Source organism: Amblyomma mixtum, chromosome 9 (assembly GCF_055824585.1).
Source record: "Amblyomma mixtum isolate Tamu chromosome 9, ASM5582458v1, whole genome shotgun sequence".
NCBI classification, from domain to species: Eukaryota; Metazoa; Arthropoda; class Arachnida; order Ixodida; family Ixodidae; genus Amblyomma; species Amblyomma mixtum.
The window spans coordinates 46,812,427-46,944,363 of NC_143020.1; the positions used below are offsets into that span (position 1 = coordinate 46,812,427).

The 131,937-nt window shown below is 46.2% G+C and overlaps 2 protein-coding genes and 1 pseudogene across 2 annotated transcripts; all 3 read left to right on the forward strand.

Moving 5' to 3' along the window:
- The first annotated feature begins 4,132 nt into the window (after positions 1 to 4,132).
- Positions 4,133 to 6,381, forward strand: LOC149328897 (uncharacterized; annotated as a pseudogene).
- A 28,519-nt stretch (positions 6,382 to 34,900) lies between these two features.
- On the forward strand, positions 34,901 to 61,243 carry LOC149328898 (uncharacterized). Its single transcript, XM_089559132.1, has 7 exons — positions 34,901 to 35,005; positions 39,648 to 39,771; positions 45,904 to 45,966; positions 49,355 to 49,408; positions 53,145 to 53,195; positions 58,131 to 58,187; positions 61,206 to 61,243. The coding sequence occupies exons 1-7, from the start codon at positions 34,901 to 34,903 to the stop codon at positions 61,241 to 61,243; spliced, it is 492 nt and encodes a 163-aa protein (XP_089415258.1).
- Positions 61,244 to 61,648: 405 nt separating this feature from the next.
- On the forward strand, positions 61,649 to 109,027 carry LOC149328899 (venom metalloproteinase antarease-like TserMP_B). The gene is made up of 9 exons (XM_089559648.1): positions 61,649 to 61,735; positions 65,961 to 66,032; positions 66,571 to 66,692; positions 70,576 to 70,625; positions 81,052 to 81,160; positions 97,740 to 97,907; positions 103,705 to 103,840; positions 105,687 to 105,818; positions 108,926 to 109,027. Exons 1-9 carry the CDS (start codon positions 61,649 to 61,651, stop codon positions 109,025 to 109,027), a joined length of 978 nt encoding a protein of 325 aa, XP_089415774.1.
- Positions 109,028 to 131,937: the final 22,910 nt, after the last annotated feature.

Below are 131,937 nucleotides of genomic sequence, written 5' to 3' on the forward strand. Positions count from 1 at the left end.
GGAGCGAACTCTGCGGCGCCTGCAGGCAGGAACTCTTCTCTGTCCTGCCATAGCAAAACACTTCGACCCGAACACAGATGAGCGCTGCCCGCACTGTGGAGAGATCTGCGATATCTTTCACATGGTGTGCGCATGTACTCAGAATCCTCGCCTTCCCCCTTCCCCCACCCCCACCCGAGAGGCATGGGAGACTGCCCTCCTCAACTGCTCCACATTGGAGTCCCAAAGGGCTCTAGTAAAGCGGGCGCGAGACGGGGCCTCGTCGTGCACTGTCCCGGACTAAGGATACCGACCATGTAGCGGGGTCTTGTGATACCCAAACTCTCTCTGGGTATTAAAAATGTTTTTCACCACCACCTCGGCATTCGCGAGGGAGCGCAGTAAGGAGGCGCACGCTGCGATGGCATCCCGAAAGAGGTACGCCGAACTAAAACCACACACAGCAAGTGTTCCACAAAAGTTATGTGTTCGAGAAGAATACTTAGGATTTTTGAATAGCAAGCCGAGTGATACAGACGCATGCTTAGGTGCTAGAGAGATTACGGGCGGTGACCGGGACGCTACGGGCTGACGACAGCGAGAGTGATGTTACTGCGGCAAAAAGATGAGTAATTTCTGTTAATATTTTTAAAGTAGAGTTTGCTTAGATTTAGGCTAGTTATGGGAAGTGCAGGCAAAAGGGTAAAATTTAGGTCAGGGACCTATGACGGCCGGGTCAATTCTGGCCGCCAGCCTTAGATTTGAGCGCTCATTTGTGAGTTGACTTCTTCATAAATGCAGTTATACCTTTTCTAGGTGATCGGCATCTGCGGTTAGCAGAATTTTATGTGAGCACTTGTTTGTGAGTGTTTTTTTGAGCCTGTATTTATTCTAGAACTTCGCGGTTGCAATAATCCAGTCCTGCTGAGATGGTGAAGCAAGTAAAGGTTATATGCAAGGAGTGCGTGGCGTCAGTAAATTTGAAGAAAACGTGGTTCGATTGGGTACAGGAGGCCGAAGGCTCGAATTTTTATGCGAAAATGTTGCGTATTAGGTACATGCCTGGGCAGGGCTAACAAGCGAGCACAAAACTGTGTGCCTGCTCTAGAGAGACAGCTACAGGTAGAAAGGCTATTAGAAGGATTATTAGATGTATGACTCTGCGCACGTGTGCCCATTTTTGTAGGTAGAGAGAGCAGAGAAGGGCGAACTTCAAGAACAGCTTGGTCAGTTGGAAGCGAAAATGGCTGACACCGCCAAAGGAAGCCACGTTGGCGGACATTCTAGCGCCAGCCGCGTCGATATGGCTTGCACTTGCATGGACAGCTATAAAAAATTAAGTCGGGTAGGTTCAGACAGGAACAGCTACGCACAGGTGGCATCTAGGAAGTCTGGAGGCGATGGAAAGAAGGGGCCCAAGCTAAACCCGAAGAATAAAGTTGCCGTCAATGATAAGAGGCAGACAGATAAGGAAGTTAGGAGGGAGGGAGAGAGTAGCCTAGTGCTTATCGCTTGTGACTCAAACATGAGGAGCTGCAAAATTGTTATAATGGAGCGTGCAAAGAGGGATAGGCGGGTAGCCCTCCGAGTATTCTGGGCCGCCTAGGTGTCTCAGTGGTTATGGTGCTCGGCTGCTGACCCGAAAGACGCGGGATCGATACCGGCCGCGGCGGTGTAATTCCGATGGAGGGGAAATTCTGGAGGCCCGTGTACTGTAATATTTCAGCGCACGTTAAACAACCCCAGGTGGTAGAAATTTCTGCAGCCCATCAGTACGCCGTCTTTCATAACTGAGTCGCTTTGGGACGTTAAATCCCATGAACCAACCAACCAGTCGGGGCATTCTCTGGGCAGAGAATGGATGCGGTACTCAGATATACGAAAAGTTAACTTTCTGAGAACAATGCAGGGTCTAATTTAGTAGCAGCAGCGGTGGAGCTAAATGATGTCCTGAATGGTGACGCCACGCAAGTAGTGAAAACTTTAGCTAAGAGAGTTGACGATACAAGTGCGATAGCACACCAAGGGCAGATCGTGCTGTGCACTGTGCTGGAGCTGCAAAGGAGGAACGGAGGGGTCGCTAAAGACGTTGTGACTCTCCATGAAGATATAAGGAAGTTAAACCTGGAGAAAGGCTTTGGAGTGGCAGTCAAAAACAGGGAAGGGCACAAAGCAGGCTTTCGCAGAGGCTTTACACCAGATGGCACCCATTTTAGTGGACGGGTAGGAGCAGAGATCGGCTGGCGCCTTACAGGCTGGGTGGTAGCTCTTTTAGGGTGTCCACAACGGCTCAGGGCGTAGGAGTAGGTAGAAGAGAAGTAGAAAGTGTAACAATGGCAGCTGATCCCAACAAAATGGCACGAGGAGGCCCAGGAAGAAAACTAGTAAAAAGAAATTTAATGCCAGGATCAGTTACATAAATATGCAAGGGGGTAGAAAGCGAGTGGAATGGCTAGAAATAGAACAGCGGTTAAAGGACGAAAAAGTGGGTGCGTACGCTCTATGCAAAAAAAAATATGAGGGATCTAGAAGATTCACCGTTCAATGATGGCGACTTCTGGGAAGGAGCAACAGAATAACAACGGTGAATAAGGAAAGAACGTAGGTATGCTGATACATCAAGGAACAAATTGCCAAAGAATAAAATCTTCATTCAAAAAGCAGATCTGGGTATCAGGTACAATTGCTGGTAAAAGGGGCAAGTGTAGGTGTAGTTTGTTTAGGGACAGGGGAGAAAGGCAGGAAAGAAACCAAAGATCTTATTAAGTGTCTCAATCACGATATAAAGCAGTTTGGAGACGGTGCCGATATTCTTCTGGTGGGTGACATGAATGGCCACATGGAGGATAATTATGGATACACAGATTGTAACGGGAAGTTACTGCTAGACTTCTGTGAGCAACACAAACTAGTTATTCTAAATAGAAAAACTAAATGTGGGTTACAAATCACGTGGAAAATCCGAAGCAGGCCTAATGTTGCTAATGTTGTTGAGACGAAGACGACAAAGAAGTTCTGGCTGGGTTCTCGGTGCCGCTCACAGCTGCTCTCTTCGTCTGTGTAACAACTCCTGCCTAATGTTGCAGGGCATCTGTAGCAAGCTCACAATAATGAAAACAGACGAAGAGGTGAAGTACAGCCTGGGAACTGAAGTGATAAAAAACACATTAGTCTGCAGTTGGGAGCCCTGATCAAAAGAGAATTGCAGAAAAGTAAAAAAAGAACACAAAATTAAACAATGAACAATAGCGCTTTTAGGAGCCGACATAGATGAAACAATGGAGAAACGCCCCATTTAAACATTATATTATAATCAGTTACAACTACTCATCAGTACAAAAATGAAACAAGTAAAAGGAGTAAACCACGGGAGAGGAAAGAGGAAGTCACGAAGCTGGTGGAATATTAAAACTAATGAGTACATCAAACAACGACGTGTGGCTTCTGGATAGCGCCTGGATAGCCCGCCAGAGAACTCATGCCTCACATGTATGCTCCATAACTCTCGACGATGACTACCACCACCAAGTTACCTACCTTCCTAGCCAGCTGGTCTGGCTTCGGCGTCCAGTAAGGAAGCGTGGCTGAAGCCAAAATTCTTGCTAACTGTATTGGTCCCTATGTAATAGTAAAGAGGATCAGTGGCGTGACGAACCAGAATTGGTGACGTCCGCAATCCATGCGGATGACACCCTGTCCCAATCGCGCAGATGCCTCACTCGCCCAGAGGAATACGCCCGCGGTGCGGGAAGGTTTTCGGAGCCCTAAGCAGGACAGCGGACAGGTAGCACAGAAGAGGAAGCTGACGGGTCTTCGCACAATTCGATCATATTGAAGTGGGTAGACGACGACAACGACAATGAGCGATGGAACGAGCGGGAGGAGACGAAGACGACAACGAAGTTCTGGCTGGGTTCTCGGTGCCACTCACAGCTGCTCTCTTCGTCAGTGTAAATATCAGTAAATATATTTTCCCCGCAATATATTTGGTGGAGGTGCGGATTGCCTTACGCCTACCGACGACGGAGCTCCGCAGCGGTCGTCAGCTGCCTTCGCTAACCATGAACCAAGACGCCTCCCAGCAAACATCAGCACCGGCCATACCATCTCTTGTTCTTTCTCTCCCTCGTGACCCTCTCTCCCTCGGATACACATGTACAAACACCTGAGTACCTACAACCGCTGGGATCCGACCGTTATGCTCGCAAATGTCATCTTCCTCCTAAAAGAGACCGCCCGAGTCTGGTATGATATCCACGAAGATGATTTGACCAGCTGGGACGTGTGCAACCAGAATCTACGTGAACTGCTCGGACGGCCGCTCGGCCTAACGGTTGCCGCCAAGAGGGACCTTGCCTCCCGAGCTCAAACTTCTACGGAGTCGTATGTTCCGTACATTCAGGACGCGTTGGCCCTCTGTCACAAGGTTGGCAGTAACATGCCCGAATCTGACAAAGTGAGCCAAGAGTTAAACGGGGTCGCCGACGATGCCTTCAACTTGCTCGCTTACAAGAACTGCACTACAGGAATGTCGACGCTTAGAGGAAGCCAAAAGCAGGCGCATTAGGCATCCGTGTACACGCCTCCCCAACATGACTGCGGCAAGGGAGTGAGACTCTCATAGAGCCAATGGGGACGTTTTTTTTAGAAGGCGATGGTGGCGGCACCTGGGAGAGGCGGTAAACGCATCAAAAATCCAATATGGCGGCACGCGTTTAGGCGGCTGGTTGTGGCCGGTTGCTCGCGCTACAGTGCACTGTACCCGCGCGTTCCTGGTGCTGGCGGCCGCTAGCTCGATCCAAGCTTTGTAAATAGTGGTGATTAACTGATCCCGCGCTGCATTCACGCTTGATTTTCTAAGTACTTACGGAATCTGCTCGCTCGCTTTTGTATTTCGATGTGTCTGTTGATGTAGCATGGTGTATGGTGGCGAGCGGCGCGACTGCTTAGCAGCTGCGCTCGATCGAGAACGAAAAGCGTAAATGGTTTTTGTACAAAGAACAATTTATTAAAAGAACATCAGCAGTGACAATCGATGTCCGAAAAGTGATTTTAAGTATGAGTGACATTGCAGTATCAGTAACAGGCATCCTAAAAATCAAAATAAAAAAAAAACGCCATTATGTAAACCTAGCAGACATGAGCGCACAGAGAATATATAGGGGATAAAAAAAGGTATCAAGGTATACATAAAAAGGTATACATAATAAAATGCTACATGACTGAATATACGTTTGTACGCAACTTTGTAAGAGATTTAGGTAAATAGCAGAGAAGTAAAACATCTGACCTGTATTGAAACGAATCAGTCTGTGGCTATGAATAAACACACGCAGACAAAGGCAGAGAAAATTTTCAACCTTTGACTCGTGTAGAAGAAATCACAGTGCGTTGGGCTAGGGACAACATAATATGCTGCAGTGCTAGTTCTTAGTATAAAGACTCCAAGAAAAGCTCACTGTGTGACTCGACATGACGCCAATGACGCTGCTGCAGTGCGAATGTCGCCGACGTCGCCGTTTTCGCTTGCGCGGCTGACCGTGCGACCGTGCGTCGTCTGCTTGTCGTCTGCTGCCGCGTTACCCGCGTCGTCTTCTTCGCAACTAATTTCTTTGATGTCTTATTTTTAATACCTATCTGGTTATAATTTAGTTCATAAGCATGTTTTTATTATTGATAGTGGTCGAAAAATTTCACTTTTATTAGGCTTAACTGCAGCCCCGTTTACCGCCGATACCAGGATCGCTGCAATCGTTTCGACCGGGGCGCCACCCTCGGCGCGGACGCGCAACTTGCAACATGCCACAGCCCTGACTGCGGCTTCCTCATGTGCAGACCTGTGGCACCGGAAAACTCCAGCGCCTCCAAAAAATGCGACCTGCATCATTCGACGCGAACTCGAAGCTATGTCCCCTACCTCCTGCGCCTACGTGATGGCGACAACCACTTGCCCACCATCTCTCTGGTACAAGCTGTGGTCCGTCAAGAGCTTGCAAACCTTGGTCTCCAGCCCGTCAGCCCCGTACGTCCTTCACCACCACCCGAAATCACTGCGATTGCTTCTGGACAACCTTCGTGCTTCACTCCAAGTCGACGAAACGCTCACCACAGGCGGAAAAATGACGATAGGTCCATTTATTTCCTCTGCCACCGCACTGGACACATCTCCCGTCACTGTCGCAATTATTGGTCCCGTCGAAGCACATACACACCTCTAAGCTCTCACTGCGACGACGAAGAGCCCAGCCACTACATGCCCCCTTCAGCCAGCACACTGCTACCGTCGACGGCCAGATTCCCCGCTCCAGCCGCTCCCCCTCCCCCCTACGCCAGCAGTCTCGCTCGCCCCAACGCCGTCGCTCCTCTCCTGGTCCCTACGGATGCTCGCCAGCGGAAAACTAGACGCTGCAGTGTCTGGAGGTCATGGTTCAGTACAGCCCCAGTACCGAAATCCTCGCTTAGCTCTTTTCCCACACCAGAATTTGCTCGTCATACATGTCGATGGAGTCTATAAGAGAGCCCTGGTCGATACGGGCGCGCATGTATCCGTCATGAGTTCAACCCTGCGACGCCACCTCAGAAAAGCACTGACCCCTGCACCAACAGCCGCTCTCCGCGCTGCTGACGGCAGAACGCCTCCTCTGGTTGGACTATGCACAGCCCGTGTGACAATATCGGGCTGCCATACATCCGATCTATTCTCTGTTCTGGACCAGTGCCCTCTTGAAGTCTTTCTTGGCCTCGACTTCCTGTCTGAGCATTCAGCCCTCATCAACTGCCCCGCCAGTGTTGTTCAGCTTGACCTTCCTCTTCCTGCTTAGTCTCCGTCCCCAGTTATACTTCGTCTTTGTGCTGTCGACTTTGTCCGTCTACCGCCTCAAGCCGCAACTTACACTTCTTTCTCATCTGTTCTCCCTGTCCCTGATTGGCGCTACGGAAGGTCGTCCTCACGCGAAACGTTGCGCTTGCGCACACTGTCTTTACTATGCTGGCGAACCGAGCGTTCGTTCCGGTCCAGAAGTTTGGCCTGTCCATCCAACCACTCCCGAAAGGCATCTCACTCGCCACGCTGTGCCCTGATGCCGAATGTGTCATATCAGTGGTGGACAGCTGCCTACCTTCCACTCATCAATGCCGGTTTGCTGCAGCCACATCAACAGAGAAACCAACGGACTGGTAAGCCGACATGATGGCTTCTGACCTACTGCCAATACCAGCTCACGATCTTTGTTGCCTCTTATCATCTTTTCGCGACATCTTCGAATTGGATCCCCGTGTTTTGGCTCGTACCTCTGTGGTGACGCACGGCATAAACACCGGGGATGCTGCTCCTCTCCACAGACGTGCGTACCGAGTGTCCAGCAACGAACACACCATCATAAACCAAGAGGTGGACAAGATCCTCGCAAAAGACATCATCGAGCCCTCGTAAAGCCCTTGGGCTTCAGTCGTTCCGATATAAGAGAAGGTCGGCAGCTGGCGCTTCTGCGTTGATTATCGGCACCTCAACCGCATCACAAAAAAAAATACGTATATGCTCTCCCGAGGATCTATGATGCTTTAGATTGCCTCCGCGCCGCCAAATATTTTTCTTCAATTGATCTTCGATCATGGTACTGAAAAATTGCTGTTGATGAAAAGGACCGTGAAAAAACCGTTTTTGTGACAACTGATGGCTTATACCACTTAAAGTTATTCCGTTCGAACCCTGCAACGCACCGGCTACCTTTGAACGAATGATAGACTGTCTTCTTCGCGGCTTTAAGTGGTCTACCTGCCTCTCTTACGTAGACGATGTTGTGGTGTTCTCGCATACTTTTTCAATGCACCTCGAACGCCTCTCCAGTGTTCTTTCAGTGTTCCGTAACGCCAGACTCCAGCTGAACTCATCGAAATGCAAATTCGGTCGCCGCCAACTAACTATTCTCGGACATATTGTTGACGCTTCTGGTGTACGCCCAGATCCCATAAAAATTCAAGCCGTGAGGTACCTTCCTTCAAAGGTTGTCGAAAGCTGTGCGCAGCTTTGTCCGCTTGTGCTGGTATTTTCGCCGTTTTATCAAGGATTTCGCCGGCATTGCTCGTCTCCTAACCGACCTTCGTATGAACGACAACCCCTTTATCTGGGGCCCCGCTCAAGAGAACTCCTTTTCGTCCCTCGTTCATTTGCTGGCCACTCCGCCAATCTTAGGCCATTTTCTCCCGTCGTCTCCCACAGGCGTTAGCAATGACGCCTCCCAATATGGAATCAGCACCGTGCTTGCCCAACTTCAACAGGGTCAAGATGGAGACATCGGTTGTGCCAGCCGCCTACGTTCCGCCGCACAGCAAAATTACTTCATTACTAAGCGCGAATGTCTCGCCCTTGTGGGGGCAGTAGCTAAATTCAGACCCTACGTGTTCGGCCATTCATTCGCTGTTGTCACTGACCACCACGCTCCAGTGTTGCCACGACACATAAAAAATATTAGTAAATTTTTTCGCTGAAAATCAGTAGAAATCAGCAGATTTTTAATTACAATTTTTGTACTCAGTTTATGAGCCCACGAATTCAGCGCTTATATTAGTACTCTGCTGTTGTATTGTAGCTTCTAAGAAATAGTACAAAAATTGGCCACGAGATTCTTGGCGATACTTTCGAAAAATCCGGGGATCCAGAGAGCCATTGTCAAGCACGAAGTGAAAAACAGTGAAGCCCTCTGATGGCATATTCAAATGCGTCAGATGGTAGTTAGTACCTGAAATCTTTAGATTATAGTATCTTCTAGGCAGGGGTGATTGGGAGATCGCTGGGAGAGGACTCCGTGCTGCAGTGGACATAAATATAGGTTGATCACGATGATGACGATCCAGAAATAAGAAAACATGAGTCCCGTATAGCTTACGTAAATAAACTTTATTGCGCGTGAACAGGCAACTTCAAAATGGCCATGTATATGACTAGATATGCTGTGAAATTCCACAAGTGGCTGTGCCAGCAAAGCCACATTAAATACACTCATGCTTATCCTTGTGCCAGTCGTCCATTCTCCTTATCAGTGGCCTGCCAATGTTGAAGCTGTGACATGCTGAAGACGTCATCAGGCGTTTCGTGTGCAGAAAGCCACAGATAGTCTCCGTGCTAAGCTTGTTCCGCAGCTTCGTCTTCAGGTTGTTTACAGCAGAAAATGCCCGCTCAACTGCTGCACTTGAATGCGGTAAGCACAGTATAGACCAGATTCTTTTACCCTCACACGCAGGCTGCTGGCGCGCCCCTCCTCTCGACACCAGTCGCCATCTATCGCCGCGCGCGTCCCGATGGACTGCGGGTCGCGCCGGCGCCGCGCGTAGAATGCATGTTTACGTGTTCGCTTCAGTCGTTGTAGTGCTTCATCATAACGTGTGAGGGTGTGTGCTGTGCGTCAGTACTCACATTTTCCGTCTACCAGATAGTACTCACGTTATCTTGCGCGCAGTTAGTCGTTAACGTGACATCTCCGAGTTTTTTTTTCCGTTCAATTGGATGTAAGTGCGGCGAGGCAGTGCGCGTCTGTCTCGTTGTTTCTGCCCACCATGATGATATTGATATTGATGATTAGCGCTCGTGTCCTGTCTTCACCTTTTCTGTGTCTAGTTTTTCGCGCTACGTTTTTCAATGACGATATTCTGCTGGCTCAGTATTCTAAACGCTGGCACCGCAGCGGCGACGCTGCTCCACCGAGCCGCTGGTGCGGCGGCGCTGCTCAGGGAAATTCTGGAATAGTATATTGCAAACAGCAAGGATTTTTCCCGCGGAGTAGTCGGCCAGGTAGTGTACGGACTGGAAACTGGCACTTCTAAGCAGATTTCTGCGCTGGCGTGTCGTTTGTTGCCGTCTTTTACCTGCGCTATCATCTATGATAATTTTAGGCACAGGAATGTATATTTATTGATTTGACTCAATGGTCTAGTAACTGGATAGGCGAGCTGCAGACTGAAGGTTGTCCCGACGAAGCGCGTGTTTTCGATCACCTCCTTGCGCTGAGCTTCCTATAGTTACCATTAAACACATTTCATGCACAGGACTGTAAGCACGATCGCTACCGATTTCAGTTGCTCTTTCCGCACGCATGTCATAAGAATCAAAGGGGGGGGGGGGGGGGGGGTATAGGGTTTATCGTAGTGTCTTTCTGCTTTTGCTATCTACCTTAATCATAGGAAAATATGCGCGATTTTAATACATTCATTCGCACTTAGCCAAACACCTACGTAACGCTGTCACACGCGGCGAGAGCTACCGAATAAAATGAACGCGACTTCATACCTCAGAATTCGTGAAAGCTGGATTCGCTGTTAATATCTATTCAAACTTTGATCATTTGAGCAAAAGTACGCTTTTATGCACCAAGTTGCATAAAACATGACAAATTTGTTTTTTTTTTTTGTTGGCGCTGCGACTCAGTTAAGCTCACAGCGGTAATTTGTTGATAAACTGGCGCATCACGCATGCGAGAAGAAAGCCCTGTTTGTGGGTGGTACTTTATGGCCGAAGGATTAAGAGTGCATGAGAATTGGAACTGCATGCTAGCCGCACACCTAATACTTGATATTGAACAAAAAGTATTTTTTTTTTGCAGTGGAGCACCAAGACGGTAGCGATATAAGCACGAGCGCGTTCTCAGCGTCAGCACAATTCACGTGAATGTCAAACTAAATGTCATTAAAACGCATAATGTGCTCCCTTTAATAACGTTAATACTTCCTGCAACACAGCCACGCTGCGGAAGTATGCTCGGCAATGTTTTTTTAGCACCCGCAGCGCGGCTATATGAAGGCGCGGCCGCGGAGCTGCCGCAGCCCCGCAGTCCCCGAAGAAACGCCCGCACCGCGGCGCACCAGTCGGCGGAAAATGGCCGCGCCCAGGAGCGGCTCTGGATTCTGGTCTATAGCCGTCACAAACTCGGTCAATGCAGGAAAAGCGGCGCTTCCATCACAATGTTTTTGAGAAAACACGACTGCCCAAAGCTCGTGCAACGAGGTATCTTCGCTTGTAGGGATATCAGCGTTTCTTAAATATCGCCATTCGGTATCCAAAGATTGCAAGGCTTTGCCGGAGACTAAAAAAAGTAGCAGCTTTTGTTTTTGTTTCAGTATAAAAGCAAGAAAATCAGTAGATTCAAGTCCTTTATCACTGAATCAGCAGAAAATTTTAAAAATCAGTAGATCTACTGATAAATCAGCAGCCGTGGCTGCCACGCTCTCCGCTGGCTGCATTCACTAAAAGATCCCACCGGTCGCCTTGGTTGCTGGGCTCTGTGCCTCAAAGAAAATTCATACCCCTTCGTGTACAAGTCAGGAAGTCATCACCAGGACACTTACTGTTGATACCAATACCCTGTGGAGCCACCTGACCTAGAAGACGCTGAGACCCTGCCCTGCTTCTTAGCTATCCCTGATTTCACCGATATTGCCAACGAAGAGCGCTACAACTCATCTTTACGACCTATCATTGATGGTATCCTCTCTGCAAACCGATCTCCATCTCTGAACATTTATGTGGTCCAGAATGGCATTTTGTATCGCCGCAATCTAAGCTCCGATGATCGTTCGCTGCTACTCGTCATACCCCACGTCTACGCTCTTCTTTCCTTGAAGAATTCCATGATCTCCGACAGCCGGCCACTTTTGAGTGGCCCGTGCGTACGCTCGGGTGCGGCACCGCTTCTTTTGGCCTGGTATGTATCGTTCCGTCAAGCGTTACATTGCCGCTTGCGACTTGCGTCAACGTCGAAAACGGCCCTCCACTTTTCTTGCCGGTATTCTACAACCCATAGACGTAACTCCAGAACCTTTTCACCGTGTTAGCCTCGACCTTCTTGGCCCTTTTCCCACGTAACTTTCCGGCAACTAGTGGATCACTGTCGCAACTGATTATACGGCTCGGTACGCCATCACGTGTGCTTTGCCTACCAGCTGCGCGTCCGATGTCGCCGATTTTCTTCTACAAGATGACATTCTTCACCATGGCGTCTCTCGCGAACTGCTCCCCTACCGTGGTCGGTATTTTCAGTTTAGAATAGTTCATGACATTTTTCGTTCGTGTTGCACGCAGCACCAGCTCGCGACAGCTTGCCATCCACAAACCAATGGGCTTACGAAAAGTTCAACCGCACGCTCCCCGACATGTTATCCATGTACGCCTCGCCAGACCACCGAGACTGGGACGCAGCCTTGCCTTATGTGACGTTTGAGTATAACTCTTGCCTTCATGACATAACAGGCTATTGCCCTTCCTACCTTTTGTTTGGTAGGCATCTCACCTTGCCTTTGAACACACTCATGCTGCCTTCTTCAGTCTGCACCACTGCTTACGCTCTGGACGCCATTGCCCAGGCCACACTGGCGCGCCAACTAGTCCGTAGTCTGCTCCATTGCTCTCAAGCTTCCCAGAAGTCCGCTTACGACCACTGTAACCGGGCAGTCTAATATAACTCAGGATCGCGCGTCCTTATCTGGACGCCGTCTTGCAGCGTCGGTCTCTCCGGGAAGCTTCTTTTCCACTACCGTGGCCCTCACCGTGTGGTGCGCCGTGTCACCGACGTGAACTATGAAATTGGTCCCCTTGCGTCCTCGCCATCGTCTTCTGGCCCCACCATCGACATCTTCCACGTATGCCGTCTTAAGCCTTATCACGAAGCTCATATGTAGCAACCTCAACGCCGAGGCGGTGTTTCAGCAGCCAGGGGTCCTGAAGCGGGTAGACGACGACGACAATGAGCGATGGAACGAGTGGGAGGAGATGAAGACGACAACGAACTTCTGACTGTGTTCTCGGTGCCGCTCACAGTTGTTTGGTTTGGTTTGGTTTCTGGGGTTTAACGCCCCAAAGCGACTGGGGCTATCAGAGACGCCGTAGTGGAGGGCTCCGGAAATTTCGACCACCTGGGGTTCTTTAACGTGCACTGACATCGCACAGTACACGGGCCTCGAATTTCTCCTCCAAAGAAATTCAGCCGCCGCGACCGGGATCGAACCCGCGTCTTTCGGGCCAGCAGCCGAGCACCATAGCCACTGAGCCACCGTTCCCTTCGCTTGTATAAATATGTGTGAATAATTTTTTCCCGCAACAATGCCATGCGGCATACGTTCCTTCCTGCTGGCTGTGTACCGCTGGTCTGCCGATGTCACAAAATTTGGCGCAATTATGAAAACAAAGAAAGAAAAAACAGCGCCGCGCCGGCGCGAGCCGAACGGGGGAGAAGGAATCCCCCGCGGAGTGAATAGCGTGTGTGCGTGGCGCCCCTCCACCACCGCTCACCGAGGCGGCGTGCGCGGAGGAATGAGTCAACCATGCCGAAGATTTCTCTCGAACGTCCGAGTAGCTTCCACTGCTAACCGGGGAAAAGGATGTAGCCTTGCGTGCGTTACATGTCCCCCTCCTGTGCGCTCGGACGTCGGTGAAGGCGCCATGCCAGAACAAGCCCGAACCTTCGAGATGCGGGCCCCGACCTCTGACCAATGGGGACGCGCGGCCGGTGAGAGAAAGGGAGGGTGTCTGCACAGGTGACACGGCGTGTATATGCGTGCCTACTCTGGCGCGCAGAACAAACAGACGTGGAAGCGAGCCTATAAAGGAAGGACGTTGACCGCTGTCAGATTAGTCCGGACCGCCGTTTAAGCTTCGGAGAAGCGCGCCCGTTCGACTCCCGGGGAAAACACCACTCGGCCAGCCACGGACGAACGAGGCAACGTGCGCCAGTCTGCGGGACGGCATCGTCGTGGACCACTGGTCGTCGGACTGTCGCAGTGCCCGGCGAACAAATTGTGTTTGGTTTGTTTACCTCTCTCTCTTGTGTTAGTGCACTTTAGGTGCAATATTGCCTTTGTATTGTATTCTCTTTCGAGTTTAACTTTGCACGAGTTGCATTGTTTTGTTAATCTCTTTGTATGTGTTTGTACTAGTGATTGTGAAATCCTCTGTATCGTCTCATTGCTGTATAAACTTTGTTTTGCTTGTGATCCTTTGGCTCCGACCCATTCTCTGGCTTGCGACCGGCTAAAGCTGGGCACCAAACGACCAAAAACTTCTTGTCGCTTAGTAGCTGGTCTCCGCTGAGCTTGCCACGCTGAGTCGAGGGCATCTCCTTTGAGTCCGAGACCGCTGCCCCCACACGCTCTAAGGGTGTCTGTGAGCTTCACGCTTAACAGTGCGCGAAGTGTGGGTGACAGGCGAATTGGCAAGAACGGCGCATCACTACGTTCGAGACTAATCTATATATGCCCGCATTTTTTGAAATATTGCCTCAGTGTGTCATAAAAATAAGCTCCTTGTACCACTGACAAGAAAAGTTGCATTACCAGTTATGTAACGGACCTCGGAGTTTTTTTATTTCCAACCATATCATGCAGTATGTTCACTCGCCCGAACAATCACCCTGCAACCGTATCGAAGCCAAAATGCAAGAGTTCACCGCACATAACATTCAACCCCGTTTGAACTGGGTTAAAGTTTATTTTTTGACTCCCTTTTTTTACACATGTACCAGGAGTCGTCTCTATTGAACAGATGCTTTGATTTGAAGAGTGCTTATGATGTATCGCATGCCAGTGCAATGCTTGCCGTATTCTTTATGCATCTTTTATTTGCGGCAATAAAAGAAAAGTAGAAAGCTACATTATATAAAGCCCACTAAAGAGACTCGCTTGACTGGGTAGTGTGCAGATTAAGGCCCTGGGGAGAGGCAGAATGAAAATAGCTTTTCTTTTAGTGGCCATGTTTGATATTCTAGCAGTGGAGTTTAGTACCGGTGAGTTGCTTTATTAGTGCAAATTTTTCTCGTGCTAACTTAGATAAAACGTAAAACGCTCACAAAACAGGCTAGGTCTTCATCTTAGGCAACTTCGGCAGCGTTCATAAGCGATTTAGACATCACTTGCATCTCAGTAAATGGTAGTTGGCTCAGTTATGTTTAAGGGAAAGTCCAGGTTTCTAAATCTGAAACCATATTCTGAGGGCGGGGGGGGGGGGGGGGGGCGGATCTTTTCCAGCCTTGCAAATTTCTGAAAACGCCACCATCATACGCTAAATCACCGCAAGAACTATGCCCAGACCAGGATTGCTGCCTCTCGCATGTTCCGCCAATCAAGCATTTTAGCCCCGCAAACTCCTTAGCTCCTCCGCGCCCCTTATTTCCGCCCCCTTCTACGCTGGCCTTCTCCTGGAAATCAAGCCCTTATCCTTGGCCATCGGTTGTCTACATTTTCTAGCTAGATTTTCTTTCGCTCGCCTCCGCTTCTTTACCCATACTTTCCCTACCTCTTAACGTTACACCTTTCATTTTGTTTACACAGCTCGCTGCACTGACCTCAATTTCATTCAAGCCCTTTCATAGCATCTATGTTCAATGCCCCATACGTGAGCACTGGTAAGGAACAGCTGTCATGCACTTTCTTGTTAAGATATATTCGTAAACTGGTTTGGTTTATGGGGTTTAACGTCCCAAAGCAACTCCAGCTATGACAGACGCCGTAGTGAAGGGCTCCGGAAAGTTCGACCACCTGGGTCTTTAACGTGCACTGACATCACACAGTACTCAGGCCTCTAAACTTTCGCCTCAATCGGAATTCAACCTCCATCGAAATACCTTGTAGAAAAAAGACACTAAGCTGACCGATCTACAGTTTTTCACTCCCGGCACGTCCCCTTATTTATGGATTAGGACTACGTTAGTGTACCATTCGATTTCGATACATTTGACGCGATATCAGGCGGTACCTAATTGTCGGAACGAGCTTTGCGCATACCTTCCGCATTCGCAAATCTTTAGTGGCAATTTCATTAACTTGCCTTTAGGGAATCTCCAACTCATCTGCAATAAGTGTTCATTAAAGCACGCACACATTCAACATTAGCGTCTTCGTTAACATGATGATCATTAGTATCTTATACCATCTTCACATTCATCAGCAAAACCATGATATAATAGTTCATACCCTTCCTTTAGCACCCTGTATGCTTCATCTTCCCAATTAACCTCACTTATCTCTATCAGATCTGATTTATTTCGCGTTAGGTCATCGAACGTCACTGCTAGACCAGCCTCACTTGACATGGTTCCAGCGTGAAGCGCTGCCTGGTTCATTTTCTAATAGCTGCCTGTCTAGAACCAGAAATTCTTAGATCCCACCACTACGTCACAAGCCTCATCGCCGCTTTGCTTGCTGCACAGCCGGTATGAAAAATGAAAATGGCGGGGGGAGGCATTTGCTATTTTCGTACAAGAAGTGGTGGCCAATTGCTTAAAAGGGTGGCCAAATCATGTTCTGTTAAGTGAGAGTGCTGGCGGCTGAGGTCAGTGAGTCAACAAGTGGATTTTTGTTCTTTTTTTGTTCATGGCGAATTGTGCATGGTCTTCAAGCACGCAAGTTCAGTGTTCTGCCTCTAGGCTATCAATTAACATTAATCTCTAGTTCTTCCCAATCAAGTTTTCCGAATGCCTAATGTCAATACGGTGTGAACGTACCACACCAACCACGTCTCCTTACCTCAAAACACATTTTATCAAAATTTAATCACTCCCGTTGTGAAGGACAACGGCCGCTGGGCAACTATTGGTTGCACCCTGGTCACAGTGTTGCCACGACACATAAAAAAATAGTAGTAATTTTTTTCGCGAGAAATCAGTAGAAATCAGTAGATTTTTAATTTCAATTTTTGTACTCAGTTTATGAGCCCACGAATTCAGCGTTTATATTTACTCTGCTGTTGTATTGTAGCTTCTAAGAAATAGCACAAAAATTGGCCACGAGATTTTTGGCGACACTTTTGAAAAACCGGGGATCCAGAGAGCCATTGTCAAGCACGAAGTGAAAAACAGTGAAGCCCTCTGATGGCATATTCAAAGGCGTCAGATGGTAGTTAGTACCTGAAATCTTTAGATTATAGTATCTTCCAGACAGGGGTGATTGGGAGATCGCTGGGAGAGGCCTCCGTGCTGCAGTGGACACAAATATAGGTTGATCACGATGATGACGATCCAGAAATAAGAAAACATCAGTCCCTTATAGCTTACGCAAATAAACTTTATTGCGCGTGAACAGGCAACTTCAAAATGGCCATGTATATGACTAGATGTGCTGTGAAATTCCACAAGTGGCTGTGCCAGCAAAGCCGCATTAATACACTCATGCTTATCTTTGTGCCAGTCGTCCGTTCTCCTTATCAGTGGCCTGTCAATGTTGAAGCTGTGACATGCTGAAGACGTCATCAGGCGTTTCGTGTGCAGAAAGCCACAGATAGTCTCCGTGCTAAGCTCGTTTCGCAGCTTTGTCTTCAGGTTGTTTACAGCAGAAAATGCCCGCTCAACTGCTGCACCGGAATGCGGTAAGCACAGTATAGCCGTCACAAACTCGGTCAATGCAGGAAAAGCGGCGCTTCCATCACGATGTTTTTGAGAAAACACGACTGCCCAGAACTCGTGCAACGAGGTATCTTCGCTTGTAGGGATATCAGCGTTTCTTATATATCGCCATTCGGTATCCAAAGATTGCAAGGCTTTGCCGGAGACTAAAAAAAGTAGCAGCTTTTGCTTTTGTTTCAGTACAAAAGCAAGAAAATCAGTAGATTCAAGTGCTTTATCACTGAATCAGGAGAAAATTTTAAAAATCAGTAGATCTACTGATAAATCAGCAGCCGTGGCATCACTGCCTGGTCACTGAAGGAAACTACAGATCTTTCGAATTAGTGAAATGCTTCCTTATATTCAACGGTACTGACCCAGCTGTTTCTCCTAAGAGTTCTGCAATTTATAAAAAATGGCTTGTTGAGTTTGATGAGTGCTCCTTTCGGCATGACGTTCTCAGTAGTGTAACTTGTCAGAAAGAATTTTGATAGATGCTACTTAGTTGGCTGGTTAAGTGCTATTGAATAGTTAACTTATTTTATTACTTTTGCTTTCATATTTATTGAAAGGCCTGCAGCTATAACAATATCGGTTTTTATAAATTCAAAAATGAACTTATCCTTGGTTCTGTGTCACAATAAATTTTGGCTATTTCGATGAGTTAGAAGAGCTCAAAGGGATGCTTCCCTTCCAAGCTTTTCATCTGCGCATGTATTTTTGCCCAATGTGCTCAAAACTTGTGGTTCTAGAACATGGAGGGTAAATACTTTTCGAAATTCTAATAACTGATAGGGGCATTACTTACGGTGGTGCACAAGCCTTACAACAAATAAATTTACAGTTAAAAAGTAAGGTATTCAATATTGCATAACCAACCGACTAGTTAGCAGCTATTAGCAGTATTCTGATGTGCTACACGCTAGCAGTAGTGGTTTAGATGGTTTAATGTCCCAAAGCAGCTCATTTATGAGGGACGCTGTAGTTAAGGACACCAGAAATTTCAGCCACCTGGAGTTTTTAACGTCAGTTGACATGAGACAGTACAAGGACCTCTCGAATTTCACCTCCATCGAAATTCTACTGCCGCGGCCGGGATCGAACCCGCTTACATCGGGTCAGCCGAAATTCTATGCCAAAGAAAGAGCTCTTCTAGCTCAATATGCCTATATCCTCTTTCCTGGTGCGTCATACGCCTTTCTTTGTTATATCCTTGGGTGTCTTAATGAAGTTAGGTGCCTGGTTGGTCTGTGGCTCGATTCTATTTACGGAATCAGATGCGGGACCAAAACCGCAGCACTTTTCCCTTACGAGGAGATTGTCGAAATAAAGCATAAAGCTGAACATTTGGAGCCGAATTACTTCTATTAATTTTGAGCGAGTGAGTGGAGTGGACTATAAAAAGTCTTCTCTTAAATCAAAGTGCATGTTTTGGAATTTATGGCCAAATGCAAGCACGCTTTCATTTACCTTGGAAGGGTCGATTTTGACTATTCTGACTGCTCTTTTAGAACGGCCCAATGAGGTAACCATTCGGTCGCGGTTGGTTGAAGCTATATGTCTAATTAATCTAAACAGAGCGCGATAAATTTTTTGCGATTAGTTTTGTTTTTTTCACAGTCATTTAAGGCAAGAAAAGTAGGTTTTCTGGTGCTTTGTGTTGTTCGCGTCAATACTGGAAGCCTTTTGCTCAAAAATATCCTGTTTAACTGGTGTCTATCGGACTTGTGTGTCAGGCCGTTCTTACATCGTGTGATTCGAGAGCATCTACTCGGTTCGAATAGGTGGTCTGTAGTGTTTAATATCAAGCTTGGGTTGTTTTCGGTTGGTCAAACTCGCAACGCATTACTGCGTAACAGTCTACTAGTCACTCAAGAGCATCGAGAAAGGAAAAAAGTTAGTATCGTTCGAGCCCAGGCTTAGGCTGAACGTCTTTCTAAATCAATTGTATTACCTCAGAAGGTAGATGCGCGGCTAGCTCGTAACATGAAACCTGAAGCAGAGCACGTCATTTCATGTCGGAGGGGCACGACACCGCGAAAAGATAACGGCCACTTCTAGCCTCCTTAACAATGCAGGTAAATAACCTAAAAAGTCAGCACATTCTTGTAATCGGTGTTGTGCCCCGACGAGATGACGTCAGTGCGCGGGATAAATACTGCTTGTCCTGTTCATGTGATCGGAGATGTGGTTGAAGGCAGCCGTTTCTGGGCGACTGTATTGTCTGTGCGAAATTTCGCTGGTCTTCTTGATTTGGGGCTACAGATGACTTTTCGGGTGTCCACGAAGTTGAGCCCGGGTAAAGCAGTCTGGACGACGGAGAGAGACCTTGGAAGGGGCACGTACTAGGAAGGGGTAGCTGAACGTATGCTGATTTCGAAGTTAGTTTTTTTGTCCTGTGTCTCTTTCATGTTCTTTCTCGTGCGACGCCCCGCTACAGATTATAACATACTAACTAGCCCAAACTTCCAATTTCCTCAGGGCAATGAGATGTGGAACTGTCTTTGGCAGGCGTTTGGCCACCTACCCAAAATACGTGTTCCAGGCTCCTTTACATAGTTGCGCCCACTTTTCTTGAGGGGGTCGCGTGTACTGTGCGTCGCGTTTTCATCGGCAATTTCGCATCCTTTTCACCGCCCACACTATCGTCGCTGCCTTTACGCGATGGCAACAGAAAAACTGCAAAAGCCGCCTCTTTCGGCGAAACTCGGAATTAGCAAGCGAGTTGAATGATGTTATAAGAAATGCGAAGTCGCCGCAGAGCGTATGATTGGCAAACGCCCCGAGTGCTACTCTCAATAGCAAGTCTGACGTTCCGTCTGAACGGGATAACAATCCCGTCACTCGCAGCGCCAGACGTGTAGGCACTATTGCGTTTGAATATGTTGTATTTCTTTCGTGGGCGTTCGATCATAAAACATTCCCCTCTCCCGCCCCAAGACTGAGCAGCAAGCAAAGGAATTTGCTTTTGTTCTCAACAGACCCGAATTCCACAGCGGCTCCGGTTGGCTGCCACGCTTTACAGAACGTCATGAAATTGTCGGTGAGGCAATCACCTGCGGTAGCCCGGCAGCGGGCGTCAGCACCGTGAACAAGTGGATTGAAGAAACTTGGGGCGACATAAGAGCAAAGTAGCAACCGTATAATATTTTGATGCAAAAAAAACAACTTTAATCAAAGCACCCAGATTATACTGCTCTATTTTGACAAATGCTCTCAAAAAACTCGCAAGCATTTGGTGATTTCTAGTTCCTGACGCCGAAAATGAGCAGAACAAGAATATAAGTGTTGTTCACCATCTGCATGGACGGATAGATGAGGCTTCAACCATTCGGTATCAAAAGAAACAGGCCTATGCGATTGTTGCTGCGCCTAAGTATTCAGTGACATGCAGGTGCAGTTGAAAACCGTGGACCACATGCGAACTTTACCCCAAGTGGCTTAAACCCTGGAGCAAATATCGTGTAGGCCAAGATCGAAACCCCTGCCACCTCTAGACAACTGTTTTGCGCACTGCAGCCACACAGGTTTCTGGAGCGATTACTTTTGCTTCTTGCCGCCGAACGATACGTCGGTGGTTCAACCACTGGACTCGGGTGATAATCCGCGCGATAAAGGTTAGTTATAGAAAACGCTTGATTGAGGGTCTTTTACGTATCCTGAACAAAGATTGGGCACTAAAAATCCTACCTTTAGAGATTCCATCTGTGATGAGTGGATTGTTGAATGACGTCCAATATGAAACTATGAAGAATTATTTCCGACAATCTATCTTTTCCCAAAGAGACAATGCAAATTTGTTTTTGCGATTGCCTCGATGACGCCTTCGCTGATACTGATATTTTACAGAAACAGTTGTTAGAATCTCCAGCTGATATTGTGATAGTTAAACAGATGGTGAATTTTGTTTCTGTGAACAACTTAGAGACCACGAAGGTGCTTGCGAACGTCGCATCGTTGCCGCTGTTGCGGCCGACCAATACGATACTCAAGCGAAGTGTAACGAGTATTATACAGATCTTGTACTAACGGGCTTCGACGTGCATTGTGTGGTGATATGCTTCGAATCTACAACTCGGCGATAGAAGACAGCGGCCCCAGTTGATCGGAATCAATGAGAAACATAGAAAAATGTGTTCTCTCGGGTCAATGAAGATCAAGAGACATAAAAAAAAAGCCACGGCTGTTTTCCTGGGTAACCTGGACGCTGTGACTATCACAGAAATGCACTTTATGCATCTCAGTTTGCTTATATGCTGATAAACTGGTTGATTCATATAGAATTACACGTTACATGAAACCCGTAAGCTTATTTATTGCGCGTTCTATACAGTATATGTGAGTTCAATTGTGTGACGCCTGGCCGGAGCTTCCAGAGCCCTAATCGCACAAATTCCTTGCCCAACAGCCATACAGAGATAATGTGCGAAAGCCTCGGCACCGCGAATAGCCTATAAACAACCTAACCTGCCGCAACCTTCGCAGATATTATGGCACCTGGTACATAATCACTAATTCACCATGAACCACTTGCTCACCGAGGTGCGAAGTCAACTCTCACGGTACTATAATCAATACAGCAGCTCCATTGGCTATCTCGTGATCACCAGTTTCCTTCACAGATTATATGCGATTGTCTGCATTGCGAAATAACTTTATGTACATCTGTGGTGAGGCTTCTGGTGAATCAGTTATCTAATTTTATGCCAATTGTTTTGCAACGCTTGGTGGCGTAATCAAGCATATGCGTTTCCGGGTGTGTCTCATGGTCTGCATTGAAATTCGATGTACCTCTGAACCGACCAGACTTCTCCACGAATGTTCGAGGCCACAAAAGCCAGTGTTCGTGTAGACAAGCATGAGGTGTGGGCCACCTTGCTTTAGGAGCAGGGTTGCCGTTGGGAATTTTTCAAAAAGAGCCAGAACTGAAGCTAAAAGTAGCCAAAAGTAGCCACGCTACCTGATCTTGGCGCCAAATTTGTAGCCAAGTAGAAAAGAACCATTATTATAAGCCACTTTTATTAATGAACAATAAGTAATATCATTTTGAATCAACACAAAAACACAGAGTAAATAAAGAACACGGAATTTTGGGCCTCTTGCTCGGCCTTTTTCCATTCTTCTCGAAACGTGCGCTTTGCTCTTGCGTCTTATCCCATGGTAGACGCCGTTGTCGGCAAGCCGAAGGCACAAAAACAGAAGCTTTGTCGCCTTGCGGTACACAAGTGTTATTTCACCGGTACCGTGCTGCTCGTTCCTCTCCTGGTGTCATGCCGTTCACACGGCTGCACCTAAGCGCATGGTTTCGAATGCATGATCCTAACGGAGAAAGTACTCTAGATGAGCGTTATTTTCACCAGATGCCGCGCAACGTCCTTGGAAATAATTTTTCTTTGTTCTTGCTTACTATTGTATATGCAATTGCAAAAAAATGGCTAGTAAATGCGCCAAAATAGAAGTTCAAAGTAGCCGGAAAGTAGCCAAGGAGCCAACGTGAAATTTTCACCGCCAGACGGGGTCGAAAAGTAGCCAATTTGACGCAAAGTAGCCACCAACGGCAACCCTGTTTAGGAGGCCGATTCCTTGCAAAATATACAGGCTTCATTGATTGCGCGCCTCCATCTATGAACAGTCATGATGTGAACGATGTTATCCGCTCGCGAAGGGCGGCGGTGTATGTTGACGTGCGTTAAGAGAATGCTTCCCTCTCCCCAAATAATTGGTGTGCTGTATTTACTCGCATATAGGTCGACCACGATTATAGGTCGACCCCTATACATTGGGCACTCCGAGAAATAAAAAAATATGCGAATATAAGTCGACCCATATAAGTCGACCCACTGAACTAGCCCTTTTGCAAGATTTTAACTGACGCAAATTTTTCATTTTTAATATATGTGTTATGCGCGACTACGGTTTCGACATGCATGCCGGAGCTTTTGTTTTGATCACGACCCCTATATAATCTATAATACACTGCCTTTGGTACCTATTTAAGCGCCAAGATATGCTGCTTCCCAAGCTCTCTACCACGATAAGACCACAGAAATGAGCGAAAGAGCAATGCGGGTGCGCACAGCAAGTTGCTGTGCACATTTGCGAACACTAATGTTTCCACCGCCGCGATGGCTCAGTGGTTATGGTGCTCGGCTGCTGACCCGAAAGAAGCGGGTTCGATCCCGGCCGCAGTGGTTGAATTTCTTTGGAGGAGAAATTCTAGAGGCCCGTGTACTGTGCGATGTCAGGGCACGTTAAAGAACCCCAGATTGTCGAAATTTCCGTAGCCCTTCACTACGGTGTCCCTCAAAGCCTGAGTCGCTTTGGGACGTTAAACCCCCTAAAACCAAAAACCAAACTGATCTTTCCTTTATTTTTTATGTGTATATACTGCGACCGTACAAAGTAAGTACCAGTGTAGCCGGCACTGCTTGAAACGGTGGGTGTGACAATAGAACTCTATTATGATGAGGAAGTTAGAGCTCAAAAAAACAAAGACAAAGTGGAGACGTAGACGGGACAAGCGCTAACTTTCAACAACTGCTTTATTGAAGCGCGGGAAGGTAACCTAGCGGGGCCGCCGGGCATGCGCTAAAACCTCTTGTCTCCCAAACTTGCTGTTGTTAAACCCTGAGGCGAGTGTGCAGAAGGTGGTGAAGGCATACATGTTTTTTTTGCGCTCTAACGTCCTCATCATGAACTACCAACAGGCCCCAATTTCTACTGTGCAGAACTCTATTAGATTGCTACTTTTGCTCTCTTTGGTCACGAATATAGGTCGAGGTTCTTTGGTCACGAATATATGTCGATAACTAATTATGGGCAACATTTCTGAAAAACAAAGGTCGACCTATATGCTAGTAAATATGGTACCTCATATTAGGAGGCGGTAACAGTATCTATCAACTGTAGCTCTCACGTATTACTACGTTAGATCAGCCGCTGGCCATTCGTGTCAGGACAACCTAGGCTGGATATTGTAACTGTCTTGGTGCTCAGGATTGGCTGCACGTGAGATCAGCAAAGTTGCCCTCATTCTACGTTGCGACGTCCCACTTCTAGCCCTTGGGATAGTAGTGCTTCTCACGCCTTGAAGGATGCGTTCCTCCTCCCGTTCAACTATTCCGGTTCAGTAGCGGATGCTATTGCACACAGTGTGGCATATGAGCTGGAGATTGTGCGGGGATTGGCTCTCATCATTGATTTGTGGCACTGGACCTCGATTCCTGAGCTCCTTAACACCGCTATTGCCCTAGGTCCTCACGCATCAGGGACCCACCGGTTTTGTGCAAGCGCTGTGCAGCGAGATCTCAGTGCTTGCTGACTGCACACAAAACGAGCTCCAAAGGGCGAAAAACACCGACTAGGCAGACGTCGATTGAACATGCCCTAACACCGGCTTTGAAATCCTGTGGGACGCTCGGCGACAAGCACGATTTGCAGCTCTAAGGGAATCTGGTTCCCCATAGAAACTCACAGATAAAACATCTCACTGCTTGGCCCGACGATCAGACGATACTCTCGCGGCGTAAAAGTCATGCTTTCTGCTAGAAATCCTCAAAAATAAATTTGAAGATGTGACAGCGCGGCTGTTAGGCGGCCGTTTCTGGGGTTGAGATTCGCGGTTTAGATAATAACATCTTCTCCGCAATATTTATTCGTTATATGTGATGAAAAGCCTTCCCTAATTACGTTGACATCAAAGAAAAATGCCCCGGGCAAAAAACTCAGCAAAAATTGATGCTTGTTCTTATACAGGGGATAAAGAGTTCCTTGCTACTATCTTCTAAACATGATCTTACTTCATAAGCATCCACAAAAGCAAGATTTTGATAACACTGGGGTGAGATAGAGATTAAGGTGCGAAGAGTGCGGATCTCCTCATGTCTGATACCGAGGAAGTGCTGATAAAAATGTAACACGAGGAAGCCCTTTCTCTGGCGGTCGGACCCGCGTATTCCCCTTGGAAAGGCAGCACAGACCGCGGTGCTGCAGCCAGGAAGAAATCTCGAGTCAAGCTTCCTGTAATGAACTGTTACCATTCATTGCGCTTTCCGGACACACAAACAGTTTGTTGTTAAGGCGATCCTCCCCACCTAAACAAGATAAAAAGCGGAAGGTATTGGATGCAGAAGAATTTTCACTCCTTGACTTGTTGAGTAGAGCAGGAATGCAACTTCAATTTCACTTACTGCTGCGATCCCTTGAATGGATTAGTAACCGCTGCCGACAGTGGGCTTTTACTGCTAGCTTTTTTTTTGCACCATGCACATTATTGTACGGTTTCTTAACTTAATGGTTGCGGGAATGACAACAACGCCGTATCATGTCAGATAATCTGCTTGTAGTGGTGCCACATTGTTCCGAAAGGCAACATTTTCGGCTCCTGTAGGCCACGAGAGCATCTACTATAGATACTGGGCGTAGAAAATATTGTGTAAGATCGATGTTTATAATGTACCTGTGCATACCAGATATCTAAGCAATCCATGTGAAATGCACTGACTACTCAAAACCGAATAGTGGTTGTCACCTCCTTAAATACAGACGCAGGCGTGAAGTTTCTCTTGGCGCTGCCATCACGACGACAGACCCGTCCTCGCCCTGCATATAAATGCCATGCCGGGTCTGCACGTTGCCGAGGCCTTGGCAAACGCGATACGCACAGGGAAGGAGCAGTCAAGCGGACATATGAGGTTAAAAATGGACGCATGGACGCAACGTAACACACAGTCGACGTGGCAGAAAAGGGCTTTAAAAAAAAATTCATACTAAAGACGATTTGAGTTTCGATGGCTCGTCACCGCCAAATTACTTTGCTTGTGGCGCCCCGTATGAGCCAATCCTGAAAGCCAGCACCGGCTCCTTCTTGTGCTGTCCATACAGAGGTGATGCAGCGGTTACTGCGCAGTGCTTGTGAACGCTTTCCGTCAGCTTGGTATTTTGCGGCGTTCCTGAACTGAGAATACGGTTGGTTTTGTCTAAGTAAGGCAACAAGCCAGGTAATCCGAGTAAGAGATCGTAAGTGCTGCATAGCGGTAGCGGTTTTAAGCTGCGGTAGCGTCCACAGCGACGCCGCGCTGCCTCCCCCGAGATGCCTCTAATGTATCTTTCAGCGAGCCCATATTTCAAGTTATGAATTGTAACTCGAACCGCAACTGTGCATGCGAGCAACTGCATGCGCAGCTACTGATCGCGCGATGCAGGTGTACTACCTCACTGCAGTACACCTCCATCGAGCACTGATCATCTCGCAGTGCGACCTGTTTCATGTAAATATCTAATGATGGTACCTGTCACCACTAAAAGTGGGCTACCTTCATATCGCATGAAAGAATTTGAAGTTAATCAGGTCAAGTACCATCCGCATCGTTTACTGCTTGTTTGGATTGCCATCATGTCCTGGTCCAACTAAAACCATACGTCGTGCCCTTTACTTCCTGGGCTATGCTGTGGCACTGGAGTGCTGATTTTCTTCATCCATCTAGAAGTACTGAGTGTGCGCTGACGGGTGTTCGTGCATCTCTTCCTGATCAAAGTCGGTAGTAGCGCTTAACGTCAGCAGCAGGAAGTCTCCCATTTAACGGACGTTGATCGGAAACAATCTGAGCATCGAGAGTTTGTACTGAAGTCACGCTACAAACATTTCAGTGTTCTACGGGAATGACCACTAGTGCCGAGATGATGCATGAGTTGTCTTCTATAGAAAGTTATTTCTATATTCACTCTATCATCACATTCTTTCATCACTTTTTACAGACGGCCCATCATACAATCATCTTCTGAAAGTTGTCGAATTGGTGGATAACATCAAGGGGTGACTAGAAATTTGCAGTGGGCATATTGCAATTGCAACGCACAAACGAGGTCGCGTTTACGGACGTGCACACAATGCATTAAAGTCTGGCACAGCGCCGCAATAACACCTCTGATAACCAGGTCAAACGGAACCAAAAACAGCGGTAAATTTACCATCGCTCTTACGACATGGTCTCAGTTTTTTTTTATGGCATCAAAGATAATTCATTAAACAATGCAGGACGCGATAAAAGTAGAAAATTCACTTGCCCTGCGCTTGTATACCAGGTACAACACCGGTAGCGGACTTTCTTCCGTGCGCCTACCATCCACGAAGTGCGTTGAACATCTCCGAGAGTTCGTAATTAGTGCGAAGGCTCTACCGTTTACGCAAGGCGTCTACTGAGAGTTTGATTCACGGTCGGTGGGAAAGCGGCGTGGAATAAACATATCGCAACCGCATTCGGACTGCCTTTGCATCATTCTCGCAAGAGCGCTCGGTGATCGCCTTCCGGTTTCTTGGATTATCTGTGCAGTCCCCGACCCTCTTGTAACCGAGAACGGCATTCATGACTGCAATGAAAATCTTTAAAACTGAAAAAAATCTAACAAAAAAGGCTCCCCTCCAATGCATAAAGCGCGCGTCAGTACAGCCCAGTTGAAACTGGCAGCAATGAGCAGACGGAAACGGAAAGGGCTGTGCATGCCCAATGCCTGGGGTTAGAGATTGCTTTACTCCTCTCCAGCTCGCGTTCAGTAAAATGATGCACACGTGAGTGTCACGCTGCCGCTGTCACTGGCACATACATTGAGTGATCATCTCGAAAATTTTCTAAGCTAAGCAACTCTGATGTCACATTTACAATGTCAGCCAACTCAGTGCGGTGTCGGTTAGCGTAATAACAGTTAGTAGCCAAAAGTCAAATAGACGAATTCCAAAGGCTGGCTGCACATCAATTTACTTGTAGGGAAATTTAATTTTCTTTTCTTAACAAAACCTCAAAATACAATACACGCATTTACAATTTCTTACCAAGCCCAGGCTTTAGTGGAGAGAAGGGCACTGTTTAGATGAAGAGATCAGTTTATGGCCGTTTGTGCTTCCAGTGGCTAAGAATCTTCTCTAAGAGCTCATTTATCAATCTTCCAAGCTCAAAATACACCCCGAAGAGCAAACCCTAGCACTTGCTAGCCTAACCGCTAATGCTTCGAGCATGCGGCATTTGGTTTTCATCAGGCCAAACAATAAAAGCCGGTTGCAAGCTTCTTAGAATAGCAACAACGTACTACTGTCGAGACTTAGCGACGCAGTATTTTATTCATCTCTGGAGTGTCGTTTTGTTTGCCGAAGCTGAAGCGCAAAAACCGCCTGCCTTCAATATTTTGTTCCCGTTTAGTGCAATGAAGAATACAATATTGTCACGTTGTAGTGACGGCTCTCCAGCGGTCAGGAAGACACCAGAAAGACTTGCAAACGAAGCTCTTTATTCGGGCAGACTTACGCCCGCAAAAGAACTGAATCACTCGGTGGCGGCGTAAGCAACAAGCGTGCACGTCAATCTTCGAACTACGAATGTCCGCCGCTCGCGGCATCGCTCAATTTAAAGCCGGCAAGGAAACTTCCAGATAGCAGGACAAGATCATCTACAGTAATCGGGAGAAGCCTAGATGCAGCCTTTCATGGCTGTGACCAGTCGAGATTAGACTGGTCGCTTCTCGCGTCACGAACAAATCTGATAACAGCCCTTTTCCTGCAGCCTTCAGCGTGAACGAACAAACACTACAATGATACGTGGCATTACCCCCCTTCCAAAGAAGCATCATCTCGATGCTTTAAAATGAAAATAAACACGGAGAATGAAAACTTCGAGTCCTTTAGCGTTCATAATATGGCTTCAGGCGTACGACATGTACGACTTCCGGGCGTGGGCGGCGTCGCTGAGATGCTGTCGTGCCGTCGGGGATGACTTCATAGTCGAGGTCACCGATGCGACGGTGAACCCTGTACGGGCCAAAGTAGCGTCGCAGCAACTTTTCGCTCAACCCACGGCGGCGAACTGGCGTCCTTGTCCAATCCCGATCACCTGGCTTGTAATGCGTTTCTCGTCGGCGCAGATTCTAGCGTCGGGCGTCGGTGTGCTGCTGGTCTTGAATGCGAAGCCGCGCAAGTCTTCGGGCTTCCTCGGCGCGATGAAGGTGGGCGGCGACGTCGAGGCGGCGACGTGCGGGAGTATTGCGTCGAGTATTGTCGTGGGCTTCCTGCCGTATACCAGCTGGAATGGAGTAAACCTGGTTGTCTCCTGGGCGGCAGTATTATAGGCGAAGATCACGTAGGGCAGAATAGAGTCCCACGTCTTGTGTTCGGCGTCGATGTACATGGAGAGCATGTCTGCGATGGTCTTGTTCATACGCTCTGTGAGTCCGTTGGTTTGCGGATGATAGGCAGTTGACCTCCGATGGCTTGTCTGGCTGTACTTTAAAATGGCTTACGTCAGCTCCGCTGTAAATGCCGTCCCTCTGTCTGTGATGAGCACTTCGGGGGCACCGTGTCGCAGGAGAATTTGTTCGACAAAAAATGTTGCGACTTCTGTTGCGTTACCATTAGGCAACGCTTTTGCTTCGGCGTATCGCGTCATGTAGTCGGTGGCCACGATGATCATTTGTTACCTGAAGATGAAGTCGGAAATGGGCCGAGGAGGTCCATTCCTATTTGCTGAAAGGGCTTAGTTGGAGGTGCTATGAAGTTCAGGAGTCCGGCTGGTCTAATCGGAGGCGTTTTGCGTCGCTGACACTCACGGCACGTTTTCACATAATGGGAAACATCGTCAGCTAGCCGCGGCCAATAGTACATCTCCTGGATGCGGTGCAATGTGCGAAAAATCCCGAGATGCCCCGCAGTCGGCTCATCATGACATGCCTGCATAACTTCTTGCCTAAAATTCTTGGCCACGACAAGAAGATGTACTGTTTTGTTGGATGTGAAGTTCTTCTTCAGGAGGACATTATTGTGAACGACGAAGGACGAGAGTTGGCTCTTGAACCCTCGGGGAGGTGATGCGGTCTTGCCTTTCAAATAATCAACTATGCTTTGCAACTCAGGATCGGAGCGCTGCTGCTGCGAGAAACTGCTGGCGCTTACCGGTCCTAAGAAAGCATCCTCGTCTTCTTCTTCGCTTGCTGCGTCGACGGGGGCTCGCGACAAGCAGTCTGTGTCGGAATGCTTCCGGCCAGATTTGTAGACTACAGTTATGTAGAATTCTTCAAGACGCAGGCTCCAACGACAAGGCGGCCGGAGGGATCTTTCAAATTGGCTAGCCAGCACAGAGCATGGTGATCGCTCACAACCTTGAATGGTCGTCCGTACAGGTAGGGGCGAAATTTCGACGTGGCCCAAATAATGGCGAGACATTCTTTCTCGGTCGTCGAAGCTTCGGCTTTCGACAGTGAACGGCTAGCGTACGCGATAACTTTTTCCTCTCCACCATTTTTCTCAACGAGCACCGCTCCTAAGCCCACACTACTTGCATTGGTATGGATTTCGGTTTCGGCGTTTTCATCAAAGTGCCCGAGCACAGGAGGGGACTGTAAGCGGCGCTTTAGCTCTTTTAAAGCTTCCTTTTGCGGCATTTCCCATTTAAAAGGCACGTCCGCCTTGGTAAGTTGGGTGAAAGGCTCAGCGATTCTGAAAAGTTCTTGACGAATCGCCGGTAATAAGCGCACAATCCAAGAAATCTGCGTATAGCTTTCTTGTCATTAGGCTGTGGAAACTCTGCGAGCGCAGCCGTCTTCTGAGCGTCTGGGCGAACTGTTCCTTGCTTACGACGTGACCAAGGAACAGCAGCTCCTCGTAGGCGAAGTGGGACTTCTCTGGTTTCAGTGTTAGGCCTGAAGACTTGATTGTTTGCAGCACGGTCCGAATCCTTCTGAGGTGGTCTTCAAAGCGTGTGAAGAAGACAACAACGTCATCTAAGTAGACTAGACAAATTTGCCACTTCAAGCCTGCGACCACCGTATCCATTACTCGCTGGAACGTCGCTGGGGCAGAGCAGAGGCCGAATGGCATCACCTTGAACTCGAACAGTCCGTCTAGTGTGATGAAAGCAGTCTTTTCGCGATCTCTTTCGTCGACTTAAATTTGCCTGTAGCCGCTCTTCACGTCCATCGATGAGAAGTACTTAGCGTTGCACAGCCGGTCTAGTGTATCGTCAATGTGGGGGAGGGGTAGACATCCCTCTTCGTAATGCTGCTCAGGCGGCGGTAATCGACGCAAAAGCGAAGGGTGCCGTCTTTCTTTTTCACTAGGACGACTGGTGCTGCCCAGGGGCCCCTCGATGGCTGGATGACGTCGTCACGAAGCATTTCCTCAACTTGCTTGCGGATAGCTTGGCGTTCTAGCGGCGATACGCGGTGGGGGCTCTCTCGCAGTGGTCGGGCGTGTTCGTCTGTGACAATGCGGTGTTTGGCAAGCCGGGTTCGTCGCACATTCGATGGTGATTAGAAGCAATCGCTGTACTTTTGAAGAAGAGCGCGTATTTGGTCTTATCTGCTCCGTGGTAATGCTGGGTTGATATCAAACGTTGGTTGATGGCGTTGGACAGATGGTTCTACGGGTTGGTCGGGTAGGGCAAATATGTCTCTGATGTCTGCCAGCTCGTCGAGGAAAGCGATAGTCGTACCTTTGTTTAGATGCTGGTATTCTTCGGTGAAGTTGGTTAGCAACACCTGGGCTTGGCCATGTCGGATTTCGGCGACTCCCCTTGCGACGCCCAATCCTCGATCCAGGAGTAACTGGGTTTTCCCCTCGATGACGCCTTCGGCATTTTCGATGTCTCCAGTACCTATGCAGGCGAGGACACTTGATCGGGGCGGCACGCTCAATGCTTCGTCGAGGACGTTTAAGGCAACGTGATGAGTCGCGCTCGTCGCAACAGGTATGGCTTTGTCCGTGGAAAGCTTGATCGACTTAGATCGAAGGTCGATGATCGCTCGATGTTCATGCAGGAAGTCCATTCTCAAAATCACGTCGCGCGACCACTGCTGTAGGATCAGGAAGGTTGTCGCATAGGATCTCCCGTTTACAGTAACTCTCGCGGTGCAGCGTCCTGACAGCGTAATCAGGTTGCCACCTGCGGTGCGGATCAGCGGGCCATCCCAAGTTGTTGTTACCTTCCCGAGTCGGACAGCGAGCGGCCCACTCATGACGGAGTAGTCAGCTCGGGTGTCCACCAAGGCAGTAACCGCGTGATCGTCGACCATAACTTCAAGGTCACTTGTTCGCGTTTTCGTATTGCACGTTGTCTTCGGTGTACGGTCTCGGCTTTGTCGGGCAGTGAGACTGCGGTGGGCGTATTCCGACGTTACTTCTCTGGGCGGTGGTATAAGGTTGAAGTCCGGCCGCGTCGTCGTCGTCGGCGTCGTTCGGTGTAGTCGTCGTAGTTGAGGCATGGTCTTGCGTTTTCGTCGATGGAGGATCTTTGTTCTTGCGCTCAGAAGCAACCTCACCTCCAGAGGCTGCTTTATTTAGTTTAACCTTCGGGTGCTGGGGGAGCGTCCACGCACTGCGTAGGCTCGGCTAGCAGATATATAGCGCGGTGACGATCGCGATGGAGAACGCGATAGGAGGCTCGGCGATGAGTATCCTTCCCGACGCAAAAACTCCTCGATTTCGGCTGGTCGCTGGCCGGGTCGGGGTCGTGGAGCGTCGTAAGAGAACCCTCGGATGCCCAGTCTTCTGTATGGGCAGTGGCGGAGGACGTGGCCGGCTTCGCCACAGTGGAAGCATAGTGGGCGGCGCTGGTCGGGAGTTCTCCACTCGTCGCATTTCCTCGGCTGTGTGCGACGCTCGTAGGACGGGCGGGTTGGGGCGAGAGGGCGGCGGTTCAGCGCAGCTGGCTGAGGGCGATAGGGGCTTGGGTCCCGTCGTCGAGGTGCAGGACGGCGCACTGCTGCGGCGTAAGTCATGGCTGGGGGCTCCGCAGGCTGCGTGGTGGTCGGCGTCACACCCAAGGCCTGTTGAACCTCGTCCCGAATGACATCAGTGAGCGATGTAAGCTGCGGCTGCGTTGCTGTTGGCAGCAATCGTCGGAGCTCTTCTCGCACAACTTCACGTATAACCTCCCGCATGTTATCGCTGTTAGCGGTAGCGGTATCCAGGCTGCTTGCTGACAAAAAGCACTGCTGGCGGTCAGACTGGCGGCCTCTGGCATCAAGTGTTTTTTTCATGGTAAATGCCTCTTCGACGAATTCCGCGATGGTTTTCGTTGGGTTCCGTACGAGGCCCTCAAAGAGTTGGTCTTTAACTCCTCGCATAAGCAGCTTGACCTTTTCTTCTTCCTTCATGCTTGAGTCGGCACGCCGGAAGAGACGCTTCATCTCCTCAGTGTACACTGCAACGGTCTCGTTTGGGTGTTGTATGCGAGACTGTAGCAGCTGCTGGGCTCTCTCCTTTCTCACGACGTTCGTGAAAGTCTTGAGAAGCTGCTCCTTGAAGGTTTCCCAATCCGTAAGGCTACCTTCCTCATTCTCAAACCAGACTCTTGCTGGTCCCTCCAAGGCAATGAAAACGTATCTAATTTTCATGGCATCGTCCCAGTTGTTAAAGACAGCCGCACGGTCGAACTGAACCAGCCATTCGTCGGGGTCGGCGCCAGGCGAAGCGTCGAATGTTGGTGGCACCCGCTGCTGCTGCAGAATGATTGGAGTCGTCGTCTGGGGCAAGCTCATGGTGGACGTTGCTGCTGGCTTTCGCTTCCGGGTAGGGTCCGGCAGAGTCCCGAACTCAGGTGCGTCGCCTAGCAGACGTCGGCTTTCGCGGTGGACTGGAGTCAGGTCCTCCGGTGAATGACTCAGAGGACTGGCGTCACGACTTTCTGGGGGTGTTCGGTACATAGAAGGCTACCCCGCACCTCCAACAAATGTCACGTTGTAGTGACGGCAGTCCAGCGGTCAGGAAGACACCAGAAAGATTTGCAAACGAAGCTCTTTATTTGGGCTGACTTGCGCCCGCAAAAGAACTGAATCACTCCAACAAGCGTGCTCGTCAATCTTCGAACTACGAATGTCCGCCGCTCGCGGCATCGCTCAATTTAAAGCCGGCAAGGGAACTTCCAGATAGCAGGACAAGATCATCTACAGTAATCTGGAAAAACCTAGATGCAGCCTTTCATGGCTGTGATCAATCGAGATTAGACTGGTCGCTTCTCGCGTCACGAACAAAAATGATAACAGTCCTTTCCTGCAGCCTTGAGCGTGAACGAACAAACACTAAAATGATACGTGGCAATATCTGAGTCGTCAGGTTTACAACCATGAAAAAATTCGTCGAGTACTGTACCGGAAATGATATGCGTGAACAAATTAGCCTAATGCTACAGCCGGCTGCCACTCAGTCCTCAAGCCGCAAATTCCCGTCAGAAGCGGCTCTAAAGTAGTTGGTGTCGATCTACTGCCACGACATAGAGTGGTCCAGCAGGCGCAGGACTGTTATAGTAAAACAGTGTCATTGGCCGGACGGTTTTTCTGGCTGGTATTAGCCTCTTTGTTCTCGAGTGGTGGTCGCCTGTATGTAACATCGATAAATGTCGTCGCTGATGAAAAAAAAACAATGCAACGCGTTTTTGCTTCCTGCGTGATTTTTTTTTTCCTCAGAGAAAATCTCGGGCACGTGAGATTGCTGGAACTTCATGAAACTTTCATTTTTTTTTACGTCCCCAGGTGTCCTAGTATATCCGAAGATCCTGGAACCTAGCAGGGACGACAATACTCTACAGATGCATATTCACGACGGCCTGACCCTTAACCTGCAAAAAAGTTCCATCCTTGCGGAAGACTTCTACATCACTTCTTCAACTGGCACCGACTTTGACTCAATAGTCGTGAGTGCGGTTTAACACAGCTACAGCATTCACGTATGAGTTTGAAATAAAAGCCTGGGAGTAATCAGTACTTTTGGCAGAGCAACAGAACGAGCACATAAAAATATTATATAACACAAATATAGACTCACCATTTTTTTTCGCAAATTTTGTTTTCGAATTGGTTGTTTCGCACGTTACAGTGGAAATCATTTATTATAACAATTTTTTAGAGACGAGCCGTTTAGGGTTTACGCGGTCGCAGATTTCAATCAAACCGTTAAGTACGTCTGCGCATGTAAGTGAAATTGAAGAAATTTCTTATGCTGCAGTGCTTTTAACGCATTTAAAAATCATACCTTCAATGCGCACGAGCCATGCACTTACACAGGTTTAGAACGTGGAAAATTTAGCACCCTGCATAAAGCGTCTTAGCTCATTTGTTGCAGCAAAAATGAATGCAGTACGATCGTTTAGGTATATTTTTTAACCGTTTTTCAAACGTCAACGCTCCCTCGACAGCAGTACAAGTGAAAAAAATTTCTTTCTCGCTATCTGTTCTGACGTGAAAGCAAAAGCAGCCATTGATGATGATGAGGAGATCATCATCAGCCTTACTAATCCCACTGCAGAGCAAATACCTTTCCGATGTGTATTGAAGTAACTCTGTTCTTTGCCAGCTGTGGTCCCTGCAAACTTCTTAATCTCATCTGCCAACCTAACTTGCTGCGGCTCCCTAATACGCTTGCTTTCTCTTTGAATCCTCTCGGTTACCCTCAAAAATCAGCGGTTATCTTCCTTTCGCAATGTATGCCACGCCCAAGCCCTTTTCTTCCTCTTGATTTTGACTAAAACATCATTAACCTGTGTTTTTTCTCTCATCCACTCCCCCGTTTCCGCTCTGTTAACGTTACTCCTTCCATTTTTCTTTCCATAGCTCGCTGCGCTGTCGTTAACTTAAGCTGAGCCCTTTCATTGGCTTCCACGTGTCTGCCCAATAGGCTAGTACCGAAGAAATAGAGATGTTGCACATTTTTCTCTTGAGTGATATTGGTAAACTGTCATTCATGATCTGAGAAAACTTACCATAACTGCCACCCTCTGGTTAACACTTTAGAATTCCTCTTCATTAATAACTGTATTCTGATTGATGCCGAATTGCACACCTAGTTCGCGTGTGTGCACTAATTGACGATAGCCGGCCAATGATAGACTTAAGAATGATTCGACAAACAAGGACTTACAAAATATGGCTCCTGGCATGAATTCCCGAGCTCCATACAATCAATCAGTATTTTGTTTTTACACGCTCGCTTCTTTATTCATTTCATGAATTTTGCACTATTTTATAATCATTTGAAATTGCCGAATATTTTATGGATTGTTTTGTAGGTGCCAGTCATATTTTCAAAACAAATTTTGCACAATCCATGTCATTACTCTGGTGTTTTTCATGTACACTGGGAAAGACTGTAAATATTGAAACCTCATGTGGCACGTCAGTCTACATGTTTACGCTCAGGTATTACCATTATGATTGTTATTTTCTTTCTGTGCTTTTCTCTGGTGTGCATTTTCGAAACAAATTTTCTGCAAGACCTAACCAGCAGATAATTCATCTACAAATATTTATGGTTTCGTGTAGCGGTGTCAAGTGATTAAAAAATAATGGGAAGTATTTAAGAAATTGACGGATCGGTTGTTCTTTTTATTGCAATTTCAAGTTGTAACTTGCAATTTGCAATTTGAAGATGAAAAAGGATTTCAGACGCAAATATACCAAGAGGCGCTTGCAAGCGTTTAACACTAGGCGTATACATGCAACTTGCTGATGTGTGCATCAGAGAAAGCACTCCTTTACTGAGCCACAGTTCGCGTTTCTGTTACTTTTTTATGTCAGTATTACTTTCTGGAATTCTTTCTGCAAATATATTTTATTTAGAAGCCGCATGGTGGCTCAGTGGATACAGCACTCGCCTGTCGACCCGAAAGACGCAGGTTCGATCTCGGCCGTGGCGGTCGCATTTCAGTAGAGGCGAAATGCCAGAGGCCCGTGTAATGTGCGAGCTTCAGTCGCTTTGTGCAGTTAAACCCCTCTAAGCCATAAACCACTGATTCATTTAGACACTACGTTCTCAGAAATTAATGAGATCAGCGAATGATTGTTAACAAGAACTTCAAATACACACGTCTGACAAGCAATCATCTGCCTAAAAGCAATGAAATTTTAAAACAAAGCCGTCACTTCAAATTTAATCTTGGTAGCCATAATGAATTGTTGTTTAAGGCAAAATTAGCAAAGCTGGCATACTGTCGTTGCCTTAAATTATGAAAATAATCGCGGTAAACTGCATCTTCGTCGTAACAATGCTCTCATGAGGCCAACAAGTGCTCCTGAATTCCTAACTTGGACTAGAAAACGGTGCGAAATGTTGATTGGAACATCAGACGTGAATAGAATGTTCTAATAATGTTAAAAACAGCGGGAAATAGAGGACAAAGAAGAGAAACAACCCGCACAGCTGCGTTCTCTGTGCCGAGTTTCACTCTGATTTCGATATTCATCATGAACCAACTGGCCCAACAATTCTCCCTTTTGCGGTAGAATGTTCAGTTTTAACTACATTTCCAGCGCACATTTTTTTTAATTCGTGCAAGTCTTCGAATGACGAAAATAAAGTAACCATCTATGAAACGTAATATTGCACGACTTAGAATGACTAATGTTCGCAAATAATGGTGTACTGTACTCAACTGCCACATGAAGTAAGAAAACATTAAGGCCGGAAAGTTGACTCTGCCTTGTGATTGCGAGATGACAGGATTAAACTTTTTAAAAACGTAAGATTGCTATGATGTCAACCGTAAGCTTGGAAGTCACACGGAGACAGGAGTTTTCGTGTTAAAAGAAAAGAGGCCTTTTTTATACTACTTGAAGCAGGAGGAAAATATTTTCAGAGAAATGTGCTTGATGACCAAGTCCGCTTTTGGAGATCCCTTTAATTAAGTTTATTTATGGCTTACTGATATAAATTTACCACCATTTTTCACTAGCCTCCTCTGTAAAATGGTTGCTTCTAGAATTGTACTGAAAGAAAAGTTTTCACTCGTATTATTTTGCCTTATTCTTTAACAGGTAAATGGAGCACTACTGGAAAAGAACTTATACCATGACAGTGAGCGGAAGGCATCTGTTTATATAAATCCACTGGAAGACGGCTTGGAAATCGTATGTATCTATTCTTCATCAGACGTGCAACATACTTAAACATTACTTTGTCATTTTTGTGGCACTAAGATCATAAGTAGCTTCCTTGCCAGAGATTTCCTTAGCAAAAACATGTCAAACACTCTCGAACAAAAGTTTTGAAAATTGTATAATTTTAAGATATTCTCATGGAAATGTTAAAGGCAATGGTTCATTCTTCTGATATGTAGCGAAATGTTAAAACCGTTTCCATCGATCGCATCGTACAATTAAGGCTGCCGTAGAAAACCGATGGGGAATGCTTTTGATCACAGCAAGAACCGTAATAGAAAAAAAGTACAACACTTCTGTGCGGTGATCTACGAATATAATGATTGTTATGGTGAAATTTGATATGAAAAAATTGTGTTCATAAATGGCTTCCAGCTCAAAAATGCTTCCGTCCGAATCGCGAGGTATGAGAAAAGGTACTTGCGCCTAGAATTGCTAAACAAAGGTGCCGAGGGCAATTGGTAGCTTCAGCTGTTTCTGCATTTCGGGCGATTTCAATTTCAAATTTCTACAAAACGCCAAGCGGAAAATACAGAATACGCCCTCTACGAGAATAAACGAGAGCGGAGGCGGATGAACCAGTTCAAGGTATAAATTTTGCTATGCTAACAACTAATTAGAGCGGCACATCAAACGAAGTTTAAGACATATTCCTAGCGCGAACTTCACTAGCTGAAAAAATTGGTCCTTAATGCCTGCTAGATGTTTCTGCCCCTTGTTTGTTTTGATTCTAAATTTCCGTACGAAGTTTTTACCATACAACTCTTTTAGATATTTGTTTTTTGTTGTTGTTGTAAGAAAACAAGATTACTGACATGTATGTAGTCACTCTCCTCATTAAGAAAAGAGCATTAACGTAAACGCCTGCTTACACATTATATAGAGGAGAACTTCAGGGACATTCCATTTCTTTATTTTTACTGCTATTTGATAAAGAGTGAAAACAAAAGAACTTTATTTGTTAAACCAGGTTTCTATCGCTAGAATGGGGTCTCCTGCTTGTTCACACCAACGCAAAATTTTCCTAATGCCCTTTAGGTGTTCCTCAATGGAACTCTCACCTCCAGAGGTATAGCAGTTGCAACACAGGGACAGATGTTTGAGCAATGAAGTTCACTAGGCTAGCCCTTGTCGAGATGAAAACATCGAAAAGGACCCATGCAGCTAGAGTTCCAAGACGCTGAAGAAGAAACTTCACTGGGTTATTTGGCAGATGAAGAAAAAAATGTGTACGTTGGCTCAGCCGTACTGAAGAGGCAGCATTTTTATGCCAGTATAGAGGGCAAAATCAAGCGTGCAAACTTAGCAAAGTAATCATCACAAATGGTTCACTCTCGACAGTGCTGTCATGTATTCCTGCAGCACATTATGTGAACAACTAAAAGCGCTCCATTCTGTTTTCAGCGAGGCATTCTTAGCCAGGACATGAGGATTGCTCCCGTTGTTGGTGCCCTGAGGTCCGACGAAGGGATTATACAGCACCGACTGGTTAAACTCCGGGAAAGACGAAAAGCTCTCCTCAATCCAAGTAACATTTAAATTTTCTTCAAAGAATTTTCAGCTTGCACGCAAAAATGTGTATATCGCATAAAGCCATTCTTGTTTCAGAACGACTGTGCGTACTTTAGCACACGATAATAAATTTTCAGCCTTCAATTTTGCTGGGAAAGCCCGTGCGCTGCAACCTGTCCCGGTGCCCAAGAGCAAAATGTCTCAAGTTGCGCTGTCTTTTTTCCAATTGTAATGTCAGCAATATCGCTGAGTCTTTGCTTAGGTTATAAGGTCACCCTCCGCTGCACTGGGTCGGGAACCGACAGTTGCCATGCAGAGATAGCATGCTGGCGTCATGTGCGTCTTAGCTGGCCAGGCAATGCGCATTGACGGCTAGTGGCGCCAGAAAATGGCGATGATAGACAGTACCTGCTACCCTTAAACTAAGCAGTTTAACTGTTTCCCTACCATGGGGAAAATGACCATTTTCTGAAAGTTTCAGTACGTTTTTTTTCTGTAAAAACTACTGAATTCAGTATTGATTGCGATACCTAAAAACAAAGCTGAATAAAGGTGCTTTCTACTAATTTACGTTTAAACAACAAATTGCAGGTTGTAACAAAAATATTTATTTGCTAAAAACGAGACTTTAGAAAAAAATTCAACAAAACTTGCATAAACACGCTTGTATATTAAAAGAAAAAATGTTAAAAATTTTCTGAAATATGCAAAATGTTTGTTTGTCTACTGGCGACTCTCTGCAAAAAAAAAATCATTTCTATCTTGAATAGTACTGTTGCCACAAAATAATAACTGGAAACCCTATCGTTGTGCATCGGAGCGCGCCCGCCTTTGTTTCAGGCTGGTTTCCATCATCACCGATGTGAAAACTGAATCATCTTCAGCACCTTACAACATTTTCAGGCTCGTTGTTGCACACGACGTCGCAGACGAAACGGAGTCCTGAGATTTGCTATGTCTTAGAGCGCGTGCCGCGCATCCGGAGGCTGCCAAGCGACTTCGATGGCACCGCATCTTCGGTGTGGTTTCAAACAATGCCGTTTTGTAGGGGCAAAAAAAAACTACATCGGAAACAAAACTTCAGTTCTCCGGCTAAAAGCCATATGCGCATCGTGCCTGTAAGCAACGCGGAAGGCTCCGAACTCGAGCGGCGAAGGCGTCTTCTGCGGGCTACATGGCAGGCAATGAGCGCAGGTCCGCGTCTTCATTTCTTCGCAGCGCGTTAAAAAGTGCCCCCTCGCGGGACAAAAGAAAACTACATCGGAAACAAAACTTTGGTTCCTGGCCTACAAACTACATCTGCAGCGTGGTCATTAGCAACGTAGAAGATTTTGAAATCGGGGCATGAAATTATGGTTAGCGGGCTAACGATGCTCAATGGGCGCGGTAGGGAAAGAGTTAAATGTGTGTCACCTGCGCTTACCGCAATCTCCATACCTTAAGGTAAAACTGAAGGATTTTAGGTCATCTTATAACATATACCATCGGCGTTTACAGCACTCTGCAACCGCTAGTTTGCAATCGCTAATAGTGCCGGCAGTGTAGAACAAAACAAGCTGCTTGTACACATGGAACCCCTGATCTCCCAGCGTACGTGCGCTGGCAGTTGACGGCCGCGTTAGCGCCGGTGATAGATGACATGGGCTACGCTAAAATATCTCGTCTCTAACTCTTCTCTGGTACAGCATTCCGGTTATACAGCAGGTCATCAATAATGCTAGCAGGTCATCAATAATGCTAGTCTCACTCTATGAATCAATCTAGGCCAACTAGTACACGTGCTGAGCGCGACATTCTCCTTTAGATATCTTGCGTTAGTTGTGTTTGGATATCTTCTCCTGTTCTTCTATGGTAGAAAGCAGCCGTTTCCAACCTTTCGAGAGCGTGCCTCCTCCGGTTCCAAACCCACAAATTATATCAAATCAATTATTAGCATCACTGCAAATTCCTTGCTGATAACCTATTGAGATGGTATGTCGCGATGCGTTGTCTGTACATCACTTTGTCGCCTGTTTGCACATGTATTAAGTGTTGGTCGCCCTCACTGTAATGCCACTTGGGGAGCCGTGGGACTCGCATAAATATATAAATAAATCCACTGGCAAGCGGTGGAGCACTGCTGCCTTCCAACACGTGGACGTACAAGATAATTCTACCAGGCGTATAGATGAGCGATTATAACGATAATGATTTTGGCCATCACACATACTGTCACTGCAGTACACGGCACCAGCTGTGCATTCAGGCAGTCACTTCAAGCGCGCCTGCAGCACCGCAACTTGAATGCTCGGCACTGAACACTCGCGATATGGATGCACCATTTGTTCAAGGGAGACAAGTTACAACCGCTTTATATTTGGATGATAGATGAAAATGTGTTAGAAAACACCTTATGTTCAGAATAGCCACAACTTTGAGTCAAAATAGACGGCCGAATCATGTCCAGACTGTCATAAATTATCATCCTGTTGTTGCGACGGATTGCTCCGCAGTATTGTACTATTTTTCAGAGTTCTGTCGCTACAAAAAGATATTGCATTAGTACAGGAAATTCGTCCATGCCCCAACATATTAGTAAGAAATGGTTGTATCGATAGAAAATTTTGGTGTAGTTTTTCGATAGGGCAGCTGAAGTAGTGAATCCTGCCATGGTCCAGGACTAGTTTGTTTTAAGGTGGCGTCTTTTCTGCAGTCTGTAAAACACGCATGTTCTAGAATCACGAGGTTGCGTTTGTGTAGTAGAGGCATCATGGGTAGAAAGCAATCAAATGCGCCCCTCTGACACTCGAAGGGAGCGCATTCATTGAATCTGGCGGAAAACTGTAGTAGAAAAGTCCTAAAATAATGAAAATTCTCCGGTCTGAAAGAAAAGTTTATGCAACTAAATATTGCCGTGAATCTTTGTAATATTCCTTTGTTCATGTTCGAAGTCACCTGCACGCCTGTTACGGCATTGTAATTAGAGAAACAACCAAATATCTGTAGAAAAGTTGTTGTCACGGCCATGTGCTTCTACGATGTTTGTATTTCCACACGAACTTTCTGTGCCTTATCTCAAGGTCATATCATTCGCTCTACAAACACGCTCGACGTCATACAACCAAAGGTAACCAAAAGACAGAACTTTGATGTCGCCCCCTACCGTCAGAGATCAGCTGCGCACCGAAGCTGTGTGGTACAGCATACTAACAAGTAAAACGGACTACAATAGAGGTGCAAGAGGCTGGGTTTGGACACCCATTCGCCATCACAGGCTCAGCAAAAAATTGCGCCGCCGGTTAGCACCGTACTTGATTCTGCTTTGGTTTATGTTTGATTCATGCGAGTGAAACGTCCCAATGTGAATCAGGTTATCAGGGACGCCGTAGTGAAGGGATCCGGAAATTTCCCCCCAAGGGTTCTTTAATGCGCACTACATCGCACAGTACACGGGCCCCTAGCATTTCGCTTCCATCAAAACGCAACCGCCGCGGCCGTATCTAACTCGCATCTTTCGAGTCAGCAGCCGAGCATCATAACTAGAGCTACCGCGGTGCCCATCATCCTGCGTGGGGTTGTGGGTTGCGTTGGCTTTTATGGCACCTAGGCAACTAAGGCTGTTATGTGCCATGATAGACTGTGGAAATGTTTGCTGCATATTTCTATAGAAAGGTGAAAAATCACCCGTGGTATAGAGAGCCTGAAAGAATATTTTATACTACCTATTTAAAAAATATTTAAATTTAAAAAATGGCTGCTGCTAAGATGATTTAAGAGGGCCCGGGAACCTCAGCAACGATCCTTGGGTGGGCAAGGATCGTGAGGCTCCCAACAAACCGAATAAAGATATCAGCCTTCTTCGCAAGATTAAGAAATTGGTTCCGGTGTATCATAAAATCAAGCGATGTATTGGGAGTGCATGATAGCGCCTAGACCAAAAAAAGAAACACTACTATGATGCCATTCCCGACACGATCAGAGGATCTCAGTGATGCCATGCGCTCACAGAAGTGTTACATATCTGCAGCCGAAGGCGCAACTATGGGCGCTAATGAACTCAACTCTAGCTTTTCTATTTACACCGTATATTTCGGCTATCTTTCGTTTCATTTAATCCGTACAGCCGAGGCTACTTTAGGAGGTGGGTAACCAGGCGTAGTACTATATTTCTTCTATTTATCACTTTGTTTCTGCTGAGAGAATCGACCCTATTTCTCTGGCGAGTTTTGCAGCCATGGTCAACTGCTCCTGCAGTGTTCAATATTACAGTTCACCGATTTCAAATGGAACGTGGTTGAGAATCGTGGTGGTTCTGTGCTTAATTGACTACTGAGCGAACTAACCACTGTTGCCGAACTGTTTGCGCTGGCTAGCTCAAGATCACCCATTAAACAACGTTCAAGTCTGACGCAACTCTGCCGGTCTACCTTATCGACAGTCATGTGTCACCAGTCCGTGATATTATTGCTTGCTACAAAGCAGGCGACGAAGTCGCCGGCAGTGGCGTAAGTTGGAGCAGTCACGCTCGAGCTAATTAAATTCCGTCCTATTATTTTGTTTCATCATCATCATCAGCCTGACTACTCCCACTACAGGGCAAAGGCCTCTCCCGTGTCTCTCCAATTAACCCTCTGCTTCACCAGTTGCGTCCACCGTATTCCCACAAACTTCTTAATCTCATCTGCCCACCTAACATTCTGCCGCCCCCTGCTACGCTTGCCTTATCTTGGAATCCACTCCGTTACCCTCAAGGACCAGCGGTTATCTTGCCTTCCCATTGCCTGCCCTGCGCAAGCCTATTTCTTCCTCTTGATTTCTACCAGGATTATTTTGCTTGCCACCGCCTAAAATCTTGCGGGTCGACTGTCCATCTTCATCGCAGCCCTAAAGTTTAGACGCCTTTTGTCTGGCTCAGTCAAAGGTTGAGCACTACTGGATCCCACCACCCAGCTTCACCTAAGACCGACCTGACCTCAACAAATCTAGCCACTCTTCGCTGCCACACCCCTGCACCGACGATTCGAGACCATGAAGAAGCGAATATCCTACACGGTACATCAGACGGCCTCACCACGAATGGACTGCCGCCACCACACTGCGAAAGCAAAATAGACGGCACCAACCGCTAATGCTTGGCAGAGCATCCATGGGCAATCATCACCTTCGGCGCTTGTCGTCTGCGGGTCATACATCCCCGGGTCAAGAATATTTGAGATCAGCTCCTCATTCATTGACGTTCTGTTCCCTCCATTCTCGTCTACACTTTATTCATGATCTCCATAGTCTCGACATCAATCAGAATCCAAATCACCAATCGGGACAACTGGTTGCGGCCCCGAGTAATTATACGAGCAAATCTACGACGAAGCAAGCTTTGGCGCGGGGCGGAATGATCGCATTACGCCCTTTGGTCATTGCGAAACTTTTTGCCCTGACAAGCTCTTGAATAGTTTTTCTTTAGTGCCACAAAATAAAATTTATTGCACTTATTCAAGCAATATTCACATAATATTCCTTCTGAATCACGGGCGCACTCGGCATGTTTTATCGATTACAAAGACAAAATATGAAACATTTATTTTGTCTGCGAACAAGGAATCAGCCGAATGGAGCTAGTGTATGAGCTGTTTTACAGGGAAACTGTGCTTCTGTGATCATCGAGAGGTTCTTTATAAAACAGATGACTTTCTACAATTAGAACTTGTCTAGGTTGTCGTGTACGCGCTCATCTTGCAGACAAATGAACAGGACCTTGTAAGCAGCTACCAGAAAAGGTAGGAAGTAAACATGCAGATCACAATGAAAACATGAAGCAAAGGCATGAAAAATATTTTATGGCGAGGTAAAAACTGGTAATTATCTCAATTTCCCATCTTATCGAAATGTTTAAATGTTTAGCGTTATTCCAGTTGTATCTGAACATAATTCCTTGGCTTCAATATGGCAGAAAGTGTTGAAGGGAAAATGCAATTTTTTACTATGAAACTTGTGCAAAGAATGATTTATCGACACCAATATTTAAAATTATGACCATTTGCTGATATTATGTGTTTCACAAAGCAGAATATTATGTATATCCCCCGCCACTGATATCGCTCTGAGCAATCATTATTATTCACTTTCGTGCACGGGTACACTGCCACAACAAAATAATTTATGTTTTTGCCAGGTTCTGATCCAGAAATCAAAGAGCGCGGACTATCGGAGCAAGAGGACGCTTATGAAGCTTCTGGTAAGGTTCTGAAACGCATGTCGTTGTTGTTACGAAACCCCCATTCAAAAGTAAAACCAGTCAGGTTATCCTATGGAAAACGTGCTGGCCTAGCAAAATTATTTCGATGGTAACACGATTCAACTAAAATTCTCCTTCCTTATATATTTTTAACGTTTGTCCTACTGTGCTGAAGAACATCAACTGCGCTGACTGTAAGCATTTACTATTTGCTGCGCAATACCATCGATTATTCTTCTAGTGAATATACATGCCTACGCCGGTGGGCTAATAGTTTCCACAAAAATTTTGCCGTTAAATGTACGGTGTGCAGGAAGCTGAAAAAGTTAAAGTGACAAACATGCTTATCTCGGCGTGCTTGCATCAAATCTGCGCGCTATTTTGGTATTTCTACGGAATGCATTATATGCACCTTCGTTGTGACTATCTTCCTAATGCCGCAAATCTTGTGCCACTCAGTGGATAAATGCGCTCGAAATGCTTCGTTATTATACACGGTTTAGACGTTTGTCGATAAAAATTGCTGCTGATGGGGACACTAGCCCCAAAGTGCTTCCAGTATCGATGGCACGGTGTATGAAGGTTTGCACCTGTGCAGACGACGCGTTTCCCGAAGCCATTGAAAAAGCGCTGATTCAAGCAACGCGTGACGCGCTGGTATTTATCAGGCACTATGGCAAGCGCTGCATTTGGCGCGGTGTTTGATTAGGCGCCGGTGCGGGTGACGCGCCAGCTTTTGCCGCTTCTCTTTAAGCACGAAGTGGTCTGACGCTACATTACAGTGTTCCCGGCACAAAAAAAAAAAGACCCTTGCTTAGCTCAGCTAAGCCTGGATACACAAGGAACAGCGTTATAATGCCGTGGTTATGCCTGATTAACTGCTGTTTAGACAGAGACAGACTAAGATTAGGAAACTCCATAGCTACAGCCTCCAGGTCTCTTCCTTGTCTTCCTTCGGCGTCTTTCAATCGGCGCTGAGCCAGGTGAGCCGGGTGATGCTCTCGCTCTTCGCCCCGCCGCGGTGACTCAGTGGTTACAGCGCTCGGCTGCTGACCCGAAAGACGCCGGTTCGATCCCGACTGCGGCGGCTGAATTTCGATGGAGGCGAAATTCCAGAGGCCCGTGTGCTGTGCGATGTCAGTGCACGTTAAAGAACCCCAGATGGTCGAAATTTGCGGAGCCCTCCACTACGGCGTCCCTCATAGCCTGAGTTGCTGTGGGACGTTAAACCCCAATAAACCAATAAACTAACTCCCGCTCTTTGTCAGTCTCTGCCGCCATCTTGGTACCTTTCCGCTCGATTCTATTCGCTAAATCCATCGAATGGTTGGCAATGTCAGCTGGATGATCAGACTCGGCTTGCCGCCTGCGAGAAGAAGACGTCGTCTCCAACCGGCTCTCTTTATCCATACCGAGAAACTGGCAGCTGCGCATGCGAGAGCGGCGCCTTCGCTTTTTCAAACGAACAGAGTCGTGTGGCTAGGCGCGTGACCACAGCTAGCAAGAAGACGGCGGGCGCAGCGGCGGCGGTGGGCAAGCGGCTGCTTACGCATTTTTACGCATAGGCTTACGCATTTTTTTAGGGTGTAAAGAATTGCGACCTTATCCACTTCTTTGTTTATAATTAACATCGACCTTCTTTTATTTGTTTTCACATGAAGTCCCTTTTGAAACCTAGTCAGCGAAAAATTCGGAGATAATTTCTTGTTATAAGCACGGGATACAGGTTCATTTTTTATAACAAAAGCAGAATGACACCCCGACCTTCGAAAGGCATGAATTGTTAAAAAAGTTTGGAATTCTTTCGTTACTTCCTATTTTCAATGTATGGGACACGTACATAACAAAAGAAACTGGGTTTTAGCATGAAGACTTGTCGTCTCAAAGGCAATTTTCGTTTCTATAAACGAGCTGATGGACAAAAATTTCAATAAAACCGAGGAGGAAAGCATATTCCAGTATTTGCTCGTAAAATATGTCAGCGTCACTTTCTAGAATACTTTTTATTTAATATCGTAGAATAGTAGCACCTAATTCACGAAAAAGTGTAACAGTGCCCGCCGAAAATGAAGGTTGAGAACAACTATTAGCTTACTAAATCAAGCTTTTGATAATGCTCAAATTATTTTACAAACTATCATTCTAATCGTTCCTCTAAAGGTATGTTCTCCGGTGAGTGTATGCGCATCATAAGGCATGTGTAAAGTTTTAAATAAAATCTTAACACTGCAAGCAAAATGAAAGGAGTCAAGAATTATTACGAAGAAGGAGTGTAATCCTGAGCTGCGGGATATTTTGTTGGTAAATATGTCTTTTACGGTTGAAAAAATAACCAATTTCATAGAGGAGGAACGCAAAAGGTGCCCATGTCCTGTGCGATATCAGAGCACTTTAAAGATCTCCAGGTGGTCAAAATTATTCCGGAGTCCACCGCTACGGTACCTCTTTCTTCCTTTCTTCTCTCACTGCCTCCTTCATCCCTTCGCTAGAATTTCGTTGGCGGTCGAATTTCGATGGAAGCGAAATTCTACAGGCCCGTGTACTATGCGATGTCAGTGCACGTAAAGACCTCCGGGTTGTCGAATTTTCCGGAGCACTTCACTACGGCGCCGCTCATACCCTGAGTGGCGTTAGTACGCTAAACACCCATAAACCGCATGAGCTGTCGACATATTTTTCTTCTCTCACCAAATAATAAAATTTATTGCCCTATTCAAGCAATCTTCACATAATATCTCGTGTGAAACTTGGGCGTACTCGACGTATCTTAACAATCAGAAAGAAAAAACTGAAATATTTATTTTCTCTACGAAGAAGAAATCAGACGAATGGAGCTGCTGTAAAGCTGTTTTACAGGAAAACTGAGCTTCTGTGATTATCAAGAAGTACTTTTAAAACTGATGTCTTTATACTATTTGAAAGTCTCTAGGTTGTCGCGTACGTCCTCACCTTGTAGACTCATCAAGAGGACCTTGCAAGCAGTTGAAAGAATACAGAATCAGTAAAAATATCGATCACAATGAAAACATGAAGAAAAATATGAAAATATTTTATACAAAGCGACAAATGTGTAATTATGGAAAGGTCTCATGTGGTCAAATTTTGTGAATGTTTTCAGCATCATTCCAGGCTCATTTGAATAAAATTCCATCGCCTCAATACAGAAGAAAGTGGTGAAGGTAAAACACGAAGTTTGTGCTATGAAACTTGTTCAAGCAATGATATGTAGATTTTAATATTTAAAATTATTACCACTTGCTGATATTATGTGTTTAACAAAGCAGAATTTTATGAATATCTCTTGCTGCTTATATTGCTCAGAGCAATCATTATTATTTTCTTTTGAACGCGTACACTGCCACAGAAAAATGATTTCTGTTTCTGCCAGGTCCTGATGCAGAAATCGAAGAGCGCTATCTATCGGCGGAAGTGGACGCTCCTGGTAAGGATATGAAAAGCATGTATTTTTTTTGTGATGAATCCCTCAGTCAAAATTTAGAGTCCGGTTATCCTATAGAAGACGTGCTGGCCTAGCAAAATAATTTTGATAGTATCATAATTCAACTGAAATTATGCTTCATTATGTATTTCTAACATTTGACCTACTGTGCTGAAGAGCATCAGCTGCGCTGATTAAAAATTTACTAAATGTTCCGCAATACGCTAGATTATTCTTCTACTGAATAAACATTGCCCGTGGGCTATTAATTTTCACTCAGATCTTGTCGTTAATGTACTGTCCGCAGGACGGTCACAAAGGTGGTCATGAAAATGATTAGCTCGGCGAGATTGCACCAAAGCTGAGAGCGATTTTCGTGCATCTACGAAATACATTATATGCGCCCTCGTTGCGACTATCTTCGTAATTCCAGCAGATATCGTGCCACTCAGTGGATAAATGCCCCAGGAAAGCGTCGTTGTTATACACGTTTTAGACGTTTGTCAGTAAACATGGCTGCTGATGGTGACATTAGCCCCAAAGCGCTTCTGCCATCAATTGCACGGTGTGTGAAAAGGTTTGCACCTGTGCAGCAGACGCGTCTCCCGAAGCCATTGAAAAAGCTCTGATTCAAGCAACGCGTGACGCGGTGGTTTGGATAAGGCAGCATGGAATGCGAAGCATTTGGCGCAATGTTTGATTTGGCGCCGCGCCGGCTTCTCTGCTTCTCTTCAAGTAGGAAGTGGACTGAGGGTAAATTAAAATGTTCCTGGAACAAGAAAAATGGGTGTGGCTTAGCTCAGCTATGCCTTGATGTACAAGCGAAAGCGTTACTATGCTGTGGTTATGCTTGATTAACTCTTGTTTAGTCAGCGACATAGACTAAGATTAGAAAGCTCGACAGCTCTTTGTTTTCGACCTTCGGTGTCATTCAACTGCCGCTGGGTCATGTGATGCTCTCGCTCTTCGTCGGTCTCTGCTGCCATCTTGGCACTTTTCCGCTCCCTTCTATTCGCTAAATCCCTCGCATGGTTGGTAATGTCAGCCGGATGGTGAGACTCGGCCCGCCGCCTGCGAGAAGAAGACGTCGTCTCCAACCGACTCTCTTGGTCCCTACCGAGAAACTGGCAGGTGCGCACGCGAGAAGGGAGCCTTCAGCTCTCGGAGTCATGTGGTTTGTCACTTGACCACAACTGGCAAGACGACGGTGGGCGCATCAGCGGCGGCGGGCACGCGGCGACAGCTGCGGCGAACCACGTGGTTAGTCAAGTGACAGACCCCCCCCCCTCGGCTACTCCTCTGCCTGAAAGTCAAATATGGCCTCCCGGTAACCTTGCGTCCTTCTAGGTCAGTAAAGCTCTCGCTCAAAAGCGTTCGATAAAACCGCGAATAGGCTTACGCATTTTTTATGGACTGAAGAAATGCGACCTTATCCACTCCTTTGTTTACATTTAACATTGACCTTCTTTTATTTGTTTTCATGGGCAGTCTTTTTTGTAACTTAGCCATCAAAAGATTATGAGATAATTTTTTTTATAAGCACGGGATACGCTTTCATTCGTTACAACAAATGCACAATTGCGCACCAATTTATGAAATGTTATAAAAGTTTGAAATTTTTTCGTTACTTCCTATTTTCAAGGTATGGGACACGTACATGGAAAAAACTGGGTTTTAGTATGAAGACTTCTTGCCGCAAAAGAAAATTTCATTGCTATAAAGGAGCTGATGGAACAAAAATTTAAGTAAAACCGAGGGGGAAAGCATATGCCAGTAGTTACTCGCAAAATATGTGTGTCTCTTTTTCGATTATATTTTATTAAATATCGCAGAATAAGGTACATAATTCACGAAAACGTCTAACATTGCCCACCAAAATGAAAGTTGAGAACAAATATTTGCTTATTCAGTGGAGTTTTTGATAATGCTAATATTACTTTAAAATCTATCGTTGCAATCATTCCTCTAAAGGTATGTTCTTCAGTGAGTGTATGCGCATCTTAAGGCACGTTTAAAGTTGTAAGTGAAATCCTATCATTGCAAGAAGTATGAAAGCAATCAATAATTAGTACGAAGAAGGCGTGAAATTCTGAGATGGGGAACATTTCGTTTATACACCGTCTCTTTAACGGTTGAGAAAATAACCCATTTCGTAGTTTTACACAAATTGATTGCTACTACGCCGGCAGGGCCGGGTTTCAATAGAGGCGAAACGCAAAAAGCACATGTGTTCTGTGCGATGTCAGTGCACGTTAAAGATCCCCAGGTGGTCAAAATTAATCCGGAGTCCTCCACTGCGGCACCTCTTTCTTCCTTTGTTCTCTCATTTCCTTCTTTATCCCTTCCCGAGAAATTTGATGGTGGTAGAATTTCAATGCTGGCGAAATTCTACAGGTCCGTGTGCAATGCGATATCAGTGCAAGTGAAAAACCGCAGGTGGTCGAAATTTCCGAAGCCTTTCACTACGGCGCCGCTCATAGCTTACGTTGCTTTAAGATGTTAAACACCCATAAACCGCTGAAACTGTGGGCATTTTTTTAAGGCGAAAGCCTTTAATGCCTCATACTATCGTGACCAAGGAATGTTAGCAAATGTTTCCGCGTTTCGGCGTCACTACTTTAAAAATAAAAACTGTGTCGAGGCTGGGAATCGAACCAGGGCCTCTGGCATTTGAAGTGTAGACGCTACAACTGCGCCACTAAGGCTCGACGTTTGGACATGAATAAAGGGCGCATCTGGTGAAAGCATGGGTTTCATAAATAAAATAAAAGTAACAAAATAAAATAAGAAAGACAACAAAAATAAGAAAAAAACGTAACAATAAAAAACTGAAATTATAAAAGAAAAACAAAGTGCGCCAGGAAACACTTGCGCCTTGAGCCACTTTAGAGAGCCAAAGTGCCCCCTGAATTTTTCTTTTTTTTTATTTGATACCTCGAAGGCCCCTGGTATGGGGAATTACATGAGGGATAGGCATGACAGTTAAACAATAATGGTCTTGATGGCGTTCTTAAAATGGCGTTCTTTTGCCACCACGTAATAAAATTTCCTGCCCTATTCAACAATCTTCACATAATATTCCATTTCAAAACTTCGGCGTACTAGACATATGTTACCAATTCGAAAGACCAAAATAAAATATTTATTTTGTCTACGAAGAATGAATCAGCCGAATGCAGCTGCTGTAAAAGCCGTTTTACAGGAAAACTGAGTGTCTGTGATTATAAAGAAGTTCTTTACAAAACTGATGATTTTATGCAATTTGAAAGTGTCTTGGTTGTCGCATACGTGCTTATCTTTGACACTCTTCAACCTGACCTTACAAGCAATTGCAAGAAAACAGGGGAGGTAAAAATGCAGAACACAATCAAAACTTGGAGGAAAAACATTAAAATTAATTTATAGAGGGTGTCAAACCTGAAAGTATCTAAAGGGCCCATGTGAGAGAACGTTGTAATTTTTTTTAGCATCATTCCAGGTTTATTTGAATATAATTTCTTGGCTTTATTATAGCAGAAAATGTTGAAAGCAAAATGCAATCTCTTTTTTTATGGGAAACATGTTCAAGGAATAATTTATCCAAAGCAACATTTAAAACCAGTGTCAGTTTCTGATATTATGTCTTTCGCAAAGCAGAGTATGAATATCCCCAGCCGTTTATATAGCTCTGTGCTGTCATTATTATTGATTTTTATGCACTGGTGCACTGCCGCAGCAAAATAATTTGGGTTTTTGCCAGGTTATGATCCAGAAATTGAAGAGCGCAAGTTATCGGAGGAAGACGATTCTGGTAAGGATCTGAAAAGCATGTCTTTTTTGTTACGTATCCCTCACTTAAAGGTTAAACAAGTCAGGCTGTCCTATAAAAGACGTGCTGGCCTGGCGAAATACATTTCGATGCTATCATGATTCAACTGAAATTCTGCTTCCTGATATATTTTTACATTTGTCCTACTGCGCAGAAAAACATCAACTGCGCTAAGTAAAAATTTACTATGTGCACCGAAATACGCTGTATTATTCTTCTATTCAATAGACTTTGCCTACGCCGGGGGCTAATCATTTTCACTCAAATCTTGCTGTTAAATGTACTGGCCGCTGGAAGCTCACACAGTTAACGAGACGAAAATAATTAGCTGGGTGAGCTTGCATCAAAGCTGACCGCGATTTTGGTACTTTTGCGGAATGCATTATAGGCGTCTTCGTTATTTATTTATCTTTTACCCACAGCGCCATTTGGCATTACAGTAGTTCGTAATTGTTGAAAATCTCGTGCCACTAAGAGGATGAAACCGTCGAATGCGTGGTTGTTATACACGGTTTAGACTTTTGTAATTAAACATGGCTGCTGATGGTGACACTAGCCCCAGAGAGCTACGGGTATTGACGGCGCGGTGTTTTAAAAGGTTTGCACCTGTGCAGACGTCTGGTCTCAAGAACCAATTCCAAAAGCGCTGATTCAGGTTACGTACTGGTTTTGGCAAGAGAAGCATTTGGCGCAGTATTTGATTAGGTGCCGGGGCAGGTGACGCGCCAGCTTTCGCTGATTCTCTTCAAGCAGGAAGTGGTCCGAGGCTCAATAAAAATATTCCCGGAACAATAAATTGACTGTGGCTTAGCTCAGCTATGCCTTTATATACAACCGAAAGCTTTATTATGCCGTGGTTATGCTTGATTAACTGCTGTTTAGACAGAGACATAGACTAAGATTAGAATCCACCGCAGCTGCAGCCGCCACCGCTCTTGTTTTTCTTCTCCTCACTAAACCGTTCTGGTACTTCGTCGTCTTTCAATTGCCGCTGAGCCAGGCGATGCTCCCGCTCTTCGTCGGTCTCTGCCGCCAGCTTCGCACATTTCCGCTCCCTTCTATTCGTTAAATCCCTCAAACAGTTGGCAGCGTCCGCCAGATTATCAGACTCGTCCCGCCGCCTGCGAGGAGACATCGGCTGCAACTGACTCGCTTCGTAAATTGGTTACATTGGTTTTTTGGGGAAAGGAAAATGGGGCAGTATCTGTCTCACATATCTCGGCGTACACCTGAACCGCGCCGTAAGGAAATGGAGGAAGGTGGGAGTGAAAGAAGAAAGATAGAAAGAGGTGCCGTAGTCCCTCGCTTCGTCCATAGCGAAAATCTGGCAGGCTCGCAATAAAGTCACTGGAACTCTGAAAGTACCGCAGCTGTTTTCTCTTCGCCGCCGCGCCGCCTATTGGCCAGTTGCGATCAAGTGGTTAGGCGCCTCCATAGATGGTCCACTCGCTCTAGGAGCCGACGGGGCGCAGTGCTTCCGAGGTGGTTGGACGCCGTGTTTTACGAAGTATAACGTTCAGTATCGCGTCTGTATGCGTGTGTGTCTGTCTGTGTGCGTGTGCCTCTATCTGAGCGAATGTCTGCGTGCATGTACGTGTCTGTGCGCGCACGTGTGTGTCTGTGCGCGCGCTTGTCTCTGTGTGCGTGTCTGTGTGCATGCGCGTGTCTCTGTATGCGTGCGCGTATCTGTGTGTGCGTGCGCGTCTGTGTATGCGTGCGCGTGTATGCGTGCGCGTGTCTGTGTATGCCTGTCTGTGTATGCGTGCGCGTCTGTGTATGCGTGCGCGTGTCTGTGTATGTGTGTGCGTGTCTGTGTGTGCGTGTCTGTGTATGCGTGCGCGTGTCTGTGTATGCGTGCGCGTGTCTGTGTGTGCGTGCGCTTGTCTGTGTATGCCTGTCTGTGTGTGTGTGCGTGTCTGTGTGTGCGTGCGCGTGTCTGTGTATGCGTGTCTGTCAGTACGTGTGTCTGCGTGCGTATCTGTGCGCGCGCGTGTCTTTGTGCACTGCGTGTGTCTGTGTATGCGTGTCTTTGTCAGTGCGTGTGTCTGCGTGCGTATCTGTGCGCGCGCGTGTCTGTCAGTGCGTGTGTCTGTGTACGTATCTGTGCGCGCGCGTCTTTGTGCACCGCGTGTGTCTGTATATGCGTGTCTCTGTCAGTGCGTGTCTGCGTGCGTGCGTGTGCGTGTCTCTGTGCGTCATGTGTCTGCGTTTGTTTGAGCGTGACAGCTTTAAATGTCTTCGGAGACGTTGCTTTACGAGATCTTCTTTCCCTCCTGGTCACCGATATTGGCTAATGAGGCTTAAAGTTTATGTACGCAGCCTGCCGGCTTTAAAGTTTTCCGGGTCCCGAAAATATGCATTTGCAGAACTTCTCACGGAAGCGATAGGACAAGCCTGCTTCTTGCGTTGTTAGCTCACATCTGTGGGCTCAAGAATACGAGGCTGCGCAGCTGTCGTGTGACGCTTTCAAGGTTTTCGAAACCCTCACCTCATCTAAGCTCGCAATCATGAATACTTATTGATTAATTTTTGCGGAAAACCGATGAACAAGGCGGCCGCAAGGGAGACTTCCTTCGCCTAGCAGACGACGCGCTTGCCGAGCTGGACCACCTCTGGCAACAACACCCCAATGTTGCCCGCGCGCCGCCCGCTGGTTGCGGTACTTTCAGAGTTCCAGTGACTTTAGCTCGCAAGCGAGAGCGGCGCCCTCGCCTTTTAAAGCGAAAGGGGTCACGTGGCTATTCACGTGAACACAGCTGGCAAGACGACGGTGCTCAGAGCGGCGGCGTCGGGCGCGCGGCTGGAGCTGTGGCGAACCACGTGGTTAGTCTCGTGACAGACACGCCCCCACCACTCCTCCGCTTGAAGGTGAAATATGGTCTCCCGGTGGCTTTGACTCCTTCTAGGCCTGTAAAGCTTTCGCTTTCTGGCGTTCGGCAAAACATTGTATACGCTTACGCATTTTTAAGGGAGTAAACATGCAACCTTATCCACTCCTTTCTTTTTATCTAGCATAGAACTTCTGTTTATTTGTTTTGATGGGCAGTCCTTTTTTGCGACTTTGATAGCACAGGATTGCAAGACCAATTCTTGCTCTAAGGACGGGATACATGCTCCTTCCTTACAACAAAAATATAACCACGCACTGACCATTGTAACGTTTAAAATCTCATAAATGTTAGGACTTTTTTCGTTATTTCCTGTGTTGAAGGTTTGGGACACATGCAAAAACTGGACTTTAGCATGAAGACTTCGTATCGCAAACGCAAATTTTCATAGCAATAAACTAGCTTACGGGGTAAAAATGTCAGTAAAACCGAGGGGAAAGCTATATGGGGCTATTTACTCGCAAAATGTGTGTCTCTCTCTCTTGATGGATTATATTTTATTAATTATCTCAGAATGCCAGTTATTAGTTCACGAGAAAGTCTAACAGTGTGCGTCGAAAATGAAAGTTTAGAACAAAAATTACTTTAGAGAATCATGCTCGTGATAGTGCTCAAACAATTTTAAAGACTGACATTGTAATCCTACTGGAGGTATGCTCTCCAGCTTGAGTAAACGCATCTTAAGGTTTGTATAAAGTTGGAAACGAAATCGCAATATGGCAAGCAGAATGAAAGATTAAAGAATTAGTACGAAGAAGTGAAATAATTAGGTGAGGAACATTTTGTTAACGCAACTTGTCTTTTATGGTTGAAAATTAACCCGTTTTATCGAGTTACACAAATTGAGTGTGCGCAATGTGTACTGATTTCGCACAAAACAAGGGCGCCTTTGCGTTTTGCCTCAGGTCCGCTCCCGAAATGATGATCCATGATAAAGAAATGCTTCGGCTAACTAAAGGTCCTGTGCGAGTTGCTGCGGTCATGCGACAATAAACCGCGTTAGTGCAGCTTTAGAGAGTAGGTTAAGACAGAAGTGATCTACTTGCAATCGCGTTATACTACATCCCGATGGCTTGCGCTGGTCACCTAGCGCGTGATCACGTCCGAGCAGTGTTCTAGCCGGCATTCCCCTGGTACGCTGCTTTCGCTGCCGTTATCAAGTCATTACTTCAGCGATCACATGGTACAACCCTTGAGCAACAGTTCGGTAATGCACAGATGCACTGCACAAGCACGCTTCTACATCACTAGAAGAGAGCGTGCGAAATTTAAATGGCTAAGAAGGGGCCATAGAGCCTCAAACAGAGTAAACTCTCTGTTTGGGCGCAGAACCTTCTGGAAGTGCAAAGCAGGATAGCGACAGGTGTTCATCCAGGAGTCGGAGGCGCCGCTGGTCGGCGATCGGCTCCGCAGTGCTCACGAGAGGCACGCAACCTCCACTCAGCTGCCTCCTGGAAGTTTTAAGGAAGCGGAGGCAGCCTTACCCCTTCTCCTCTACAATACCACCTCCCCTTCCTCCTTAGCGCCTTCGGCGCATTCTAATGTGGAATAAACGTGGGTTCAATCAATCAATCGAACTGCATGTAGCGCAAAAACACCACTTGTCGACTTTTGAAGGGAGAGTTTTCTAATGAAAGCTTCATAATATCGCTGATAAGCCTGAACTGCAATTACTGCATTGCCAGAGAACGGTTTTGGCTTTACAACTTCTTGCTCATGCGGTTATTTTTCGCAGCAGGTAGCTGTAGTTGTAGACGGCGTAGAGAAATGTCCACTTATTTCTATTATTTGTTACGGGTGGAGCCGTTCCGAGTGCAAGCGAGAGGCCTTTTTGAGGTTGTTGTCATTTGTCGTTCTTATATCAGCTGCCTCATAAAAACACAGTGTATAAAGCAACGAATGCGCTCAGTAGGAGCACCGAAAGGTTCCCATGAACATCAAGATAGACAAAGTGAAACTGAGGCGGTTATTACGATTTTGCATTTGTGCTAAAAATCGCCATGCTTACACTTGCTGAATGTTTTTATAGCTGATGAAGACAACTCCAGCGAAGGGGCATCCAGAAACCAGACAATTTCAACTGCTGGTGAGTCCCGATTATTACATATTTTATTATTTGTAACATTTTCAGCGACTCGGAGACACATATGGCAAGACCTACGTGGTACTCTTAGCAGCCTCGACAGCTAGTACATTTCTCGTGCTGACTTATTTCCGAATTTCGTGGGCAGGCAAGTACGCACTGCGAAAAAGAGGCGTTCAGTTGCAACGAAAGGAACAAGAGACCTTCAAAGGAATGATGAGAAAGAACTTTGTTTCTGTTATAGTTTCAGAGCATTCCATCCTATCATGGAATGATTCGCGCAATTTCTCACAGCGACACTGCTTTGTAAGCCGCACTCAACGAGTGACCACGCGTAGGATTCATCCCGCTGTTTCCCAGGGATAACACCGCGGTCACGTTCGTGGGGACGTGGTCATGGGTGAACGAAAGGCCCACTTCAAGATGACAGGATGCGCGATGCATGGCGCCTGGTGTTGCAATAATTTGAAAAGTGTAGGAGCAGACGCGCAGTCGCGGCAAGCAAATCCGCAGGAAAAACCAGGGCGGAAGCTTCTGCTCGTCGTTGCGCTGTACATCGAGGCTCCAAGGGTCAACGCAAACAAGCAACAGGAAGCTTATAGGTATAATCTATCTGCTACTCCATTTATCTACTGCACCTTGGGGGATTCCGCTAGAAATTTAACGAACACTGTTCCCACTTCGAGTTATTGATCAATTCGCTCTCGCCCTACCATAACCTTTCCTTCCCGGTTACTCAGTTGGTAGAGCGACTGCTCCGCTGAAGCGGTGGTCCCGTGGTCGAACCCCGGACCAGGACGAATTTTTCTTTAACTGCGACGTTTCTGAGAAAGCTGGTAGCTTTCCTTTGTTGCCGTAATGCTGCGCTTGTGTGGACGTCAATGAGTAATTACTTCCTTATTACAAATCTACTCCACCTTGGGGGATTCCCCTAGACATTTGCCCGAAGCTGACAGTTATGGTGCCAGGTCGAACTGTACCATTGGTTGCAAGGCACCGCTGCCCGTCAGCGACGAATGCGGCGCACGAAGGATTCTCTGAAGGCTTAGGCTGTGTGAATGAGCTCACCACAGCACCTGCAGTGCCGCCTGGTAAGCGCGGAAGCCGTTGGATGCACATGCGCAGGGCCCCAGACTTCGGTCCAGCGAGAGCATTCAAGGACACCAGCGACAATTGGCGTTGATAGACGACGGTAGGGCACGCAAGATCATGCTGCCGCTGGTGTTGCAGGTGAAAAACCCAAGGTTTGCAACGTATCGCAACGTGACCTCTGAATGCGAGCGTGAGAGGCGTGAAAATGTATTCAGCCACGCGAGGTCGATCTGCGATACACTGGTGCAAACAGAGTGCTTAGACCGCTTGTGTCGCGAATCCCTAAGGCCGTTCTAAACGCGTTTGAATTGTGTGCCACGTACAGCAAGTGTGTGGGAAATGGAAAGCTGCATTTCTTCTCTGTCTCCGTCGTCTACGAATCCGCCAAAGCCGCCGCATCTGCCGCCATCAAATACCGTCTTCTTAACAGCGTCTTGGCCGCTTTCTCTTACCTGAGCACATCACGCAGCGAAGCGCAGCCTACGCATAAATATCCTTTTTTTAGTGCTCAAGGCTAATTATTCAAACAAAGACTGTCCGAAGCCCAGCCTAATAAATGCTTTACTTGATGAACACTCAACATCACTGACTCTCGCGTGGCAGTCATTTTAGTATGTTTTGTGCGGATATTTTGGGCTCTTTCTAATTTGCCTTACGGCGGCAGTTCTCCGTACTGTTATTTATGAAATCGGCCGATATAGAGGGAGCATAGTGAGTTTTCTTTCTGCTTAGTAAGGCTGTATAACTCGTAAGAGGGGGAAATCTGACTGTGCGGCCTGATCGTGCACCCCCCCCCGCCCCCGGCAACGGATCCGGGCCAGTGTATTTTCGGCTACGAGGCTTTGTTCCGGTGCAATGCCAGCAGTGGGGATGGGACGGCCGGGACCCATCCTCTGGGGATGCAAAACCCCATGGGAGTGGCAGCGACTCCCAGGAGACGCGCGTGAGGTCCGATGCCTGAGCGGTGGCAGGCCTGGGTTCATACTCAGGGTGGACCCACGAAATCCGGCACGGAAGGCATGTCAAAACATCAAAAGGCTTCAAATACATGCTATCTCCTTCCGCACGCGGGCGCGTGCAAGATAGTGTCCTTTTACGAGTTATACAAAGAATAGGTGGGGGCAACCTGAAAGAAAATAAAAATAATAAGCATCTGCCTGCACCACATACGTACCAAAGGCTTAACTCAATTCGAAAATAAAAAAATAGGCCCGTATGCAAATTGTATTTTCAGCACCGGTAGGTGGAAAAGTAAAAAGAAAAGGGAAAAGCTGCTATAGCGACCCTCAGCCGGGGGAGCGAGCCCGTGGAGACTCCCCTGATCTGCCCTGGGAAGTAACGGAAGGGGTGGAGAAATGGATGGGATGAATGGTTGTAGGGAATGGGTTGGAAGAAAGGCTGTGAATGGGGACAGCGAGATATTCTTTTATTTTCGAATTGGGTCAAGTCTCTTGTACGTATGTGGTGCAGGACGAAGCTCATTATTTTTATCTCCTTTTCGGTTGCCCCAACCTATTCTTTGTATAACTCGTAAAAGGACATTATCTACCTCAGCTTTATTTTGATATGTCGGAACGGAGTAGATTTCTGATTTTCCTTGTAAGGCGGCATTTATTTCGAAACGCACGATCCACGCGTTTCCTTAATAAATTCCTCAAATAATGAAAGCTGTCCTTCTTGTTTGAGAGATGCCAGGCGTCAGTTTTAGCCCGGGAGTATTTTGCAAGCGATTGAAGTAGAGCTTCTAAAAAATTATTCTACAGCTGCGTTTACCGGCTCATCGTTGGACTCAGCGAGAGCGGCTGTAACTGATTTCACCATGGAGCCCTGCATTCCACCGTGAAACCACCCTCAGGTGGCATATTCGTCGCCCATCGCGGTTACAGTCTCCTTTCACGGTAGCTGCATTTTGGGTTCTTCCCGCGGCAGCTGCCTTCCGGCTGCGCATTCCTGCGCTGTTGCCATAACCTTCAAATCCACTAGGCCACCCGCCACCCTTTATTTCTCTCCTCCTTCTAGAACTTTCCCTCTACTTCCTCTTCTGGAAACTTGGGGAGGAATATTCCCGTCTTTCCACTGTGCCTCCTGCCATGGCTCGAAGGTGGCAGCCATTAAAGGGATTTTAGTTGAAGTCATTCACCTTAGCTTAATTGTATTCTTAAGATTGAAATAAATTGAAATCTTTTTCATGTAATTAAGGTCGTAGAGGTGAGGCACTATATTCCACTGGAGAATTCAGGCCTATATAGCTAAATTACAAGAGCTTTCGCTGTCAAACAAAATGCTACATTAGCATTACGTCTAAATACTCCATTTTTTCAGGTTTCGTGAATAGGACAAGGAAGGAACGGCCAGGAAAGTTCCTCGTAGAAATGTGCATGGTTACAGATTCGGACTACAGTAATGAATTTAATACAACCGAGGACCTTGTTCAATACTTGATTCTCATGTTGAATGCGGTACGTATAGTTCTTTTCTTTCTTTCTCTCTTTCTTTATTTTGAAGTACGCATGTAATTACACAAAGACACTCAAGGATCCTTACCCACAGGCTAGTCGTGGATCCCAAAATGAATACAAATAAGTCTACTGTGGATTCAGGAGAAAACAAAAACACACATTTTTCCGGTGTAGAATGAAACAATTGCAATGCAAAATACAATACAAAATACAATACAAAATACAGACTGAAACACTATCGTATGACATACATATACCAAAGAAAAAATAAATGTCACTCTACATTCAGATTGCTACGTTCAATAGATTAGTAGTATTATGCCACGCCAGAGACGTATATCTTGTCGCTTCACTGAGACGCTTCTGTTTAAAGAAAAAAATTATTCAATGCTCTAAAAGTATTAGGTGAAGATATGACTGAGCATGGGATAGCATTCCAAATTTTGACACCAGAAAAATGGAGACATCGATGACCATAATGATTGTTAGATATTTAAAGCAAGAACTTTCCATGAGCCGCTTAGCGAGAACTGGACGGAGGAGCCTTGTATGAAACTAAAGGAAAGGTGCTAGGGTTGCAGATAGCATTATTTACAAAAAATGCTAAACGATAGCCTCTGAGGTTAGTTTGCGGCATAATGTTATTTTGTTTCAATAAAGGCTGTGATGGAGTTCTAGGAGCAACAAAATTGATCATTCTAAGAGCCTTTTTTGCAGCCTTACCTCGGGATCAATATACGATGGATACGTAAGGCCTCAGGCCTCAATACAGTATGCCAGCTGCGACTGAAACAAACTGAAATATAATGTTTTTAGCGTATTAGTCTGAAAATATTTAGATGCTTTCGCTAATGTATAACAAGAGTACGACAGCTTTTTACACAGGGCATCAATGTGCTGTTGCCAGTTGAAATCTTTATCCACGATCACTTCCAAGTATGTGATTGCGTCAACTTGCTGCAACTCATCAGCTCCAATATGCAAGCTGCAGGGTGACATGCACGCAGACTTATGCGGTGATTTGAAAGTAATATATTTCGTTTTTTCAGTGTTCAGGGATAGGCGGTTAGATTGGAACCAGGTTTTAATGCATTGAAGCTCCTTATTAAGCACGGTTATACCATCCTCTATAGATTTGGCAGTAACTACCATAGCCGTGTCGTCCGCATACATGATGAGATGTGATTCCTCTGCATATACAGGAAGGTCATTCACGTAAAGAGAAAAAAGAATAGGTCCCAGAACCGAACCTTGTGGAATACCCATGGGCACTGTTAGCAAATCTGAAACATTGCCGTCAATTTGGACCCGTTGGGAACGATCGCATAAATAACTTCTAAGGAACTGCAACGCCAAACCTCTAAAACCAAGTCTTTCAAGTTTTTTGGACAGAATATCATGGTCCACGGTGTCGAAAGCTATTTTTATGTCTAGGAACACACCTACTGATACAAAATGTCTGTTAAGTGCGTCATTTACGACTTCGGATAGGGATAAGATTGCGGTAGTAGTAGATCTTTACTCCTGAAACCATGTTGATCAGTGCTAAGAATGGCATACTTCTTCAAAAAGTTCTTAATACGTTTGGCAAGCAGCTTCTCGAAAAGTGTGTTAAAACAACTTAAGACAGAAATTGGTCGATAATTGCTTAGATTATCAGGGTTACCATTTTTGTATACCGGGACGACTTTTGCTACCTTCAGTGCATCCGGGTATGTGGCGCTATAAAAGGACTTATTGAACAAAGAAACCAAAGTAGGCGCTAGAACTTCAATATTGTTTTTCAATAACGACACAGGAATTCCATCTAGTCCACGCGCTTTTCCGGTCTCCAGTTGCCTACCAAATGATATAAGTTCATGACAGTTTATGTCATCATATCTGAAGCTGGATTCCTGCCATGGAGGAAGAAAAAGAGGTTGCCCGCTTTGCGCTTTGGGGATCACATTATATACTGAGGACTTTGATGGATGTTTTTCTTGTAGACCAAATTATGACCGCCAAATGGAAGCAGAACGCTGACTAAAGTCTCCTTACGACTTGAAAAAGCTTGGACCTATTTGCTGTTCTCAAACGAATGCGGATAGGATCATCTAAGGGTATAGCTCATTGGGCAACCGCGAAGTTGAAATTGAAAGTTTATTTAGGAATTCAAACAAAGTTACAAGCGTATACAGAGAAACATGCTGAAAAAAAGATCGCATGAGTGAATTGGAATTGAAGCGCTGGAGAGGGCTTCTAAAGACTTCTTAATGATTGCTTTTTTTATATATAATGTGTTAGTCTTAGGATTCCTGGACCTGTACGCTCTCATAGATCTGCAATTTAAGCGCACTTTTGAATTTAGTGCCTGGCCAGAAACAGGGAGGAAAACAAAACACTTGAAACTGTATTTATAACCTTAACGTGAAGCCCAAGCGAAGATTTTTTGCGCAAATCAACTTTCTACAGTTGGTTGCTCTTCCTTTGAATACAGTGCTGGGCTGTCCACAACGGGCGCATTGGATGTTTATTGCTGCATTTAGTCGACATGAGGAAAACAAACTATGCGTGAAAGGACGCCGACTGGTTCTGTGGTGAAAATTTTAGGAAAAGGTTGTGTAGTATTCAAGAAGCTAGACCTATATTTAGATCCATTAGCTAGAGCTTCCTTACCATAAGCATCATTTCATGTTCTATGCACGTCTCCATTGTCTGCATTGCGCTTCTCCATATCAGGCATGTGCCGGCGTATCTCAGTTGGCAGAGAACGTTGCGTGAATTTAATAGGTCGTGAGTCTGGCTCCTGCCATCGGCATGTGGTTCCTTTCTAATCAGTTATCATTCAGCCAGAAAATAATTACACTACTGATTTCCTTTTGATAAGCGCCACAACGCAAATAAATGACGATTGATTTGCGTAGTTACGCCAAATGCGAACTAGGTACGCTAGCAGTTGTTCAGTTCTGAAGTTTGGGTCTAGTGTTTTTGGATGGTACTTGTTTGGATAGCGATAATAGGTTAATGTCCTTATAAGCCGAATTGGTCATTCTCCTTAGTGCTCACGAGCTAAAAAAAATTAAAACATATTCCATACTTTCCTTTGTTTTTGTGACTGCTGACATCTTTGATATCTATGTCATGCAACCATCTTAATTTTTATATTTGTTTGCTCAATTGCTGATGAGGGCCTCGGTTCTGACGCTCTAGATGCCATACGCAGCATAAGAGCGTTCTCGCAAAACTACTACCCTCACTATTCAATCACGTTCCAAGTTACGCTCGCTGTAAAACTGGGTTGGTTTGGCTTGGCTTGCAGTGGTTTAACGCCCCAAAGCGACACACGTTATGAGGGACGCCGTAGTGAAGGGCTGCGGAAATTTCGACCACCTGGGGTTCTTAAACGGGCACTGGCATCACACAGTATACTGGAAGTACTATATCCCTGCCTGTGGACGAGAGTGGCCCTGATAAATTCTGTCAAGCTCAGGCTATAGTGACCATAAATACCGCGAAAATGGAAGCTTCGGCAGTCGACGCCGTAGCTACGTTGGTACAGCACTGGTTCCGTACGCAAAACTCGAAGCCGTGAATTCGGACCATACCCGGCGGCGTGTCTTTCTTTCTTTTACTCTAACAAATTATCGTTCAGCCATGAATTGATTACATAGCTAATTTCCCATTATTAAGTACCAAAAAATTTAACAATAAGACATCTTTGATGTTTGCTTTCATTTCGGTGACTGTTCACTTCCGTCATATGCATATCACAACGAACACCTCATTTCACTACAACTGCCTTCTTAGAGCAACGTTATTATGCTCGCATATGTCAACGGTGCGAAATCTGCAAGTACAGTACTGCATTGCCGCTAGAATATTGCAAACTCGTATACAATAAAGGTAAAGGGCATTTACAGAGCAGAATATTTAGGCACCTATACGCCTTTTACTTTGATCGCGAAAGGAAGTGGCTGATTTATGATCTAGATAAAAGATGTAAATTTACTACTTTAAGTGTTTGTGTGAATATGTGCTTGTCAGTAAGTTTCACAATAACTGCTGAAATACAATTTGCAAGCAACATATTTTGCGAGATGCTGCACCTCCCTGTAAACCTTGAGGTTATTGAGCCGTAGAATATTTTCCACCCTCATCAGTTTTAAAAATTTGCTAATATGTCAATTGATGACTCACAATATCCTTATAAATGAGTAATAAAGCTTCTTATTTCTTGGATTCAAAGGTTGCTCTCAGTTTCATTGATATGACAAGTCCCAAAATACGCTTCCAACTTAACGAAGTGTTTACAAATATGGTAAGTACATCCTTCGAAAGCAAAACTACTGTAAACTTTAGAAGAGGCCACAGGTAAAATTTTTGTAAAGCTTATTTTTCGATAACTTTTTATAGTCACATATTCTGATTTAATCATTAAGCATGAACAGAGAACGATAAAAATGTAGGCATCCCACCAATAATATAATAGAACTTCCTGCATCGAAAGTGACCAAATGTTTTGTAAATTGCTTGTTATCAGCGCTTTACTGAAAACAGCAAACGTTTATTCAAGTTGCATTGCATGTATACATATTCGTTAAATATGATACGTTCACTCATATGTTGAAGTCTGTATTCTAGGCTGAAATCGTAGTGTGAAATTTCTAATCGTCTTATAAGTTTGATCATTTCTCTGATCTTATGAACTTATCGGGCTAATGAAGAACCATCATATTCTATGACCCACACTGAAGGTTAATCGCAGTAGCCTACAAATCGTATATTGCTTACATTTAAATAATGCTTTGCATCTATTTAAAATTTTCACTGATTTTTGATTTTTATGTTTTCCTTAGAGTGATGAAATAATTAACAGCACAGAAGAGGCACCGGACATAGTCGTGACATTAGATATGATGAGAAACCTATCACATCGAGGTGCTTTCAATCGGTGTGACATTGCTTTCTTCCTATCAAGGTAAGGTAGGGATAAAGAACGAATTATGTAGTAATAGTCACAAGTACTTTGTCACAGAAATTTCACCATCCATTTTCGCTTCTCAAGACAGCTGCAGATTTAGTGCACCTTGGCAAAGTCGGGAGCCCTGCGGTTTCATTTGAGTAAAATTAATTTCACCTCTAGTACTATAAAAAGCTGCAAAATATACACGTGACTTAACGACCCGTGATGTTTAGGGAGCTTTTATTCAAAAACCAAGGTTGAGTTGCTCCCGTTATGTCAGTGATAGGTGGCGTTGACTTCATGCAAAACATGATAAAGCATTCAACTTGCAATCTTGCCAAACAGATTTTTCATAACAGGCCGTGACCTATGAAATTGCAGGTTGCTGCTGAAATAATTCAAATACGTAAAACCAAAGGAATGTGTGAGAGCAAGTTCTCTGGTAGAGGGGGAGGAATTAAGAAAGTTTCAACAAAAGTCTTTGCGTTTTGATTCATAATTGGAAAATAAGACATGGGAAAATAAAGAAAGCTCTTATATCCAAAAATTTTGCAGGCACACAATTATATGGAAAATGTACTGTCCTCGCAGAAGTTGTCTTAATTAGCTACAAAGAAACGTCGGTAGCAAATGTTTTATGGCAGTGATGAGTGAATTAGACGCATTTAAGAAAGGTTTTATTGCTCATTTATTTAATGAACAAAGTGTCTGATTCAGAAGACCAGGAAAGTCTGAGAGAAAATAGGATGAGAAGCAAAGAGGAATTAGAAGTTGTGAGGAAGTCTATTTGGCTGTGTAAATCTTTCAATGCTTAAGCAATCTTTCTTTGTCGGGACATCGGAAAAGGAAAAGAACAGCTTGTTAAAGAATAATCGGCAACACTTGACACTGTTCTCTTAGCTTACGGTTGGTACCTGGAAATGCACTTTAAGTGGTTGCTGTGTATATGGTCTATCCTGCCAGTACTGACTGATAGTGCCAAAAATGAAAGTCTAAGAAAAGGGCATCGATCTAAATTGAGAGCAGCGCACCAGCTCCTGAAAAGTAACGTCAGAGGTGACTTTCTGAGAGAGCGTGACCAGGAATGAATAAAAAGCAGTTGCCACGACTGTATCGTTTCTAGAGCGAAGTGGAACAAATGGACTTCGCATATATGAATTGTTTGAACAACGTAACCTTGTAATGACCAACAAGGGGAAGCTTTGGGCCTGTTGGTCATTACAAGTTGGAGAGGAGGAATAACCGCGAACTTGACAGGACTGAAGAGCGAGAAGAGGACAGGACGAATCGTCCTGTCCTCTTCTCGCTCTTCAGTCCTGTCAAGTTCGCGGTTATTCCTCCTCTCCAATTTGTAATGACCAGTGCGTTAGAGCTGTAGTGGTGTTGACATTCCAACGAAGTGTAGCTAGTAGTGAACGAGGGTAAGGGAGGTAGATGAAATTAGTTAATCTGCTTGAAGCAGGTGGCCCAAGCTTGCAAAGGACCGGATAGAGGAGTTATGGTTTGCCGTTCGATATACCTGCCCAGATGCTGATTATGTAACCGTTTATACCATGATGACTTCTCTATATGCCTGTGGACGTGTTCCAGTCGATGATAAATTTGATAAGATCTACGACAAAGGAGTTGATTCGCAAAGGAGAAAGCAGGAGATAAAGTTGGTCCAAGCATGGTCCTTCCATACAGCTCACTTACCAAATAACTTTCGAATGAATCAATGGAAGTTTCTAAATAAGTCGCTATTGATTCCGTCAGAAGCAATGGATTGCAATGGACGAAGTTTGTGCAAAAAACGACCAGAAACAAAAAATCGCACTAGCTCTAGAAACAAGCACGCTTCTAAATGCACGTCGGGAAGGCGCACATTGAAGGCAAATAAATAGTAGTGAATGATTTAGCGCAAAAAGTTGTATCCACCAGGCACTCTGGCAGTAAACTTAACATATGAAAGAAAACTATCCTTCACTGCGAGTAAAAACAAAACTATCTTGTCTCTAGTAAATTGACACCACGTTTAATACATAACTATAAAAGAGCGAAAACCAAAATTCGTTTTGTAAGGTTTTAGAACTATTTAGAAACAATTGATTTTAGAGCACTTATCCCCGATACAACGGCTACTAAAAAGCCTACCAGATATGCTGTCATGTGGCTTTCTTTTCTCGAGTTTATCTGATTCACCTAAATCCGTAAGTTAGTGTGTCAAGAAACGAGAACACCACTGCCGCAGCGGAGGGGGGGGGGGGGGGGGGGCGTCGATTTGAAAAGATTTGGATCCAATTGCTAAGTTCTCGTAATTCCACCGAGTGTTTTAGAAAAAATAGCCTAGAAGCGTTTCCAATGTGTACTCTACGAATCTAACTTAGCATCGCGCTGGCTTTTCTTCGTGTACATTTAGAGATGAGCAGATAATCACCCATACTTTAGGAGCAACCTTTATGTTTGGGTTACTACCGCATTTCCTGAGGTGCGACCAATAGAAAGTTCTTAATTTTTTCATAAAGAGAAGCCTCGCGAGAGAGCATAAGTTTTAGCACAGTTTAATGGAGGATTTCAACCGATCGCAGAGGCAATTTCTCTGGCTTTGGTGTTTTGCAGCTTGATAGAATGTGTTGAACTATATTGTGAAAGACGTCTGTAACGACAATACCGCCAAGACCAGTTGTTGGCGAGTTGGTGTTCATGGTGATCCATTATAACAGCTCGACAGCCGGGGCAGATAAGAAGGGACACAACACAGCGCTGACTCACAACTAAAACGTTTATTTGTCGCCGGTCATGTATAAATACTGCCCTGGTGGCCGGTAAGGATACAAGCACGCTCAACTTGCGTCAGATTCAAAATCGACAGTACATCAGGCACGTGTCAACAGGCTAGTGTCATATGTGGGAAATAATGTCACTGCTACAGCATGCACAAGTTAACATTCACTATCAAGGTAACGATTTTCCTTACCTGACCGCGCTACAGAGGGAGTACTGATATATTCGCCTGAGGTCCTAGCTATTAGCATTTAGCCGATGTTAAATGTGCTATTTTTGTTGTTAAAAATTCTTTCTTAGCAAGTCACGGATATTTTGAGAGTATTGTTAACGGGTTCGGTACTGTAGAGTGGAACACACCGCGTATATAAGTGTCGGTAAAATCCACTCCGAAAGAAAAGCGGAAGTGTTCGTTAACCAAGAGGTCGACTTCTTTATGAAAAGTAGGCTTGCGGAAATGTTTTGTTTTTCTTCAGGAGAATGTGGCTAGTTTCCTACACTAACGTTCCTTTGCATAGGCATGACAGGCAGCGGTCGCAGCCGCGGCCGGTTAATTTCTTGAGGTGGTTGCATCGCGCAGGGAAAAATTTTGCACGCCTCCACTTATAACATAAAAGAACACAACGCGCTTTGCCACTCATCTTAGTATCGCGAACTGTTCCAGGTTTTCTATACAACTTCTTCAGACTTGTTCTGTTGAATGTTTCATTCGAGAGCTTTATTTTGGAATGTCTTAACCGTCAACAGTTTCATTTCCTGATTTAAATGGTTCAATTGAAAAAATATTTGAACTCCATGTTAGCCTTTCTTGGCGTTAAAGATCCCCATTCCCGAGACCTCCCAAAATTATTCCCGAGACCACCACTACGGCACCTTTTTCTCTCTTTCTTCTTTCTCTGCCACCATCCTCCCTTCCCTTACGTTGCAGTTCAGGTGTCCACCGAGATATGAGAGACAGCTACTGCGCAATTTCCTTTTCTCACAAACCAAATAACAATTTGCCAATTTAACGCTTTCACAATTAACTGGGACAAACCGCAGTTGTGTTTTTTTGCGAGACGTTAGAAATCACTTTAAAAGCTGCTGCTAACTTACCTAATGTAATCGTTTGCCAATTTTCTGCCCTCTTCTAAAGGAAAAATTTTGTGACGGATAATAATGGCACGCCAGATCCCAGCGTATCTGGTAAGTTCCAATATTCCACTTATATTTTCAAGGTCACAGGGAAGCCTTCAGAACGCCTCATTCAGACACACCTAAGCACGTCGCAACGCTTCTCGAGCAGTTCGAAATTTATTGCTAACAAACCTAGTTCAGAAACCCTCAAAGCGGGATATGTCTGTATCAAGTACTTAAATTCGGCATGATCGTTCCCAGTGGAGACTTCACATGAGCCAGTGTACTTAACCCCGTCTATTACAGGCAACAAAACCAGCAACAAAAACCAGCACCACCAAACAACTTTGCTTACATAAGCTTTCTTCACGTAAAAAAATAAAAGTTTCATCACGTTTTCGGGGCTATCATTCGGTGGTCCTTTATTTTTATACTGAGCACAATTTGTTGGGCTCCTACCCCAGATACAGATACTTTATATGGATTAAGTCGAAATGCAAAAACAGCCGTGCGCTCTAGGTGTCAGTACACGATATTGCCACCTAGTATTGCCAGGTGGCGCATAGCTGACAACCACGAAGTAGGGCTCGCGCTATGAGGGATCTGTCGCCATTGCTGCCTCAGCTTTCCTGACCTTGTCTGCCTTCTCGCTTGCGTGGTATTAAAGCAGCCATCGTCAACAAGCACGCTACAGTCTGGTGGAGTGTGCTGGGTAACCGTTAGCCAATGCAAAAGACCCGTCCAGGTAGCCGTCGCGCCCGCCCTGTATCGCTAGACACCCCGGTACATCGCTTCAGTCGGAGGATCCAGGGACTGTCTCCGGAGCTTGGACCATTAGAGAGAGGCGCCATGGCGACTACCGCTCCTCCTCCTCTGCAAATCGCCGCTGCCACGCCCTCCCACTACACCTTGGAGACGCCGCGGGTTCCTAAGACGTTCCATGCGGAACTTTTTGAGGATGTGGAGGACTTGCTCCTTCGCTTTGAACGCGTAGCTGCGTTTAACCAGTGGGACGACGGAGCCAAACTCCGCAATGTTTACTTTAGCCTCGAGGATGGTGCTTGCACCTGGTTTGAAAACCGAGAAGACGCTTTAACGTTTTGGCGAGAGTTCCGTCGTTGGGTGCTAGAGGCCTAGACCAGCGTAGATCGTCGCGAACAAGCTGCGCGTGCACACCGGGCAACAGCAGAGCACCGATGCGATGCACGCCGTTACAACCTTCGCCACCGACAGGTTGACTACAACCCCGGTGACCAAATCTGGGTGTGGACTCCTGTCCGTCGCCAAGGCTTGTGTGAGAAACTGCTCTGCCGCTATTTTGGCCCTTACAGAGTGGTACGGCGTGTAAGTGAGGTTTAACTATCAAGTGGCTCCGGACGGTGTTGCGCAACCCCGACACCGACAGCTCAGCTCTGACATTGTGCATGTTGTGCGGCTTAAGGCGTACTATACCCGGCGACGCAGACTTGTTGATGTCTTGGCTCGCTTCAGTAGCGGCACTTTGCTCCTTTTTCCTTTATTTTTTGTATCGTCGACAGCGCTCTTCTTTTTCATAAGGGGAGAATGATGCCACCTAGTATTGCCAGGTGGCGCATAGCTGACGACGACGAAGTAGGGCCCGCGCTGACAGGGATCAAACGCAATTGCTGCCTCAGCTTGCCTGGCATTGTCTGCCTTCCCGTTTGCCTTGTATTAAGACACCCATGAAAGACGAACAAGTCAGGGAGCTGTCGGGCTGTGCCCGCTCGTCTCTGCCAATCTTTGTGAATGTTTTGTGGTCGGTGTTGAACATTTGTGTTCAGATAACCTGCACTGCAACATCCTGGTATGATTCCGGCGGTGAGTGCGGCTCCGCCGGTGCCACACCCGGTCTCAACACCTGAATGTTCTCCTGGCATTCCGTCAGGCCCAGCTCAGCTGGTCATACCTGCTGTGCAAGCCGTGCCTGCTGCCTCAAACGTGGTGCCCTGCAGCTACTCTTCTGCTCCGGCTGCATCAGGACCAGCATACCCAGACCCTCATGGACATCGCACCCCTGAAGCTTCCAACTTAAGACGTTATCTGCCGTTACCTTCAGGTCAGGATGATTTTTCTGATTCGTCAGATTCTTCTACCATCATCTACATGGACACTACTGCGAAGTCCGAAGAAGGGTCTGAGAAATTTATTCATGTGCCTTCAAAGCGTCGTCGCAGCTCAAAGCTATCACTTTTGAGTGTAGACACTCCGAACGTAACTCAAACACCTAGGCACAGCCTTACAGTTGTCATCAAGCCAGTACATTCTGGACACCGCATTACCCGCTTTAATCTATTGACATTGAGGCAAGGATTTGAATCTATATCTCCAGACGGTGTTCCTCAAGTTCGTCCCAACGAGCGTGTAAACCTTCTGGCTGTTGACACCCGTACAGCGCACGCTACAGAACGCCTTTTGCAAATAACAAGCATAGCTGGAGTTGCCGTTCAAGCCTATGAGCCCGGTCCCAGCAACTAAGGTGTTGGTGTCACCAAGGGTGCGCCCTGGATCTTCCTCAATCTGAGATTTACTCTACGCTGCTACAGAGAGCTCCGATCAAATCTGTCCGCCGGCTTGGCAATTCAGAAAACATCTGGATTGTATTTGCGACAGAATCTGCGCCGCAATACGTTATTCTCGGCTATAAAAGATACCGTGTGTACGAGTACATTCAAAAACCGCGCCAATGCACCAAATGTCAGTGCTTCGACCACGTGGCTAGCGCTCGCTTGTCGACTTGCCCTGCGCTGCTCCCGTTGTGGTGGGAGCCATGGCCGAAATGAATGTCCAAGTGACGACCCCCTTTGTCCAAACTGCGGGAAGCAGCATGAGACGACGTTTATCCATTTCACTGCCTATCAAAGAGAGAAAATCATCTACAAATACAAGAACTCCAATAATAGAGATTATAAGACAGCAAAATCTGCTTTAATTGAGGAAAATCCGGGCAAGTCGCCTCAGAAGAAAATCATCGCAGGGGAAGAAAGCTCCTCAACAATCGGATAAAGATAAAGCGAATCACCTGCGCATTGAGGACATAGTATAGTTCCCTCCTCTTCCACCGCGCCAACACGTTGAGTCACCTCTAATAGCGTGTACAAGTCTTAATACTCCACGGCAGCCGCAGTATGCACCCTGGAACCATTCGCGCGAAGGATCTATTCGCCAAAACTCCGACAGTACCAGTTCCCTACTGTGCTCGCTTGTTGAGGCCATCCACGCTTTTCTTACACCACTCTCCCCGCCGGTGGCACAGACCATCCTTACAATACTTGACTTCATTTCACCTCTACTTGCGCAATGGCAGTAGCAGTCAATATACCAGCTACTCTCCCTAGCGTGCAAAGCATCCGTAACACGGCCACCATCTTTCAATGGAATGCCTTCTGCCTTCGTCCACGATTATCTGATTTCCGACAATTTGTCTCAAAGCACCGTTTCCCGATTGCTGCCATTTCAGAATCTCGTCTGCGTACTACCATTCGTCTTTCAGGCTATATCGTTCACAACTCGATGACCGGCACTGGCATCAGAAGAGTTCTTTTAGCTGTTCAGAAAGACGTCACCTACATCCTACAACCGATACCTGCCGACTCACGCAATGAATATCTTGCAGCCACCGTCAAGATCATGGATCTGTCCTTCACAGTGATCGTGGAGTACATACCCCCGCGTGTCACATTTGACGTTTACCGCCTTCAAGATGTAGTACGCAGTACTCCTGCACCCCACATCATAACGGGCGACTTCAATGCATACCATTCTGCTTGGGGAGGCACCAGATCAACAGCCAGAGGACAACAGTTATTTGATTTTGCACAGTCTAACGATTTAACTTTCCTCAACAACGGCCAGGCAACTTTTTATCAAGATGCAAGGTCCAGTGCCCTTGACATTTCTGATTTCTGCGCATCTTTCGTCTTCAGGAACTTGGAATGTAGACATAGAAACTCATGGCAGCGATCATCTACCTACGTACATTAAGGTTGGTGGTGCTTTTTTAAGTTCCGAGCGGCGTAAGGTACGCTACACGAATTCGGATGTTTTCTCTGACACAGTAGAGAAATTGCAGCTCTCACACCTTGATTATGAAAACTTCATTGATGCTGTAGCACGTGCTAAAACGACCAGCAGTAAAGTTATAACCCTATCAACAGTCTACTCAAATGTAGATGCTGAATATGAGCGACTTCGAGCAATTCGCCGTAGAGCAGAGAGACTAGCACGCACGACCAATAACAGAGAAGACGTCAGCGTTGCTAAGCGCGCACAAAAACATGTTCAGCGCCATTTGGAAAAACTCGCAAGACGGGAATGGCGATCCTTCTGCGCAAAGCTTGATCCCAGAAAGCCTCTTTCGAAGATTTGGAGCATTGTGCGCAGCCTCAGTAGTCAGCCGGCGCCATTAAATCCTTTTGAGTGCGTCGCTGTGAATGCGAATGTTTCTCGTCTCGACGCAGCGGAGGCTTTCTGTTCTAAGATATTTGCTCGTTCAACAGCCGTATCGGTGCCACTACCTCCCCAAAGCTTTATCTCTTCACCTAACACCGCCCTCCTTGACGAACCGTTCACTATGGATGATATTCATGCGGCTCTGGCAACTACCAATAAAAGATCCTGCCTTCGACCAGATGGCATAAGCTACACTACCCTCTCTCACCTGACAACTGGCGCCAAGGTTCAAGTCCTCGCAGTTTATAACACCTCCTGGGAGTTCGGCCGCCTTGAAACGTGTTGGAAGCGTGCGCGTGTCATACCTATTCTCAACCCTGGAAAACCATCAACTGACTTAAACGCCTATTGTCCCATAGCCCTTCTTAGTTGCGTCGGGAAGTTGATGGAGAAAACGGTTACTCCCGTTCAACCTGGGACCTGACGAACAGGGGAATTTATCCTCCGACCATGTATGGTTTTCGGAAAGGACGCAGCAGCATTGACAAAGTTATTGCCCTTACCAATTGTGTCAACACAGCAAAGCAGTGCGGTCTATGACCATTGCAGTGTTTCTTGACGTGAAGGGAGCCTTTGATAGTGTAACACATGAGGCAATTCACTCTGCTTTACAATCAATTGGCATTACTGGACGAACGTATAACTGACTGCGTGACTATCTTCCCGAAAGATCGATTTTTATGTTAACAAGTGAAGGTGACACAGCTCCGCATCAAATATCTGACGGAGCATCTCAGGGGGGTATACTAAGTCCCACCCTTTTCAATCTCTCACTTGTTGACTTGGAAAAATACTTGCCACCGACAGTTGAAATCTCCCTTTATGCAGTTAACATCTGTATATGGTATTCCGGACGCAATAGGCGCATTGTGCATGCCCGTCTACAGAGGGCAATAGGCTGCATTGAATCATTCTTAAGCAAGCGCGGTCTCGCCATGTCGTCAGATAAAAGCTCAGCAATTGCATTGTCAAGGCGTGATCTTTCGCGCTACGTGCTGAAAGTTCCTGGTACTCCAATACCGTACATCACAAGCCATAAATTTCTGGGGGTAACGTTTGACAGGTCACTGTCATGGTCCCCACATGTGCAAGAGATGAAAGTCAAGCTCTGCTCTTACGCCTCTATTTTTCGTATGCTCTCCACCAGCAGAAGACGCTGTTCTACACCATGATTACTACGACTGCATGGAGCGCTCTGTGAAGGCCTTCTGCGCTACAGTCTCCCAGCTCTGGAGGGTATTTCGCAAACAAATATTAAAATCCTTGAAGCCATGCAAGCTAAAGCCTTGTGAATCTGTCTCCTTCCCACAAACCCCTCCACAATGGGTACTCTAGCTGAGAGCAGACTTCTATCGGCATCAGTGCTCTTAACCCAGGAGCTCCTTCGTGCCCAGGTGCGGTTTGTGGCTCGTGTACCAAACCATCCACTCGCTGAGTATTGCATGGAGGAAATTTTTAACATTCTCTCATCACAGTAGCAGCGTCCTGTCACAACCTTCACCGCACCTTGGAGGTAGGCAGCATGGCAAATTAAGATCACAATCCCTGGTATTAAAAGAAACACAAACACCTTCAATCCTGCACTTAAATACTTTGCGCTTGAGCACATTCATAGTTGCTACAAAGCGCACCGCCATATCTACACTGATGGCTCTGTCATGTTCTTATCATCAGCGATTGGCGTCTGGATTCCGTCAACGTACACCATAATTTCAGCGATACTCAGTCACCGCACCTCGACTACTGCTACCGAGCTGGCTGCTCTGTGTGTTGCATTTACTTACATCGTACAACAACCGCCAACAGCGTGGGTTATCTTCAGTTACTCTAGCGCTGCACTAAAGTCGACAAATTCACCAGGAAGCCTTCAGGAGTAGATCGTCGATGACTTGAACAGGTTACACACCGAGGCCTGTGAGTTGCGTCACCGCGTTGTGCTTCAGTGGTTGCCCGCTCACTGCGGCCTCGCAGGCAACGATCGCGCTGATGGTGCAGCAAGATCGGCGCATGGCGACAAATCCTTGTTCCTACCCATACCCTTTTCTTGTAGTGATGGCGCGAGACTTTTCGCTACTAAATCCTGGCAGATGCAACGCTCTTTGTGGTGTGATCCGCGGCGTCAATACAGACCCCTCTTTCGCATCGACCCCGCTTGTGAATTCCGCATGCCACGCAATTTAGATAGACGTGACTGTAATTGCCTGCACCGAATTCGTCTGGACGTTGCCTTTACTAAATTCTATGTTTATAAAAATGGTGTGTCAAGTAGCCCTCTGTGCCCGACATGTGGTGTGCGCGAGGATACTCGACACTTGATCTGCCACTGCCAAATCTTTAATACTCATCGCAATGCACCATTAGGTGCTTTAGGACTTCGTCAGGACGACTCCGTGCACCTGGAGCATGTCCTTGGACCCTGGACTGATGCGACTTCGGCTGAGCGAGAGACAAAAGCTTTCTTAGTTTTTCTGAAGGACGCGGGTTTAGTGGACATATTTTGATAGTCATCTATGGGACACGGTTTTAGTGGACATACTTTCATAATCATGTGTGTTTGAGTGCGTGTGTTGAGTATGTTTGATGTCACCTTTTTTTTCTTTCTCTCTCTCTCTTTCACCCTCATCTGCAGTAGTATGCCAGGCCTTTAACCAGGCAGATCTCTCCATTATTCATTAAATTCTCTCTCTGTCTCTATCGCCAACAAGTACGTTACAATACATAGCGTTAGCTGGCCAGCATTTACCGACGGCCGTCCATGGAAATTACAATGGCACGCGCAATGACGGGATGTTGAACCTCGTATGTGCCCAAATCATCAAATAATCACAGCACGTTAGAATATTTCTGTTAATATTAAGTTGCTACATCCCCTCAAGGGCGAGCAGTCAGATTTCCGCGTACCTGTAGAAGACTGCGCCTCTGTTGACGATTTAAACTTTAAATGTATTGCAGCCCAATACCCCTATAACGAGACTTATGACTCGTAAAAAAGAGACATATTTAAAAACAAGATTGGTTCCCGTAAATAAACGCGAAGAGGGAAGCGTGGACCACTGATTTCTTCGATATTTTTCCCTGTAAATGGATGATTTCACTCAATAATTTCTTTAAACGAAGGGTAGCTGCCGAACATATACTTGATTATTCATCCGCGAGTGCTGGCATTTTGAAAATATACTCTAAGATTGTCTTTTTTCGAATGCTTTGGCTGTTTCCGTTTTACCTATTCCATGAGAGCTCTCGGCTTCACCAATATAATTTTTATTTTATGCATTCTAAATTGTAATACTACTATTTTAAATTCCCTAAGTGACGTATCGGCATTGGGGAAAGGCATACTGCAGCGCTTTGGGTTATTTTATACCACCTGCGAGTTTTTAGTGCGCACGAACATTGCTTAGAACATGGGTGTCGGAATATTTTGCTTGCATGAAAATACTGCCGCGGTGGCCGGTACTGACGTCGGGTACTGACGTACCGGTCTACCGTGAGCCAAGGCCAGCAGACGGATTCTTCGCCCGTGCCTGCCGTGGTTTACGTCCCTGTCGCTCCTCGTTCAGCTCTCCCGTTCCGTGGTGAAGCCTCCGAAGACATCGACGATTGGCTTCAGCACTATGAACGCGTGGCCCGCTACAACGGCTGGTCTGCGGAACATTGCCTGCAAAACTTGTATTTTTGCCTTGAGGGCACTGCCCGTCACTGGTTTGAGAACCACGAGCACACCCTTACGTCGTGGGATACTTGCAAGGCACAACTGCGACTCACTTTTGCTAACCAGCATCGCCGCCAACGCGCAGAGGACCTCCTGCAAACCAGGTTCCAGGGACCCGATGAAACCGTCACAAGTTTCGTCGAAGACGTGTTGCGCCTTAGTGCCCGAGCCGATCCCCGCGCCACGGAGGATAAGAAGGTGCGCATTCTTATGCGAGGAGTGAAGTCAGACATTTTCGGTGGTCTCATTCGGGACCCTCCCACAACCGTGGCCGGCTTTATATCCGAGGCGACTAACATCGAGCGCGCCCTGGCAGCCAGAGCAGATCATTATCGTCGGCTTGCTGGAGTTTCTACCGCTTCCAGTCTTTGCGCTGACCACCCGGGTGGCTTACCCGTCGACGCCATGAACCTACGCGAGGTCATCCGCGCAGTTGTTAGGGAGGAACTCCAGAAGTGTCTGCCACCCACCGCTTCCTCCTCTTCGTTCCCCTTCACGGAGGTCGTCCGAGAAGAAGTGCAACGTGCACTTTCTCCTCGCTGCACCGTCACCCCTCCTCCGGCACAGCCCGCCGTGACGTACGCCTCCGTCGTCCGTCGCTCGTCGCCGCCACCGCTCGACCACCCGTCGCCCCCTCTGCAGCCATTGTCACCTCCTGCGCCTGTGTCATCCACTCGTCTCCCACAGCGTGGACCAAGCAAGGCCGACGCGTGGAGGACCCCCAATGACCGTCCGCTATGCTTCCACTGCGGGGAAGCCGGTCACGTCTATCGCCGCTGCCCTTATCGTGAGCTCGGTCTTCGCGGATTCCGACGCTATGCTGCCCCACCAGCCTGACGTCTACACTCACGCCGATGCTCAACTCGTCGCCCAACATGCGGAAGAAGCCCGACAGCTGGCCCGCCTCCGCATCCAAGCCCGCCAGCAAGTCGATGCTCGGCAATACAACCAAGGCCATCGGGATCTTCAATTCAATCCTGGTGATCGCGTGTGGGTGTGGACTCCAATTCGACGCCGTGGCCTTAGCGAAAAGCTGCTCAAAAGATACTTTGGCCCGTACAAAGTGATTCGCCGTATAGGCGAGTTAAATTACGAAGTGTTGCCGATAGTAACGCGTGCGTCCCGCCGCCCGCCTGCCTCCGAGGTTGTTCACGTCGCTCGCCTCAAACCGTACTGTGATCGCTCGGAGCACGTGGCTTAACTCTTCGCGCCTTACGCGTTTTTCAGCGCTAATTTTGCTTCTCTGCGCATCGGGACGATGCGCCTTTCGGGAGGAGAGCAATGTCATGTGTGTTATTTTCCACTTAACGTCATCTTCAACGAGCGGGGAGCCGATCGCCGGCAAAAGAGGAAGAGGTTCGGTGGAAAATCGCTCGTGAGCCCGGCCGCGACCGCTTGGACTGTACCTGGCGCCTGCTCTCCTGTGGTCTCCAGTGTCCCCACGACCCGCGTCGTTTGAACGACCCGTGACCCGTGAAAGCAGTTGAGCCACCGCGGGGGTTTATTCTAAAACGGCGCCAATGCACTACCGATGTTTTGAAGGCTATTTGACGAAGCGCGATTGAAAATGAGACTTCCATTTTTCTCAACGGTTGATATTTTTTACCTTGGCAATTGCGAATAACGAGTCATTAATCAATAACCTAAGAAAGCCACATGCCCAGATGTAAATGGTCGCTGGCACAGTGATACTTTTCATTTGAAAGGTGCTTGAAATGTCCCAGTATTAGTATATTTTCTCGCAGTTGTGACTGCAGTCCGGCGAACAGGAAAACAGCTACAATCGCTTTTAAACGAAAATCTTTATTTGGGCTGACTTTCGCCCGCAAAGAACTTAATCACTCGATGGCGGCGTAGCACCTAGCGTGCTCGGCGGTCGTCGAACAGAATGCCCGCCGTTCTCGGCCATGCTGTTTTTAAAGCTGAGAGCAAACATTCGAGATAGAGCTTCGAAAGATACTAGAACACTCTGGGACAACGTAGAGTCGGCTCCGCCTCGATGCGATTGATCGAGATAACTCTAGGCGCGTCTTGCTTCGAAAACAAAGTGCCGGCAGCTGTGAAGAATGAACAAGCAAACATTCGCGGCAATATAAATTTAGCCTTTGATCTAGGCCATCACACGAGATATTTCATAGAGATCCCTCCCAAAAACACCTTCACTTTGGTTTGTTTTGGAAAAATGCAGCAGTTATTAGGCTCTGCAGGTTTCTGCTTCAGAATCATTTCGAAAAGCTTAAAGAATACAAGTACTCTATTGTGCAAACACCGAGTGAATTCCATCCATGACGAATATACGGAAACACTTTCCAGGTATCGCTTTTCTTGGTGGAGTATGCACCGAAGCAAAGGTTGGAGTTGGTGAAGACGAGCCTTACACCTTCGACGGGGTGCACATGATGGCTCACGAGATAGGACATCTGTAAGTTTCAACGGGAGCGCAGGTTGGACAAAAATGCATTTTTCTGTGACGGGCGTAATGCTAAATGATTGGGTTTATTTTTAATACTCAACTGATTATCTTGTTCTAGAGAACAACACATCTATTTCAAAGCATCAGGGAAGTGGGCGTAATATTATGGAAAAATAATTGTTAGAGATATTCTAGCCGCTTCAAATGGTGCAGTTGCTGCGAGTGAGTTGAATGATAAACGCTTTCTGTTCTATCGTATTTTATAGGTCACCTTTCAAAGATAGCAATGGTTTTAGATCTATCGAAAGTAGTTACACGCCTGGTTGGCACTATCCAGTTGTCAAGGCAGGCAGGCGTTCACTAAAGGCGATGCTCTAGTGGTGGGTACAATAAAGAGCAGTATAGGGCAGCGGCTTCCATCTTAACTGTGCTACTTAGTATAGTACGTTGAGTGCTCTTGGCTGTCTCCCTTGCCCTATATAAACATAGCACACAGCATTCCCATTAAGATGTACCTCCCGCCTTTTGTTGCAGCAGCCCTTAGACACCATTGATTTAGCGGCATGTTATTCCCATCCCGAGAACAAGCAGCTCGCGTCTCGTGAACATCAGGTGTGCAATCGGATCGCAAATAGAAAAAGGCATATCTGTGGTACTAAGTGTAAAATAACAATTTTAGAAAATACACAAAAAATAATAGCGTTGAGCATCAGGCCTTTATTCTTCCTGGTCAAAAGAACAAGAATCAATACTGCGAAAAGAATGTTGGCAATTCTGTTTTGAAGAATGGAAGAGTACCTGGAAGGGTCCAACTATTTCTTCAAGGAATAGCGTAATTATATGCAGTCAATACATGATACTTCCTCTAAAACAAAATTCCTAATTTAAAAAAGAGCTTGAAAAAAAAGAATAGTTTCCTTGAGCTTAATGCGTAATACACCGGACAACAGCCTATATATGAGTAATTAATTCGCTCGGGTAATGAACAAACACGCGACTTTGGTTGTAAAACAATAGGAGCATGTTTTTTTCCGTCACTTTAAATATTGTTACGTGGCAGGAGGCGTTCACACCACGTAGAACACTGGTGCACTCACGCTGAACACACAACACAAGCACAGGGCACACCGGATGCCAAAACACAGGCCACTGCACAGGATTTGGAGCCAGAGCACGCGCCATGCGCCCTCTCACTTCGTCTGCCTCATCTTCGCTGAGTCGACCCGTAGCATGACCCCCGGGCGCAAAAGCACCGTCGCGGTGCAGCTCAGCGAGTGAAGTGCACTCGGGGAAGGCAGGCTCAATCTCGTATGTGACGGCTGTGACTTGGCGCAGCACACGATACGGGCCCACATAACGAGAAAGAAGCTTTTCCGAGAGCCCTACACGGCGAGAAGGCACCCAGAGCAACAAGGGACCAAGGCAAGAAGGCACTGTCTAAGTGGTGGTGGTTATAGTGTTCTTGCTGAGAAGCTTGGGAGGCTTGCAAGCGGGAACGGGCGACATGGCGAGCATGGTCGGCATGGGCAATGGCTTCACGGGCGTATTCACAATGTGGGGGAGGATATGTTCGATACAATGTGTCAAGCGGCAGTTGAGGCTCACGGCCGTACAAGAGGTAAAACGGAGAGTAGCCGGTAGTGTCGTGGCGGGATGAGTTATATGCAAACGTAACGTATGGGAATGCGACGTGCCAGTCTCGGTGATCCGAGGAGACGTACACGGCGAGCATGTCGGTAAGCGTAAGATTGAGTCGCTCAGTGAGGCCATTAGTTTGGGGGTGGTAAGCGGTCGTCAACTTGTGCTTAGTTGAGCACGCGCGAAGAATGTCGTTTCCCACTGCTGAAAGGAAGGTGCGGCCACGGTCAGTGAGCAGTTGGTGGGTGCTCCATGATGAAGAATGACGCCCTGAAGAAGATAGTCGGCGACATCAGCGGCAGTACACGTGGGGAGCGCACGCGTTATCGTGCACCGGGTGGCATAACCTGTGGCTACTGCAACCAATCTGTTCCCAGAAGTGGACTCAGGAAATGGGCTTAGAAGGTCCAAGCAGACACGGTAGAACGGCTCCGGAGGGATGTCAATGGGCTGATGAAATCCAGGGGGAGCAGATGCAGGGCGCTTGCGACGCTGACACTCATCGTAAGCACCAACGTAACGGCGCACTGAACGGTAGAGGCCAGGCCAGAAGAACCGACGACGGATGAGGTCGTACGTGCGAGTAACGCCTAGATGGCCAGCAGTCGGGAGGTCATGGAGGTCGTGGAGAACGACGGTTCGTAAGTGCTTCGGGACGATGAGGAGAAGGTCAGGACCAGTTGGTTGAAGATTCCGGCGGTATAAAATACCATCAATGAGAGCAAAGCGGTTCAATGAAGGGTCGGTTTGGGCGGACGTTAGGCGATCGATGATGGAGAGAAGCTCCGCATCCCGACGCTGTTCTTCGCCGATAGTTGTAAACGGTGATAGAGAGAACAGGTCGATGGCGCTTGCGCTCGTCGCAGTATTAGTGGGGGCAACAGGGTAACGAGAGAGGCAGTCGGCATCTTTGTGCAAACGGCCGGACTTGTAGATCACAGCGTAGTCATATTGTCACCGAAGCAACAAGACGATCTTCGAGCACCTCGAATGCCCAAGGCTTGGCAAGTCCCAGCTTAAACAGTACGGCCGCTGTACGGCGCCACTGATTGGTTCGGACGGTGGCATTGCTCCCCCTTTCTGAAGGGCACCGACTCCGTGCCGCAGCAATGAGCAGCACGAAGAGAAGGGACGCTGCATGTGTCCGGCGGCAGGTGTAGACACGCCTGAAGCGCTAGCGGGCGTGGTATGGCTTCATCCGTGCGACATGGACAACTTTGGAGGTCGGCCGTCTGGAGGAGCGAACTGTTTCTTGAGGAAGAACTTCATAGTTCACCTCACTTACTTGGCGGAGTACCTCGTAGGGGCCGAAATACCGGCGAAGAAGCTTTTCGGAGCGTCCACGCATGCGGATTGGGCTCCAAACCCAGACTTGTTCGCCGGGCTGGTAACTAACAGCTCTGTGGCGGAGGTTATACCGGCGAGCGTCGTGGGATTGCTGGTGCCGGATACGCTGTCGAGCGAGTTGGCGGGTGGCCTCGGCGTGACGAACGAAATGGTCAGCATCCACAACAGTTGAGGTAGTACTAGTCGGAAGCAACATTGCTTCCAGCATGGTGGTGGCTTCGCGACCATGCACTAAACGAAATGGAGTGAAACGCGTCGTTTCTTGTAGTGCAGTGTTATAGGCGCGAAAGTAACGTAAGGGAGTATGGCATCCCAGTTCCGGTGGTCTGCGTCAACATACATGGAGATCATGTCGGCGATCGTCTTGTTGAGCCGTTCGGTGAGTCCGTTCGTTTGAGGGTGGTAAGCGGTTGTTTTTCGGTGACTTGTGCCGCTAAGGCGCATAACCTCCTGTGTGAGGGCCGAGGTGAACGCCGTTCTTCTGTCAGTTATAACGACGATTGAGGCACCATGACGAAGCACAATGTTTTGAACGAAAAAGTTCGCAATTTCGTCAGCGGTACCACGGGGGAGAGCTTTAGTTTCACAGTACCGGATGAGGTAGTCGAAGGCCACCACAATGTAGCGGTTACCCAGCGAGGACTGCGGAAAAGGTCCGAGTAAGTCCATGCCGAATTGGTGGGAGGGGACTTTTGGCGGATCAATGGGCTATAGTAATCCGGCTGGCTTAGTCGGTGGCGTCTTGCGACGTTGGCACTAACGCTGTACAACTGCAGCAACCCTGGGCCAGTAGTACTTTTGGCGTATCCGCGCCAAAGTGCGAGAAAAACCCAGGTGACCAGAAGATGAGTCATCATGGCACGCGTGCAGGACTTCTTCGAGCAAAGCCGCAGGTACTACGAGCATATAGACAGCTTCCGTCTGGCGGTAGTTTTTCTTATACAGAACGCCATCGCGCAGACAGAATGACGACAGACCACGTGAGAAGAGTCGTGGGGGCGAATCTGCACTTCCTTCAAGATACTCAATGGGAGGCCGTAGTTCACTATCGTCTCTTTGGTGTTGAGTGAGGACGGACGTGGAGATGGCGCCGAGAATCGTCGTCGGGATCAGCTCGGTTGTCCTCGACAGGGGCACGAGACAGACAGTCGGCATCACTGTGCTTCCTACCGGACTTATAAACGATGGTGACATCGAACTCTTGAAGACGAAGGCTCCAGCGTGCAAGCCGCCCCGAGGGATCTTTCAGGTTCGCTAGCCAACACAGCGAATGGTGATCACTGACAACTCTAAATGGGCGGCCGTTTAAATATGGGCGAAATTTGGTCACTGCAAACACAATTGCCAGGCATCCTTTTTCAGTAGTGGAATAGTTCGCCTCCGAGCGTGACAAGGTGCGGCTTGCGTACGCGACTACGCGTTCGAGACCATCCTGCCACTGCACAAGGACCGCACCGAGGCCGATGTTGCTGGCATCTGTGTGTAGTTCAGTGTCGGCTGACTCGTCGAAGTGGCCAAGGATGGGCGACCTTTGCAGGCGAGTGCGGAGGTCTTCGAAGGCCTGTTGTTGCTCTTGGCCCCAGAAGAACGGTTCGGCATCTTGCGTGAGGCGGATGAGGGGCTCAGCGTTCTCGGAGAAGTTCTGCACAAAACGCCGATAATAGGCGCAAAGACCGTGAAAGCGGCACACACTGCGTTTATCCGTTGGCACGGGAAAAGGAGCGCCAGCGGCCGTCTTATCGGTGTCAGGGCTAACTCCCTTAACGCTCACGATGTGACCCAAAAACTTCAGCTTCTGGCAGGCGAAGTGACTTTTCGGGCTTGAAGGAAAGACGGGCTGAACGAATGGCGGCAAACACAGCCCGCAGGCGCCTCAGGTGCTCTGCGAACGTGGCGGTGAAGATGACAACGTCATCCAGGTAGACGAGGCAGGACTGCAATTTTAGATCGGCAAGCACGGTGTCCATCATCCGCTGGAAGGTGGCAGGAGCCGAGCACGGGATGAAAGGGAGCACCCGGAATTCGTACAGACCACCCGGTGTTATAAATGCGGTCTTTTCCCAGTCGCGTTCGTCCACCTCGATTTGCCAATAGCCACTGCGTAGATCTAGTGACGAGAAGTACGTGGCGTGGCGTAGCCGGTCGAGGGAGTCATCAATGCGCGGCAGAGGACAAACGTTTTTTTTTTTGGTGACTGTTTAGACGCCTGTAATCAACACAGAACCGTAGGGTTCCATACTTCTTCGCCACTAGAACAACAGGCGATGCCCATGGGCTCGTCGATGGCTGTATCCCGTCGTCCTGGAGCATTTCTTGAACTTGTCGGCGAATGGCAGCACGTTCCTTCGAAGAGATTCGATAAGGCGGCTGGCATAACGGTCGCTGGTTTGCGTCAACTATAATGCGATGCTTTGTGAGTGGAGTGTGCCTAACCTTAGAGGTCGAGGCGAAACAGTCGCGGAACGATTCGATAATGCTCTCTAGGCAGCGTTTCTGATTAGACGGGAGGTTCTGGTTCACGTCGGTTTTTATGGGAGTGGTCGGTGCCTCCACTGATGTCGGGATTTCGGACAACGCGTGCTGTCCCGAGAATTTAGCAAGTTGTTCGAAATACGCAAGAGCTGTTTTACCAGGCAAACACTGAGGTTCAGAACCAAAATTGATCACCAGAAGTTCCGCTCGACCACTGTTCAATTCAATAATTCCACGAGCTACACAGATTTGCCGACCAAGGAGCAGCAAGGTGTTGGTTTCAGCGATGCCACGAGTGCTGTGGCTGTTATCGCACTCTACAGTAACAAACATGCTGGATCTTGACGGGATTAGTACCTGGTCGTCAGAGAGGCATAGTTTAGCCCTGCGTGGCTCGGTATCGTCGTCGACAGGGCCTTGGGTGGAAAACGACACGATTAGATCCTGTAGATTTATAACGGCACCGTACTCTTGAAGAAAATATAAACCGAGTATGAAGTCCTTGGAGCACTCGGGTAACACAGGAAAGCAATCAGGGAAAGTAATTCCGCGGATCTGGATTCGCGAAGTGCATACACCGATCGGAGTTACGACGTAACCACCAGCTGTCCGGTCTACGGCCCAGACCAAGGGGTCAGTACCTTCCTCGGGGCCGTGGATAACCGACTGCTCATTACAGAAAAATCGGCGCCGGCATCCACCAGTGCAGTAACGTCGTGGTTGTCAGCGGATACCGGAATTTCGGCAGAAACCAGTCGGTCGCAGCGCGTCGTTGAGGTCGTCGGGTCAGGTCGTCGTCGGTCGGAGCGTCTCGGCGAATCTTCAAATGGAGGCTCTTGACACGGTGCAGTAGCGGCGGCCCCACCCCCGGAGGACGCCGTCTTCAGTTTTCCCCGATGTGGAGACGCACCTCTGAACTGGTCAGAGGACGATGGGCGGCCGTGCGAAGAGAACCGCCTTCGGGATGGCGATCGGGACTGGCGCCGCTGCGGGGTCGAGGACTGCACGTTATCAGCCAGGTACAGCTCATATACCGTGGTCTTTCACCGTAGCGCGGTCGAGGTGCGTCAGGTGAAAACCCCCTTAAACCCATTCTGCGGTAGGGGCAGTGGCGGAGGATGTGGCAGGGCTCCCCGCAGTGGTAACAGAGCGGCCGTTTGTTTGTCGTACGCCACACGTGCGCTTTGCTCATGGGGGGCCTGTACTCCTGCGGCACAGATGGTACTGCTGCGCTCGGGTACAGCAGAGATGCAACTGGCATGGGAACGACGGGGGAAAAGGCTTGCCTCGCTGGCCCAGGACTTCGTTGTGCCTCGCTGTACGTCATAACAGAGGGCGCCGGGTGTGGAGCTTAGGGCGGCTGCACAGCTCGTCGGATTTCATCGCGGACCACGTCCGTTACGGCAGCTACACTGGCCTGTGGAGCTTCCAAGCGAAGTTTCGCCAATTCCTAGCGTACAACGCTTCTTACAAGCTCCCGAAGCTCCTCGGCGGGCAGCGGCGTAGGCATGTACTGGGAAGCGGTGGCTACAGTAGCCTCACGTCCGTAGTGCGCGCCCCGTTCCTGCAGTGAACGCTCGATACTCGTTGCTTCCCTTGTGAAATCTGCCACTGTTCTTGGCGGGTCACGGACCAGTCCGGCTTACAGCTGCTCTTTTACTCCGCGCATTAGGTGGCGCACCTTCTTGGCCTCTGGCATAGCAGGGTCGGCCCGATTGAACAGTCGCGTCAGGTTCTCGATGAACATCGCGACGCTCTCGTTTGATTACTGTGACCTCGAGTGCAGGGCGATTTCAGCCTTTTCTTTTCTTTCGCTGGTGGTAAACGTCGCTAAAAAAAAAAACTCCGCGTGTCGATGGAATTGCATAACCAGGCTTGGAGTGTGGCCTGATATCGGTGACCAGAACCGACAACGCACTTCCTCACCAGAACAGGATTTGGCCACCCTGGTGTAGTACTTGGCCACAACCTTCTATGAACAAACCAATTAACCCTCGGCCCTCAGTCCCCAGCGGCTGCGGAGCAACTGACCTAGGCGGCGGTCAGATCTGTGACGCAGCGGAGGGTGCTAAGAATCTCTGGCTCCGGACAGGCCGCCATTGGAAACAGAACCTGGCAACGTTTAACGCAAGAACCTTATCAAGTGAGGCTAGCTTAGCAGTGCTATTGGAGGAATTAGCCGGTATGAAATGGGATGTAACAAGTGAAGGCGGGCTAGTTGGTGGTTGACAATGGAGTGCATATTGCAACCGCGCATAACGACGAGGGACGCGTCTTGTCCTGTGCTTTCCTCTCTTCGTCCCTCGTCATTTTGCGCGGTTGCAATATGCACTCCATTAAATGGGATGTCATAGGGCTTAGTGAGGTGAGGAGGACACATGAGGCGTATACAGTACTAAAGGGCGGGCATGTACTGTGCTATCGTGGATTAGCAGATAGGCGAGAACTATGCGTGGGATTCCTCATTAATCAGGATATAGCTGGCAACATCGAGGAGTTCTACAGTATTAACGAGAGAGTGGCAGCTATCGTAATCAGGTTTAATAAGAGGTACAAGCTGAAGGTGGTGCAGGCCTATGCGCCTACATCAAGCCATGATGACCAGATAGTTGAAAGCTTCTATGATGATGTGGAATCGGCAATGACCAAAGTAAAATCGCAGTACACTGTACTGATGGGCTACTTTAATGCAAAGGTAGGTAAAAAGCAGGCTGGAGACAAGGCGGTAGGTGACTATGGCATAGGTTCTAGGAACAGTAGGCGAGAGTTATTAGTAGAGTTCGCAGATAGAAATAATTTACAGATTATGAATACCTTCTTCCGCAAACGAGCAAACAGGAAGTGGACGTGGAAGAGCCCCAATGGTGAGACTAAAAATGAAATAGACTTCATACTGTGTGCACACCCTGGCATCGTAGAGGATGTGGAGATCCTCGGTAAGGTCCGTTGTAGCGACCACAGAATGGTAAGGTCTCGTATTAGCAGATTTGAAGAGGAAACGGAGAAAACTGGTGAAGCGAAAGGCTATTAACGAGTTAGCATTAAGAGGGAAGGTAGAGGAATTCAGAATGTCGCTGTAAAACAGATTTTCCGCTTTAACTGAAGAAGACGACTGTAATGTTGAAACAATGAATGATAATCTTACAGCTACCGTTACAGAGTGCGCCGCAGAAGTAGGTGGTAGGATGGTTTGACAGGATACCAGCAAGCTATCTCAGGAGACTAAAGATCTGATTAAGAAACGCCAAACTATGAGGACGTCTAACTCAACAGACAGGATAGAACTAGCAGAACTATCGAAGTTAATAAATAAGCGCAAGGTAGCCGACATAAGAAAGTTTAACATGGAGAAAATCGAGCATGCTCTAAGGAACGGAGGTAGCCTAAAATCAGTGAGGAGAAAACTGGGCATAGGTAAAAACCAGATGTATGCGTTAAAAGGCAAACAGGGCAATGTCATCAGGAATATGGATAAGATAGTTGTATTAGCCGAAGAGTTCTACACAAATCTATACAGTAGGAGAATGTAATCATCAAGTTACTGAGGGAAGCAGTCGAGCACAGCAATGGGACATCCTGCCAGTAACGAAAGAGGAAGTAAAGAAAGCCTTAGCCATGCAAAGAGGGAAAGCAACTGGTGAGGATCAGGTAACAGCAGATTTGTTGAAGGACAGAGGAGAGATTGTGCTACAAAAACTAGCCACCATTTATACGCAATGCCTTGTGACCTCGACAGTACCAGAAGCTTGGAAGAACGCTAACATTATCTTAATTCATAAGAAAGGAGACGTCAAGGACGTGAAGAATTACAGACTAATCAGCTTATTGTCCGTTGCCTACAAGGTATTTACTCAGGTAATCGCTGTTAGAATCAGGACAACCTCGGACTTTAGTCAACCAAATGATCAGGCAGGCTTTCGTAAAAGATACTCGACAATAGACCACATTCACACTATCAATCAGGTGATAGAGAAATGCGCAGAATATAACCAACCCCTATATATAGCCTTCATTGATTACTAGAAAGCATATGACTCAGTGGAAACCTCAGCTGTCATGCAGGCATTGCGGAATCAGGGTGTAGAAGAGTGTTATGTGAAAATATTGGAAGATATTTATAACGATTGCACAGCTACTATAGTTCTCCATAAAGTCAGCAATAAAATTCCAATACCGAAAGGTGTCAGGCAGGGAGACACGATCTCGCCAATGCTCTTCACTGCCTGCTTACAGGAGGTATTCCGGGGACTGGAATGGGAACAGTTGGGGATAAGAGTTAATGGAGAATACCTGAGTAATTTGCGATTCGCTGATGACATTGCCTTGCTAAGCCACTCAGGACAAGAACTGCAAAGCATGATCAATCAGTTAGACAGACAGAGCAGAAATGTGGGGCTAATAATTAACATGCAGAAAACCAAAGTAATGTTCAACAGCCTAGCAAGGGAACAGCAGTTCGCAATTGGTAGCGAGGTGCTGGAAGAAGTAAGAGAATATGTCTACTTAGGGCAGGCAGTGACCGCGGATCCGGATCATGAGAGGGAAATAACTAGAAGAATAAGAATGGGGTGGAGCGCATATGGCAGGTTCTCTCAGATCATGAATGGTAGCTTACCAATATCCCTGAAGAGAAAAGTATACAACAACTGTATCCTACCGGTACTCACCTATGGGGAAGAAACGTGGAGGCTCACAAAGAGGGTTCAGCTTAAGTTAAGAACAACGCAGCGAGCTATGGAAACGAAAATGATAGGTGTAACGTTAAGAGATCGGAAGAGGGCGGAGTGGGTGAGGGAACAAACGCGGGTTAATGACATCTTAGTTGAAATAAAGAGGAAGAAATGGGCTTGGGCAGGGCATGTAATGCGAAGGCAAGATAACCGCAGGTCCTTAAGGGTAACGGAGTGAATTCCAAGAGAAAGCAAACGTAGCAGGGTACGGCAGAAAGTTAGGTGGGCGGATGAGATTAAGAAGTTTGCGGGGATACAGTGGCGGCAACTGACAAAGGACAGGGTTAATTGGAGAGACATGGGAGAGGCCTTTGCCCTGCAGTGGGTGTAGTCAGGCTGATGATGAAACTTCGCTAGCAGTACTCGTCGAAACACTTCCCAGGTGGTAAAGGAGGCTTCGTGATTTTCGAACCATGTTTTGGATGAGTCCTGCAGCACAAAGTAGACGTTGCGCAATTTGCGCTCGCCGTCCCATTCGTTGAAGCCCGCCACTCGGTCAAAGCTAGCCAACCAGTCTTCTACGTCCTCGAACCTGTCCCCGTGGAACAGCGGCGGCGACCGAGGTGCGTGAAGGACGAATGGCGGGGCATTCCCGGAATGCTGAGTTGTCTGGCTAGCCACGGCTGATGTCATTGCTCTTACCGCTCTTACCGGCGCTGTCAGTTGGTTGAACTCCGGTTGTAGGCCTCGCACACGGCGGCTCGCTTTGTGGACGGCTGTTGTGTCCACGCTTGGAGAACAGGTGTCGAGAGTGTCCTCGCAATCCAGCACCTCCACCACCTCCACCTCCACGCTCCCTAGCACCTCCACCAAATATATCACCGACAAACGGGTGAAGAAATAGCCCAGGTTATAATTAGACGAGGTGGGCGCGCCAGCCAGCAGGCAGCTCGAGCGAGGAAGAAGACGATCTTCGAACACCTCGAATGCCCAAGGCTTGGCAAGTCCCAGCTTAAACAGTTCGGCCGCGGTACGGCGCCACTGATTGGTTCGGACGGTGGCAACATTCTTGGAGTCGTAGCGGCCAACGACCGAGGCGACCGATAGGATCCTTAGAGAAGAAAGCCAGCACAGTGCGGGATGATCTGTCACAACTGTGAATGGCCTGCCGTATAGGTAGGGTCGAAATTTGCCAACAGCCCAGACGAGGGCGAAGTACTCTCTTTCGGTAATGGAGTAGTTCTTCTCGGAAGGGGATAGGAGGCGGATAGCATAGGCAATTACACGAAGTGTGCCGGATTGACGCTGGGAAAGGATTGCTCCGATGCCATGGCCACTAGCATCAGTACGGACTTCCGTAGGAGCTGACACATCAAAGTGTGCCAAGACCGGTGCAGTGGTAAGCTTTCTTATAAGGTGGGCAAAGGCTTGTTCTTGGGAGGAGCCCCAGGAAAAACTGACATCCTTTTTAAGATCGGTGAGCGGCTGAGCAATGTCGGTAAAATCTTGAATGAATCTACGAAAGTAAGAACAAAGACCCAAAAACATTCCGACGTCATTGCTCGAACGGGGTACTGGAAAGTCCTTTACTGCTCGGATCTTGTCTGGATCGGGACGAACCCCCGTAGCATCGACGACATGGCCTAGTATATTGAGCTGACGACGCGCGAAACGGCATTTTGAAGAGTTGAGCTGTAGCGCAGCATGGCGGAAGAGGGAAAGAACTTGTGAGAGGTGGCCCATGTGGGACGAAAACAAGGTAAAAAGCACAATTACATCGTCTAAATCGCACAGGCAAGTGGACCAATTGAATCCTTGCAGCAAGGAGTCCATCATGCGCTCGAAAGTGCTGGGGCGTTACATAAGCCGAAAGGCATAACCTTAAACTGCTATAAACCATCAGGAGTAATAAACTCAGTCTCCTCCCGGTCCTGGTCATCCACAGCAATTTGTCAATAGCCAGATCGTAGGTCTATGGAGGAGAAGAATTTCGCTCCGTAGAAGCAGTCTATGGCATCGTCGATTCGAGGAAGCGGCTCGACATCTTTTTTAGTGATCTTATTCAGGTAACGGTAATCCACACAGAAGCGCCACGAGCCATCTTTCTTCTTGAGCAAGACGACGGGCGAAGCCCAAAGACTGTGAGAGGGCTCAATGATGTTCATCTCCAGCATTTTTGCCACTTCCGCCTGGATTACCTGTCGTTCTGCATGGGAGACCCGGTATGGTCGGCGGCGGATAGGAGGAGCGTCGCCGGTGTCGATGCGGTGTGTAACGGTAAGAGCTTGGCCGAGGGCGCTGTTATGGTGGTCGAAGATGTCGGAATACGACTCGAGAAGCGCACGCAGCTGGCAAGATTGGGCAGGAGCAAATCGGAAGGCATCATTGCCGTGATCGCGTCAGTTGAAGTAGGATCGTGAACACGGTCTGCAGGAGCTGATGCATGGGCAGTGTCCAATGGGGCAACTTGGCAGGAGCCAATAGGTGAGAACGTTGCCACGCATATGCCAGGTGGAAGGACTTGGGTTGAATAACTGAAATTGATTAACGGTAGTGACACACTGTTTCCCCTGATTGTAGCGACAGTATGGGGCAGTGCAACCTTGCGGTGCATCAAGACATCTCAAATAGGGGCGACTAAGTAGTCACCATCGGCGACTGATGAGGTAAGACGTAGGGTAACGAATAAGGCGGCTAGTGAGCGAACGATCCGGGTGACTGTATCGGTGATGTTGAGAGGCGAAGTGGGAGGTGGGCTAGTTGGTAGCTGCTGCAAAACACAAGAAGATGTGGCGGCTGTATGGGGAAGTCGTTGAAACTGTTGAAATATGCGCCGGCTTTTTACTTGCTCGAAGAGATGGCATTCCTTAATAAGGACATCCACAGTATCACAGCCTTCGCAGAGAAGCAAATGGAAAGCGTCGTCCGCGATCTGTTTTAGGACGTGGCCCACCTTTTTTGATTCCGACATGGAGTTGTCAACCTGGTGACATAAGGCAAGGACGTCTTGAATGTACGTGATGTAACTTTCACTGGAGGACTGAGCACGCGACTCAAGGTGTTTTTGGGCTGCGAGCTTCGAAGCATCTGGAGGTCTGAAGAGAGCGCGAAGCTTTTGTTGGATACGTCCCAACTTGTTAATTCGTCCTCATGGGTGTCGTACCAGTGCCTCGCTGTCCCAGACAAATAGAAAATGACGTTTGCCAGCATGACGGTGGGGTCCCACCTGTTACGGGTGCTAACACGTTTGTACATCGAGATCCATCTGTCGACGTTTAGTTGAGGCATCGGAAAAGATGTCGGGGTCACGGGGATGACCCATGACCATGAATGTAGTGGCAGTGGGACTTTGCGAGTCGCCGGGCTGCGTCATTGTAGCGGTCCCGGTGTAGCGACCACTAGGAAGCTCCGTGAAGGGATAAGCCAGAACGAGAGGATGGGGAAAGTCCTCACCTCCACCAAGATGTTACGTGACAGGAGGCGTTCACACCACGTAGAACACTGGTGCACTCACGCTGAACACAACACAAGCACAGGGCGCACCGGATGCCAAAACGCAGGCCACTGCAGAGGATTCGGAGACCGATCACGCGCCAAGCGCCCTCTCACTTCGTCTGCCTCATCTTTGCTGAGTCGACCCGTAGGAATATGCATGGTGTTTTTTGGGCACACAGTCTGCAGTTCATGGTAATGAATGCTAGACGCCGCCGTTTTCTGCATAAAGACAGCTACGCAGTAAATCACACTGTAGTGAATGTCAGCATTGCTGTAGCTCACCCTCTGGACGGAAAAGAATACGGGGGTTACGTGAGCAGAACGAGGAGAAGCCAAGCCTGGACGCAAATAGTTTCACCCATTTCATCTCTCTTAATATTGGTTCTGGCAAATTGTGCTTGGGCTTCGCTCTAGATGCTTCAATGCACAGTGAACTGTTTGCTCTCCCGTAGGAAGGAAATATGGGCAGTCCTACAAGGGATACGTGCGAGATTGCGGTAAAAGTTGTTGACTAAGTCTCGAGCAGGGAAGCCGTGGGGAAGAGGGCGTATAGTTTATTCATGGGAGTGAGATTGGGCGAAGTGTGTAATTTTTGTTCCAGCCTACAGCTTTCCTCATTTTTACCGCTACAAAATGTTTCACCCTGTGTAACGAAAAAATAACGAAATTTTCGCAGGCTTTTTTTGCAAAGAAATTTCAATAAAACTTTTTTTAGGCTAGTTCATGCATTTTCAATTGAAGAAAATGAGCCGGGCCAAAGCACGCAGACACAGACAAAGAAAGGAGCTTTTGTCAGCGCATGTTCTCCTTTCTTCGTCTCTGTTTGCATGCTGTGGCGCTGCTACTTTTCTTTGATTTTAGAAAGAAAGGACGTTCATAAGCGTATAGACAGAACAGACATAACTGTGTTTAGGCATAAGGCAGCCAACGGAAACAAAGTATACCGTTCAAAACTACAACGCATGAACGAATGCTTGACAATCCAGCGAAAATGTGCCTCCTTGGTGGCAATACCAATGCTGACTCTCTGAGCCCATGCGCCTTAGTTAAGGCATAATTAGCATGCGGCGGCTCCTTCGATGCTCAGGGCAACAAATAGCTGAAGACAGCTACCACTGAAAACACTAGGCCACCTTAGCGGTAAGAGTAGGAAGTCCCGGGCTTGGAGTGCTCGTCGTCACACTTGCTGGCACGTACAATGTCGGCAAACAGAGGACTGAGCTCAAAACCATCATCATCATCATCATCAGCCTGACTACACCCACAGCAGGGCAAAGGCCACTCCCATGTCTCTCCAATTAACCCTGTCCTTCGTCTGTTGCCGCCACTGTATCCCCGCAAACTTCTTAATCTCATCCGCCCACCTAACTTTCTGCCGTCCCCTGCTACGTTTGCTTTCGCTTGGAATCCACTCCGTTACCCTTAACGACCAGCGGTTATCTTGCCTTCGCATTACATGCCCTAAATAAATTGGTAAATTGGTTTTTACCAATTTATTTAGGGCATGTAATGCGAAGGCAAGATAACCGCTGGTCGTCCAACCCCATTTCTTCCTCTTGATCTCAACTAAGATGTCATTAACCCGCGTTTGTTTCCTCACCCACTCCGCCCTCTTCCGATCTCTTAACGTTACACCTATCATTTTCCTTTCCACAGCTCGCTGCGTTGTTCTTAACTTTAGCTGAACCCTGTTTGTTAGCCTCCACGTTTCTCCCCCATAGGTGAGTACCGGTAGGATACAGCTGTTGTATACTTTTCTCTTCAGGGATATTGGTAAGCTACCATTCATGATTCGAGAGAACCTGCCATATGCGCTCCACCCCATTCTTATTCTTCTAGTTATTTGCCTCTCATGATCCGGATCTGCGGTCACTACCTGCCATAAGTAGACATATTCTCTTACTACTTCCAGCACCTCACTACCAATTGCGAACTGCTGTTCCCTTGCTAGGCTGTTGAACATTACTTTGGTTTTCTGCATGTTAATTCTTAGCCCCACCGTTCTGCTCTGCCTGTCTAACTGATTGATCATGCTTTGCAGTTCTTGTCCTGAGTGGCTTAGCAAGGCAATGTCATCAGCGAATCTCAAATTGCTCAGGTATTCTCCATTAACTCTTGTCCCCAACTGTTCCCATTCCAGTCTCCGGAATAACCCCCCCCCCCCCCCCCCCCCGGTATTCCGGAGTCCTGGAATACCGGTAGTTATTTTTAGGTCCTGCAAGCCAATGCTCTTCACTGCATCCTTACAGGAGCTAAAAATAACTACCGATAAACCCTTCTCTCCCAAGAAGCCTACGTAAGATAACGTAATCGAAATGCACCTCTTGAAATCGACTAAGGAGAAGAAGGAATTGATCTGGATGTTAAAGGCCACGCCTCATGGCATCAGTAAAAAATGGCTTGGTTTGATTGAGAGTCCTATCATGAATTGGTATACCTTAGCGAACACCGTTTGCAGCGGCCGCCCTGTTCGCGCCTGGTAAGAAAACAAAAAAGGGTTTGATTTCTAATCGCATTTAGTTCTGTGTTTTATGAAATGCAAAGAAGCACATAAATATTGGTCTCAAGCAGCTACAAATGGCAACCCAAAATCGGGCACTTCAGAGTTGCTGGATGATATTCTCTGTGACTTTTGGTGGATTACAAACCGCCTCCTGGGGCCGGAAACTGCAAAATTGCAGTGACCGCGATTGCTACAAGTGATGCAACTACAGTGATAGCAGGAATAGACTAGTAGGATATATACGCTTACGGCTTTGATTCAGGACCTATTCATGAGGTTTACGGAAATTCAAAACGATGCATACATTATTTCTCGAAAAGTACAGAAAACGCTGAACGCAGCTCTTTGTGTCCGTGCTGTACTGCTACCTTTTGTCGGAGCTCTCACGGCTCATTCATTGACCAGTAGGAGCCGCTAGTTTTGCTTGACTTGTTAAGCGAACAGTTCCCGTCATGTCTTCTAGATTGGGGGCGGATCACGACAATGCCAGCGGAAGCCTTAATATCTTGGGCTACCCGGGAGCGGAACGCTGTTCTTGGAAGGACGGATTCCTAATGTCCTACCACGACCACCCCAGGAATAGATACAGGCTATCAAACTGTTCCAAGGAACAAATACAATTCATGTATAAGTAAGAAATATTTCATTATGTGTTTTTGAACGTTGACAGTTACTGTCTGGATTGAAGTTTGTGCAAAACGGGTCTTCTTCGTTTCATGCTTTGTGCCAGCATGATTTCGCAGTTCCCAATCGAAATTTTCTGATGTATACAGAGCCAACTGTAACCAGATCTAGTGTCGCGTACAGTAGTCAAAATATCTTCTGATGTGTTCTATATGTGGAGGCACAACTCTTTGTTCGGTAGTTCTCTGAGCAGATCTCAGGAGCCTGGTTTAATGTTGCTGTCGACGTGAGTTTCCTTCAGGTGTTTCCACCTTCTTGAAGGCTGCTGTGTGCCTACCACCCATGGCGCTCTAGCCTCTGATTTGTGCTGATCTCTGCACTTCAGTTTCATACGCTTCCGTTACCCGACTTTTTCGAAGTTCGTTGTCCAAAGCGCAGCTGGAGCCAGGTAATCGCTGAACGACAAAACAACAGGCATATTCTCAGTACTTTGTACATTTGGCTCGAGAAAAATTAATGAACACTTGTAGAGCAACCCCCCCCCCAACAACTCTATCTCAAAAGGAACTGCTGTATGTCTTAGCAACATATTCATCGAACTTAACTTCCAATTTCTAAGGAATCATCTGTATCAGAAGTGTGCAGGTAGTGAGCATTAAATGAGTTTTCGCTCATACACGAAAAAAGGCCGTGCATAAGCAGAAATTCTCTATGAATCTTAAAATACTCGTGCTGGTGCTTTCTCCAGAGGCACGGCACAAAGTCCCAGTCTAAATGTAGAAATCGGCATTAAACCAATGTTTTGCTTAATCTACTACCAAAGGAGGTTGGGTTGATCTCTTAACTACGGGCTGCGCCCCCCCGGTGCCCGTGGTGGTGAATTCAACTGTCCGCTTGTGAAGCATCATGCCGCGCTTGGGGCTTTCTATGTTGCAATTTTTATAATAGAAGCTCTAGAAGCAAAAATATATATTCAAATTTACCACAGAACAGGCGGGAAGAGCTGCCGTTGATTCGTCTTCTTGGGCGCCGTCCTCAGTCCACGCCGCTGGCGGCCGTGATGCGACAGGCAGGACGATTTGCTTATGATGGTTTTATCAGCTGAGCGTCGAACAGCGGAGTCTCCTAAGAAGACGAGGTGTAGTGAAATATGAGGAATGGGCGCAATGTAGACGGGTAAGCCAATTCTGAGCGGTAAAGTGTGCATCGAGGGTGTTCACATCTCTGGCGTCTATCAGAACACCGAAGGGGAAGGAAAGCTGTTTGTGAAAGGGGTTGGGGTAGGGGTGCTCGCCGCTTACGTCCCGCCGTTGCTTCGATGTTGTTTTTAAGTGAGGGAAAGGAGAAAAGGGGGCCGGGCTCTGCTTTGTGCACGTTTGTGTTCTGTGTCTGTAGGTGTAAAGATCTGCAATGCTGCCATATTCGCTGCTGGCGGTGGGGTGGCCTATTAAGGTGTTGTAACCTCGATCAGCAAAGCAGAGCCTGTCCGACGGCACCATCCCAGTTGGTAGGGCTCGGAATGTTGCTGCTCGTCTCAGCACATGAGCGCTCTCGCTGCTAGGGGCTGTAGTGGGGCGGGATGTGATTTTCGCGAAAGCTCGGGGTGCCATTTGCGTGTAGGTTGAGGTCGTATAGGCTCGCCGGACTGCCGAGTTCTCCTGGTGGGCGCATTGTTGTCTTTAATGGATGGTGTGGAATCGGATGCGCTGAATATACAGGGAGTTTCACGTAACTTGAACCAAACATATAAAAATAGTGGCTCACAAGAGCTGGGCGAAAACAACGACATATTGCGTCCTGTAATGTGGCGCTCCTCAGAGTATTTTTAAACTCTGCTTAAATAATTAATTTGCTGAGATTAATTATACAAATTTGCTATTAGTTACTTTGAAGTCACGTGCCTTCCCTTAAATTGTAGAAGGGGTTAATAAACAACCGAGCCAGCTTTTTTTAAGCAACGTATCTCCTACATGGTCATTTTTTTCGGCGTTTAAAGAAAGCCCGCGAATTATAAAAAAAAAGCCACGTCATTGCCCCCATGCGGTACCATATACCAGCGCTCCCAACCGTGTTTTGAACGAACGAAAGGTGTGCGCTGACCGTGCCCAAGTGAGCGGCCACCGCTCAGTTTGACAGACTACGAAATGATAAAAAAAACGGAGGCTACCTTGAAATAAGCCGCTACACTGCTTTCCCTTTCTTTTTTGTTTTTTTTTGTGCGATGGTACAACACCAGCTCTGTCTGAATTGGCTGTCAGTGGCCTGCCTAGGACTTATCGCGGATCGGTTGGATCGGTTGGATCGGTTGTTTCGTAACCCCCTCTAGAGCTTAATGAAACGCACGCGACCGTTAGCGAATAATAAAATTTTGCGTATCTAATCTTAGCAAACTAGCTAATTAAGCGCAATTTAAAAAATACTGTGAGGAGAACCACATAATGGAAACAAAATGAATTTTGTTTCAATCAGCTCTGGGGTGCGACTTTTTTTAATCCTTGGTTCAAGTTATATGAAACGCACTGTATATGAAACTACGTAGTATGGCGACATCTTCCACCATACTGCTTCAGCTTTTCCCTCTAAAGGAGCCAGTGGTTCTGGTGGATCCATTGACTTGCATGAGGACTAACCTCAACAGCGGGAATATCGGGCGATTGCTGGCCACGCAGGCGCAGTAACCTCGTCGGTCGTTTCCTTACTGACAATGCGGAGCCTGAACTTTGTCCCTCTGCGTTCCGCTTCATAGCAGCGACTCCATCTATATTTTGGCTCGGAAGAAAGAGATGGAAAGCAGAGAAGTGCAAGGAGTGCACTCCCTCTCCCGACATACCATTCGGGACACTAAATCGAGGAATGGGTTAGTGGATTAGAACGAAGAAAGACTGGCCGGGGCGAAAGAACGGAGTAAGTGATACGCAGAACCCGGCCTAATCAAACAGTGCTGGAAGAATGCTCGAACCCACGAGGGGCGATCGATAGAAGCGGGTAGCTGTGTTTGCCTCGCTGAGGAACTGCACCAGAGCTTGCACTGCATGGCGATAGGGGGCCGGGGTCTTTTAGGGATAAGTAGGCCCTCTGCTGTTACAGAAGGGGACCGAAGCTCTCCCTAACCTTGGCGGAGCGAAACATGTGTACTAAAGATGGACGCAAGCGGAGCAAGTGTTCCATGGTTCTCAGGCTACCGCAATCACTGCGCAGGGCATCACTTTGCCACAATAAGTGACGTTCTGCTGTTCATACAGATCCGAATCGCAGTCCGAGGAGAAGAGTTCGAGAATAAAAACCGAACTCCCAGAGAATGATTGAATGAGGAGATTTTGCTTCCGCCAATTGAGGCCTCGGATGCCGGAGAGCGATAATGCGGCAAATAGTAAGTCGTGGAGGTTTGTAGGCCGTGACCACATTTGTCAAAGGCAGTCTCGTTGTGTCGGTTCCGGGGTCCCCACCACAGCCGCCGGATTTTGTCTCTACGGGCCAGTTGATTGGCTGCAGGGAGGGGGGCGAGGGCCTCCGCCATCTTGACCTCCTTGCCGGCCCGCGCCAGTTATGATGCCCGCTTTCTAGGAGGCTCACAAGCAATCCCGTCGCAGGTTAAGCTCCACTTACCAATTGTAACGGGTGTGCTGTCAGACACCAGTGTGGTGCGTCCTTGTTCTCAGCAGCTTCCTCTGTACCCCTGTGCTGCTACTGAGCTTCGCAGTGGCGAAAATGGGCGCCTGCCAAGGCGCTGGCCAATTTTCCTCCTCTCTGGCAAGTGAAGGTTTCCAGCGGACATTTTTTGTCGCCCGGTTCCGACCCGCGCATTGCCGGCGCACGCCTTTATATGCGGACACACCACGTCTCGCGAGAAGTGGCGTTGTACATGCGCCCAGCCCTCACTCCGCCAGCTTAGCGCGAAGTTTTAAATCCGATTTCCCCGTCTACGCTTGAACTCCACAGCCATGCTGTTCAATCGATCTTCCGATTCTGAATTACTTCTTGAAAGGGTTCCGACGGTGGTTTAGTGCACCTCGGCCCTGCGGTGTGTCTGCGACAGCTTTCGGTACTTATTTTGTGGACCTTATACTGTGGTTGTCGCAGTTGTAGTATTCGGCTCCGAAGTGGGAAGTAATCGAGTTTCGCTCTGAGGGCCGCAGCCTTAGTGGAAGTGTCAAGCGTTTTGACGCCTCGGATCTTCTCAAGCTTCTGCTGCTCCAGCTGCATCTCGTGAGTGTTCTTGCAGCCATTGGTGCCGAGACCAGTGTCATTCCATCTCCGCAGCCATGGAGCGTAGTGTACTCAGATGGATCGCTTAGATCTATGGCCTATCCTCTCCCCCTTTTCATGCCATGCCTCTTCCCGTCCCCCTCCCACTTCGTCTTTTCTATCCTTTTCACTCTCCTCCCCCTGCATGGGATCTCTGCGGTGACCAATTTTAAGGAGGCCATTACTGGGCTGCGCGATTCCTGAGTAGCTTCCCGCATCTCAAGCTCATCCAGTAATAATCCGATTTTTTTCACAGGCACAAGCGTGTTATGTGCGCCCTTGGCTCGCTTGCCGCTGCCTCGGGGCTGAAGATCGTAAAGTAGGAGGGAAGACACTGAATTACTACATGATATAAGCGCTGCACAAGCGGAGTTTGCTATCAAGCCGTTGAACGACTTGGAGCGCCACTGCTAGGGAGCAGAACGTCAGGTTCAGATGGCGGGGGAGTTCGCAACCAGTTATTGTTAAAGCGCAAGCTCAATTTTCCCAAATTTCCTTTGAATCTACGTCTTGGCTTGGGTGCTGCAAGCGAGTAGCGGCGGCGGCCATGCGCGGGCAGGGAGAAAAAACTATCTTGTTTTCCTCACATATTACTGAGTCCTTCACACCGAAATGCGCGCCCTACCAGGCAGCTGAAAGCTGCTAGTAGTTCTATTTTACCTGAACAGATATGTGCAGGAAAAGTAAGCGAAAATGTAAAGTTCGCACCAGGCAGTTTTTTCTCTGGGACGATAAAGCAAATAGTAATAAGGCTAACTTGCAGGTTTGCACACATAATATAACATAACGAATAAAAAAAGAGACGAAATATGATTACTATCAAGTTAGATGTTTTGACAGAGTTCAAATGTGGGCTCATAGCACAAATTTTTCGACCTATACGAGTCACATACCGAAATGATTTGCCAGCGTTTGTTAAGAAATTTGAGGTATTTGGAATGAAATCGAACCTGTGAACTTTGAGCATCAAGTCAGACACGCGCCACTCGGCTATCTAGTTTATTTAGGGGTGGTATTTAATACAGTGATGACATGTTCTATATATGTGAAATATGCACAAACCATGAAGAGAACAATGGAAAATCAACAGAATGCATTATACACACATCTAAATATCCAAGCGCTAAAAAAGACTCAATACAGTGCATATCTAGGCACGTTTTTCCGGCTTGCTTTATTTGAGGTTTTGGGAGCCTTGCCCAACAGTGTCCGTATCTCTGAAGTGATACACAAAAAGACCCCAGAATGGAGAAAGGAGGCATTTACACTATCTCGTCATATATTTCGAACTGTGCCTAATTTTCCCTCGAATTTCTCTGCTCACGCCAAATATAGTGCCTTTGTTTACTTATGTAAATGGCGCGTGCCCTCAGAAGCCACTGTGTTTTTTTCCTATCGCGAATGAAAAATTGGTGTTTTCGTAGAGATTAACGCAATACATTTGCTAACGTTTGTTAGGCTGTGCTCTGTTACACTGCCTCTTACAATCGCTATTACAACCACTGTTATTGGCACTGCTTGTTATGATTAGTTAACAGTGTTTGCCATTCATTTTGCAGAAATATGTCGAGATCTTGCATTGAAGTGAAAGAAAAAGTAAACCATACCAGAGAAATATATCCTGGCCAGAATCTGACACGGAAAAGATTTTGTGAAATGCTCTACAGAGGAGCCACCGGCGTAAAGCCTGCATCCGTACGTTCTATATGAAACTCTTGCTGTGCCTAACACCACGCTTTTTCTCATGTAACATTCACAATGCCAAAAATTTAAACACAGCTACAGTGCTTTAGGACTTGAGTGAGAGCATTTTGTAAGATTGAATGTCTTGAAGAAACGTGAAAAAAGGCGATAAGCGAACTGTCGATTTTTAACCTTCCTGTCCTCGTTAAGAGTCCGAAGAAGTTAAGAAAAGTTAAGAGACCGGAAGCGGGCAGAAGGAGAGGAGGTAGAAGAGGAAAGGCAGGGAAGTTAATCGAAAGCGGGCAGAGTGGCTCAGAGAACGCTTCCTATCAGCTTTCCAATACTCAAAGTTTTTTGTCAAAGAAGGTTGGCCATAAAAGGACAGAGTATGATTAAATGGAATATTTCCTGGTTACGTCTCTACTGGCAGCGATCATAGCAGAACACGTTATACTGTCCCGAATTGAGCATCATCGCCCGTCTTTGTGCTGGAGAGCTCGCGCCGAGCCGTACATTGCGCAGCGACGGTCAACTTCAAAAATTTTTCACTTTTAAAAGAAAAACTGTTCTGCTGAAACTACACAGGCTTCATTAATATCAGCAGGGCTATGAAATGAGTGGCATCTCTTATTTTCACATCGCACACCAGTGCGTGCAATCGGCGGCAAGATATAGTGAAAAACGGTGAATTTCTCTTATATTTAATCTGTTTTGGAAATTTGATATGCCCTACATCGGAAGCCAAATTTTTTCTTCTGCGTTGCTCTGCATCTCTTAAATGCCACAAATTGTATTGAAAGCCTGCAAATCATTCTCATTTTTCCAGAAAATGTCAAATATATAGCATCATATTTTAGATATAAAAGAAGTATTCAAAAAGCAACAAAGCGAGAATTATTCCGTGCCTAATTTGGCACTGCGGTGCAACATGTGTAGGTGTTGGAAATAATATATCTGCAGCGATGCGTCGAACGCTTCATTTTCTAGAAAATTTTTACTCGTTTATCCCGAAATGCAAAAAAAAATTTCACCAAAAAATTTTAATAATACCATTCTTTGTAGAGCACAGCCTGATTTGTTTAGCCTGAGTATTATTTTCCGCCAAACATATGAGGTCACTTTTTCTTAAGAATTTTTATAAAGTTTCAACTTAGAGCTTGATAAGTGAATGTTTCAGAGTGAGAAAAATACTCTCTTGAAAAAAAAAAAGCTAATCTTCCAAGATAGTATTTTTCTGCAAACATCCGAATCCCAAATCTCTGCAGGCTGTTTATAACGTTTGAACTTACAACTCGCTTCTGAAGCGATTGTTTCTACTTGAGTCCAATACTCTCTTTAATAAACGTATCTGCCTAGATTTCATTTTGCTGCAAACAACTCACCCTACTTTTTTAAAGGCTTTTTATAACATTCGGACTTACAGCTTGCTTATGAAGCGATTGTTTCAAAGTGTGCAAACTGCTCTCTTTAAAAACGTTTCTGTCTATATACTATTTTTCTGCTACGATTTCAGCCGACTTTTTTCCAAGGCTATTTATAACGTTTCAACTCACAGCATACTTCTGAACCGAATGTTTGAATGTGAGCAAAATACTATCTTTAAAAAACTTTTCTTCCTAGATCGAAAAACGCGCTATAAATTCTGTGGGACCATTTCAAAAGCAAACATTTTGTTACAGTAGCGCAAGAAGCGTCTAAAAATAATAAAAAATAATAAAAAAAATATTTGGTAAAACTGTTTTCTTTCAGCTGCGGCACCGCACGTAATATGAATCCATGATAGCCATACATTTTTCCACTCCGTTGTTTCAGGTGTAAGGCTGAATCTTCATCATAACTGTTGTTTCCATCCCTACAGAAGCACGACAACCGTCATAAGAGGTGCAAAGTCAAATGCTGTTGGAAGGAGAATTTCTACGACTATGATTATAAAGTTACAAAATGCCAGGTACGATACATGGCGGAAGGACTACAATGTGACATTGAGAAGGTGAGCATCACTTGATCCCTCTGACATGTATTACTGGCACAGTTATTGGTCAGCCGAATATTTTGAAGAAAATGAAATATATTTATTACTTATTTTCTCTCTGCACATGCACACAGGCGCCAGCCACTTTAAAGCGAACATTTTCTATTGCAACGCATGTGCATGCGTGACTTTCAATACTACTTTTTCAAAATCCAAGGTCATGGTTGTTTGCGCGTGTTCTATCCAATCTTAATATTTTAGTTGTTTTTTTATTTATTTGGGGTACGAAATTGCTGACGTTGTCCTTTGCATAATGCAACTGGGGCCGTCAGGTCCAGGTTACCATAGCCAGCTCTTTTCTTTGTCGGTCATGGTAGATTGTCGGGTTTATGAAAGCTCGCCACGTCACGAATCCTACTACAGCTCCGCTGAAGGAACTACGGGCTCTGGTGAGGTGTATATTGTGTTAATTGATCACCGGTTGAGATGCAGCCACGGCCCGAAATCGACAATACCTATGTTGAAATCTCAAACGTGAGATCTTAAAGAATCTTTACTGTTCCTGATGATGATGATGAAATTTTATGACGCAAGGGCATCTGCGGTCAAAGACAGCCATGCTGAAAGGTATTTGTTTCTACTCAGGTAGGGTCAAATTACATTTTCCAAGCGTTTCACCATGATTAAACAGAGCAGCAGGCCGGGGTAAGCTTGTACCCATTGTATGGCTGGTGGGTAGCCAGTGGAACTTGGGATCAAGCCCGCACCTCCCGCACACCTGATGCCTAAGCTCCGATAACGTATCGGTCAAATGAACAGTCCGCTCTGTGACAACTGCCGCTCGATCGAAACTGTAGAACGTATCCTCCTTGAGTACCCTGCGTATGCTAACGAGTACTATGAACATTGCATGGAGAATCTCTCCCCAGTGCCTCTAACAAAAGACAGTGTTTTAGATTCCTTAGCCTGTCGTAGGCAACAGAGATAACCAATAAACGTCTTGTTTGGATACTTAAGTGACATTGGACACCTTACCAGCTCTCATTACACCTTGCATGCTACCCTCGTGCATTTTTCACGCAGTAAACTTTGTTAGCCCGTTTGTCACATTATGCAGTTAATCAGTTCATATGTCACACTACTACTTGCCGATGCACTTTAGTATGCATTAAACACCACATTTTATCTTCTCCACTTTTTATTTCTTTTATTTAACCTTTCCCGCGCCAGTCTTTCCTTGATAAAATTTTTAATGACTTTCTTTAGAAAGTCTAGTGACTTTTGAGGTTAGGATCTTATGCTTTTCTCATGACTTTCTGGTGATTTTCCTAATGAATTCCTAATGGCTTTCAAAAACGAATGGCCACCATGGTTCTACTGTGTTATTAATGCATGCTTTTCTGATGATTTGTTCTTGACTCTCTCATGTCCTACCGGCCGTCGCAAAACCTGATCCAAATATGGGGAACAGTATCGCAAAATCGTGAAATGTGAGGAAATGTGAGCAAACGTGAGGAAAGGAACTTCCTGAAGTGTGAGGAAACGAATGATAACATCTCGATACATTTACATGGGATTCATTTCGAGAATCTGATTCCATAGTTCGCATTTTTCCTCTGCATGCGATTAAGATGTTTTAGACAGGTATCTTTATATGCATCCTTAGTGCACCTCAGAGATTCCTGGGTTGTCTAAACTATTCCAGAAACTACCAATATGGCGTGCATCAAAGCCTACGTATGCCTACGGGGCGTTAGACGCCTCATCCTACAATCTATTCCATACGCATGCGATTCCCAGTCTGTGCGGTGCCATGTATGTCAGAAGAAGGGCACGTAAACTTAGTATGCAAAGACACCATGGATTATGACATGCCGGAATCCTGCTCGTATTGATTCTACTGTGGTAAATGCTCGAGCTCACGTTGTGTGCCGTTTCAAGTGGGCCGCTAGATAACGTATGTAACAACCCGCGTCATTCTTGTGGAGGCGGATGAAGTTTAAGCGGAAATTTCGGCGATTCCGGTCGTTCATGACGGTGTCTGTTTACGAATAATCGACAGATTGCAAGCCCACACTAAGGACAAACCCTTAATCACCAAGGCTGCCTTTATTCGTCTACATTGCCACCGACGCTTCAGGCAGCGAGAGCACCTGCACAGGAAGTCCTTCGTAGCATTGTTCCGTCAAACAGACGGTCGCAACTAATGAGCATTTGCTTCTCTAAGTGTTTCTGATGTAGATTTTTGTTATCCTCGCCCAGAAGCGGGAGCGTTTGGCTGCGCTCGGCGGTTTTTAATAACCAGCGAGTTGTAGCTGTACAGGCTGCGTCGCTTATATAGTATTCGTAGGACTCCGTCGGAAAGTCAGTCTGACGGATTTACTTACTAGTTCGTCTCCTGTGTATCGAAGAGTTCTTACAAAAATAATTGGCTCTCACCAATAACTACGCGTTAACAGAGGTTTAAACAATGGAAATTCAAGGATATGATTAACAATCTGCTTATTAAAATATGCGCTGGAGTTCCCATCGTGAAACCTCTGCCAATTCTGACTTTAATGTTTCACCTGTTGCTTCTGGCATTATTTTCAAGAACTCACTACAAGGCTTTCTCTGCGGCGCCGCTAGCAGAGAAGTCTATTCTGAACATCACATAGCGCCATTTTAGAGGTGCATTTGAACGACATTGGTGCAGGTGATGGCATGCCTTGCGTGAGCCTCATGTGTGCGTTCTTTTTCTCTCTATCGTACTCACCATCCACCACGGTTTTATTTACCTTCCCATATTCTCAGCAGCAGACCACGTCAATACTTCGACCCCACCCAACATCCCGCAGGGTTTTAATAACGATTGTGGTTGCCCTGAACGACCAATTCAAACAAATTCTGTTTTCTTGCCCAGGTGCCCATCGCTCTCAAGAAGAGTACTACGCCTAAGTAGAAACATTTCATTCAGTGCTAGAATACAAACCTGCGCTTGGTATGGCACTCAAAAATTGGAATATTTTGACGGTTATTTACTGTCTTGCTGGCAGATGGCTGTTCTTAAGAATCTAAATGTTAACATATTTCTTTTCCATACACACGAAGTTCCAAATCCATGTACGTTCCTTTCTTCTCCACAGACATGCAGGCGTGGTGTTTGCGCCAAACATGAATGGAACACAACAGCCCGGCGAATAAAGAAGCTCGAGAGGTTAGGGAAACCCTTCATAGCAGTGCCCTAAAATGAACAATGTTCCTTGGGCAATTGAAATAACACGTCCTCTCCTTGGGCAGTGCAGTGCACGAACTTGCAAAATGTGCTCTGATGACATCGACCACTGGATGAGAGAAGCCAACAGTCAGAGAAAACAAGGAGCATGGGGGATGTTTTATTGTAATCTGTATCAATGAGAATTTAATAAAAGCAAACGAAAAAACAACCACATGCCACCGGTTGGATACGAACTCACGACCTCCGACCCCTCTGATGCTGCCTACGGCATGAAGATCGGGGTCATCGGTGAACAAGATGCAGGCTTACCCAAGGAACCGCAATAATTATCAGCTATAAGCCCTGCGGAAAACTTGATTATCAGTGCTCCGCTTAGAAGCGGTGTCTATTCTACCGTGCCATGCGGCCGTTATAATGTATTCTACAGAAAGTGTAGATGACTCACTGTGATGAACGGCACACGAAGCGGCAGCCTCGCGCTTCTCCCGAGCTGTATTTTGAAAGGGGAAACGCATAAATTAGAAGGGAGTGGCATAGGTGCACCCCAATAGCTCGGCGAAAGGGGCACCCATACCGAGAATTGCTCTTTTTTTTTCCGTGCGCATTGTAATGACACAAACCTCAAGCGCCTGTCGTGTGCTAAACTGGAGCCACCTTAGCTACGCACGGAGGCTTGAACGGAAGAATACGAGCAACACCTTTCGCGAGTCGTAACGATGGCGTCGGAGAATGAAGTGAGCGGGGAAGTTTCGAAGGTAATGTTGGCCAATTTATGGAAAACGCGATGTACGCAGAGAGGAGTTTTTCGAATCTGGCGTGGCGAAATGGACACCCTAGAAAAAGTGGGTCTAGAGGGAAGTGAGCTTCTTGTTGCCAAAGGTCGTAAATGACTTCTGGTATAGGTTTGTTACAACGAAAACTAATAATGTAAGAGACCGAATAAACAGGAAAAAAAGAAGCTATCTTGAGCCAGCAGAAACTCAAGTATCGATGCGGCTGCCAGTGTTCCGCTTTCAACTGTCGTCGGAATAAAATGTGAACTCGTTTTCATGGTCCACGTGCTTTATCTACAACACAAAAAATTGTGTAAAAAGCACATCCTGAAAGCTCTAGTTACCTTCACCTTTAAGCTTCATTCTTCGAAGTCCTGCAGAGTTGTGGCCCGCACATCCTGTAGCCTTGACTGATGACACTGGCGATGCCTTTTTTTGCTTTGCATGCAAGCAGAACTCTTCTAGCCCTCCATTACACGTGGGCATAGATGGGCTTATCTATTTATTTAAATTTGTGAACGGCACAGATACACTGCACTTCCCAACGAATCTGTTGAGGTGGCGCTACGGTGGCGTAAAATTAGTGTCTCATCCCGAGAGTGGATGCACATGAAATGCTTATTATTTTCGGTGCAGCGCTGACTAGAATGGGGGATGTATAGTGGTGGGCGCATTCTTGGAATGTGTCGTGTTCAGGTCATGCCACGCCGAAAAAGAACTAGAACGTAAAGGGAGCATACTAAAAGTTCTTGTCTGTGAAATTCACAGTTCAGCGCACGGTAGAGGAACTGGCGCACTGCGAGCGGAGAAATGGCTTGCGGGCTCGTGATGGCTTAGCAGTCCACGGGAAGATGGGGTTGGCGGTGGCAGTGCTGCAACTCATGTGTTAAAGCGATTTTATCTGCCCATCACTCTCAAGCTGGCATGGAATTGATTTTAATGCCAATGAGCGAGGGCGAGGAATAGGGGTGGTTCGGGACGCGCAAGGATGCATTCGGTAGGTGTCCCGGATGTTATTGTTGCATTCAGGTGGAATGCGACCACGAAATGTGGTCCAGTTCGGCTCGGCACGAATAAACTTCCTGGTCTCGGTCATTAACTAGTGAGTGCGTGAGTCTCTTGATGCATCTGGGCTTCAACAAGGAAGTTCATTATGACGCGCTGCGCCGTTACATGACCGGGACGAGAATCACTGAAAGAAGAATGAGTTGAGCACCTTATACGACTAATTGCACACAGTGCTACGCTGAAATTGGAAGGCGTTTAGTGCATGCATCTTCTATCGACGGCGACAGTTACTCGTCCATGAGAGTGCACAATGTTTTATACTCGATAAAATATTAAATACTTTAGAAATTATGCCGGACAAATCAAAATTTGCACACTTTAAGAAACCAGTACAATACTCTAGGTATAATCACTATGGTGTACGCAGTTCCATTGTTTAAACCCCGCGTGTACTAGTGCAGAGTGGCCCCTCATAACACTTATATCAAATTCGAAACTATTCTGCTTGTGAAACTTATTTCATTCACATATATCAAATAACACTGTAACGCCTTATGTATCCTAATCCTGGCATGAAGACGTACAAAGCATATTTACCAAAAACTGGCTATAAGGTTCGCCTTACGCGGATAGCACTGCTGTTTCGTTATTTTTTTGTTATGAGAAAGGCCGTGCCATCCTCAATAATCCTGTATGTAACCGCACAATAAATAGTTTCTGAAACGCTAAAGGCGCCTTTACTTTAGCGCGTGCCATACTCATGGCATCTATTAAAATGAAGCTCTCTGGTATTGAGAGGCAGGCGTCATATCAGATCGCAGTAGTTACTCGTGTATTCAAGCAAATTATCTTTTGGTTCAGTGTGTTACTTCCTAATACCTGACGACATGTCTTTGCAAGGTCACAGGTTGCGGCATTTTGCTAGTGATCACGCGTTCATCAGCTCAGATTTTATATCAGCCAAATTTAAACGACATGACAACAGAGAGACAAATTTAGGGCTATGTGGCTTCAGAAGTTGTAGTTAATGGTATATTCTAGGACAAAATAAGCATTTAACGTACTGTGTCCAGAATTATAGGCATATTTTATGCACGCCGTTCACTCATTACTACTTCTAGCTCGCAAACAGACATTTGTTTCAACATTTTGTCACTGGCCAGCGCCTTCTGATCGAAATTGTGCCTTGTTCCGTGGAAGCTGGCCGAAGGAAAGCTGGCCACGAATATGCGACTTCCATGAAGTGTTGAACAACTGTGTGTCAGTCGATTCCTTCTAAGTGCTGCGGCAGAAATATTGCGAGATTGTTTGCTTTTAAATAAATATGTCTATTTTACCTGGTCCTCGTCATTATTCAAGGCTTTAGACCATCTTTCGGAAACTTCCAATTAGTTGCAAAAAAATAAACAAATGTCCACCGCCGCGCATTCACGACATTCGAAACTCTTCAATGTTTGCTGTGCTAAAAATTTGTCATAATAGGATTAGAACGTGAGTACACTTCACTAGCATAATAAGCAGGCAAGTATATTTTTCGCTTCAGTTTTCATAAATTAGACATCGAGTGGTCAGGACAAAAATGAATTGGGTCGCGTAATGTTGCGAATAGACAACGGATTACCTGTCCTCTTAATGGACGGTACTGGAGACGAATAAATACGAAGTGGAAAACCTAAATTCGCCGAGAAACATGATGTTAGGAAGATATGCAAAAGGGCGGTCTGCAGCTAGTACGCGACTGGGTTGAACAACGAACGATCAACGACAACAGATTCGGTTGCAGTAGGTTACTTACGCCGCAATTTTTCTATGGTGCCCACTAACCTGAAACTTCAACTCTACTAAACATAAGTCAGGCCGAACCTCGAATACGCATCATCAATGAAGAACCCTCACATTAATTGGCTATTTGCAAAGTTCGAATTCTTAAAAATCTTGGCAGTTCGTTTCCTTTTTTTAATTACCATCAACTGAATTGCAACTAAAATGAAGTGAAGTCTAAAATTGCGTGATCTCTCAATTCTTCGTACAATTGTGCGTATATGACTTTTTCAGGATATCTGCCATTCTAACCCTAATCTCAGAGATTCGCTAGTTGTGCCGCCACCATACATCTCATCACGCAGCGACCACTAGCTCATGGTTGACATGCCCAGCAGTCGCACCAACCTGCGTTTCGCATCTTTCATCCCCAAGACATTTAAGCATTGGAAACTCCTTTCCACTACGATCGACCGCCATTAAAGACTCCTACCTGTTTAAGAATGACGTTAGCCATTTAGTTAACATGGTGATACTGCACTAATTCTGTTCTTGTTATTTTTTTTTGCCCACTTCTCTCTGTAGTGCATAGGCTCTAAGAGTAAATAAATTAATGAACCGCACCAGAGGAACAAAGACAGAAATACTACGCCGTGCCGTGCCATTGTTTCTCTTGCACAGTTCTCGCGCTCAATTTTCGACGCACAATATAACAAAAGCCTCAACAACACGCCCTTTTGCATTACAAAGCTGGTTTAAGAAAAGTGGGCCAGGACTATGTCGCACACTGCACGTAATTCCTCAGCTACTCCTGCTTCATAGGTGATATTAAAACTGGAACACGCCCGTATTTTCAATACTGTACACGTTCAATAACCACAGGTGCTCGCAATATGAATTGTGAAAATCTTCTTAATTAAATGCTGTAGCAGCGTAGAATGCTTCGAAGATAAGAGTATAATTATTACAAGACTGCGTCCTTTTGTGCCGCCACTTTTCACAGCTCTGAGTATGAATTCATAGTTTGCCTCGAATTATTTTGCGCTTTAAGAAAGGCAAAGCCGCTTATTATAAGTGCTGACCAGCGTCCTATCAGCAAGGAATCAGACGCGAATAAGAGAACTGAAGTGCCAACACAAACATATTAACACGATAGCTCATGGAGTTGAAATACAAGCAATGTTGTTTAACACTTCTCTTGAAGAGTCTTCGCGCCTTTAAACTGAAATTGCCCTCCGCTATCACTGATCTTCACCCAGATAACAGCCTCCTGCTCTTCTATCCCTGGTTCAGTTGTTATTTCTATTCCAGGTTCAGTTACCATCCATGACTCAGTGCTATGTCAGATTCATTTCTTGGTAATACTACTTCTTCCAACATCCTATGCCTAACGATGAGTGTTAGGTTTCTAGAGTCCTCTTCGGCGTGTGTTATGTCTGCACAAGCTCTCACTGAGCTCCAGCGAATAGTTAATTTGCTCATTCAGCGAACACTAGAGAATATTCCAATTAAACCATATGTCTCAGAATCATTTATAGGTTATCTGTTTTGGCTAACGCAGGGATGCTATTTTGTACCACACCTGGTCTCAAAGATAAAGCCGTATTGACAGGTCGTTGCATGCAAAAGTGATAAGTGAGGTTCAGAATAGACGCATTTCATTTCAAATGCGTGCGACTCGGAGCATGAACCCGAAAAGCCACAACCTGATGACCATTTTCAGGCTGTGAAAATGGGGCAAGGCTTTATATTTCTTGACACTAATTAATTTCACGCCCCTCGTTCAGAACATATGGCAGTAAACCCAAATAAATAAAGTAAATAATTACACGGCAATCATTAGATTAAGATGTTTGCCTCGGGTTTCCAAGCTTAAAATTTGGCGTCAACACCTTCAGACTATTTGTGCCCTCACGAATGTGTTTCATCAAAAAAATTGTGAGATCAGTAAATTTTCCGGCCTAAGCAGCTGAACAACTGATTAGAACTTAGATGACCAACTGTTTTTTTTGGCAGCGACAGGGGACATATTTTTTGGCAGCGACAGGGGACACGCTGACAGCTCCGGCTAAGGCAATTTTGTGACTTTTTACAGTTGGCATCGGCAACACTTGACCTGCGCGTAGCACCGTGTGGCCTGCTGCAGTCGGCGAAGCCATATCAGAGGACCATCGATTACGAAGCGGAATGACCTTATCATAGCCGTGGTGAAGCCTGCCGGGAGCCACGCCCACCTGCAACACGGACTATAAAGAAGACACGGCACGCATCTGCGGGCATTTTGGCAGCGACAGGGGACACGCTGACAGCTCCGGCTAAGGCAATTTTGTGACTTTTTACAGTTGGCATCGGCAACACTTGACCTGCGCGTAGCACCGTGTGGCCTGCTGCAGTCGGCGAAGCCATATCAGAGGACCATCGATTACGAAGCGGAATGACCTTATCATAGCCGTGGTGAAGCCTGCCGGGAGCCACGCCCACCTGCAACACGGACTATAAAGAAGACACGGCACGCATCTGCGGGCATTTTGGCAGCGACAGGGGACACGCTGACAGCTCCGGCTAAGGCAATTTTGTGACTTTTTACAGGTCAGTCTTCTTTTTCTTGTACCGATTGCGCGGTTTTTTTTTTTTACTTTGTGTGTTCTCTGTTGCTGCCAGAAACTTGTGCTGTAAACATGGGTGATGATTTGATATGCTTGACATGTTCAACAGAAATAGACAAGGATGAATCCTACCTGAAGTGTAATGAGTGCAATTATGTCTATCACTTGGGGAAATGCACTGGTATCGCCGAAGCTCAGTTTAACGGCATGAGGGAAACGACAAAAAAGGCATGGCGATGCCAGACGTGCCGAGTAGGGCGATCACGAGGTGCATCGAAGAAAGCTAGTTCCTCAGAGGCTGCAGATGAGACTAACGAAATGTCCCACATTAGTCTAGCTCTTGTGGACATACAGGAAAAACTTGCAACCCTTCTGAGCCTGAAGAGCACCGTCGAAAACATCGAACAAGCTGTGCAATTAATGTCTGACAAGTACGACCAGATTCTCGTGGACACAGCACGTCATGAAACAGAAATCAAGGAAATTAAGGCTAGGGTTGAAAAACTTGAACAGCAGGACACAGTGGGAGTGCAAACTATGCAAGAACAGTTAAATGACCTTGAATGGAGGAACCGTAAGCAAAACCTAGAGATTCACGGAGTCGCAGAGAGTGAACAGGAAAATCTGCTTGACAAAATCAACGCTCTCGCTGAGACAATTGATGTTCCAGAGTTAGCCAAGCATGAAGTTGTAGCCATTCACCGCCTTCCGGCAAAGCCCGGTAGGGTTCCTGGCATTATACTCCGCTTCGCCAGACAAGACACACGAGAAGAATGGTTTGAGAAGAGGCGCGCCTTAAGCACCCACTCATCACAGGTTTACATACAAGAGAACTTGACAAAGCACTCACGGGAACTACTTTTTGAAGCGAAGAAATGGGCCAAAGAGCACGACTTCCAGTATGTGTGGCACAGAAATGCTAGGATTTTTCTACGGCGCAGAGACGGAGAGCGTGCATGGCGCATCCAGGCTTTGAACGAACTGAACAAAGTTGCAAGAAGTGGCCCTCGATAGTTCCACGTTTGTGCTTTTATTTTGTTTCCCTCAGATTCTGCCATGGATACACAATATGTTTCTCTGAATAACTTTGACACTTCTGTAGGCAAAGACTTTCACTCGTCCTTTAAAATATTTCATGCTAACATGCAATCTGCTCGAAATAAAAGCACGCCACTAGAGGTTCTGCTCAGTCAAATTAAGACCCAGTTTAATATACTCATGTTGACAGAAACATGGTATCGGCATGAAGATGAGGCACTTTGTACGGCGGAATATCAGGCATGTAATCTCAACCGAAGTTACGGCAGAGGAGGCGGTGTTTCCATGCTGATAAGGAAGGACATAAAATACGAATTGCTGACAGCTTTCACGGAATCAACAACAGATTTTGAGGTATTGTCTTTACGTTACAACAAGATGGTTCTTGTTGTGGTATATAGACCCCCCGAAGGAAACTTGCCAGTTTTCTTCGATTTTCTTGAGTCCCTTTTTTCTTACGTTAATGACTGCGAACTTGGCCTTGTTTGCGGGGGAGATTTCAACCTAAACATGCTTGAAACAACTTCAGGTCGTATCAAAGAATTTAAGCTGTTGCTTGAAGCACAAAATATAAGAAACACCATTTACCTTGCAACACGAATTACATCCAGCACATCAACACTGCTTGACTTATTCTTAACTAATTACACAGCCAATAAAACTAAATCAGGTGTCCTTGTATGCGATCTCAGTGATCATCTTCCTATTTTTATATGTGTGAAGCCTCTAGAAAAGGGAAAAAAAGTAAATCGCGTAGTTACCTACCAGCAAATTTTACCAGCGCAATTAGACCAATTTCGGGATGAATTAAATAAGGAGGACTGGTCACACGTTCTAGAATCAGATGATCCTAATGTTTCCTTCTGCTTATTCACAGATAGGTTCAATGAGCTTTACAGAAAACATTTTCCTTTCCGAACTATTAGTGTGTCTAGGAAGATCAGGAAACCTTGGATAAACGATCACCTATGGTGTAAAATTAGAGTTAAGAATGACTTGTTCTATAGGTTTATACAGACCCGAGATATGGCTAAGCTGAAAGAATTTAAACAATATAGAAATTGTCTTAATAAAGAAATCAAGAAAGCTAAAAGTGCCTATTTTGAAAACTATTTTAATGCAGTCAAGCACGACTGCAAGTCTACTTGGCGAAAACTCAATGATGTTCTTGGCCGTTCATCAATTTCGGGCTCGGTTAGCGAGCTAAAGATAAATGGCGCGACGGTATCTGGCCATGCCTTAGCGGATGCATTCAACGACCACTTTGCCAATTTACCTGTACCAGCATTACCTAATCATGATCATGCAAAGTCCCTCAATAAAGAATATCCTAGTAGTATTTTCCTCAATCCTGTTACCCCCAATGAAGTGTACTTAACAATGATGCAACTAAAAAATTCAACCAGTTGTGATGTCCATGACGTGAAAATCAAGCCCGTAAAGTATGTCCTCGATGTTATATCACCTATCCTGTCATATATTTTTAACTTGTGCATAAGCTCTGGAGTCTTTCCTAATGACATGCAAATAGCAAAAGTACGAGCTATACACAAGAAAGGTGATCATAACAATCTTAATAACTATCGCCCAGTTTCTATTCTTCCCGTGTTTTCTAAAGGGCTAGAAAAACTTATTCTAATACGCTTTGAAACGTTTTTTGAAAAAATGAATAGCATAACTGATTCCCAGTACGGTTTTCGGAAGTTTCGATCTACCCAACTTGCCTTGCTTGACCAGAAAGAATATATTTTAACCAATATAGATAGTAAAAGGTATGTAGTAGGCATATTTCTGGATTTTACCAAGGCATTTGACTACCTCAACCGAAATCTCCTCCTCGAAAAATTAAAACATTACGGTGTTCGCGGGCTACCATTTGAGCTAATTAAATCATACCTCTCAAATCGCGTACAATATGTTGAGCTAAATGGTTATTCTTCAAGCGTGACTTGTACTAAATCAGGAGTCCCGCAAGGAAGTATCTTGGGGCCATTTTTATTTAATATATACTTAAATGACATTGTGAACGTGGATATGCAGACTAAGTTCGTCATCTATGCCGATGACACTAGCATTTTTTGTGCTTCCGATAAATGTACAGAATTGTTTAGCACTGCAAATTCCGTGTTAGCCAAAGTAAGTGATTGGGCAAAACACAATGGACTAATAATTAATAGCTCGAAATCAAAAGCGATCGTTTTCCGCGCGAAATCAAGACTAGTTCCGTCTGAGTTAAGACTTAAGTTAAATGGTTCGGAGGTAGATGTTGTCGACGAATTTAAAACACTAGGGGTTATTTTTACAGAAACGATGTCCTGGAACAGGCACACAGAATATATAGCCTCAAAAATCGCGAGTGTAGTTGGGATTCTCCACAGAAACAAATATTTTCTACCGAAAAATGTCATGATGCTTCTATACAACTCTCTTTTTCTGTCTTACTTAAATTACTGCATACTCGTGTGGGGAACGACCACAATGACCGGTATCCAGAAACTTAGCAGACTACAGAGTAAGGCAGTTAGAATCATTACACACTCTGCACATGATTCTAATGTACAGCCATTATTCCACAAGCTGGGCCTATTACACATTAAAGAGATGTACAAGTACAACCTATGTCTCGCATTAATTCGAGAAAGGAGGCAAAATAGCAAAATCCTAACAAAATTAGCACAACTAGCCGTTAAAAGTTCGTCAGGTCACTTCACAAGAAAACCAGAGTACTGGAAAGTTGGCTCCTGCAGAACAAATTACGCTGCACAAACCCTAAAACACCGCATTCCTTCGGTCTTAAACTCCTATTTGTCTGAAGATGTAGACATTTTAGCGCTGAATTCTACGCAGCTTAAGAATATTTTTCTTCAATAAAACGCAAACTGTATGTAACCGCTATTAATATTGTATAATTCATAGAGATGTTCTGTTGTTAGTCCTGAAATCTGATTGATGTATCACTTTTTCGGTAACCATGTTCAAATTCCATGTTCAATTAACCATGTTCAATGTACCTTCCTGAGATTTTTTTTTTTTCAGTATCATGTTTTGTTGCCATGTATTGTTACAATAGGCATTTCTTCATTTAGTCGTGTCAAAACGACTGTTCTTCTGACATGCTTTTTGTTGCTAAATGTTTCTGTCAAGTGCCACCTGTCGTTTTCATATAGGGGGGCGGGGACCAGTCAAGCTGCGGTTGCAGCTTTTAGCCCCGTCTCCCTCCATCTTTTTTTTGATGGAAAATAAAGTTTATCTTATCTTATCTTGCTGTTCATTTTTTTATTGCACCCAACATGTCCTTTTTATATTTTCATAAATATTGTAACAGTTCATTTGATCGAAAGGAAGAACTAACTGCTCATTTCAACCTTTCCGTTCTCAAAAAACCAAACTCATTTGATGCCGTGACACGATCCACATTTGTGCGCTCAGCTTGTGGCTGAAAAACCTTTCGGATAGTCCGAACTGTCATACTTCTGTGCAGTGCGTTAATAAAACTAGTGGCGTGGTTGTACCTAAAAGTACAAATGCAGTCAATTGTTTGCGGGCAGCTACGAATATTATGGGCACAGAATTTCTTCGAAATATCCAAAAGTTTGTCAACTGCTCTTTTTTTTTATTAAGTTATTTAGTGTAGAAATCCCACCTACAAGCGCTCCTTGCAGCTTTGTCCACGTTAAAGAGGCCACTGATTGCTCCCTCTACGCACGGCCTTCCACGCCGTGATATGCTATTTTTTTTCCATCAAAAAACCAGCGCTTCCAGATTTTACTTCTTCGGTACATTTTAATTTACTTACGCGGAGCAACCTGATATTTTAGTCTGTTCAGCCCGCATAAATAAATAGTTTGCCATGAGTAGCTTCATATGCGCTGTACGGAACTAGCGAAGCCCTGCGACGCGGTGAAATGCGGGACTGACCGACCTGTGCGTAGCATTAGATAACATCTGATGTCGAGGCACTTCCTCGAAGACCTCGCCCTCGGCAAACCTTTCCTGCGTGCTTTTGTGCCTGACTTGTAGACTGGCATAAAGTCAGGCTTTGAGGCTTGCAGAAAACGTAGTCAGGTCAATCATAGAATATTGTAAATATCCTTAACAGCGCATGTTGAGTTTTTATTTGGTTTTTAATTAAACAAGAAGTGCATATCATCGTGACCGCAAAATTGCGCATTTTTTTTTAGCAGCAATTTCCCATAACTCAGATCTTCACACTGACCCTACGGCAATACGTGTATAGTTTTCTGGTTTAGTTGTATGCGGTTTAACGCCCCAAAGCAACTAAGAGTATGAGGCATGGCGTAGTGGAAGGGCAGGCGACAATTTCAACAACCTTGGGCTGTTTAACGTGCACTGACATTGTATAGTGCACGGACTTCCAGCATTTCGCCTCCATGGAATTGGAGGGATAAAACCCTCGTCTTTCGGATCCGCAGTGGAGCGCCATAACCACTGAGTCACTGCGCGGGCCAGCAATACGTGAATCAAAGCGTATAACGACAACAGTGATGCTTTAACAATACCAACTGCGAGCTTCTCGCGGAAGCGTTTCATGCCCTCAAACAGGAAATGGAAAGGGATGGCGTACTCTAACGGCACTGAGTTGAAATGGGCGACTGTGAGTACTGTTTAGTGGAGTAAATTAGTGTCCAGACCGTTTGTATTTTTTCCTTCTTACCGCGAGTATCGGTTCTTGTGCGGTAAGCTCGCTTTTCGCTGCGCAGGACAAAAAATTTCTTCAACGTTACCTTAGAAAATAAGATACTCCAAGTTTCTAAAGGAGCGCTCTGCATTCATGGGTAGGCTAAGAATTCGAAATTTTCACGTGAAGTGGGTACTGATTAGATGAAAACCTGTATTCAGCAGCGTAATAAAGTATACACAGCACAATTCCGGGTTGCAACATGTCGCAAACGCATACGAAAGCAAAGGACTACGTCAAGCATGGTAGAGATATTGTCGTCTTGAGATAACGTGTGTGCAGTTTTGGCCGACAAGCAGCTCGCTCCGACAAAAGAACAACTACGCAACAGCAAATGACCTGCAGCAATGAGCCATGAGGTACATGTGGCCATGTGCATTTTTTGCTGGTCACGATTAGTTGACCACTTCCACAATTCGCACTGTTTTCACAGGCAAGTAGTGTCTAAGACAAGTTGCCGAGATACCTTACTGCAGCATCCTAACATTCTGCGAGTACGGGAGACTAGGCTTGCCTGAAGTCCGTCGTACCCAGAAACTCAGTCACAAGCTGTCAACGACATCCGCATAGAGGGTAGGTCGCCTTCTAAGCTGACCGAGAATTTTCGTTTCCACTGGAATTACCTAAAGGGACACTTCATCCAAGAAGCTTCTTCCGTCGGGCTTGGAAATTCCGTATTTTTGCTTACCTTGGATGATCTTTAAGATACCCAAATAGTTTCCTTCGTTGTGACGTTTGCTCACTTTCATCATTTTGCAACTTCATTCCCACTGGTACTAATTGATGTGGCAGGTGCTTGGTTCGAGACTTCATTCGAGCTTCCCCTTGGCGACTAATGTCAACTGACCACGAATTAACCTTGCCCTGGGTTAAGGAAACGAAATTGGCTTCGGAAGCGCATGTAATGCGGATGCTATAGTGAGAAAACAGCTTGGGTAGCCTTAAGCTGCAATTAGTGGGGAGCCAATATAAGCACATCTTCTAGGGTTGCACGGAAAACAGGCCTCAAACTGCGTATCCAGCAAGCGAAAAGCCCTCTTTTGACTAACGACTATCGATGACAGCGACTATGATGATGTCGACAGCCACAAACACCTCTGATTTGACTCAATGAAAAAGGGTTAGCTCATCATCGAGCAACGCTAAAATAACCTGCGTTGAATTAGAGCCACGCCTCACAAACATCGAGTCTGCCCTTGCCAAAAAGTGGTGAAGAAACGAGCCCCTTAGGCGTGTTTCGGAAACACAACCTCCGAACACTGCCCCTCTTTCGTCTGCAAATACGCTGCATGCCCTTTACCTGGTTCACCCAAACCATGACCGTTTTTTTTTTAATTCTCAGTGGCCATGCAATGTACTTGCTCCAGTAAATTCCTTTTCTCTTTATACAGTTGTTCTGCTCCCGCTAAAATTAACGCATATCGATTTTCCATCCGCTCCAAACACAAAGAAGTAAAAAGGAAGCATGCTGTCCTCTTGCGCACCCCCTTTTAACGGGTGTTTCAGTGAACTCTTTAAAAAATTTTCAAAAGCAGGCTTTTTGGAGCAAAAATTAGGCTTTTGGGCATAGTATTACAAGTTTTGGCGGACACCAGAAAACCGGGGAATCGTCTTAAGGAATACGCTGGTTAATTAATTTTTAATAATTAATTTTTTAACTAGTAGAGTTAAGCACCCAGTTGCAATTAGAGATTTGTAGCCGGTGGTCAGCAATAGCCATACGAGTTTCTATGATTGCGAAAACGCGATTAGCCTTGGCGCTGAGGCTCGACAAAATTTGCCTTTTTCGACTTGTTATGCGCACTGGAGAGTTTGCTGAGCCTGCATGCTTTCAAAACCGCATGTATTTTCGCACGATGTAGCCAAATTTTGTCCAGGTACAGCGGCGAAGGTAATGGCGTCATATCGCTGTCCCCAAATTCGCGCTGTCGATATGGGGCTCTGGTGTCTGAATGGCGTGGTATCCTGCTTTAGCGACGCTCATGAGACGGTTTTTCTATACACAAAGGTTTATTTTTTTAATCTTTATACTCACCCGTTAAGTATTTTGGAGTATCCTACAAGAAGCGTGGTACGCGACTTGCGGCATGAAAGAGAAGTGTTGCAGGCGCCATACCACAACATCCTGGACAGTCAGTGAAAAGGCTTACAGTCACTCTACACGTCACGGTTTCATAGAGCCCTGTATGTGCCTATTCTGCACAGCGGTGCAAACTAGTGCGACACCGCCCCTGCTACGGCGTAAAACAGAGGAAATATTGTTACGTGAATAGTTCCTAGCGGCGAGCATCAGGAAGCACCAACGCCAGCAGGAAGCACCAACAACCTCTTCTTCTTCGTGCGACCCTTTCACGCGGGAGGCCACTTCGATTTCCACTTCCTCTTCGTCGTAGCATGATCTAAGAGCAGATAACGCTGTAGGTGCACATGGAGATGATGTCAAATTTGCCACGGTTTCCCACATAGATAGAGGTATGAGTGCTAATAGCACAATCCAAGCAGTGGTTGTATTGATAAAACTGAATTTGAGGATTTAAGAAAAACGGTTTTGATTGAGAATTTTTGAGTCACACCAAAATTATCAAAACGTCATATGAATCAGATTATCCTGATGCTAAAATCACCGGCCAAGATCCAGTCATTAAAGAGGTATGCACCGTCGCAAGTCTGGAAACATTCCTGTATAATGATCTCATCTGAGAGGTTAATATTGCCAGATTGAGTTTATTTTCCATTCTGCAAGTTGAAAACATCTGAATACGAATAATTTGGCACCCATATTGCAGTTTAAAACACGCGTGTAAAGAAGAAATTCAGGTCTGCTCTTTACTAAATGGGCAACTTTCAAACCTGCATTATTTTTCTAAACACGCACACCCGTATCTCAGCAAACGTTTATATTTAATGTCAAAATATTTAAAACCAGTGAAGTTAGGCGCTCTCCTGCTTTCGAAGCAGGAGAAATATGAATGTTACTGGTAGGCAGTCGCTTCATAAAATGCAAATAACGCTTACAAAACATTTTTTTTATTTTTGAATGAAGACAGCTGGTAATAATCGACTGAGAAATATATATAACATAAGCATTTACGAAAATTCTTACAGAAAATCGCAATATGTATACTTTCAGCGCATAGGTACACCTAGCATACAAGCCTCAAAACTTAGCTTTAAGCGCTAATATTTTCAAAAATCCATTTACTTTCTGCGCTATGGAAGCTTATTCCATGAAACAAAACAATTGTTCATAGACAGAGTTATCATAATTGTTTGGCTGCGGATCTATGCACGCCGCTGCATAAAATAAATCTAGTGAAGATAGTGGTCAGGGCCCAGTGCTGGCGCATCCACCTCTTGATAATTGCAGAATGACTAACACCAGCAGATCTTAAGATCTGGCTAGTTCTTGCCAGCTTCAGCAAAATAAAAGGAGAGAAGAATAAGGCAAACCAAAAAAAAGCTCTGCCATCGGAAGCACATAAACGTATATTTCCACTAGAACTATTAGAAAAATAACATTTAAAGCTCATTCTTAAACACACAAGTGAGAAGCAGCAATCGACGGAGTCTTACTCGACTGGAAATAGAGCTAGTCAGGTGTCACTAACGCATCGTCTCTTTTCTCTGACGTATTTGGTGCCCAGAATCATGCGCACATATTAATTTCCACTGCAACCATGAAAGGCTGCTTTAAACACTATTTCGCACCCACTCGCGTTCAAGTAAGCCGCTATGTAAGAACCCTAGCCTTCATTCCTTTCATATCTATGAGAGTTTTGTCTTATGCGACCGGGGAAGGTCTTGCCACCCTATTTAAAACTTTGAGTGACACATAGGTGCCGCTTTCGCTGTTATTATTGTCCATTTGAAGTTACTAATCTTGCGTTGTCTTTCACTGCCGAATCTGAAAACAATACAAATACTGAGGTACTGAGGCTAGCTTTGCAAGCTTGCACGAGGTGAGTTGCTACGTCGACTCAAGCCATTTGGGTAGGGTTTGAACACGATATAATGCTTAAGGTATTACGACAAGATTTAACGTTTAGCTTTAAGCGGCAGTCAATTTTTTTTTCTTCCCGGTTTAGTGCTTCTGAAGGAAGGATACAAAAGCTATCTATAATGCCAGAGGAAATCATTCTTGAAAAATTCGGCCTATCGGTCTATGAGCGGTGCCTGCATTTGATGCCCTATGATTTTCGGATAGCCCATTAATGCAAAGTAACGTAGTGCTGGTCTTCAGAGTCTTATATAACACCGACAAGAACGGGTAAAACATTTTCTGCACACCTCACGTGGGTTCAAAGATCTCTCAGTTCAGGTGAAAGAACGGCGAAAAATGTTCGTCCCCTCGGTCAAGGGCTAAATATTTCCTGAATAATGAGAGTATGGGTTTTTTTTTTTCAAATGACTTCGGCCTGTTTAATTCCGCGGTAGATTCTGCACTTTTTACTCTGGTAATGGCAGAGTACCGTTCAACGTTCAGTAGGCTTGGCCTTAAGTAGCATGTTGATTTAACTTGGACATTTTCTCTGTCGCTTTTACTGTTTTCATTAGAACGCCTTTTTAAGCGGCGGAGGGAATACGGATTAGTATTTCTATGTCGCCTCTGCTTTGTATTAATTGTGGTCTCAGTAATATATTTAATAGGAAAATGGTTTTAAGTGGGTTTAGATGTTTGGCTAGCGGGGCTGGAGTTTATAGCTTTTCTAAATGATGGTCTTTCTGTAGGGTAACCGGATCTACCCTTGCCTCTTTGAACTGGAATTCGCCGCCGCTGCATTGGCATGTGTTGGGTGGCGGCCTTACGCCGAGTGCAGGGTGGAGGGTTGGTGGTGGTGGAGCTTCAGCAGAGTACATTTGTGTTGGTGGGTGATGGATGGCGTTCTGGATGGTGAGGGTGGGCGGGAACAAAGAGGGGAGGTGGATCGCGAGAATCAGTGGGTGGACAGTTTTCTATCTAAGGAGCAGTCATGGGGAGGTAGCTCGTCGGGGCTTCTTTTTAGAGCTCAATTCTGGCATCAGTACGCTTCCCTACCGCGTGACGCCCGATTCTTGGGAGGCGGAGGGGGGGAGGACTAGTAGTACTGCTTTCCCCGTAAAATGTAGTTTACTGTGGTTACAGCGCATAAAAAGTTAACAAGACCTACCGCTTTGTAACCTGAATTCCCCGAGGAGTGAGAATGGTAATGAACATATAAGTGTTTATTATATTTTTCTCAGGTTCTGACGGTGCCTGTGATGTCATTATTCTCTCATTCTTTACGTCCCTCTACGTGGTGCGTTGCCGTGTTGCCTTACAGCGACATCCTGTGCGACCTGACTGCTTGCTGACCAATCAGCGCCACGGGACGTTACGCCAAAGCCGGCTCCGCGCACGCAGGAAATACGCTGTAATGTTAATATCGCATGAAGGATGCCTTGAAAAAGAAAGAGTGAGCATGCGCAGTAGAAGATTCACAGCAGAAGATGACAGCAAGGAAGAAACAAAAGCGAAAGCCTTAAATTCAAAAATTTAAGCGTGTTCAATATTTGAAGATATTGAAAGGTTACCGCAGCAATGACGACAAACACAGCGGAATATGCCATCAACCACGACTACTGTCAGTCTGTGACGCAACCTTTAGCAGAACTATTCTTGACAGTACTACATAAATTCCAAAAAAATATATTACGCTGGAGTGACGTCATTTGCATTTTAACTATTCGCACTTTAAGCTTGCACATTTTCTGAAACAATGAGCTGCTTCAATTGAATGCTGGAATATTCAACGCTACTGAAATGGCATTCTTAGCGCAGCCTTTTCTATCGCTCCTGCTGCCAAACTACTCGCGAAGGAAGGTCTTCTAACATATTCCGTTTAGCAAGAAACCGGTTGCTGATTTCAACTGGCATGACGCAGTCACTGCGACGTTGACCCCAATGTGACTCGCTTTTTTACTTTACAGGCATTTAACATCATTTCATGTGATTGAATGTTTGCAGGGGGAAAACTATGTTTATCTTTTATTTCTGATTCCATATGTTCTTGAAGTTGAAAGGAGTAAGATGTCATTGCTTATAAAATGCTCTTAAGGACTGTGCGTAAATCAACTCCGACTAAGCAAGGCCGCAGGCCATGCGGTGAATGAACTCAGAAGTAAGGATTCTGTTCCTCCTCAGCGTATTAGCAATTCAATCATCTGCAGGTAAGTTCAACGCTTATCGATAATCTAAGCATGCATGTATTTGCTTCAACTTTAAAAATATATGCATACATACAAAAAAAGCGGCATTGCAAGAGCCTGATGCTATGCATGTTAAAAGAATACAGAAGCTACTGAACAGAGCTGAGTGAAACTAAGCGGTGTGATCACTTCCCACAGCGCCGTGTGTTTGCTGAAACAGATATTTTATTTTTGCATGAATTTCACCAGTAACGAAGCTCCTAATTGCAGAGAATTGAGGTGGAGGCCGCAATTGTGAAGCGACTGCAGATAATTTGTTCGGAATCCGCGTTTGTAGCGACGAATGACAACTTCGATGTCACACTTTCGATAGAAGAATTATAGTATTAAAGAGCAAGCGTTTCAGCGTGGCTGCATTCCTTCCTTTCAACTTGAGTTACAAACAAAGAAACAAATTAGTGTAAGAGCTAAGTTCAAATGCTTGAGATCTCTTAAGTTATTAGCTGAGACACTTCAGGGCTTAATTATCGGCCATACGTATTTTGACCACGAATGTATCATCCACCCGCCCTTGGTGCTCGAAGAGCAGAACTTGCAAAAGTGGATATCAGCTTTCGTTGGATATGTTAGAATATGCTGAGGCTTCCGTTTCGTCTGATGTTCACGCAAGTCACAGGTAATTTTAGTGCCGAGGATGTACTATGCCGCATCCCACGTCCACCAGATGTGACTCCGGGTTTTTAACTGCGATGACCCAGGCCGCCTTCAAGCTAGGTCGTAAATAAAAACTTCTGGCTTACGCCGAATCGTGGATTGCGCGCCTAGTTACCAGTGGGGGAGCAAGAATAGATTCTTGCAGGCTTTTCGGCTGTGAATTATTTAATGGCTAATACAATATTCACCTCATCTATTCGGGAGGCCTTTCTTCCGCCACTGATTGCGGTGTCGACCAGCATTTCCGCACTAAAAGCGGCATCTTGATCTGTAAGTCTTTTCCAGGTTGCTTTCTCAACGCTTCTTCTCTGGCCATTAGCTTAGCCCTACTACAGTCAATCCCGGATATATAGAACCCGGATATATCGAATTATTGCCTATATCGAACAGATGTAGAATCCCCTTGGGAATCTCATGCAAAAGTATAGGAAATTTGTTTACGTTTATCGAACTCCTGTGCACCCTATATTTGATATATCGAACTCCATGCCATGCCGAGCCCCCGCAAGTGCGCTTCTCCCAGTATGCGCCACCCTGGAAGTGGGCTTCTTCCACTAGCGCGCGCTCCTGCAAATGGGCTTCTCCTAATAAGAGTTCATGCGGCGCTGGCGTTGGACAGCTGCGCTCTTAGTCACTGATGGGAACTTTGTGGGGGGTGTGAAAGGAAATGGGAATGTCCATAACGAGCTGGGAAGAGGGAAACCCTGCTGGCCGCAGGCCCGCAGACACCTAATTTCTGATGATCACATCGTGGCTGACATCATCGATACCGAGGAAGCGGACCCGAGCAGCGACGAAGATTGTGCGAAGAGGCCCAGCCGCCATGCACTGCGGCTGAACTTGCATCCGCATTCAGCGTCATTCGTCGCTGTTGTGGCGCAATGGAGGGCACTGTACTTTCTCATTTGGATACTATCAACAAGCTTGAGGACAGCTTAATGAACTGCATGGTGCAGAGGAAGAGGCAAGCAAAGCTCACCGTCTTTTTTCTTGCGAAATAAAGCGCGCTGATCGTGGACTTGTGCTTTCGTTTTTGTGGACTTGAGAGGAGTAAATCGGTAAGTTCCCACTTGCTACGATCCCGGGAAATTGTCCGAGATTTGCGCAGTTTTAAAATAAGCGTCTAATAGGCATATTTTATACTTCGAATTATTGATATATCGAACTTTTTCGCGATCCCCTTCGAGTTCGATATATCCGGGATCGACTGTATTAACTGCAGGATGATAGGCGGTGGTGTACACTGACCTAAGGCCACTCAGCTGTAGAAAAGATTTCATTTCTTCGCTTCTAAACGCTGTTTCATTATCAGAGACAATAAACTCGGAGCAGCATGCGTAGCAAATAGTTTGCAAGTGCAAGGACCACTGCCGACGTCTTCAGAAATTTGTTGCAAACTGTGGGGCATTACGTACCGAAGGGACAAAGAGATTCTGTTATTTCGTGGATGGGATTGAATCCCAGTACTTGGCTGATGAGAAGAGCGCGCCAACAACTGATCCACCACGTGGTTTAAAATCATTAGTGTCAAACTTTCCACTTCTTCCGTGTTTGAAACTGCAACCATTAATCAAAAATCATTAAATTTGATTCGCTTCGTGAAATGAATGCCAAGAAAGTTCCACTACTGGCCTTGTTTGACACAGAAATTCCCACGTGGCTTTCAATGTCTTTGACAGTTGCTTTGAGACGTATCACGGTTCAGAACAAACTCTCAAATTCTTAATACAACTTTGGCTACCACATCAGCGGCCTTGGCGACGCAGTTATTGAAATATTATTGTAATTAAAAAGGTGCGGGATATTTTTTTTTTCCGCCTAAGACGTCATAACTCTGCTCCCAGAGAATTAATGCAGTCGCCTTGCAAGGGCAGTTCTGTTCTCAGAGCATGCGCTCCTAAGGTGTTATTTAGCTTCACTGAAGGTCATTCGATTAAAGCCAAGTCTAAGACACAGGAGTGGACTTGATTCACATTCCTGAGCTGCCCGGTGGCCAAAATGCGAATCGCTGAATAGTTTACTGCGTCTTGAGGCAAGATGTGTTCTTGCGGAAGCGGTTTACCGTTGTGACCGGGAACAGAAAATCGATGCAGTACGCCAGTGTTGCCGTTTTGTGCCCACGGACGGTAGTATATTGTGTGCTACAGTCGGACACCACTCAAGAAAGAAGCGCAACAAGCCCCTCTAAGGAAGACTTCCGGACAATACGGGGTCGACCGATTTTGTGACACCAAGGTTTGTCCGATTAACACGGGGTTAGCTCCTTTTCATCTGTCACACCCTGAATTTCACGCTAGCAGGCCCAGGAGATCGGTCAAAGGGGATCATCAGTCAACGGGGAGAGTATCGCAACGCCATTGACTGAAGCTGCTCTTTTGTTGGCCTCTTGCCTCTTCGTTCTTGAGTTGTAGCAGACTATGGCATGGCGCCTCCAGCAAAATCAAGAAAGGCCTACCGGGTCAAAGTAGAACTGCTCTGAGCGTCATAGTAAAGACCGTGCCAGAAGCGTTATGTGATACGTCAAAACTGTGAATGACCGCCCTGCCAAGTATTGATGGAACTCCTTGCGGTTATTGCGTTGCGTGGACCCCGGAATAATTTTTGATAGTCATATTATAATCCAATATATCTCTTTACGAGGTCATTGTTGGCACTGGAGTCACATTTAAAAGCTTTGTGTGGGCTTGACAATTTATAACTCAGTTGCTGCTTGCAGTAGCTCGCAGTCGATCTGGGCGACACCTTACTGAGTGCTCTGTGCCGCCTATACACGGGTGACGTCAGCGGACACTCTGGGCGGGCCTTCTCATTGGATGCGCGCCCATGTAACGTGAGCGGGATAGGGCTAGATGGAGCATGGAGCGGTACATTCCCGTCTTTTCTTTCCTTTTATTATTTTGGTGTATAGCAGTTTGTGAGCTGCACCGGGAGAGCAGAAGCATAATTTTATAGCGCACCTCTTGAGCGCCAGTTCCTGGGTTTACCCGCGTCGCTGCCGTCAGTGCAACTGAGCTGAGCCATAAATAAAAGAAAACGAGCATTGCCGGGACAGGGGTCCAAACCCACGAAGCTGCGAACAGAGTAGCGTCACTGACCGCTGCACTAGATCACTAGGTTATCGCTGCAGTCGATAAGCCCGTAATAAACTACAAAACACTTTCGCGCTGTGCATTGCACATCGTCGTCTCCTCCTACTAATACTGCTATCCAACTTTTATACAGATTTTCGCGCGCAGTGCATTGGACGTCGTCATCTTCATCAAGTAATACCACTAGTTAACTGATATCGTCGCTAGGCTTGTCGATGACCCACTAAAGCAAAAAAGAAATCAGCATACAGGGCCCGAGACACCTACAGTGCTGCGCTCAAATTTCTATTAATGGAGTATCGCAGTCATCCTCAAATTTTTTAACCGATGATATCTTCTGTGTTGATAAAGCTAGCTTACAAATTTTCTGGCGCCACGACGATTACCAGTCGCATCAAGCCAAATGCTGCTGCCGCTGCTGAGCCTGACGCCTCATGTCATAACGCAGAGAAGTGAAGAAACTCGAGCTGAAATATTTCCTGGAACACCAGTAAGCACTGCCTGGCGATAAAGCACAATTCGCAACCCAAAATTGGCAGTTTTGATAGTGAGCGACAGCATTGACAAACAAAAGTATATATTTTGTTCGTACACTTAATTCAATGTTCGGTGTCAGTCCAAGAAATAACACGGTGTGAAATAGACAATGCTTTTGTGAAGAGCATCACTGGTGATCTTTTTTGTTTTGTAAGCAAATGTTCACTTGCGTCTGCAAAAATAAACCCCCATTGAACGACGATAAGCAGGTAAACCCGGGAACTGCTGGTGACTCACAAAGCCGCCATAGTAAATGATGAATTATTATATAGGGGTGCAACGGTAAAGCACGCAATTTTCTTCGGGTCACAGTATAGATACGAAAGAAAGTGTACTGCCCTCAATACATTACTTATTAAAGCATTTCGAAACTTTCATAGGGCGTTTGCCGAGAACGCTGATCTCTTTTCATTTTGCAGGTTTTTTTACTTACGCCAGGATTCTGGAAGGCCGAGCAGACGACGGCACAATAGTCCTGCATATTAAGAAGGTTTCACACTGAATCTAAAAAAGAGCTCCATGCTTGCAAA

Bases quoted from the DNA above. Each gene is read 5' to 3' on its own strand.
- LOC149328898 (XM_089559132.1), top strand. From the start codon at position 34,901: ATGCATATTCACGACGGCCTGACCCTTAACCTGCAAAAAAGTTCCATC. The intron at 39,772-45,903 runs GTAACATTTAAA...TGTTTTTGCCAG, and splicing joins AAAAGCTCTCCTCAATCCAA to GTTCTGATCCAGAAATCAAA. The intron at 53,196-58,130 runs GTAAGGATCTGA...ATGTTTTTATAG, and splicing joins ATCGGAGGAAGACGATTCTG to CTGATGAAGACAACTCCAGC.
- LOC149328899 (XM_089559648.1), top strand. From the start codon at position 61,649: ATGTGCATGGTTACAGATTCGGACTACAGTAATGAATTTAATACAACC. The intron at 61,736-65,960 runs GTACGTATAGTT...TTGGATTCAAAG, and splicing joins TGATTCTCATGTTGAATGCG to GTTGCTCTCAGTTTCATTGA. The intron at 66,033-66,570 runs GTAAGTACATCC...TGTTTTCCTTAG, and splicing joins ACGAAGTGTTTACAAATATG to AGTGATGAAATAATTAACAG.